The sequence below is a fragment of the Thermobia domestica genome, chromosome 16 (genome assembly GCF_964235325.1).
Source record: "Thermobia domestica chromosome 16, izTheDome1.hap1.1, whole genome shotgun sequence".
NCBI classification, from domain to species: Eukaryota; Metazoa; Arthropoda; class Insecta; order Zygentoma; family Lepismatidae; genus Thermobia; species Thermobia domestica.
The window spans coordinates 138931129-139075307 of record NC_137469.1 but is presented as its reverse complement, the minus strand read 5'-3'; the positions used below and the strand labels follow the sequence as shown (position 1 = coordinate 139075307).

General features: G+C 35.8%; 1 protein-coding gene across 1 annotated transcript; it reads left to right on the top strand.

The window, feature by feature from the left end:
* Window positions 1–40600: 40600 nt before the first annotated feature.
* Window positions 40601–120661, top strand: LOC145672811 (uncharacterized). The gene is made up of 4 exons (XM_081741967.1): window positions 40601–41093; window positions 111714–111887; window positions 114192–115214; window positions 119394–120661. The coding sequence occupies exons 2-4, from the start codon at window positions 111807–111809 to the stop codon at window positions 119400–119402; spliced, it is 1113 nt and encodes a 370-aa protein (XP_081598093.1). The 5' UTR covers window positions 40601–41093; window positions 111714–111806; the 3' UTR covers window positions 119403–120661.
* The last annotated feature ends 23518 nt before the right edge of the window (window positions 120662–144179 follow it).

Genomic DNA, 144179 nt, shown 5'->3' with positions numbered 1-144179 from the left:
GTCACGAATCAAACATCTTATTTGGGGGTCTACAAAAATCCCTAGCGCCACTAACCCGAGGAAATTTTTCCTTGAGATAAAAAATCCTGCATTACCTTTGTCCATTGCCTTAACAAAGTTTTCGAAGAGCCCCAACTTTATGTGAAGAGGAGGTAGAATTATCTTATCAGGGCTCACCAGTGAGGAATAAACAGCATTCTTCTGTCCAGGAGTTAATACATGCGTTGGCCATTCCTTCTTGATGTAATGTTCCGCTTTGTTCCTGCTGTCCCATTCGCAGAGGAAACAACACTATTTCGTATAACCGAGCTGCAAACCCATGAACAAAGAAATGACTTTTTAAATCACAGCAAACGGTCCACATGTATTTCTCATACTGAATTCTTTCTAACACTATTTCAATGTTTTCATAGGTTTCCTTCATATTAGTTGCATAAGCCAAAGGCACTGAAGGAAATTTGTTGCCATTGCGCAAAAGGACAGCCTTAAAACTAGTTTTGGAAGAGTCAATAAACAATCCCCACTCTGTACTTATATGTGCATGTCCAAGTGTATCCATCACAGCACAGACATTAATACAATACACTAAATCATTTTCTTGAGAATAATAGTTTTGAAACTCTGTATGAAGGTTTTGAAAAATACACACTTTAGTGTCACGATAGAGCAGATTCCAGCCTTTAAGTCTAGAAGCAACGAGTTCTCTGTCTGTATCTTCGAGAGTTTTAAATCCCGTACGAGGTCATTTAGTTCACCCTGAGTTATCAGATGGGTATCCAATGTAGATGTGCTTCCTACGTAAGTAGGATCAACTTCTTCATTTGGAAGTTCAGTAGTTGTCTCAAGTACACAATCCTCATTTACCGTAAGATGAGGAGGAGGTACTGGTACAGGTAATTCTGCACTGTGGAACTGGCCTAATTGCTGATGGCAAATTAGGGTACTGTACTGTGTGGTTAGATTTACTGGTTATTTCTTTTATCTGTGTTATACAAAAGTAGCAGTCTGAAGAATGATATTTTGTTTTCCTCCAGATCATCGGTACTGCGAAGTTCATGTTTCGCTCACCATTTGCTCACCCAGTCAGACGTTTCACGCAAGTACAACAAATGTAGTGAGGAGCGAAATTCTTATCTTGGTCTCCTACACAGCAACCAAAATATAACTGGTAACACTTCCCCACAAATGGAGTAAAACATCGACGTTGCGATTTAAATGTCAGCTCCCCAGATATATAACAGAAATTGTCCGGTTGATTTACACACTTCCTTGGCATCTTGTATCCTATAAGGTATCACACACACATACACGCAGGAATCTAAACTCCATCAAATTCCCACAAAATCCCTCTAGAAATTCCCTCATACAAAAATGGCGACATGGTGTACACATCATTGAAAATATGTTTTATTGGAAGTCCAATGATGTATATACCGTGATATATTGTAATTTTCGTGGAAATTATATGTGTTGAAGACAGACCCGAACCGACCCGTGACCCGAATTGACTGACTCGACCCTAGTGACCCGACCCGTGATCCTAACCGATTGGCCCGATCCGAATAACCCGACCCGAGCAGGCCCGATTGACCCGACCCAACAACTCGACCCGAGGTGACCCGAGTGACGCGACCCGAGGTGACCTAACCCGACAACCGACCCGAGTGACCTGACCTTACAATCTAACCAGTTTGAGAGAACTAGAACCTTACACAGCTGCCACCGGAAAAAAATGCTGGTCAATTCGTACGCATAAACCATTGTTTCGGCTTTTTTATTTGTAGTATAATTATCCTCCTCGTCCTCTTCAGTGTTCTGCCATTAATGACAGGCCAGTTTCCGTGAACTAGGTAAGAAGCTTCCATTTTTGCGATTCCCTGCTAATATCTTCCTCGCAACCCAACATAATGTACCACCCTCCTTATTAGTATTTATCAATTGCAACCTTCTTACACACTCTAGCTTTCCTGATATCACCCCCCCCCCTTTACTACATCTCTCAGAATGCAATCCCTTAGCAAGATCGAAACTTGTGATTCGTGCATTTTTTCGCTTCCTTATATCGTCCAATATTGCTCTCGTCTCTTGCATTTTTTCAGTATTTCCTAATTCGTTTTCCTCTAACCTGCTAACCTTCTCTATTTTCTTTCACATCCAAATCTCCAAGATTAAAATTTAGGCAATCAACTTCGAAAGTCAAAATAAAATTTGAAGTTCTGAAGACAACATGATTTTCTAGTAAGGAATGTATATAGAACTTCTTTTAATATTTTTGCTGTGTAATAAACAAAAATTTCATCACGTTAACATTCCGATTTTTCTATTTAAAAACAACGTTGCTCTCTGATAGAATCATAAGGAACTGATTGCACTGAAATATCATTTTGTAGGGAATTACCTTTTAATTTTTTCTTGATTAATTTATCTAGAAGATATTCGCAACGTTATATAAAATCAGCGAGTAATTTAGTGCCGAGAAAGTCTAATCACTACCGCAATAATAATAATAATAATAATAATAATAATAATAATAATAATAATAATAATAATAATAATAATAATAATAATAATCTGAAGGTGACCAAAAAAGTTCTTTCTCTTTTTGAGGAGGTCTGTGTTCAATTGGCCATCACACCGTGAGTTGAATGCGAATGAGATACGGCGAAGGTCAGTTGTTGGACGAGACGAGACGAGACGAATTTTCATGAAGGGGTACGAGATGAGACAGAGCTCTTTCAATAGAAAGATATGTACTTTTCGAGACGAGACTACCTCCACGACACATTTTCGAGACGAGAATGCCCGAAACCTGGTCTCGTGAGCAACACTAGTAAGTATATCCAACATACTACCTGTTTGTGGCTGTTCAGATACACCGTGAACGTGCGTAAGGACAGAGTGAACATGAGACCTTCACAGAGCGTCATAAGGGCTTGTTTGCTGTGCGAGTTCAAATTGCTGCTCCGCGGGGCGGAAGATATGGCCTTTGGTGACGGTGTCGTGACTACGCGGAGAGTGCAGCGGTAGGACGGTTTAAGGACGGTGACGAAACACTCGAAGATGCATCCCGTGCCGGAAGACAAACAGATGTTCAAAATAAAGATTTTCAGGCTGCAATTGAGGCGAAGACAGACATATGAGGAACTGGTACTACAATTCAGTGTGAGTGGAGAAAGCATTTGGCACCACCACCATCAACTTGGGAAGCACTGCAAGTTGGGTTGATGAGTCTTACATGATTTGACTTGGGGCCAGAAAACAAAGCGAGCAGACACCTGTGTTTCTTTGGTGTCTCGTCTGAAGAAGGAGCAATTTCTGGACAGGGTGTTGACATGTGATGGGAAGTGGGTCCTGTACGAAGCTCCACGGCGCCGTCATCGTTGGTTGGTATCCCATGAACCGGTTCAAAAACAGCCCAAGCCAGCAGTGCACCAGAATAAGGTTCTCCTGTACATTTCGTGGACTGCTCGCGGTATCGTCCATCGGGAACTGCTACCAGCTGGTCAGAGCATCAATGCAACTATGTCTGTCACTCTCTGGATCCAGCACTTCTGAATCGCAAAGGGGTCCTCCTGTTACAAGGCAACGCTAAGCCCCACGTGGCTAAGATGACCCAGGACACCATTTTACGCCTTGGAGGGGAAACACTATTGGATCCGCCATACTCCACGGTCCGATTATCACCTGTTCCATTCCTTGGACAATTACCTTAGAGAACGCCAGTTCAAATCGCTAGTAGAGGTTCAATATGCACTTGATACCTTCTTCGCTTCACGTCCCACCAAGTTCGACTGCGATGGAATCCATAGCCTTCCAGAACGTTCGCAGAAGGTCGTCGATGCCGATGGAGACTATTTTTGATATTTCAGATACGTCTCAGGTTACATATCAATGTTCGTTTGTGTTGATGAAAAGACGGCGGAACTTTCTTGGCCACTCTTAAAGTAATAATAATAATAATAATAATAATAATAATAATAATAATAATAATAATAATAATAATAATAATAATAATAATAATAATAATAATAATGTGTCCTGCCCAAAGGCAGATGTTTGACCAGAAGGTCCATGGGTATTGATCCCAGCTCGTACCAAGTAAGTTTTCTGGTGGACAAAGTCCGTATGCATGGGTTTTCTCTTTGTTCACCCATTTTCTTCATTCAATCACTTCAATTATTTCTCATCATCACTGTCCATCTTAGCGTTGGTGCATAACGTGGGACGTTAAGTAGATATTTCCTTTCAATTTCATTTAATGTGACATTTAACTTGACATAAAAACGCAGAAAGGAAAAAGTCAATCGTAATATTAATTACAATTACCATGCCAATTAGTTCATATAGGGTTAAATTAAAATTTTATTACTATTTCAGCTACAATTAGTCACAATTATCATTCATTCACCAACTTCGAATTGAATTCTAGAACAAAGCTCCTTATAGTATTTCAAAATAAGTGAAGAATGTGACGACCCGACCCGAGCTGACCCGTAACCCGACTCGTTTGAGAGCACTATCAGAGGGGTAATATTTACAGTACAATTTATTTTGTATGGTTTAGCATACTTTAAGACTACCATATTTTTTGAAAACAGAAAAAACGGAATATCTTACAAATTCGTAGTAAATATTGCATTTTGTATTAATTTTATCTTTCGAATTTTACTACAGCATCGCACTAATTGTACAACTTAAAATAATGTATTAATATAGTTCATACTTAGTCAACAGTGCTAAAAATTATTATAGAAGCTAGAAGCTGTTATACAATATAAACGCAATCAGTGAACATACAATATTTAGGCAAAAATTATATTTTCAATATTATTACACATACCACCTCACATGCTCTACATGTCTATAAAGAAAAAAAGTCCAGATTTATGAAGTTGTTTCCAAATTTCAATGAACTGATTTATTTTTGTTAACCTAACATGCGAACTAAAAGAAAGCAATTTGCATAATTGTTTTTCTGAAGCAGAAAAAAATGTGTTTTCGGGGCTGGTCTGCAACGTATACATTCTTACTTTTGGTGATAAGAGTGTCAATTAGGAGGATTTAAACATTGCATGTTATATCCGGGGAAGCAGCGATTGGAATAATAATTTATTTATTTATTTATTTATTGAAACAGAACACAACAGGTATTATACCCAATTACAGTGCTCATCTTTCATGAAATAATATATTTACAATTTCCCTTTTAAACCTTGTGAGGCAATCAACATAAATATCTATATTATTTGTCATTTTTAAGAGAGTAGGTTGCACTAATCCTCCATGTTGGTGACTTACTTAGGATATTCGTCCTTGCTTTTGCACAATGAAAGAAGTTATAGTTTTCTGCACGTGTTTTTCTACCTGGTACGTTTATTTGAAAGCTCGAAAGCAATTCGTTGCAGTCTAGCTTATTATTAAGTATCTTGTATAAAAATATCATGTCAGATAACGTTCTTCTTTGTTTGAGGGTTAGAGTTTCAAAATTCCTATTTAATAAATTAGAGTTTTCAGTTCTTGGGAAAATGTTTGTTTCCTTATATACAAGGTATCTAAGAAATTTGGACTGGATTTTTTCTATTTTAGTGAGTTAATTTTTGTATCTGTGTTCCATACAAGCGTCGCATATTCGAGTTTGGATCGAATGTAAGTTTGATACAATTTTTGAAGCGTGGCAGGTTTACGAAACTCCCAACTAATTCTTAAAACAAACCCAAGATTTCTGTTCGCTTCATTTATTATGTTATCAATATGAGGTTCAAATGTAAATTTCGTATCATTCATTACTCCTAAGTCATTAACAGTACTTACAACGGGTAGTTGAGTCTCATTAATTGAATATTTAAATTGCACTGGTTTTTTTACGTTTTGTAATACTCATGATTTTACATTTACTAATTTTTACATTCAATAAATTACTTTGACACAATTTCACTACTGAATTTATATCTTGTTGAAGTTGATTACAGTCATTTATGGAATTTATACATCTAAAAAGTTTGAGATTATCGGCATACAACAATTTGTGGGAATACGTTATACATCTAGGAAGATCATTTATAAATATTACAAATAGTAGAGGAACTAAATTTGACCCTTGCGGAACACCAGATAGTTGCAAGTATTCGGTTGATTTGTATCCCTTATATACAACGAACTGCCTTCGGTCTGTCAAATACGACTCAAATGGCCCAATTAACTCTGCGGAGAAGTTAAATTGACGAACTTTCTCTATTAGTACCTTGTGATTTACTCTATCAAATGCTTTCGCAAAATCGGTGTAGATAATATCTACTTGACCACCTTGAGCTAGGGTGCTTGCTATAAAATTGTTAAGAATACTGAGGTTTGTGACTGTCGATCTACCTTGGGCGAAACCATGCTGGTATTCTGAAATTGATAGTTTTATGTGATTTTGAATACGTTTATAAATAATAGATTCAAACACTTTAGCAAAAGTACTCAATATTGATACAGGCCTATAATTTTGAATATCTTTACCATTATTAGACTTAGGAATGGGACAGACTTTCGTTATTTTCCATTTACTGGGGAATTTACAAGTAGAAATAATTAGGTTGAATGAAATTGTTCCTATAGTATTGTCGGAATCGAAAGCAAAAGGAATAAGTCGATTTTATTATCTTTTCAGAACTTTTAATATGTAATTAATAAAAAAACAGGACAAGAAGGAGAATTTCTGCACACCGGGACAAATTTTAAGAAACCGGGACGTATGGTAGCCTTATACTTACTTGCATGCGGAGTGTCAGTACGGAGCCACTACGCAGCAGAGTTGAAACAAAACGTCGCAAATATGTTGCCAACTGACGAAAACAAAATTACCGGCACACCCTCCAAATTGTACATGTTGTACTGCTTCAATTCTTAATTTCAAAGTTTAAAATTATATGAGCATTTATTATGCTATTGGAAAAGAGCACATATTTTATGACAGTGCAATTAAGTTTCTTGTTTTAACAATTGAAAGAAAGGAAAACACCAATAAAAGTAATAATAATGCCTGACACGAATCCCGATTCGATAGTAAATCATATTTCATTATCTTATTTGAAACTTTGAGAAAATTGAATCTCTACACCGAATACAAATTGGATAATAAGCGATGTTTTATAATTGCTTGATACATTACAAATTGAGAACAAAGAGAGTAATAAATACTGTTTATAAGAAAGATTGGATAAAAACAAGAATTTTTGGAATCATCTAAAAAATGGATCGAAATATTATGATCTTGGCTAATATTAATTTTTGGATCAGGGACCACAAAATATTCGAACGGTCTCTAAATCGAATTTTTTTCAGATATGTAATTCTCCAGTTATAAGGAGTACAAGAAAAGTTTCGATTTAATGAAATATTTTGGATTTTTTATATAACGGGCCACAAAATTTTTGGACGGTTCCTAAATCGAGTTTTCATATTTTTTACGCAATAAGCCTATTACACTGAGTTAAGTGATATCTTGGGTTTGGTTACACTATATGTAGTTCTCCATATATATAAGGCATACAAGAAAATTATTGATTCAATAAAATATATTAGATTTTTTTGGATCAGAGGCTACAAACGTGTGGATGGACCCTAAATCAAGGTTTCGTATTTCTTTCGGAATAAAAACATCATGCTGAGTTAAGTGATAGTTTTGGTTTGGCTACACTATATATAGTTCTTCAGATATAAGTCGTACAAGATTTTTTTTTTAATTATTGAATGAAATATATTAGATTTTTTGGATCAAGGGCAACAGAATTTTTGAATGGCCCCTACATCGAGTTTTCGTATTTTTCAGGCACTAAGCAAATAATACTGAGTTAAGTCATAGTTTAGGTTTGGGTACACTATATGTTGTTCTCCAGATATAAATCCTACAAGAAATTTATTGCCTGAAATATATTGGATCTTTTGATCCAATAATAGTCCTTCATCCTCCATTTATACATTAAGCAAGTAACAGTATAAAGTGTACATTACGTGATACAGTTTGGATTTTATGGTGTGATGTTTAATAATAAATTATTAACAGAACACCCGTTCTTCGCACGTGGAGAATACGTTTCATTTTCAGCATTAAGGGCAATGGAAGCTAAGTATGGATTTAACCTGCATCGGAAGTGTTACTGTTCGTCTCAGTGACCCCAAATACTATGTCATCGACACTAATATCGGTATTCTTTTTTATCATTATATATATATATATATATATATATATATATATATATATATATATATATATATATATATATATATATATATTGTGTAACTTAACTAATGTAGTGAACGTCTGGAGGTGATTCCTGGACTCGGAAGAAGAATTTAAATGAAACGAAGTCTCTAGCGTATCACAATTATAACTTCTAGGCTAATGGTAACGGATGATCAATGAACGGCTTCCTGTTCAACTTAAGAGTGTCTAAAAATGGAAATAATAACTTTGATCCAGAGTAGGTTTATAACGACTTTGCATAAGACAGTCAGGGGTAAAAGATCATGTACGATGAACTAGAGTATAAGGGATTCTTCACATAACAACAGTGATTCACACAAATTATGTGAATATAATTTGAGCGAAAGTAAGCTGCATTAAAAGATTTCCTCCCCGTAATGCGTAAATCCGTGGAAGATAATAACTACGAGTACAGAAGATGAAATTCGACGATACTCAAGGTGTTGGGCGTGTTGCACAAGGAAAGAAAGAAATACAATTTCAAACTATCGATTTATTCTTTTTCCAGTACCGGCGGAAGGGCCGGGCGAGCCGGACGACCGCCTGGGGCGCCAAATTTTAGAGGAGTTTGGGGGCGCCAAAATCCTTGCTAAATTTATATTATTGTAAACGGTGAACTAAAAATTAACTTTTTCCTAAATTGTGTAGCAACATTGGTTACTACCTCATGCCATAGGCCTCACTCATTATAACAACCCCGGTTTCTTCTTGAATCTGCTATAAAGGAAATCCCTTCATCCCTTCACCTTATTTGTCTATAAAAAAAATCTCCGCTGGCAAAGCTAAAGGCTATTGTTGAGAGTTGGGAGTTTTGAGCAACAATAACACGATCTGACACTTACAACTGCCGCGGTGCCGACAATTGCACTCCCTTGCGACAAAGCTATGTCGGCCGCTCTAACAATACACACAAACAATACTGAGTTATCGGCAACCAAAAAGAAATTAGTCCTGTTTGTACTGTCAAATGTCTCGTGAAAGAAAATTATAAATCAGAAGTCATGTACATGTAGTGCAGGCTTCATGGTGTGCGTGTTCTTCTTTTGTCTCCTGAATTTCGACTCTTAGTAGAAGAATCGTTGCGTTAATGTGTTCTTTATCAACATGTCGGAAAAAAAGAAGCCTTCTGGAAATGTATACAGAAAAAGAAGAGCACAATTAGCGGCTGAAAATGAGAAACAGGCAGCAGCATTAAAGAAATTCTTTCGTACTCCTGGAACAGACAATAATGCAAATGAAAACGTAGAACCAGAGAATGAGGAAACCAGCAAGAAATCAACAAATATTCCAGAAGATAACATCACAGTACAGGTAAGTAGGCCTACATTACGTAACGTATTTTCGTTTTATTACGTTTAATAGAGAAGAGGTGTTTACACACGTAGCGTCTTAGCAGGCTGGGGTGGGTAGGGTGGCGACCTCTCAGATAGACGGCGAAATTCCGGCTCAAAGAAAGTTCTTTCCCCATTGATATAAGTAGCAATAATTACATACTATACCAACACTGATGCTTGATACATGTACCAAAGCGATAAGACTTACTCGTTAGATGTGTATTAACCAACTTTAGCTGTATTTCAAGCATTCATCTATTAATTAAGTAGAGGGCCTCCATAGTCTAGAGGTTAAAGCGTTGGACTCATGTCTACGTGTTCCTGAATTCAATCCCCGGACTTTCCGCTTTTCAACGGCAGGGGAGTCACATAAATAAAGATATGAAATATTTGGGTTTTTGTATGACATCCATCCAACAACGGACAAAGAGTATTTACTAAAGTGTTGCAAGGACTTACAACTATCTTTAACAGACAAAGATCACTGTGATATTGACGGATTTCAATTATATCAAGAGCTCTTACTTTTACCTTCATTTCTCGATTCTGAAAGTGGGAGCAAACCGTTGCAAGTACTTACATATATTTGCAAGAACTTCCTTATTGGGTTATTTCCAAATGCAACTATTGCTCTAAGAATCTTACTAACTATTCCTGTAAGTGTAGCTTCAGCAGAAAGAAGTTTCTCCAAGTTGATACTTATAAAGAACTACCTACGATCAACGATGACGCAAGAGCGTCTTGTAGGCCTTTCTATGATGTCTATTGAATGTGATGTTCTGTGTGAGCTTGACACTGATACTTTAATTAAAGACTTAGCAGAGAAAAAGGCACGAAAAGTTAACTTTACTTAGCATTGTAAACAGTCAAAGGACAATTTGCATTAAAAATGTATAAAGATATAAAATTATATTACTGGTTGTATTATTTGTATTACGAAATCTTTGTACAATGCTGTTACGAAATATATTTGTATGTTCTTTTGTTCATATATGTGTTCTCTTTCGCAGTTAACAAGGTTGTTTATGTATATATGTGTAAATAAATGCTGTATCGCATCATCAATCTTAATTTTATATAAATCGTTGTTTCTTGAATCGTTCTGTAAATTTCTAATCAGTGACGTAGAATATTTTGCATGCTCATGTGTAAATAATTGTTTCGTATATCGTTAACCAAAACTTACTCTGTGTATTTAACTGACAAAAGTTAAGATCTTACTCAGTTTGATAATTGATTCTTATAGTTATAGTTATAGAGTTCAAGGAATTATTCTTTAAAAGCAGCTATCTGTAAGGTAGCATAGCAAATTTAAACTCAGTAATACCAATGGGTTGTAGGGGGCGCCATATGGATTCTTTGCCCGGGTGATATTTTCCCCTTCCGCCGGCCCTGTCTGTTTCGTACAAGGTAGGATAACTGTGAAATACTCAGAGGTACCTTGTACAGTATTTGTGCAATGCAGTATGTGTACACGAGACAGCTCTGAAGAATAACAGTTCACAGTCTGATATTGTCGACCGTTGACCGCATTGCAAAGATGACATCGGCGAAGCAAATTTTTCCGCGTGTGGTCAAGCACATCTGAAATTTCGTAGATAATTGCCGCAGCTACATTAAATCGAGCTACAAGTTCTTCGACTGTCGTGGCCGGAGCTGCACACACAAGGCGTTTCATACGTGAGAAAAAAATCAAGCGGCGTGAGGTAGGATGAACGAGGTTGTCATAACACAGGTTTTTCTCTCCCAATCAAACGATCTGGGAATGTTTCATTTAGGTAAGTCTGCATATTCCTGTCAAAATGTGCAGATGCACTGTCATACTGAAATCACATCTGCTGTCTTATGTTCAAGGGCACATGTTCTATCAATTTTGGGAGAAAATTACGTAAAATTAAAAGATACGTACTCCCACGCAGTCAGGCCGGTAATGAATTAGATCCTACCACAAAATTATCCACCATACCACACCAAATTTCTGCTGCTGATCGTTTACTAGAGTTGCATGTTGATTTTTACGCCATACACATGATAGTTTCAAGACGGTCTCTGATCATTCACCGTACGCTGTCTTCAAGTTCAGCTGTCCATATGGTGCGATTTCCTCCGATTTCACGTAGGAGAAATTGAAGAGACCCCTCTCTCGAAGTCGAATATGGAGTCGTGGAAAAATACAAGGAAAGTTACTCTCTTTTAAAGGCGACGGTCACGATATAAACGACTCGCCTCTGGGCTATTGCCCCTTGCTTCTCCAAAAATGAGGTGCATATCTGCCAGCTCGTGGACAGGGTAATTTGCCATTGCGAAGGCGTGTACAAGTTAACACAATCAATTTTACTTAAACACCAACGTCTACACTTTTACACGACCGTGAATACCTGGACCCAACCCTCTACCCTTGAACGCAACACTTCCCATCCTGTTAAACAGCAATTCCACGTGCAACAGTAGAGCATCTGACTATGTATATCACTCACAAGTTGCGTAGATGTCTATTACAACTCAGTCACGCTAATTGATGCCATTCCACAATAAAACTGCAAGACAGCCTTCTGCAAGCCACTCGCAACTGGCACACAAGAGACGATAGTTCCGTAGGTATTCCTCCGTGTAGGTAATCCATACAGCTCCAAGGTACATTAGAACGTCGAAAAAAGACTATCCTTTTTTTTTTTAAATGTAATTTCAACGATCTTTCTTTTAGAAAATTTCTCCAGCAATGACAAAATCAAAATGTAAGTGGTCTACACTAGGATACTATTTTGGTATATTGACAATAGCAATGAAGTTTTTTATAGCTGAGGGAAAAGTTGAGGTTTGCCAACTCGAAGGAAGGGGAAAACACCATCAAAAGTATTCCTGGGAGAAGATTCACCTAACGGATAAATCAAGTATACTGTTCCAGCGCACTTCTTTGTATCGTTATGCAACGTGTACAACATCCCTTGTTTTGTCCACTTTTGTTGCTTCTGTGCACAGAAGTACCATATTCTACCGAATTACATATTACGAGGAGGAAACCGTTTAATGCAGCTTACTTTTGCCCCATATGTATTCACACAATATTTGAAATCCCTGGGTCATGTGGAGAATTCCTTGTACACTCGTTCATCACATATTTATTTATTTTATTTATTTAAACAAGAAAATTAATATATTGGATGTATCCAATATATTAAAGAATATACATAAAAAATACATAAACATATTAAATTATAAAATACAATATACAAAATATTAATGAAAATAAAATAAAAGAATAATAAAAATAACTGCTATAGAAATTAACAAGTAAATTTTCTACTTATAAGTGCTATACTTCTTTAAAGGAAATCGGACTTCCTAGATTCCCTTTATTAATAGAGCTTAACGTACCCGATATTCAGAGATGACAGGACTTCGGACTTCCAGAAGTCATGTCTATCTCCCAGTGTCGGGTAACTTAATTCAATGCACTTATTTCTATATTGCGAATTTTTTTGTATTTTTTTATGCAAAGAATAAAAAAGATACGAAATAACTCACATAAGCAAATGCTTGTGTGTGAGCCTGATTCTCGTGTTTTATTTATTTTCTTATCGTAACATATGAGGTTTATTCTTACTTTTAGCTAACAATAGTTTGTTTAAACACTTTTTAATTCTTTTAACCACTGTAAAATTAACCTTTTATATGTTTTGAAATTACTTTCATCTTTGATTCGGAGTGGGAGTTCATTATAGATCTTCAGAGCTCTGTAATATGTTTGGTATTGAGTTATAGATTTACTCGTTGCTCTAATTTCTAAATTTTTGTTTGTCACATTTCTGGTTATATACGTATATTTTATTACTTCCCATTTGTTTCTGTTCTTTTTAACATATATTAATACCTTCTGCAAATATAATTTTGAAAGTGGTAATACTGAAAATGATCTTTGAACATATGATCTTTGCATTTTTCGATGTTATATTTCTTTACATGCCGCCTGACTGTCCTATGCACAGTCGTTCTAAACTTAATCTGGATCAAAGTTATTTATTCCTTTTTCACACACTCTTGAACAGGAAGCCGTTCATTTATCATCCGTTACCATTAGCCTAGAAGATATAAGTGTGATACGTTGAAGACTTCGTTTCATTTAAATTCTTCTTCCGAGACTTTATTCTGTACTGTGACAAAATAGATGAATCACACATGTGTATCTCTCTTTCGAATTCTGAGTGTTCTTCTAACTTGAACAATGCACTATTATCTTTGAATGTTAAATCTTGTACTTGATTGTTGTTCATTTCCTCATTCAACGTTTGATAAAATACTCAAAGGAATACTCCAGTTTCTTTGGGAGTCATCCTTGCATCGCCACTGCACTATATCCGTTTGTACACTAATCGAATCTACGACTAAATTAATTGACATTCTTTTACCCGACTTCAACCTGACGTTTTCTTCATGAGTTATGGCGGTTTATACATTTTTCCGACAAATTTTCGGGTGTTACACCCAGGTTGTTGTATATTTTTCGTTTTATTTCGGTGTCAGGAATCACATAACAACGTTTGTTATATTAATTAAATTACACCCTGTATATATACGGACGCCATTTTATGTATTAAAACCACCAAATTTTTTTAGTAACGTAAATAGCTAAACTATGAACACGTCTGTACTAGAGAAACACTTTTTAGTTCTTGTAATAATTTTCTCTCAAACAAACTGAAGCTAAATATATACCAATAAATCAATGCAGCTATATTTTAGAAATACAATAGGCACTGATTATTCGAACACTGCTCTAATACATAGGAACAACCAAATTTGTAAATAAAGAGTTTTGTTTCTAAATAAAACAAATTGAATTGCTTAAACTGCGCTATATCGATTGCTTTTAGCATCTGATTTTTTTAAAAAATAAATGAGTAGCAGCACGAAAAATTCCTATATTATCTTACCAAATAGACCTACATGTTAATTGATTTACTGGCTTTATACATTTTTTTTTTTTTTTTTGAAAAAGTGATTGTAGGGGAAGGTGGGGCTACTTACAACACTTTTCAGATCTTTTTTTTTTTTTTTTTTTTACTCGAAAACTATTATAGATATAAAACCATATTGAGTAAACTAAAAGGTACATGTCTTAGCTACATACCAAAAAAATAGAAGTGCAAAACATCGAACGGCAGTTTTGATAGCATCCACTTTTTGAACTAAGTCCGACTGTTGACACTTGCCCCACCCATGGGGTAAATTGCAACATCATCTGGGGTAAGTTGCAACAATCGGACTTGGTTCAGAAACTTAATGCTATCAAATCTACAGCTTCAACATCGCTTCACTCACCTTCATTCTCGCAGTCAATTTCTATAATATATACAGATGTAGTACGGATTTCTCTCGGAACACGGCCAATGAGACCACTTCTCACAACATAAACACTGTACCCAGTCTTCTTCTGCATCCTGTTCTTCGTACGGTTTTCAGAAACCAAACAGATGCAATCTTCTGTGGAACGACTTGAGAATAAATTCTTCTTAGCTGATGATTTTACTTTTTCGGCTGTTTTTAGATGCTTCTTTTTCATTTCGATAGCACTTTTTTCTAGAGTGTCTGTGAGAATAGCACATTTCTTCCTTTTCCGAGCTGTCAGTTTTTAGTTCCAGATTTTGGATAGAACCATACATGTTCAGGAGAGAAGTCAGGTTTGTCTGAAAGACCACTTGGCCCTGGTATTTGATCATCTGAAGAATTCTACACTATCTTCTTAGATTCATTTGCAGGTGATCCATGAACCTCACTTTGACCTGCAGTCTGAAGTTCTAACTAAGGAGATGAAAGGAAACAACTACTACTAGGCACTGCAACCAATAAGCCACCACTTTTGTCCTATAATAATAATAATAATAATAATAATAATAATAATAATAATAATAATAATAATAATAATAATAATAATAATAATAATAATAATAATAATAATAATAATAATACCGAAAAAAATAACAATCATAATACTCTTAGTTTTATAACCAACAACAATTGTTCATATAACAATGCTTAACCGCAAAAATATCTATTTCAATGGCATGGAGCATGTTGCAACAGATATTGCAAGTTACCCTCTTTCCTCGCCATTAAATAGCAGGTAACATGGGAACAGAAATATAATGTAATTGTACTTCAACTGTTATACTATTTGTGTACTACATGTTACTTACTGTTGTTACATATGTGTAAGATGTAGTAAAGAAAGACAAAAGTTTTAAAAAATTACTTACTTCTACAAAAAACAAACTTTCGTCCGCTACGTGCACAGCACATTTCGACATCCATTGTCAACACACCATCCCATTCAAACACGCCAACCCTAAAAGAGAAAAAGGGCTGTTGCAACGTGCCCCCTGCTACAACGTGCCTCACCTTCCATTTTTCTTTACCTGTTCCCTGCCAGAAGCAACTGTATGAATGTATGATACAAAACTGGTATACAGAAGAATTAAAAATATATATTTATTCGCAGGTCGCCTTTTATAAGGGCCCAGTGTACGCTTCACAGGCTCTTTACCAATAGCCACTATATGAATTTACTATACAGAACAACAACTAAAATCACGTATCTATAATGTGATGTTTCGCAGGGCGCACTGTATATACCGTTCACGGATTCTTCATCAACAGTAACAGTATGTATTCATTGTATAGAACTGTCATACAGAATATTATTATTATTATTATTATTATTATTATTATTATTATTATTATTATTATTATTATTATTATTATAACACTGTGTTTAAACATGAAAGATACGCGATTTGTATTTGAATACTAAAAAACTAGTTGATTGCCAACCTTGGTAGTCGTGAAGTCTAGGAGTCAAGGACATTGTTCACGAGCTTCTGAATTTGGGTTGAGGGTCTAGGTTGAGTGTTCGGGCTCGAGCCAAACATTGTTAAAAGTTATAGGGCACTGGCCAAATATCTTCAAAACTGTTCGGCCCGGGTTTAGAATTGTCAACGACTTGAGCAGATCGGCTCACAGCTCATTCACTATCGACCCGAACCGAGAAGTGAGCCGAGCCAACAGCTCACCCAACCGAGTCAGCTAGAGCCTTCGGCCCAGATGAGCCGAACCGAGCAGAAGGCTCATCCCAAGCCAGCTCGAGTTGATGGTTCACCCCAAGCGAGCCGGCTCGAGCCATCGGCTCAGTTATTACTTCCCAACTGAGCTTGTTATTAAAAAACTAGCAGCGTTCACCCCGCTTCGCTGGGGTCACCCCGGAACGCAATAAACTTTGTTACTTAGATAATTTTTACTTTTTCGCTTTCAAGTGATATGATAAAAACCATAGAAGATTGCAGTAAATGTTAACATTATATCGCCTGTCATTTATGTTAACCCGCCGAGTGACACGGTCATGTGGGTTGCATATAAATACGGTTAGATTTAGCTATGATGAGCTAACAAAGGATTTCTACGTTATGGACACTTGAATGGTCAATTATCTCAAGACACTGGTAATTGAAAATTAAAGTGATATGATAAAAACCATCTAGGGTCCAAATCTTAATAACCCCCCAAAAATGAAAGAAATTGGTTCAGCCGTATTAGCGTGATGAGCTAACAAAGGATTTGTACGTTCTCTTTTATATATATAGATATCTTGTGGTCTCGATATCGAGACGAGAAGAGATGCGAGCAGTGTTCCCTCTCGTGAGCAACATTAAAAGTATTCCATATTAATGCTTAGCTTACATTTCTCATGGCTTTCGCTTTCCAGTGTAATCAGGCCATGATTTCAAAACGAGTTAAAACGAGCGAACCATTTATCAAACTCAACTCGACTCGAAACTCGACGCCAAAAGCAGTGAATCGGCTTGGAACTCGACTCGAGAATATTACCTTTGACTCGATTCAAAGCTCGACTTGAATCTGAGTCGAGTTTTAGCTCGACTCTTGCCCATAAATATGCGTTAGAAAAAAATGATTGCTTATTATTCTTCTGCTAATCTAATTATATAATAATAACAATGCTGTTATGTAAAATTAAAAATGCAGAATATGGAGAAACATTACACTACAACTAATAAAATGGGAACATATTAACTGAAGGTGAATCAAAACTTGCCAGTAATTCTAAAATAGATGCATGCTTTTTAAAGCTAGTTGTTCCAAACTCTATAATCAATAAAGTAGGCCTGCTTATCAGAACACAGTTTATTCATCCAATTTGTTTTAATTCTAAATTTTTGATTTTGTTATTTTATTATTATTATTATTTTTAGATCATTATAATTTTCTCCCAAAATTCGTATTTTTGAGTTAGAAATGTTAGGCTCGGCCATTTTGGATTACTCCTGAGGGCAAAATAAGTTTCCAATCGAAAAAAAAAGTCCAAACTTGTTGAAAGTAAGCAAATACTACAGGATCCTCAGATTCGACCGTAAATTGACCTGCAAAAGGCAGATTGGAAAGACGGGTAGCAACCTCCTTTTTTTTCTTTTTTTTAATTTTTGAATATTTTCTTAGAAAGACCTTTTAACACATTTTAGGTCATATTTTTCCCCCTACAATTCATATTTTTGAGTCAGGACCGATTATCACGACCAAGTCACGATGAAGGGGGTTATAAATTAAAGTTTTAAATCCAAATCTAATATTTTGTCTTAAATACTGTCTCTCTTTCAATTCAGTACGCGAATAACTTTCGACGAACATTTGTTGTGTTAAAAGAATTGTGAAGAAATAAGTTAATGTTAAATTATTTCACTTCAATAAAACGAGGGGACCGTGGTGGGTAAGTGGCAGAGGATTCACCTCTGGTGCAGGGGTGCTTGGTTCGATCCCAGCTTGCGCCAAGTGAACTTTGTGTTGGACAAGTAACGTTTGTGTGGGTTTTCTCGGGGTTCTCCCATTTTCTCCCACTTTCTTCATTCCATCATTTCATTCATTTCTCATCATCACCGTCTCTTTTAGCCTAGCCAACAGAACCATAGGACGTAATACAAAATTTAGAACCTTATTACTAGAAAACTTAATCCAGTAGTTATATGTTTTTTTTTTTTATGTATTTGAAACTACATCTTGATTGTGTGTTGTCATTTCATTCAAAGCTAATGTAAAATTAGTTCTTCAGTTCTAGTACTTCCTTTGCAAGTATAATACTAGTGGAATTCTTCTTACGACAAATAATAGGTATGACCAAATTTAGTGTGTGGTTCTAAAGATTTTCCGAAACCTGGAGTTTTTCCGAAATCCGAATATTTTTGGTCATCCTTCTTCTTCTTCTTCTTCTTCTTCTTCTTCTTATTATTATTATTATTATTATTATTATTATTATTATTATTATTATTATTATTATTATTATTATTATTATTATACTATTTCGTGTTTATTCTTTTGTTTTAAGCGTTCCGACTATTGACTCAAGTCTCTTTAAAGCACTGCTCTAGTCTCTGAATTCAGAGGACTATTCAAGAAATTACAGCCAGATAATTATAAAATATATAAAATACGGTATATTTATCAAATATCACATCATGAATTATCTCATGCTTTGCGTAGCAAAATAGTACATAAATATATAGCAAAAGACTATTGCTGAAATATTTGATAGTGTATATTTCAATTTTGGGTCACCACAAATTTATAGAAGGTCATTTGTCCAGTGCTACACGGACATCTCCCAATATTCTATTACATAGAAAAATAATAATTTATATTGATTTCGACACTTCGGTAGTATTGATAATTTTCAATTAATTTTACATGTCATCTTTCCCCATATATTGTATATACAGGTTTGGTTAATCATTCCAGATGTACTGGGCTAGAACATAACCACATACACAAACACACTTCACATAACACATAAAACCACACGCTCCCATATTATAGCAGCCACTTTCTGCTCTTTCCTGGCAACACTTGCTTCCTCCCCCAACACCCATCCGGTAGTTTGCCGCGTATATGTGAAGAGCGCCATTGCTTGTAATGTTCCGCTTGGCTATACACGGCGATATGCCGCGCCGGATTCTAGCAGGGAGATCCGGCTGTTTTTGCTCGCCGGATGAATGTCCGGTGACCGCCGCACATATGTGAAAAGCTTCATTGCTTGCAATGTCTTTCTACCTCGTCCGGCAATTCGCCGGACCCGGATCCGGCAAATCGCCGGATAATGTGAAAGGGACATTAAGGGTTACAACCATGGTGCAGTTAATTTACAATCCATTGACCTTCTAAAATTTACACACTTAAGTTACCAATCGGAATCTGCAATCGTATTTTCAAATAGTGAGCTACACTTTACGTATATAATGTTTCCCAGAAAAGCAATTAAGAAACCACACATAATTGAAGGAAATGGACATAAAGTAGTTGAAACAAATTATTGTTGAAAACAAATAAATAATTCGTTACCCAAAATATCAATCAGGGGCATTTTTACACATGGGCCAACATGGGTCATGGCCTGGGACGGCGAGTTTTCTGAGACCATTTTTTTAATACCAGCTTTGGAAATTTCAGGTATTTATTTATTATGCATAGTTATGGTGATATGACAGGATTACTGACTATATATAGGATGACTATATATATATACAGTGTTGGGTAAGTTACTTGTAAAAATGTAACGCGTTACAAGTTACTTTACTTTCTCTTAAAATGTAACGCGTTACTAGCCTCAAAAAAGTAACTGTTATTTTACTTCGAAAGTAACGCGTTACTTTTAGATCCGAAACTTTGAATATATGAAAAAATCTTAATTCATTTTTCCGTACGACTATTACTACCGCTATTATTATTATTATTATTATTATTATTATTATTATTATTATTATTATTATTATTATTATTATTATTATTATTATTATTATTATTATTATTATTATTATTGTAGCAACACTGTGTATAAACATGAATGATAGGCGGTTTATATCTGAATACTAAAAAAGTAGTTGATTGCCAACCTCGGTAGCCGTGAAGTCTAGGAGTCAAGTACATTGTTCACGAGCTTCTGAATTTGGGTTGAGAGTCTAGGTTGAGAATTCGGGTTCGAGCCAAACATTGTTAGGAGTTTATAGGGCACTGGCCAAATATCTTCAAAACTGCTCGGCCCGGGTTTAGAATTGTCAAGGACTCGAGCAGCTCGGCTGACAGCTCATTCACTATCGACCCAAACCGAGAAGTGAGCCGAGCTAACAACTCACCCAACCGAGTCAGCTAGAGCCCTTCGCTCAGTTGAGTCGAACCGAGCATATGGCTCATCCCAACCAAGCCAGCTCGAGCCGATGGTTCACCCCAAGCGAGCCGACTCGAGTCATCGGCTCAGTTAAGCCGAGCCGAGCTAAGCTTGTTTTAAAAAATCTCTTGTAGTCTCGCTATCGAGACGAGATGAGATGCGAGCAGTGTCCCCTCTCGTGAGCAACACTAAAAGTATTCCATATTACTGCTTAGCTTACATTTCTCATGGCTTTCGCTTTCCAGTGTAATCAGGCAATGATTTCAAAACGAGTTAAAACGAGCGAGCCATTTATAAAACTCTACTCGACTCGAAACTCAACGCCAAAAGCAGTGAATCGGCTCGGAAATCGACTCGAGAATATTACTTTTGACTCGACTCGAAACTCGGCTTGGATTCGAGTCGAGTTTTAGCTTGACTCGTGCCCGTCCCTATGCGTTAGAAAAAATTGCTTATTATTATTCTGCTAAACTAATTATATAATAATAACAATGTTGTTATGTAAAATTAAAAATACAGAATATAGAGAAACATTACACTACAACTGACAAAATGAGAACACATGAACTGGGAGTGAATCAAAACTTGCCAATAACTCTAAAATCGATACATGCTTTTTAAAGCTAGTTGTTCCAAACTCTATAATCAACGGGAATTTAGAATACGCAAACTGATCTAAAATAACTCTAATATTACATACCATTAACATTACATCAATAAAGTAGACCTGCTCATCAGAACACAGTTTATTCATATTAACCCCTTACTGTATGTCGTTAATTATGGTACCTAGTTGTTGATAAATATTTCCCGCCGGGGCACCACTTTACTTGCAAATTCTGTTCACCATCATCTTCAGCTTTTAAGAAAAAGTATTCTTTCAAATGTTCGAACGATAAAATATTTTCGTTCTCCATCTTTATAAAAACAACGTCAATCAAAGTAAAATAGACTACCATTGCACTCGTAGTTCACTCACTGAATGTATTGATTTGGAGCTGTCAAAATCTTCCAGGTGCATGCAGCGGCGGCCGCTGAAGGGGAGCCAATGTGCCGTGGCACTACCACAAATAATACAAAAAATAATATAAATAATACTTGCATCTTACTAAATAATAAACTTTTTAATTTTATGCACAATACTTTACTTGCAACGTCATCATTGCTCACGAGAAGCTGACTTGAGTCGCGCTCAGTGATTGAATGCGCTCAGAATTACTCGCACGCTAGCATTACATAGGCCTATCTCTACTCTTGTTTGTGCCAAGTTCTCCCGTGCTCTCCCGACTGTTCTAAAAATGGTTTGTGCGCATGCTCGTTAGTTGGAGAGCAGGAGGAAAGTACGGAGAAATAACTAGCATTTTGTGCCACGATCGAAGGTGGCTCGAAGCGGGAGATTTGTTTCGTCTTATGTTTTGATGCGGTAGGAAAGGGGCTTTGATTTGGAGTTAAGTCGCATGGAATTCTAACATGTGACTCCTGATTCACTTGTTCCTATTGCAGTGTTTCCAAACTAGTTACTTATTACATATCAGTATGTACCATCTAGATTTGACCCTCCCAAAAATCGATTTGGAGTTTATTTCGTTACTGTGTTGTCAACCCAAGTATGATCCCCCCTGATTGAAACCTAAACACATTGTGGGCCTGAGTGTTTGTGGTGTTGAATGTTTTGTGTGTATGAACTTGTCATTTATATATTTTTGCGAAGTTTTGATGCTGAGTATTTAAGTGTAGCAGGGGCGGATCCAGAACCGACTTCTGGGGGGGACGGTGGGTTGTCATACTGCTACTTAGAGCTACTTTTAACAGCTTCAAACTCTGGGATGGGTTTATTTATATATATAAAATAAGAAAGTTTATTCTTCTCGGGGGGCGATTGCCCCCCTTCCTGGATCCGCCACTGAAGTGTAGTGCTGTTTTCTTCTTTCTCTATATTTGTAACTACTTCCCGTGAAACCAGAACAACACATTACGATGAATGTGGCAAGTAATTTAGTGAAATATCCGTTTACATCCCTATCATATGACGACAAACTAACTGGAAGCAGGAAATTTAGGAAAGCAAATGCCTAATTTAAAATTATGTGTTAAGCAAGTGATCCGTAATAAGGAAAGATTGCATCAATTTAACATGAACATATACTTGAAAAACAGTTTGAATTTGTGGTTGTGATTAGCCAATCCTTTATTTTGTTTTCCGTGTGTTGTTTGGGGAAGGGAGGACGCAAGCTGGACAAAATCTGCTTTATGTTTATAATAAGTTTACTGTAGGCACAAACAACTTTATTCTAAATAACTCTGTCTGTCCGTCTGTCTCTCTCTCTCTCTCTCTCTCTCTCTCTCTCTATATATATATATATATATATATATATATATATATATATATATATATATATATATATGTGTGTGTGTGTGTGTGTGTGTGTGTGTGTGACTGTAATAAAATAATGTTATTTGTGCCTTTACATGCACTTTTTTTTTTTTTTTTTTTACGGATATGCATTTATTTACTGTTACGTTTTGGCACTACCATATCATATACTCACGAGCCGCCACTGAGTGCATGCAATCAGTACATGTGATTCTCCTGAGGCTGTCCTCATCTTCCAAAAACAGCAAGTGGCACTATATTTTGTTATATAAATAAACAAATCAAATTGTATCTATGAATGTATTTGCAAGCCTACAACATAAAGTTCGTAAGGCGAAACGGGAAAATGCACATCGAGATTTCCCGTTCCGCCTTACATTAAGATGAAAAGTGATAACAGGTTTTATATGCAAATTTCATTGCTAGAGGTCATAAGGCGAAAAGGGAAAAGGCGAACATTGTTCCATTCTGAGAAATTCACATCACAGGAAAAAAACATTTGTTTCCGAACAATATATATATATTGTAGTTACTCATCCGAAATGTAACGCTAAAAAAGTAACGCAAACTAGGTACGTTACTTAAAAAATTGTAACGCGTTACCGTTACAGTTACTTTGGAAAAAATGTAACGCGTTACTAGGAAACGTTACTTAAAAAGTAACGCGTTACTTGCGTTACGTTACTTCCCAAGACTGTATATATATAATAGAATAAAAACATTCTTGCGGAACTCCATGAATAACGAAAGGTTGAACGCACTGGCCATACTATCAATAGAGAAGAACATGGTAAATGCCATTCCGGACTTCAATAAGCATGTGATAGAGGAGTTTTCTACAGCCAAAAATAGAAGACTGGAACTGATATACAAAAAATAAAGGAAGCTTTGCTTTGTTTGGCTTTTAATGTTATCCTACTATGTAGCAGTAGACTATTTTAGATTATGGTGGGGAGACGGAAGGCAAGACTATCCACCGACATAATTAAAGTTTTTAATTATATTTTACTATAGTAGATTATTAATGCTATATATATGACGCCCTAGTATGTAGGTATTTTGGATGTGCCCCCCACTTTTAAATCCCACGAGCCGCCACTTCCTAGTTGTTGATAAATATTCCCGCCGGGGCACCACTTTACTTTTAAATTCTGTCCACCATCATCTTCAGCTTTTAAGAAGAAGTATCTTTCGAATGCTCGAACGGTAAAATATTTTCGTTCTCCATCTTTATAAAAAACAACACCAATCAAAGTAATATAGAATAGCGGTACAATTGTACTCGTAGTTCACGCACTGAATGGACTTGGAGCTGTCAAAATCTATGACAAAACCTTGCAGGTGCTTGCAATCAGTACACGTGATTTCTCTGAGGCTGGCCTCATCTTACAAAAACAGCAAGTAGTACTATGATCTTATCTGTTTCTTCGAGTGCCGATGAGTGACTGTCGGTCACTGACATCGTTCATGCTCCATTGCTCCATTCCGAGAAATTCACTTACACGAAAGAAACATTTGTTTCCGAAAAATACTTAAGGGCGTTGGCACTCTACTCAGAATTACTAAAGAACGCAATTTATCGAAATGATCTGAGTATGTAACATTATAGCAATATATTTAATAGTAGTAATTATTAATTTTATGTTGATATAATCAATATGCGCTTTGTAACGGTTAGAGAGCTAAATCTCTATTCCGTAGTTTAAAAAAAAAAAAAAGTCTCTCAAGAGTCCGGATAATTTGGTTTAGTTTCCTACCCTGTAGTGCTTTCAGCTACTGTCGAGAGGAAGCTTAGTATCGTTCTCCGTACGCTTGGTTGTCAGCGCCAACGGTGATTTTTGGAACTACTCGTTCTACGTTTCAATAGCTCCGGGTTGGGCTAGATATAATAGTTCGGAATTGCTAAGGTGCAACATCACCTAATAAGTGAAGTAAAAATCGGCGGAGAAAATGTCTTTACAATGTTTGAAAATTCCAAGTATAATTAATCGTGAAGTTATTACCAGAATTGTTATATAGAGCAAATCCTAATATGAAGTTAATATATATATATATTTTTATCGTGAAGTGTGTTTGAGTAAGAAAAAGGATTTGGAAGTAAGTTTCATTACTAGTGACCATTTTGATTGTGATCAACATGTGATAATCGGTCATTTAAGGTGGTGTATTTCGTTATTGAATTTTGGAAGATCTCCTATTATTCAATTTATACAGTAAATTGGTAAGTTCTTTAAATATATATATATTTAACGTTAATATTTTTGTATCTATTTTGAAGATTGTTGTAATTCTATTCCTATCAGTTGTATCAAAAAGTCACTTGCTTAGATTGTTGTATTCAACTCTATTTGATCATATATAAATCATACAGTAAGAATTACCTTCTTTTTTTATATAAATAATCACTATATAAACCTTAGTTAGCACATTTGTATTTGACATTTTGAACTTTAGATGAGTAATTATTTACTTTTTCGATGTGATATAAATTCACGTCATTTTTAAAATAATAATACTAAAAATAATTCTCCCCGATTTAGCTGAGCTAGATTCCTATTCTGAACAATTATCCCGAATTAAAGGACCTGAAGCTAATATTCTATTCTGTGCAACTGCATTTTTGTTTAAAATTTTTTTATTTACTAATGTGCGTTACACAGTTAAATTCCGAACTATTATCTTTCCTTACAAGCACCAAAGTTTTGGATAGACCTTGTATAAGTGCTATAAGAGTAGTTTTCTTAAATGTATTTAAGAGAATGATCGTAAGGATGAATTATATTAGCAATCAGTGTCCTTGTTAAGATAGAGCAGTCAGAAGGTCAGTTAGGATATCTTTCTTTTGTATATTTACATACAAGAGACATATTTTTAAATCACGTAAACTTCAAGTTAATAATTTAGTGTCTAAGCAAGTGAAAAGTACAAAACGTTGCATTCTACATCATAGTTTTGTTGTTGTTAAGTACGCATCGAATCCAAAAGCTGTGCCTTATTAATTGTAATCCTTCTGATAGCAGGAGTATATTTAAAAAAAAACTCAATAAAATGTACAGGAGTTCTTCCAGTAATAGTCGTCCTGAAGGCTTGTGGTTAAACGGGTTTTCCAATGGTGACCATGGCCTCTTTGTTAGGAGTCATAGACCACGAACAGAAAGTAACAGTTCGAGTGAATTGTCAACTCCCGATCCTTTCTTGCATACCTATAGCGATTCTTGGTTAGTTACGTCTGGTAGCTATTCTTCATCGCGTGGTGACAGACAAGCAGGAACTAACGTGATGCAAAAAGTAAACAATGACGATACGACTCGAGCAGCCGTACCGTGTGTAAGTGCACATAATCCTTTCGTCATGGAACAAAATTCATTGATAAGACAAGAACCAGTTTTTGTTCCGATAGAACCAGGTTTTCATAAGTTGGTAGAAAAAGAAGGAAATAAAAACACAAATCCTTTTATTTCTCTTACCGATAATCAGCCAACAGTATTGGAAAATAGTAGACTTATAAATATTGGAGTACCTTTTTCTACAAATATTGACAAGTTAACAGTAGATATAACTAGTAACAACTTCACAGATATATGTAGATCCATACCAGTATGTGACGGGAGTAACGACCTATTAATTTTTGAATTTCTGTTATCAGTTTATCGGATTGTCAAGCAAGGCATATATCCGATAGAGGCAATACTCATGGCATCTATTGGGAAAACTCGTGGTGGTTTTCATACTGAATTGTTAAGAGAAATAGGGTTATCACATGATTGGATATACATAGCAAATGTTATTTTTGCAAATGTAGTCACACCCATATACCAGAGACATATTTTTGATAAATATATTTACTGTTTACAACAGACTACAGAAAGTGTGTTGGAATACGTAAACAAAGTGATAGACAGTTTTACGATTTGTTATGGCGGTATGCAGGACGATTAATTGAGAGACATATTGTTGCGGGGTTTGAACCCAGTAGTCAGACATGAGGTTTTTCGATATAATACACCCTCATCTTTACCAGTATTTGTACAAGAATTAAAGAAATACAGCATTCACCAGCGTAATGTTGACATGTATAATTCGTTGGTAAGTGCCAGGCGTGAAAGGTCGAACTTTACAATTCGAGGGAAGAAAACAACACCGAGGTGTTTTGAATGTTTAGGTCCGCATCTGGTAGCTCAGTGTGATCTACGACGTAGATTCGTTAGTGTTAATAGAGCTACGATTAATAATAATAATGATAGACAGAAATATGCGAGTGGGCAAGGTTGTAGCTTCAAAACTGACAGGCCCTCAGTTCGATCCCAATCCTTGAGAATAGAGCCAGAAGTTAGTGCAGAGAACAATATAAGTCAAAAACATAATGCAAATTGTGTCCTGACATCACACTCAAGAAAACTAGTGGCGGCTTTTATAACAGGTTACATTTTAGGTACGCAGAATTGTGGCGCCATCGATAGTTGTGCTTCCGCTTCGCTAGTAAATACAGAGAGCTTTTTAAAATGGAATAGATCTTTGAAAAAACCGGTTAAGATTTTCACAGAAAAATTTATTGGTGTTGGTGTAGGAAATACGAAAATCAAGTTAGACAGTGTGGTATGGTTACCAGTGAGATTATATCAGAAAGTATATAGACTCAAATTTTATTTAGTACCTGAACTTAAACCTATATTTTTGATAGGCATAAATGAATTGAAAATGTTAAAGGCGCGAGTAGATATTGAAAACAATCAGTTATATCTTGGAATAGAAAAAGTGAATATACCTTTACGGTATGAGTGTAAGGAAAACTCGTCTTCGGACAATTTACATGACATTAATAGTGTTTCTCAAAGTGCGGAACAAGTAACATTCAGTGACAGTGTTAACATTTCAAATATATTTTTGGATTCTGAGTTAATGAATATTCAAGATAAATATGTGTGTTTAGGGAAGGAAGATGATGTAAGGGGCACCGTTAAGGTAGGTTCCTCTGAGTGCACCCCTACGAGGGAGATGGAGCCGAATGAACAGCAGATACATCTTGCATCCAGAGATCTTCAATCCTCAAATCCCTTTAATAAAGATATTCCTCATCCCTCTAATCTTTATTATGGTCGCGTTGATAGGTCTATGGAGCACAGGGTTGCCACATCAGATAGAGAATCACGAGTGTCTCATATAAAGAAGAAGATCTTGCGTACTCATGATGCGATCAGTGGTCCATCACATCTCCACACCAGTAGTGATCTAACTTCATCAGTGGCCCATCCAGCATCCAACCATCAACAGATGAGAGGACAGCATCCTTCATTAGATGAACCGAGAACATCTTCTAGTAGTTGGGTGTTACCTTCTCCAAGTGGACATAGTGTTCATCAATCAAGGGGATGCACAAGTTTATGGGAGAGAAGAGATGCTACATCTGGAGTTACAGTTCAGAGTGACAGCAGTGTTGCCAGTTCTATAGTGAATACAAATTTAGTTGAGAATGGTACAAATAATTTTCGGACTTCTTTTACTCATCGAACTTCTTCGAAGGTTGGGGACTTAGACCATACTTTAGGTTCGGTACACAGTGTTGCCAGACTTAATCCTTTTCTTAGTGACAATGAAAATCCACGTTTACATTTGGAACTTAAACAATCCAGAGATGTGAATGAACATGAGTTAACATCCGAACATGATATTCTCCCATCATGTTCAAAGAGTAACAGTGTTGCCATCTTCATGCAAGAAAACACCAGTGATAATGATTCAAGAGAAGAACATAAAACTTCTTTGTGTAATGAAAATCTGATGGATTTTAATCAACTTTCTGCTACTCGGAAGTGTAGTGTTGCCAACTCTAAATATTTGAAGAATTCTTTATTAGATAATGATGGTGATTTGGAACTTCAACCTCTTATCAAACATGCATCTTTTTCGAACTCAGTATCGTGTATTGACAATAATAATGATCCATTTACTTTAAATCTTCATCATCCGAGATTCCAATTTAGGTCCAATGAAAATAGATGTCTCGATCCTACTAATGATAAAAGAACTAGTGGTGGAAATGGAGGAGCGGCTTTCCATGATGGTGCCAGTCCAGTCCAAGGTTCCAGTCAGCTATTTGGAAGTCAGGAAATATGGATGGAGGCTAAGCCAAACAGTGTTCCCGGTAGTCCAGCCAAGCTGAACTTAGGTACTTCTGCCAGTACAAATGATTCTGAGTGTTCATCCCGAATATTCCAGATCCTGAAGGACGATGATCGACCACCAGCTATGACAGTGGATCCAATTCTCCTAGAACAAGATCCTAGTTTGGAAGAATATATAAAAAAGTTAAGTATAAAGTATCCTAGTGTATTTTGTAATAGAGTAGGAGAAGTTCCTAATTTTCAATATAATATTCAACTTAAAGATTATAAACCAATTAGACATAAGGCATATCCGATGTCCAGGGTTGCACAAAGAGAGTTAGACAAAATATTAGATTCACTATTGGAACAAAATATTATTCAACCTAGTTCAAGTGAGTATGCTTTCCCATGCTTTTTAGTGGGAAATAGGGATGGTTCTAAGAGGCTAGTTGTCAACTATACTGATCTGAATAAAGAACTAATAATCAATACTCAATATACACCACGTATTGAAGATGTCTTAGCAGAATTATCGAAAGGTGTTGTGCTATCTAGAATAGATATAAAGAAAGCTTATCACACTATAAGATTAGCTCCAGACTCATATAAATATACTGCATTCCTCACGCATAGAGGATTATTTGAGTTTAAGTATGTTCCATTTGGCATTGCCTCTGGATCTTTTCTACTTAGTAAATTGATAACAGATATTTTGTATCCTCTGAAACATCTAGGAGTAAGTTGGTATGCAGATGATGTAGTAATAGCCAGTTCTGATATTCCTTCACATATGAAAACATTAGATTTAGTCCTGAGTAAACTTGCTCAGAGTGGATTAACGTTGTCAGTAGATAAATGTTGTTTCTTTCAACGGCGAATTTCTTATTTAGGTCAAATAATAGAAAATGGTAAAATGTATTTAGATCCAGCTCGATTAGAAGTAATAAGGAAACTACCAAGACCTAAAAATAGGCGCGCTGTGATTGCCTTGTGTAGTTTTGCTCAATATTATAGTAGGTATATACCAGATTTTCAAGAAATTTTAGAGCCAATTAGTCGTCTACGTTCTCCTAAGGTTCCCTTTGAGTGGAAAGAAGAACAAGATGTAGCTCTTAAGAGATTGAAAGAATGTTTTGAAAGTCATGTAATATTGAAATTACCGGATCTAAATAAGCCTTTCGTTATCTCAAGTGATGCCTCAAGTCATTCAATTGGAGGCGCTATCTCACAATTAGATGCTGAAAATAGACTAGTTCCTGTAAGTTTTTATTCTAGGAAGCTTAAAAAGTATGATGTAAACAAGCCAATCTTTGTTCTTGAACTCATTGCAGCTTTAGAAACCATGGAACGTTTTCGTACATTTTTACATCAACCCTTTGAGTTGAGAATCGATAATTTGGGTCTAGCTTATGCTCTTAGAAACTTGAAAAGAGTTAAGAGATATGGTAGTTTATTATATAGGCATTTGAATTTAACTTTACAGTTAAGAGTGTACCTTCGTCCTTAAATGTACCTGCAGATTTCTTATCACGTTTACACAATATAGAAGATTTCGAAGATTTTAATGAAGACCCCTCATTAGATGAAGAGGTCATTAACTTATTTATGGTTAATATATGGAATATGCCTTATGCACAACTTTCTATTAAGGATCATCAAGAAAAGGATCCCGAATTGAGCCCTATAATTGCTAGGTTGAAAAACAGAGAGGAGGTTCAGGGATATAAACTTGTAAAGGATATCCTATGCAAGCGTACTAAAGCTTTGAAGAACCCTTACAAGATTTGTTTGCCCAGGAGTTTATCAAGAAACATCATTGAATTCTACCACTCTTATATTCTTCCAGGGGCGCACTTGGGTTTTTCCAAATGTGCTTCTAAGATCTGTGCGAGATATACGTGGCCAGAAATGATAGCAGAAATTCGAGATTATGTGACTTGTTGTATTGAGTGCCAGAAGTCCAAAAGTAAGAATACTAAACCTATGGGACAGTTGGTATCAACCTATGAGACGTTTCCAAACGGAAGATGGTCCTGTGACGTCATTGGACCACTCGTACAGTCCAGTTCGGGCTGATTTTGTTTAATTGTTGTAGATTCTTTTACGAAAAGAATTTTCTTAGAACCTTTTAGAACTTTATCTAGCCAAGTAATCATAAATAAGCTATATAAGTTGATGTGTCGTCATGGATTTATCCACGCCTTATGCCATGACAATCACTCTGTGTTCGTATCAGCAAGATTCCAGGATTTCTTGTATGCAAACGGTATCAGGGATATTAGAATAGCACCGTACCACAGTGGAAGTAACGCAAGTGAACGTTACATACGAGTGATCAAGGACTCTTTGAAAGCATACTTTGCAACGAAGCAACATCATTGGGACAAAGGCATTCATGAAATTGAATTTTCTCTGAATACATCTGTCCATTCAGAACATAAACACAGTCCGATGGAATTAGTATATACATATCCAGTGTTTAATCCACTAGATGTGAAATGGAATGTCGATTCACTTGATGTTCGACACAGGGATCCAGATATCTGGTTGAATGCCTTGCGGAATATGGAACGAGCATGGCTGCGTAGAAAGAAGCTATACGACAAAAACAGAGTAGTGTCATCATATCGAGTGGGAGATAAATTATTAAGTCCCAATTCCAATCTTCCCTTGCAGATAAGGTTACGAAAAGCTTATGTCATCGATGGCTAGGGCCATACACTGTTATTAAGCTGTTAACGAAAAATACAGTCCAGGTACAAAATGATTCGGACGAGCGTGATATTAGGAAATGTCACGTCTCTTTAACAAAGAAATTTAGGGTACCACGATCATAAAGAAATGTGTTTACAATTCTGTAAATTGTTATAGTGAGATAACTTAGTGTAAAATTGATGGTATCGGTAGATATTTCTATATGAATACATCATAATTTCATAGTTCATTTTATGTATATAGTTAAATCATTGATATCATTCTTGTATAAATGTTATTTATTTGTATTGTTCCGGAACTCAGTCATTAGGAATTGTAGTATGATTGTTATCATTTGTATGTTCCTAAGTTGTAAAAAATTTAAATTAATGTGTGCACATATACTAAAGTACTTTTATTTTCAGGAATAACAAAGATCTTAATGTATATTGGAAGATGTAAAGTCGCTGGTTCGACTATTCCATATTTATGTATTTGGCCTCATTATGTGGATGTTATGGAATGAATGAGCTCATCACTCTCATAATTTATCATCTAGTCATTGAGAAATTGGAAATGTCTGAAGAAATCTACCATCAAGATAACTATTAATACTCACACATATATAGATTTGAAATAAATGAAAGAATTAAATTTGTCAACTGTTAATAAGACAAATATATATGCTTATATTTGAAGTTATATATGATGATAAAATTCTATATATTTATATTACATATTATTCAGCTTATCCTTTATTGTAAAATAGAAGATCAATATATATATATATATATATATATATATATATATATATATATATATATATATATATATATGTATAGAGCAGATTTTGTATAATTTTGGATATGTAGTTTGGTTATGTATTTATAATTTATGAATGTATATTGTTGTCATACAGTAGATTTTTATTACTTTACGTAGTTATTTGGGAATTTTCTTTAGTTCTATTCTGTTTAAGTTATGCATTTAATTTTATTTAATTTCCTTTGGTTTTCTTATTTTGGGTTAGTTTATAGTAGTAAATAGTAATTAACAATTATTCGACAACAATATAACTTCATAATAGCATTTAGCTTTACAGGTTTCTATACATTAATGACATTAGACTTAAAAAACTAGATTATTATTATAAAAAAATATTGCATTTTTTTTTAAATGGACGAAGGGATGTGTGTAACGGTTAGAGATCTAAATCTCTATTCCGTAGTTTAAAAAAAAAGGTCTCTCGAGAGTCCGGATAATCTGGTTTAGTTTCCTACCCTGTAGTGCTTTCAGCTACTGTCGAGAGGAAGCTTAGTATCGTTCTCCGTACGCTTGGTTGTCAGCGCCAACGGTGATTTTTGGAACTACTCGTTCTACGTTTCAATAGCTCCGGGTTGGGCTAGATATAATAGTTCGGAATTGCTAAGGTGCAACATCACCTAATAAGTGAAGTAAAAATCGGCGGAGAAAATGTCTTTACAATGTTTGAAAATTCCAAGTATAATTAATCGTGAAGTTATTACCAGAATTGTTATATAGAGCAAATCCTAATATGAAGTTAATATATATATATATATATTTATCGTGAAGTGTGTTTGAGTAAGAAAAAGGATTTGGAAGTAAGTTTCATTACTAGTGACCATTTTGATTGTGATCAACATGTGATAATCGGTCATTTAAGGTGGTGTATTTCGTTATTGAATTTTGGAAGATCTCCTATTATTCAATTTATACAGTAAATTGGTAAGTTCTTTAAATATATATATATTTAACGTTAATATTTTTGTATCTATTTTGAAGATTGTTGTACTTCTATTCCTATCAGTTGTATCGAAAAGTCACTTGCTTAGATTTTTGTATTCAACTCTATTTGACCATATATAAATCATACAGTAAGAATTACCTTCTTTTCTTATATAATTAATCACTATATAAACCTTAGTTAGCACATTTGTATTTGACATTTTGAACTTTAGATGAGTAATTATTTACTTTTTCGATGTGATATAAATTCACGTCATTTTTAAAATAATAATACTAAAAATAATTCTCCCCGATTTAGCTGAGCTAGATTCCTATTCTGAACAATTATCCCGAATTAAAGGACCTGAAGCTAATATTCTATTCTGTGCAACTGCATTTTTGTTTAAATTTTTTTTTATTTACTAATGTGCGTTACAGCTTATATAATTAATTAATAATTAATTAAAATTCGTTCCAATGTAGTGAAATAATTAATAAAAATTTTCTTCCGAAACTTGAATATGTTATTCCCTGATTATTATTAATTAGAATGAAATGGTATTAAATTTTTCTTGAAGCTTGATTTGTTTTTAATTATCTTAAGAACTAGATATATTGGAATGAAAAAATGCAACTAAACTGCACGCCACAGCGCAAATCCGTTTTTTTTGATTACTTATATTTGTCGAAAGAGGCCAGCGATCTTCAACATTTATATATCGTTCTAAACACTGAAATGGCTTCTTTCTCTCGATATTATACTTCATCATGTATTACCAACGTACTTTATGTATTTCGAGAATAAATGCGGAAAGTGTTAACATTTTAAAAGGAACATTTGTACGCTAGCGCCACTCGCATTTTCGACGGGATGTTCTACAACTACATGGTCCTACTATCACCTATTTCGCAGTGTAGCTAACGAGTTGAAGGTGTTACCAATCAGGCGTGAGCTGATATACTGCAAATACATAATGGGTCGTAAAGATCTTTATCAAAAACCAGAAAACGAAATAAGCGCTCAAAATTTGCTCGAGCCGCCGCTAAACGTCGCAAAACTGAAATTGTTGTTTGTGTTGATGATTCTTCTCCATGTTATCAAGAACAAGGAACTGCTGAAGATTCAAGACAGCATGATGAAAGGTAAGATTATACATATATATATATATATATATATATATATAAGCTTCGTGTTACTGGAGTATGTTAGTACATAACTCTTTATATTCGTTTTACTTATTATTTAATGTATATTTAGATTATTTTTGTCTCTCTTGTTTTTTCTAATTATGTTTTGTTTTCGTTGTTTGCAACTATTCTCAGTACCTACCAGTTTCTATATACAATCTGTAATATATATTGACTCACTATTTAGACTGGGACGGAATATTGTACTCAGTGTTGGGTAAGTTACTTGTAAAAATGTAACGTGTTACAAGTTACTTTACTTTCTCTTAAAATGTAACGCGTTAGTAACGCGTTACTTGCCTCAAAAAAGTAACTGTTACTTTACTTCGAAAGTAACGCGTTACTTTTAGGTCCGAAACTTTGAATATGTGAAAAATATCTTATTACTTCAGTCTTCCGTACTACTAATACTACCGCTATTATTATTATTATTATTATTATTATTATTATTATTATTATTATTATTATTATTATTATTATTATTATTGTTGTTGTTGTTGTTGTTATTATTATTGTTGTTGTTATAGCAGGTTCTGAATCGATTTATGTAAATGCAAGGACAAATTTTTACTTGAAAACTATATGAACATTTTAATATAATGTAACATTGAGTAAAATGCAATACTGCGTTACTCGTAAGGATGGGCACAAGTGAATTCGAGCAAGTTTTCTTTGAAACTCGATTCGACTAGAAACAGACAACTTTGAGCTCGACCCGGGAACTCGGTTTGAAAAATTTCCTCCAACTCGACTCGAATTCGCGTCGAGTTTCGAGTCGAGTCGAGCCAAACCTGGCGAGATAGTTTCGAATACTCTCTTCAAGTATCTTACATAGACAATATAATTATTGTCAATGCTACTACTACTACTACTACTACTACTACTACTACTTATTATTATTATTATTATTATTATTATTATTATTATTATTATTATTATTATTATTATTATAACAACACTGTGTATAAACATGAAAGATAGGCGGTTTATATATGAATACTGAAAAAGTAGTTGATTTCCAACCTCGGTAGTTGTGAAGTCTAGGAGTCAAGGACATTCTTCACGAGCTTCTGAATTTGGGTTGAGGGTCTAGGTTGAGTATTCGAGCTCAAGCCAAACATTGTTAAATGTTATAGGGCACTGGCCAAATATCTTCAAAACTTCTCGGCCCAGGTTTAGAATTATCAACGATTGGAGCAGATCGGCTTATAGCTCATTCACTATCGACCCAAACCAAGAAGTAAGCTGAGCCAACAGCTCACCCAACCGAGTCGGCTAGAGCCCTTCGCTCAGTTGAGTCGAACGTACAGATGACTCGCCCCAACCAAGCCAGCTCGAGCCAATGGTTCACCCCAAACGACCCGGCTCGAGCCATCGGCTCAGTTAAGCCGAGCCGAGCTAAGCTTGTTATAAAAAATCTCTTGTAGTCTCGCTATCGAGACGAGACGAGATGCGAGCAGTGTCCCCTCTCGTGAGCTACACTAAAAGTATTCCATATTACTGCTTAGCTTACATTTCTTATAGCTTTCGCTTTCCAGTCTAACCAGGCCATGATTTCAAAACGAGTTAAAACGAGCGAGCCATTTATCAAACTCAACTCAAGGATATTACTTTTGACTCGACTTGAAACTCGACTTGGATTCGAGTCGAGTTTTAGCTCGACTCGTGCCCATCCCTATGCGTTAGAAAAAAATGGTCGCTTATTATTATTCTGCTAAACTAATTATATAATAATAACAATGTTGCTATGTAAAATTAAAAATACAGAATACAGAGAAACATTTCACTACAACTGACAAAATGAAAACACATGAACTGGGGGTGAATCAAAATTTGCCAATAACTCTAAAATCGATACATGCTTTTTAAAGCTGGTTGTTCCAAACTCATAATCAACGGGACTTTACAAACTGATCTAAAAGAACTCTAATATTACATACCATCAACATTACAAAATAAAGTAGGCCTGCTCATCAGAACACAGTTTATTCATATTAACCCCTTACTGAATGTCGTTAATTATGGCACCCTAGTTGTCGATTAATATTTCCCACCGGGGCACCACTTTACTTTTAAATTCTGATCACCATCATCTTCAGCTTTTAAGAAAAAGTATTCTTTCAAATGTTCGAACGATAAAATATTTTCGTTCTCCATCTTTATAAAAACACCACCAATGAAAGTAAAATAGACTACCAGTACCATTGCACTCGTAGTTCACTCACTGAATATATTGATTTGGAGCTGTCAAAATCTAAGACAAAATCTTCCAGGTGCTTGCAATCAGTACACGTGATTTCCATGAGGCTGTCCTCATCTTCCAAAAACAGCAAGTGTCACTATATTTGGTTATGTAAATAAACAAATCAAATTGTATCTATGAATGTATTTGCAAGCCTACCAGCATAAAGTTCGTAAGGCGAAACGGGAAAATGCACATCAAGATTTCCCGTTCCGCCTTACATTAAGATGAAAAGTGATAACAGGTTTTACATGCAAATTTCATTGCTAGAGGTCATAAGGCGAAACGGGAAAAGGCGAACAGTGCAGAAATTGTCGGTCACTGACATCGTTCATGCTCCATTGTTCCATTCTGAGAAATTCACTTACAGGAAACAAACATTTGTTTCAGAAAAAAATATACATATATTGTAGTTACTCATCCGAAATGTAACGCAAAAAAAGTAACGCAAACTAGGTACGTTACTTAAAAATTTGTAACGCGTTACCGTTACAGTTACTTTGGAAAAAATGTAACGCGTTACTAGGAAACGTTACTTAAAAAGTAACGCGTTACAAGTAACGCGTTACCTGCGTTACGTTACTTCCCAAGACTGATTGTACTACATTTAATACTCTCTCACTGCGAACCAAATAAGGGTACCAGTGTACTGTAAGTTATTTCAATAAATTAGAGTGCTAAGAACAGTGGCTTGCAAGGATACCCGTGAACCGTAAGTCATACCAGGGGGGGTCTATCTTCGAAATCTTGGTTTACGTAGGTACAATATTTGTCAATTAGGATCGGACAGTAAGGAAGGTATAAATAATGTTGACAATTAAATAATATAATAATATTCACATGCGAGAATCATTTTCGCTCTGAAATATTCCATGGTACGTATAAAATTTGTGCGTGTTATTTTGTTCGATCTTTAGCACAATATAATAATAATTTAATGTTAATGGACTAGAGATTATGTGGAATTAATTATGATGATGATACATATCTTGACAAAGAGCGATGTATACGAATATGATGTTGATTAAAGAGAAGAAGAACGATTATAATTACATGCCACTTGGTCCTCAAACATATTTGTCAAATAAAATATTTACTTTTGCAAAACTGAGATAGGCAGCTTCAGAACTGCGTAAACTGACGAGCAACTAGTTATATAATGCAGTATACCTATATGGATATTGTTCATGGGTGGAGAACTTCACACTATATCTCCTCTCCCTAATTTATTTCTAGTATAAAAGAACTCGTTCGAAAATAATAATTTTAGCAACTAACCTAAACTAACGATTTGAGGTGAAAAATCTCAAAATCGGACGGGTAAGTGTGAAGTTGTCCCGCCCGTAATAATAATAATAATAATAATAATAATAATAATAATAATAATAAGTCTCATCTATCAGTTATGAGTACATCCTATCTCGCAAAACGGTACTGTGGGGCAAGCAGATGAACCAAGAATTTCTCTGCTTTGCACATCACGTGACTGACTAGCTTTGGGTTAGAATTCCAAGAATTGAGAAGAAGCAAGCAAACGAGAGCTGATAAGACCTTTTTTTTTCCTTTGTGCTGCACAGAGGGTTTTCACATTGGAATTGGCATGTCATTTCTACTCCCCCTCCTGCGGGATTGGTTTTCCTCATTCTTGTTCCGCCAAAATGTTTCTAAGTATTGACTCAGCCGCGGGCATTTCAGGTGCCATAGTAGGGTATCTGTTTCGCTTTCTTTCTTTCAAGGCATGGTAAAAACGCCAGAGTCACTACGAAAACTAGTGCATTTCATATATTGTAGCTACAAATGAGTGTATTCTTCACGTTAGCATGCGTCTTTATCCTCTCATCTGGTATATAGTTTTAGTCGTCTTGATCCACCATTTTTTTTCAACGTCTACCAAGTGTTCACATCGGGAATCATATTCGCAAGCCCCCGCATCGCAGGCTATGACTTGAATGATTTTTTTTTCCTAAAATTTATTTACATGTACTATAGCAAGCAATTTATGCAGCTATTTAATTCACTTGGGTACTTTCTAGCGGAAAAAAAGTTGTGTAGAAACCAAGGATGTAGCTAGGGGGAGCACGGGGTCCAAATCTTGACTTGCCTTCCAAATATTTAAACTAGTATATAAATACTAGTTTGCTATTTATACTACTAGTTTAGTATATATGCCCCCCACCCAAACAGAACTCTGGCTACGCTCCTGGTAGAAGCTTAAAAAAATGTAATTGCTGAGCATTTTGAACGTCCAAAAACGTGATTCGCAAAAAAAAAAAAAAAAAAACTTTTGACGCGCAATTACCAGCTCTGATGATAATTGCATCACAAAAGTGGTATGATAGAAGGAAAAAATCATTTCTCAGTGAGATCCGATTTTTCCAACTTCTAAAATGTGGAATTTGCTATTTATTTTTCTATAGGAGTATTTTTTTCATTTGCTTAGAATTTTCTGGGAGGGGTGTGTATGAACCCATAGACCCCCGTTCATCTGCACGTCTCTATATATATCACGTAGCTATCATTGTATCACAATGATGCCTCTATGCTATGCATAAGAAATTGAAGTCCTTTAGAACGGCTGTGTCCGTCCGTCTGTCTGTCAACAGGTATCACAGCAAAAACGGTAAGAGCTATCGACAAGCGGTCGATCCAGCGAATAGATTCCATCTCCTTCAGAAACCTCCTACTTACCAGAAGTGGTAAAAATCGGCAATTTGCGGTTTTAACTCATAACTCATAAAACGGTAACAGCTATCGACAAACGGTTTTCGGAAATTGATTCAGGGTCTCAAGGAAGCAAACCACTTCCACTTCTGCCTTTCTACTAGAACCGAAAGTGGTACATATTCATTATTACTTTCGGTTTCAGTTTATTTTCATACAATTAAAGCGGTAAAATCTATCGACAAGTGGTTTTCGGGAATCGATTCAGCATCCCATGAACAGATTCCATCTCCTTCAATAACCTCCTACTTCAATTTTTACCACTTCCTGTTTCAACAGTAATAGTCATAACCCAGAAACGATAATAGCTAGCGTCAAACGGTTCTCAGAAATCGATTCAAGGTGTCAAAGAAACAAAACACTTCGACTTCTGTATTTGCACTAAAACCGGAAGTGGTAGAAATTCACTACTACTTCTGGTTTCAATATTAATTTTCATTGACATAAAACTGTAAGAGTTATCGAGAAGCAGTTTTCAGAAATCGATTCAGCATCCTAAGAATATGTCCTATCTCCTTCACCAATCTTCAACTTAAACCGGAAGCTATACAAATCGGCCACTTCCGGTTTCAACAGTATTTGTCATAACTCAAAAACGGTAAGAGGTATCGACAAGAGATTTCTGAGAATCGATTCATCGTTCCAAGAATCGGTACAATCTCCTTCGACAATCTTCTATTTAAACCGGAAGTGATAGAAATCAACTATTTCCGGTCTCTACCATTTCCAGTTTTACTATGTAATTTGTATAGTTTGGAAGTCTACCGTAGTTTCACACTGTGGAACGATACTCACTTGTTTCTTCTTTGCAGCTTTGATTCTGAAACTTTCATACTTGAGACTGAGCGTGGAAATGTGACACGAAATGGCGTCCCAAGCGGCTATCAAATTGTTAACTTGGAACATTTTCTTCAATGGGCATTAACACTTCAAGATAACCATAGAAGAATATGCACTGGCGGTAAATTGGACTTTATAAAAGAACGGCGACTAGGACTTGTTAGTTATTTGTACTTCAAATGTCGAGCATGCAACCGGGAAGTTAGCCATTCTACTGAGAAATTGGACTCAAAAAGGAAAGTGTCAACTGTTAATACGTCAGCAGTTTGGGCCCCGGTATCTATAGGAAGTGGTTACTCCAACTTAGAAGAATTCCTCAGCATTTTAGATATTCCATGCATGAGCAAGACTATGTTCACTAACATTGAAGGGAAACTTGAATCCGTAAGTATAATCTATTTTTTTTCTATATTTATCCAGACACATGCACACAAACCAATCAGACAGCATCATATTGTGCGTGTGCGTTTAAAATTAGATGTATTCTATATGTTAACCTATAGCGAGTGACAAAATCTACTATCTGATTTTGATAAAGTGTCTGTAAACAAAATGAGTTCATGTGGTTAAAATAAAGAATGTACTACAAATGTCACTAGTGTGAGAAAATTTGTAGTATTTTGACGAAAACAGGTAAAAGATCTTCAATGTTCATGAAGGGATTAATGATTTGGGGAAAACCAAATTGTAGCCTAACGTTCATTCGCTACTATGACTCAACCTTACTGAAAGTGATGAATAAATCTCATTATTTGGTATTGCGCGTTCCTTTTGTCTTCTTTTATCGTAAATATTTTGATTTACTATTTTTTTTCGAAATGAGACGTGATTATTTTATTTTTCGCTTTATAAAGTGAAATTGATGTGTCTTACATGTGTCACTTGTTTTTTCTTTCGTGATTTTCATTTCGGAGAATCTCATCATGAGGTCTCATTTCCCTTTACCAACATCCTTCGTACGTCCACAAAAACACCAAGAATTACAGGGTGTCCGAGAAGTCCTTCCCTGATTACAGAAATTGATAACTCAGGCTAGAAATAAGATAGAAATATGAAACTGGTGTTGAATTGTTTACAAACTATAAAAGTTTTGGTCACATCAGTACACTTCCACATGAGCACCCTTGGTAGCACGTAGCACATCTAGGCGATATTCAATTTCCAGATCGACCAGACCTCGGAAGGTCAGCAACCGACCCTGTGTTCTTGAACTTCTCATACCAGGCTTTAATGCTCTTGACATCAGGTGGAGTCCTCCCAAATGTTGTCTGGAACTGTCTCTGCACCGTGGTTGGTGATCGTGTCTCATGGTACACTCCGCATCAAAAAAATTGCGACACCTAATGCCTTGCAGTTAGGTCATCCAATATACTCCTTCTTATCCCATAATTGTGTCTGGTAAAACATCCCCTCTCACTCCTCCTTTCCTCTCTCCCATACTAAAATCAGCAAAAAAGATTAGTGCAATTCTTATTACAAAATATACATATATTAGTATACACAAAATGAAACAATCAAACCGAGACGAAACAAGATTCATAAGATAATGTAGGGAGAGACTTAAACACAAACAGAATGAACAGTTGAAAGCGATGTATGCCTGTTAGACAGACATACAGAACTGAGATAGAGAGAGGAAAGAGGACAGAAGAAGGAAAAGAAAAACTGAACATAGATAAAAATAAGGAATTTAAAAGTATTTTAAAAAAGAACCTAACATTATAAAGTTCCATTTCCAGAAATCCAACAGGAATATAGAAGTAAGTTTAGATTATATATTTCTTCAGGACTATTCGAATACATAGAAAATACAGGAAACAACCATTAAGTCACTTTCAAAATGAATACCAAACTTGGAGGTCAAATTAAATACTCAATTTCCTGTGAAATTGTAGAGCTCTGAAAAATATAGAATAATGTCAGTAGTTTAACACACGTGATTTGTTTCACGTGTTTCGGTAGCAAATTCGGTGGTGTTCATTGAACGTACTGATACGAAATACATTATAATAAACCCAGTAATACCTCCATTCCGGACTACTAATACAAACTCAACAAAAATTAAAAAAAGGAAACAAAGAAAAGGGTAAATAAATGAGTGCTATTTTACTGCTAATATCTATTAGAAAGAGTCAATATTAGAAATCCAAACTGTATCATAATGAAAAGTTACAAATTTTCAAAACAAAAATTGGATGTTCTTTATAAACGTAACAGACCTTGCATGTTTCACATTGAAAACGTGAATAAAATACATTGAATTATAGGATGGAAACGAACTTTTTGTCAAACTAATATAAATAAAATCTTCTCTTGAACCAGCAGAAAAGGGACCATTTTCTAGTCATCTCTGAAGATTTATCTGTTCTGAACATCCAGTCTCAATTTCACCTATTGTGAATATAACTTTCTAATTCGAACAGATAGAATGAACGTGCCAGAGCTTAAGTGGACCATTGACCAGTTGGGTGATGTGGATTGGTTATGGACCGACACTGCGTCGAAGATTCGAACCCGTACTGACCCAGTGATTCGATTGAGACACGATAACCTGGAGGACAAACAACAGATTTACGAGAGAGAGAAGCAATAAGAGAGAGAGAAGTAATAAATAGGAGACGAAGATAAAGATGACAGGACACAGGGAGAAAGACGAATTTATAAATGAACACTAATTATTATTATACTGTATAACAAGGAACGCATACACTCTTTACTCATATTTTCACAAGTGATGCTTTGTAAGTTCTCCAACGGGAGATGAACCTCTGTTTGTAGCCATTACTTTATGAGAAAAAGAATTTACTTGATGGGGAATCGAACCGAGGTCTTCCAGTTGCAAATCCAGCACGCTACCGCTACTCCACAGATTACTGTACCCAAAACATCTTTTAACAAATGGTTTAGTGTTTCTTTCTAAGACCAATAATATGAAAAGTGGATACTTGTGATCATTGAACAGTTTCGATCAATCCTAGTAATTCCTGTAAATGTTGTTTGCTCATCCCCAACCAACATTCGTAAATTGTCTCCATCGTGATACAGGTGTGTGCTTCCACCTTCTTAACGATTCCTCATTTAGTATGAAAAGTCAATCTTCGATTCCTCACGATCGCTTTGTGAAAAAACAAAGGTTGGCCTGAAGAAGGTTTGAACCTATGTTGCCTAGATGCACTAGTCATGAGTCAAACACGTTACCCCTACGCTATCTTCGCAGCTCAAAACCTAAGCCAAATATTACTAAGTTCAGCCGTGATGTTTGGAACGAACTAGTTTTTTCTGTAATGCTATTTACACCACAGTACACGCCGAAATTTATTTATTCGATGACCTGGAGACAAGATAGTGCCCACTAATAAATTAAATAACATACAATCCAGGAAAAAATTCAGAAATAATAACAAGTTACGCATTAATTTCCCAGTGCACGTTCAAAAGTACGCTCATAATAATAATAATAATAATAATAATAATAATAATAATAATAATACATTCTAACCTTCATTGCATAAGATGTCACCTTAACGAACAATAATATTAATATCCTACTATATTTTCGTCGCCACGCACAAGCAAGTCACACAGCGTCCATCTCGCGGACGATCCTTTTGGGATTAGGCTCCTGTCTCATTTCCTTTTCCGTTTCTATAAAAGCCACACACATGGTGTTTATCCACCATAAAGTTATATGGCACGAGGAGGGATCTATCTTACGTATACATAAAGGTCGGGAACAGCACTACAAGTATTATTGTCGAATAAGCTTGCGCACAGTGTTACACAAAATATTTACTTACGTCTTGCTGCACGTGGACACGGGTTTGAGTCCGTTGAGGACTATTGACTACAATAGTTCTTAACCCACTTTAGCCCAAATTGCAAGCCCCGTCGTTAGGAGCCTAGATGTTCGTTTTAGTCTTTCGTAGCAATTCTTTAGTACTGGTAATAGTGTTTGTTTGGGTGTATTGTTTTCACTTTTTTCTTCGTTTTAAAAATATATCCAAATAAATGTCAACATAATTCCTCTTATTTGGAATGTAAAGATGAAAATTTGAACGTTCCGACATAGCTGCAAAAAATAAAGAAGTGGCAGCGTTGGGCTTCGAACCCATACTCATGGACACCAAAAGTACAACAAACAGGTGCCTGAAACCCCGTGACCATGATGGTTAGTCTTAGGAAGACTTAATTTATTCAAGTTCTGTACCGCTCCATTATAGCAAGCTTGTGCGGATTATTTTCGTTTCTTATTGTAGAGAAGTGGTAAATGTGGAGATAAGTTTGGTGCTAGGGGACTTCAGTCAGTAAGCTTGTTCTTCAGAAAATATAGGAGAAGTTACACTTTCGCGGAAAAGAGACATATTAGGTCAAACCCAATCCTAAAGTACTTTCTTTGAGTAGGAATCAATTCAATGCGCCTGCGTTGTTTTCACAACGTCACAAGCGACTGCATATTATCGTTAGTTGATAATGTGCATTGTGGTGTGCTGGGACTCTGGGAGCATGGCGCGTCATTACGACAGTGCAATTAAACAGGGTGTTATAGCTCTCATTCAACATGCAAACATGAGTGTTACTGATGCAGGTCTGGAATATGGCGTCGATCGTGCTACTGCGTACAGATGGTGGAAACGTCATCAAGAAAGTGGAAATGTAGCCCGAAAACCTGGATCTGGCCGGCCTCGAGTTTCTTCTGCAGTTTAAGATCACTCTCTAACTGAAGAATGCCGTCGGCATCCTTTCATGTCTGCCCGACAACTAAAAGAGGCATCGGGGTTTCCAGGTGATGTAAACACCGTTCGGCGCCGCCTCAGAAATGCAAATCTGAGGTCGTTCCGGGCTGCAAGGAAAGAACAACTGTCAGATAGCCACATGGTCGATCGACGGGCGTTTGCAGAAGAAAATATCGGTCGTATGTGGGACAGCGTTGTCTTTACAGACGAGAAAGTTTTTTCTACTGCAAACGATGGTCCTCGGCGTGTCTATCGTCCACCTGGAACACGATATGAACCACGATACATGACGCGTTCATGTCGAATGGGACATGTTACCATTCATTGTTGGGGTTGGATATGTAAAGATGCCGGTGGTGGTGGTATCTACCGCATTAATGGTCGACTTAATGGTCAGAAATATTTGGAACTATTGGAGGATGCGCTTCCTGAGATACGAGCTCGATTAGCTGACGACGCAATCGTACACTTACAATAGGATCATAGCTCTGTACACGATTCCAATCTTGTTCAGGCATATCTACAACGGGAACCACATATCGAGCTAGTCGATTGGGTACCTCGGGCAGCGGATTTGAATCCAATAGAAAACGTTTGGAGTACCGTTGTAAGAGAACTTCAAGAAAATTGGCCGCGGAATCCACCACGCACTGGAGATGAATTATGGGAGCTGGTTCAACATACATAGACGGACTGTACACGGCGAAACTATATTGCTCGCCTGGTTGATTCCATCCCAAACCGACTGCAAGCAGTTATAGAAGTTAATGGCGATTACACTCGCTATTAAATAAACATACCTCCCAACAATTCACCTATAACAGCTACCTAATTCATCTAGCGCATTTGAATATTGTATTTTGGCAAAACATGGTCTATGGCCTGTAATGTATCTAACTCCATGTATATTGCTACTAAAGACTTATTTCAATGTTCTCTTTAGTCAAGTGAAAAAACAAAAATAACAAATAAAAATAATATAAAAATGGAAAGCAAAAAAAAATAATTACAATAAAAACAAAAAATAAAAATAAAAATAAAAATAAAAAACAAAAATAATAAAAATAATAAATAAAACATTGCATTATACAGGTTCTGGGGACTTTCTTTATGGTTGTATGTTTAAAGTTCCTGCAAATGATGATTTGTCATGATTACAATACAAATTTCCAAACGTTACAATTTGTGTTGCGTTCAATTTATCATAATGCACAAAATATATTAAAAATTGTATTTGTGGTTTAATTTTTCTATTTGTTATTGAGTTCGCTTCGTTCAGGCTGGTTTACTTTAATATAAAAGACAATGAATGATCTCACCTCAATGTGAAAATACTAACGCTAAATTGGATTTGTTAATACAAGAGCCAAAATATATTCATTGCATAATTCGACATGGAAAAAAAGTACCAAATTTCTCAAAAGTCAATCCCCACGTTGAGCGGGTTTGCATATGCAGGCTCCTAACTATGAAAACATTTACGATCACTCAAACTCCAATCATTTCACAGATTCAACCTGTTGTATAGAAGTTATTAGGACGTAAAATTAAACATAATTTATACGAAAAAGAATTTTATGCATTGCAAGACCTGTAACTGCCAAATATTCACCACAAACTTATAGTCGTATCGACATAAACAAAAAGAAGTGTGAAGCAGGAAACTACTTTACCCAAAAGTCAAAAAAGATGCCCTGAAGACATACGAACTGTTCTATACTCTCCACCTTAGGTCTCGGGGAGCAGTTCATTCGCTGGATTCGTATCTTGTACGACAATGCTCAAAGTAAACTTAAAATCAATGGATTTCTCACTGAGCCTGTGCGTGTCAAACGAAGTGTGCGTCAAGGGTGCCCCTTGAGTATGAGCTTGTTTGCCATTTCTCTTTGCCCTCTTCTTTATAGTATTCATGCTCGTCTCTCCGGCCTTTCCCTTCATGGCCATACCTTACGAGTCTGCAGTTATGGTGATGATGTGACAGTTTTCATCCACGATTGCAGTGATATTCGCACCCTTGATACCTGTTTGATGGAATACACTGCATTATCTGGCGCTCAGATCAATCAGTCGAAAACTAAGCTTTTGGTTCTTGGCACACAAGCTTCTTCTGAGTATCCACTTATCACTAATGTAGTGCCTCAGTTAAAAATCTTGGGCATCACATTTTCCTCTACCATTTCTGAAACAGTCCATGTGAACTATAAGATACTCGTAAACAGCATCCGGCATATTCTCCAGTCTCATCGTTCACGCCAGCTGTGCTTATTGTCTCGGATATACTTTCTGAATACTTATGCTCTATCCAAATTGTGGTATGTGTGTCAGCTGCTTCCTATGCCCAGTGATATTGCTCAACGCATTACGAGTGTTGTTAATTGGTTTCTTTGGCATGGTCACGTCTTTAGAGTTAAGTATCCCTTCACATGCCTCTCACCAAAAGATGGTGGTCTCAACCTTATCCACGTCGGTCTAAAAGCTCGGGCTTTGTTTCTGTTCCGAGGCTTCCAGAGCCTTACAACCAGCCTTACGGGAATCAGCCATGCCCTTCTTTCTTACTGTCATGACACTGTCTCATATACATTTCCCCTTAATGTCTGCCATATTCCTGATGTTTATTGGTATTATAGTGATGTTATTTGTTCCTATGCTTATATGACTGCCAGTCTGACGGCTGCGTTGCCTAGTTCAGTGAAAGACTTGTACCAGTATTTACTTAGCCAACTTTCTCTCCCTCCTCATCGCCTCTACGAAAAGCACCCCGCACGACAATGGACGAGAGTATGGAGTAATATCTTTGCCTCTCACCTTTCTGGACCGACAATCTCGAGTTGGTACGCTGTGGTGAACGACCTTGTGGACACTCGTGCTAAACGACATCGCTTACATTTCAGTGACAGTGCCCTTTGTATCAAATGTGGTCGTGTCGATGACTTGGACCATCGATTAACAATTTGTTGTAATGCAGCTCATATTTGGGCGAAGTTTCAACGAATGATCAGTACTATTTGCCGTACAGTGCCCGCTTCTGTTACCAGTGATCTCGTCTTATTTCCTGATTTCCGTCTCTTTCCCAGCGCTAAACACAACTCAGTGCTGTGGTTATTATCGAGTACTGTTCATTATATCTTTACTCCTGAGTTACGCCGTATCACCGACTACCAGGATTACTTGTATACCAGATATAGACATTTTCCACCAACCAGACGAAAAACCCTATTTGCACATTTCCTCGATGTAGCTCTTGTTCAAGCTTATAACTAACGCCCTGACCTTGGACGTTCTACCACTATGTAATCGTGTATTCTGATCTCTGTCACTCTACTAATAGAAAACAAGGAACTGTTCTCTGATACTCATGTAATCTGACTGTACTTTATGATTTATATGTAACTCTACTGTAATAAAGAAAATGAAAAAAAAAACTGTTCGAGCGGTTTGGGTCACTAGTCTATCAATTAGAAGTTTATGTGTTCAAACCCTGAAGGGAGTATTCCTTTTTTTCTGTTTTTTTAAGTGTGTTCCTATTTTCATCAGAGGAAATGAGAACATTTCTTTAAATAAATCTTTGGCAACTACTTTTCTCTCAAATTCCATTAGAAGGGAACATTATATGAATTGCAAATCTAAAATCCACAGCTGAGAACAAAATATTATGTTCAATATTTCATTATTATCCTTTGATTTGTAATGAAAAACTAATTATAAGCATTGACGATTTCAGAAGATTTTCCCCTGGTAATGGTCAATATATGAATGAGAGAAAACTGATAAAACATTATTAGTTCACTTTGAGCATGATCGAAGATAACTTATGGCCACGAAGGGGGAAATTTATGTCGACAGAGTCTCAAATTCTCCCACAGGTCATGCCCTGAAATCATCAGTTTGAAAGGTTTCCTTAACAAATAGAATATTACATTTATTTCTCGTTCTAGGTTTTGAAATGGAAAAATAATAATTTTAAAGTGAATTATAATACGATAAGCATAAAGATCTATAGAACAAATGAAGTAAATATTCTTGTGTAAGTTATCGATTTCTAATCAGATTACAACTCTAATATTCGTTTGCATCGCACTTTAAAGTAAATCCTCTCTCTATATAGTTCTTACTGGAAAGTATGTTTAACTCCAATTACTTAATCAATATTTTTAATAATATATTTTTATTGTAATACTTTTACTATTCAATGTTGTATACACTACATTTCCCAAAGCAAAACCTTGCAAATGTATAGGGGACTAGTGAATATTATAAAATAAATTTTCATTTTGTTTACGTAAATACTGCATCGTCTCATTTGAAACTTCGTACTTTAAATAATAATAATAATAATAATAATAATAATAATAATAATAATAATAATAATAATAATAATAATAATAATAATAATAAAATCAGAGCCATACCTTTATCAGAATTTCAGGCTTAGTCAATAAATGAATTCAACGTGGTCTCTTTCGAAGCTCTATTTAATCGAATCCGATAGAAATACAAAGAGAAACTTCGAGAACATGTAAAAGGAAAATGTTACCTTGGTGAGACTGGAACTAACCTTTAAGAGTTCCTTTCAATTTACAGACAAATGCCTTAGGCACTTTGTTTCCTTTCTTTAAGTTTACTGATTCACCGAACGTATCCGAGTAACTTGTATCTATTTTGTACTCTGTTATATACGTTTTATAATCATTTCCGTTAATCTTGAACGACAGGAACACGAATACAAAAATATCTAAGAGAATTAAAATTCCGAACTCCCCCACCGGAAATAGAACCCGGGACCCCACATACCTTAGGCACACGTGCTAGCCACTTTTTTTTTTAATCACTTTTTATTTTTACTAATTGACGTTACAGATTGTATCAAAATACAAAAATAAAGTTACATATTGGTACACACTGTGTACATTGGTACAAAGTCAATGTATAGTAGGGAAAATTAAACAAAAAAAATTACATGCCAATTATAGCGGGCGTCCATACAATAAGTAGTTGAGGTAATGTGCAAAGAGTTTTTTCTTTCTTGGTGGTGGGAATTTACCATATCGTGAACACAGGAAATCCTTGTATGTGTGATGTGCTTGAGGTAACCTAGGCGACAGAATAAATTCTATAGTATTAGCCGATAGCCAAACAACAGAATTTTGCTTCTCTGTAGGAAAAAATCTAAAATCAGGAAACAAGATCATTTGAACAGTAATGCAATCCAAGCTTATTTTACACAAGTACTGAACCATTTCACGATAAGTTTTCCAAACGGAGAGCGATTCGTTGCAGGTAGTGAGACGATGTTCCAGAGTATCAACTTTCCCACAAATATGACATTGGTTGTCATCTGTAATTTGAAGATGATGCCGTTTAGCCTTAGTATCTATTATGTTATTAACAGATCTGTACCATAACGAACGAGCTGAGGTGGACACAAAATTACACGAAATGTTCCTCCAAATACGTTGCCAATTCGCAGATGGGAATTTGGAAATTATATGATGACGTTCGCTGGGTTGTTCGTGTAGAAACAATTTATAGAGAAGTTTTACTGTTTGAGGTAAGTTTTGCAGGCCACTCACAGACAAATAAAAATAATTACATATGACATCTTTAAAATACCAGAAATCGGTAGGAATCATAGATAAGTTCACTGGTAGTAATCCATCATTAGTAGCTACGAGAGACGAAAGGAGCGTAGTACTGAGGTGATCTCCAATACCTTGAATGTTTTGGAATCCCCGGTGAGAAAATAAGGCTTTCGTTTTGCTGGCAACATGTAGAAGGTTTAGTCCCCCGGCACTATATGGTAGACATGGAATTGGATAGCGTACTCGAAAAATCATACCTGTCCACACAAACCAGTTAGCAATGCTGGTGAACTTCTGAATGTAAGGTGTAGGCATAGGCAGAATTTGACAGATGTACCACAACTTGGAAAAGGCATATGTATTTACAAAGTAGACCCTAGATATCAACGAGAGGTTACGAGATCTATGCTGATGTAAAACAGATCTTATCTTCAGAAAAACATCGTCAAAATTTTTGGCTATACTCTCATGCAAGTTACAGGAAAAATAAATGCCAAGTACTTTCATATTCTTCACTACTTGAGGAAAATTTTTAAATGCAGTTGTAGAACCATTTCCTAACGGCAGGAGGTTCGTTTTCAGTCTATTAAGAACTGCTCCTGACTGTTCAGAGTACTCTTGAACGCAGTCTTCAACTATTGCTAAATCCTGTGGATCACGAAGGAAAACATGCACATCATCAGCAAAACTATACACCTTGACAGGAACATTACAAATATTAAGGCCTTGGATACGCTCGGCAATTCTGTAGAGTAGGGGACAGATAGAAATGACAAAAAGAGTCATGCTTAATGGACATCCTTGCCTGACGCTGCGTTTGAGTTGAAAAGGTGTAGTAAGGAACCCATTGATTTTTAATTTTGATTGCGCATCATCATACAGGACGCGAATCCAACGAACAAATAAGTCTCCAACGTTCATATGCTTCATTAGCGACCACAAATAATTGTGATCTACACGATCAAAGGCTTGGTTAAAATCTAAGGCAAGCAAGGCATGACTAGTAGTGTGAGTCTGAAAATTTGCGATAACATCTCGAATAGTTTGAAGTACGTGGTATATTTTCTTAACACCTACTCTTGCATATTGAAATGGTCCAGCAAGAATATCAATATAGAGTCTGAGTCTGTTGTTCAAACAACGGGCAAGTAACTTGTAATCACAATTGAGGAGAGTGATAGGGCGATAATGATTAACACTTGTGGGATGTGCTTGCTTAGGTATAAATACTGTAACACCTGGGCTACGATACAGTCGCTGTGGGTTAGTACTGAAATACTCGTTAACGATACAGGTCAGTATTTCACCAATGAGAGGGAAAAACTTGACATACCATTCTGCAGAGATTCCATCGAGCCCTGGAGATTTACCTTTGGGAGCTGCAAGGACAGCGTGCTGTACCTCTTCAATACTAAAAGGGCGAACAAGAGATTGCTGTGCAGCATCATCAAGAAGAGCAGAGGGTGGTGTAGAAAATTCCTCAGACGTTGGAGTAATGTTAGCCATACCATAAAGTTTGGAGTAGTGCAACCAAAACACATGTTTAATGGAAGCAGCATCCTGATGAAGATGTCCTTCGTCATCAGTGATTCGATGGATCCATTTTCCTTGGCCTCGTTTGATTTCTTTGAGAATATGATGTAATGATGGCTCTTCATCAGCATCTATTATTGGAACCTTGCTTCTGACCTTGATACCTGCTATACGGCGGCGATGCAAATTGAGAAGCAAGGCTTGATAACGCTTAACCTGAGAGAACATAGTGAAGTCAGAAACAGCTGAACAGCGAGCTTCGCGCAAACACCTGGTATAAAAGTAAAGCAGATTACGAAGATCTCTGGACTTTTCAGCTGAGTACCACCGACAGAAACTTGCAAACCGTGGTTTGAAATAAGCATGCCACCAATCACTAACAGTGGGAAAGTATTGACGTTGTCTAAGCCAGTAATGCCATTTGGATTGAAACTCAGCACAAAATTGATCGTCTTCCAATAACGATGCGTTGAATTGCCAATAACCGCGACCTCGTTCAACACTTAGATCAGGAATGGTGAAGGATACAATATAAGCTGAGTGATCAGAAAAGGAGGTGGGGGCAATTTCAACTTGCTTAATGCATGGCACCAATACGGGAGATACATATATGCGGTCAAGGCGTGACGCACTCTGGTGTGATAGATAAGTGTAATCCCGGGCTTGCGGCTTCAGACAGATCCATGTGTCTCGTAAATGAAGTCCAGTCACTAATTCCTGGAGAGCATGGCAGTAGTTAAATCCCGGCGTTTGATCTTCAGGCCTTAAAACGCAATTGTAATCTCCCGCCAAAATTAACCTTTCAACATTGGATCCAAGCGACAGAGCAACGTCCTGGGAAAAGAAGGTATTTCGCCTGGTTCGAGCTTGTGAACCACTCGGAGAATAAAGATTGACAAGATTGATATCGCCTAGGTTACCACGTATGATTCGAGCGGATGGATGGAACACAGGAGAAGAGAAACTTGTTGAATCGCGAAAAACAATCGCTGTACCAGTGCCACTATTGTCAAAATTATTTTCAACAGTATAAGTTGGACCGAGATTCAGTTCAAAAAGACCAACTTCTTGTAAAAGGGCAACATCAATACCCTCTACATGCAAAAAGTCACGTAGTGCAGATTGTTTGGCAGAACTTTGCAAATTATTAATGTTAATGGTAGCAATTTTAAGCATCATCACACTAGAAAGCACATAACACCACCAATACAAAAGAAAGAGCGAAGAGAATAAAGATAAAAGCATAATTAAAAACAAGTAAAACTGTGCAGGGAAGCGTAGAACATCGGAACGACATACAAGTCAATCTAACGCAGTATAGGAGATACTAACTTATCATAACACGATTGATCTCGAGCCATTAAAACATAACACATACACCAACCATGATATTATGACATAGTATCAATATTTGTAGACAGAATAGATGTGGTCGGGTCATTTTCACATTTCTTAAACAGTTTTTGACTCAGTTCATTACGTTTGGAACGCTTGCGGCGATTTCGATTTTCGTCACTAAGTGCATTGAAGTCCGTGATAGGAGAAGCTCCCTGCATCTCACTAGGCTGGGATGATGTGGGTGGTGCACGAAGCATATCCTCAGACGAACCACAATTGTCCTGGGAACCAGAAGTACAGCACTCTTTATGATGAACGAGCGTAGAAGCCGACGTAATCGAGAAGTCCTGTTCACCAGAAACTGGTTCAACATCCGTAGCACAATTAGACAAGTGGGCATCAGATGTAATTGGTAACTGCTGTGGGGCTTCTGTTTTTTCAGTGGAAGGATTAGGACACGCACGTACAGACAATTCTGAAGAGACACGAGTAGCATTGTTCAACTCACACGAAACATTCGTAGTTGGTAGTTCTGGAAATTGAGTTGCATCTATTGTAGGCACACTTGGGTCAGATGAGCATGATACAGTGATGGTGGGTTTGTTCCAAGGGCGGGAAGGAATGGGCAAACTGTCAAATTTAGGCATGAGACGATCTGCAGAATTATTAGTGCGAAGTGTAGGGGCTACCTTAGCTGCATAACTGTTGGGATCACTGGGAACTCGAAGGGGGCAATTAGAATACATATGTGCCCCATTGCACCTGAGGCATGTACGGGTCTGATTGGGGTACGTAACACAAAACTTTTGTCCTTGAATTACAACAAACGATGGAATAGGTCGTTTCACTTCCATTCGTATCAACTTACGCCCGGTTCGTATAGGGTAAACATGATCAGCAGAATAAAGTTCATCTGAAATTTTAGAAATAACACCATAGTCCCCAAGAACTCTTCTAATTTCAGCATCATCAAGTTCCATTGGCGTACAAAGCAACTTAACGGTTACAATTTGCACATCGGCCCACAAAACTGGTACTGGATGTTTCCCATCTGTATCACTATAGTACACAGTTCCGTCAGAAGCACGCAAAACTGATTCACAAAGCTCTTCGGTACGAAGTTTCACATACAACAATTTGCGATAAACATCCATTTCGATACTTAATACATCATCAACAGTAAACTTGAAGTTATCACTGAGCCACTGATGCAAACTCAAGGTGCTTGGTCGCTGCGAAACACCACAAAATCATATTTAAGAGTATTTACCCTTTTTAACGACATGGTTCATTCAACTAATTCACTCACAAAAAGAACACAGAAAAAAGAAAGAAAAAAAACAACAACAGCAAACCTGATTGCTAAGGAAGGCAGCGTTGAAAGTAAACACGTCAGAGCTTGTTGCACAGAGCTAAGACACGTCTACTCACTTCAACAAGCAAACACAGTATGCCACTAGGCCAGCGGGGAAAGCAAGTGAAATGCGTTTTGTAGTATCTTAAGTTTACACCTATTTCATCCTGCTGTAATAATGTTTACCGTATTCGTTACTTTGAGGAATGATATATGTTATTCATATAGGTTCTATTACATATTCGTTCATAAATATTATATAAATTATCAGAATTATTCATGATCTTCCATGGAAATTCACTGGCGCATGCACAGTAGACAGACAGTGTAATTGAAAGGTGAGTTTAACAGATATTATATATTTCGCCGACATTATTTAATAGCTATGTAGAAGAGATAGCAAAAATGAGTTTTCATAATGAAGATGGAATTTCGGTAGGAGATAGAATGATGACATGAAATGAAATTTTGAGTTTTACGTCCCACGGTTATGCCGGTTAGGCTAAAGGAGACGGTGATAATGAGTAATGAATGAAATGGTGGAATGAAGAAAGTGGGAGGAAACGGGAGAACCCCGAGAAAACCCACGCACACGGTGTTTGTCCACCACAAAGTTCACTTGGCGGGAGCAGGGTTTGAACCCGAGACCCCTAGCACCAGAGGTGAGATAGAATGATGAGGTGTATACGGTTTGGGGTTGATATGATTGTTGTTGCAGAATCTAAAAAAAAAAATAATAATCAAATGGAGAAAACTTCAGAAAGGCTTCTGAAGAATGTGGGATGAAAATAAATGTTAGAAAGACAAAATCCATGGTGATTGAAACGAAGCGATCGGTGTCAAATATAGAAGTAGGAGCGAAAAAAAACAGGTGACTAGTTTTTGATGTCTGAGTAGTATTATTAGTGATATGACATGCGAACGTGAAATGAAAGCAAGGATAGAAATGGCGAAAGAAGCCTTTAGGATGAAGAAAATACTATTTTTTGGGGCCTTAGACTTGAAAAAAAAGACTCATAAAATGCTTCGTGTACTGTATTTTACTGTATTTATAGGACAGATACATGGACATTACACAGAAATGATGAGAAACAATTAGAGGCTTTCGAAATATGTGCGTGGAGAAGAATGGAGAGAAGTAACTGGGTCGAGAGGAAAACGAATGAGAGGGTTGGAAATGGAAGGAGAAAAATATTATTAAGAAAAGGAAGAGAACTGGTTGGAATATTGGTTAAGAAGGAACTGTATCATGAGGGATGTGCTAGAGGTTATGGTGGCAGGAAAGAGAGGGAGGGGACGAATTAGACTATATAGAAACATAATTAGGCTATTGGCGATATCAAAACAGAAAAATCGTATGTGAAGTTGGAGAAGTTAACAGAAGATTGTGGAACATGGCAGCTTCTCAGCTGCAGTAAGTGACCCGCTGGTAATGGCGGAATACTTCTGATATAATGATGCTGATGATGCACAGTAGAAACAGAAAGATCCACTTTACTGTCATTGCTAATACGAATCACGATGCAAATTTCTACAAGTTGTCAAAATGCCTAGCTCTAAAGGCTGTAGAGAACTATCTGTTAGTCTGCGAGGAGAAATTATATTCGAGTAAAAGTGGAACAAACTCTCATTCAGATCGCTTGGGTTTTGGGCTGTGACGAAAAAGCAGTGAAGAAATTGATTTAGCAGTATGACAAACAATAATAATAATAATAATATTATTAATAATAATAATAATAATAATAATAATAATAATAATAATAATAATAATAATAATAATATTAATATTAATAATAATAATAATAATAATAATAATAATAATAATAATTTATTTCACAATTCATTTCTGCCAGTAGCTTTCGCTCCCTTACTCCCACTTCATGCTTACTCGGGAGGAAGCTGCGCGTCCCCAGCTTGGGAACCACTACTTTCCACTAAAAAATTCTGATAACCTGTTAGAAATTTGCATTCTGACTAATATCAGTAAACTGCATTCTTCTGTTTCTACTGCGCATGCACCAGTGAATTTCCATGGAAGATCATGATTAATTCTGATAATTTATATAATATTTACGAATCAATATGTAGTAGAACCTATATGAATAACATATAACATTCCTCAAAGTAACGAATACGGTAAACATTATTACAGCGGGATGAAATAGGTGTAAACTTCAGATACTACAGAATGCATTTCACTTGCTTTCCCAGCTGGTCTAGTGGCTAGCACGTGTGCCAAAGGTATGTGGGGTCCCGGGTTCGATTCCCGGTGAGGGAGTTTGGAATTTTAATTCTCTTAGATGTTTTTGTATTCGTGTTTCTGTCGTACAAGATTAACGGAAATGATTATAAAAGGTATATAACCGAGTAGAAAATAGAGACAAGTTACTCAGATACGTTCGGTGAATCAGTAAACTTAAAGAAAAGAAAAAAAAACTGTCTAAGGCATTTGTTTGTAAATTGTAAAGAACTCCTAAAAGTTACTTCCAATCCCACCAAAGTAACATTTTTCTCTTACTTGTTCTCGAAGTTCCTCTTTGTATTTCTATCGGATTCGGTTAAATAGAGCTTCGAATAGAGACCACGTTGAATTCATTTATTGACTAAGCCTGAAATTCTGATAAAGGTATGGCTATGATTTTATTATTATTATTATTATTATTATTATTATTATTATTATTATTATTTAAAGTACGAAGTTTCAAATGAGACGATGCAGTATTTACGTAAACAAAATGAAAATTTATTTTATAATATTCACTAGTCCCCTATACATTTGCAAGGTTTTGCTTTGGGAAATGTAGTGTATAAAACATTGAATAGTAAAAGTGTTACAATAAAATATTATTAAAAGTATTGATTAAGTAATTGGAGTTAAACATACTTTCCAGTAAGAACTATATAGAGAGAGGATTTACTTTAAAGTGCGATGCAAACGAATATTAGAGTTGTAATCTGATTAGAAATCGATAACTTACACAAGAATATTTACTTCATTTGTTCTATAAATCTTTATGCTTATCGTATTATAATTCACTTTAAAATTATGATTTTTCCATTTCAAAACCTAGAACGAGAAATAAATGTAATAGTCTATTTGTTAAGGAAACCTTTCAAACTGATGATTTCAGGGCATGACCTGTGGGAGAATTTGAGACTCTGTCGACATAAATTTCCCCCTTCGTGGCCATAAGTTATCTTCGATCATGCTCAAAGTGGACTAATAATGTTTTATCAGTTTTCTCTCATTCATATATTGACCATTACCGGGGGAAAATCTTCTGAAATCGTCAATGCTTATAATTAGTTTTTCATTACAAATCAAAGGATAATAATGAAATATTGAACATAGTATTTTGTTCTCAGCTGTGGATTTTAGATTTGCAATTCATATAATGTTCCCTTCTAATGGAATTTGAGAGAAAAGTAGTTGCCAAAGATTTATTTAAAGAAATGTTCTCATTTCCTCTGATGAAAATAGGAACACACTTAAAAAAACAGAAAAAAAGTAATACTCCCTTCAGGGTTTGAACACATAAACTTCTAATTGAAAGACTAGTGACCCAAACCGCTCGAACAGTTCGTATGTCTTCAGGGCATCTTTTTTGACTTTTCTGTAAAGTAGTTTCCTGCTTCACACTTCTTTTTGTTTATGTCGATACGACTATAAGTTTGTGGTGAATATTTGGCAGTTACAGGTCTTGCAATGCATAAAATTCTTTTTCGTATAAATTATGTTTAATTTTACGTCCTAATAACTTCTATACAACAGGTTGAATCTGTGAAATGATTGGAATTTGAGTGATCGTAAATGTTTTCATAGTTAGGAGCCTGCATATGCAAACCCGCTCAACGTGGGGATTGACTTTTGAGAAATTTGGTACTTTTTTTCCATGTCGAATTATGCAATGAATATATTTTGGCTCTTGTATTAACAAATCCAATTTAGCGTTAGTATTTTCACATTGAGGTGAGATCATTCATTGTCTTTTATATTAAAGTAAACCAGCCTGAACGAAGCGAACTCAATAACAAATAGAAAAATTAAACCACAAATACAATTTTTAATATATTTTGTGCATTATGATAAATTGAACGCAACACAAATTGTAACGTTTGGAAATTTGTATTGTAATCATGACAAATCATCATTTGCAGGAACTTTAAACATACAACCATAAAGAAAGTCCCCAGAACCTGTATAATGCAATGTTTTATTTATTATTTTTATTATTTTTGTTTTTTTATTTTTATTTTTATTTTTATTTTTATTTTTATTTTTTGTTTTATATTTTTATTATTTTTATTTTTGCTTTCCATTTTTATATTATTTTTATTTGTTATTTTTGTTTTTTCACTTGACTAAAGGGAACATTGAAATAAGTCTTTAGTAGCAATATACATGGAGTTAGATACATTACAGGCCATAGACCATGTTTTGCCAAAACACAATATTCAAATGCGCTAGATGAATTAGGTAGCTGTTATAGGTGAATTGTTGGGAGGTATGTTTATTTAATAGCGAGTGTAATCGCCATTAACTTCCATAACTGCTTGCAGTCGGTTTGGGATGGAATCAACCAGGCGAGCAATATAGTTTCGCCGTGTACAGTCCGTCTATGTATGTTGAACCAGCTCCCATAATTCATCTCCAGTGCGTGGTGGATTCCGCGGCCAATTTTCTTGAAGTTCTCTTACAACGGTACTCCAAACGTTTTCTATTGGATTCAAATCCGCTGCCCGAGGTACCCAATCGACTAGCTCGATATGTGGTTCCCGTTGTAGATATGCCTGAACAAGATTGGAATCGTGTACAGAGCTATGATCCTGTTGTAAGTGTACGATTGCGTCGTCAGCTAATCGAGCTCGTATCTCAGGAAGCGCATCCTCCAATAGTTCCAAATATTTCTGACCATTAAGTCGACCATTAATGCGGTAGATACCACCACCACCGGCATCTTTACATATCCAACCCCAACAATGAATGGTAACATGTCCCATTCGACATGAACGCGTCATGTATCGTGGTTCATATCGTGTTCCAGGTGGACGATAGACACGCCGAGGACCATCGTTTGCAGTAGAAAAAACTTTCTCGTCTGTAAAGACAACGCTGTCCCACATACGACCGATATTTTCTTCTGCAAACGCCCGTCGATCGACCATGTGGCTATCTGACAGTTGTTCTTTCCTTGCAGCCCGGAACGACCTCAGATTTGCATTTCTGAGGCGGCGCCGAACGGTGTTTACATCACCTGGAAACCCCGATGCCTCTTTTAGTTGTCGGGCAGACATGAAAGGATGCCGACGGCATTCTTCAGTTAGAGAGTGATCTTAAACTGCAGAAGAAACTCGAGGCCGGCCAGATCCAGGTTTTCGGGCTACATTTCCACTTTCTTGATGACGTTTCCACCATCTGTACGCAGTAGCACGATCGACGCCATATTCCAGACCTGCATCAGTAACACTCATGTTTGCATGTTGAATGAGAGCTATAACACCCTGTTTAATTGCACTGTCGTAATGACGCGCCATGCTCCCAGAGTCCCAGCACACCACAATGCACATTATCAACTAACGATAATATGCAGTCGCTTGTGACGTTGTGAAAACAACGCAGGCGCATTGAATTGATTCCTACTCAAAGAAAGTACTTTAGGATTGGGTTTGACCTAATATGTCTCTTTTCCGCGAAAGTGTAACTTCTCCTATATTTTCTGAAGAACAAGCTTACTGACTGAAGTCCCCTAGCACCAAACTTATCTCCACATTTACCACTTCTCTACAATAAGAAACGAAAATAATCCGCACAAGCTTGCTATAATGGAGCGGTACAGAACTTGAATAAATTAAGTCTTCCTAAGACTAACCATCATGGTCACGGGGTTTCAGGCACCTGTTTGTTGTACTTTTGGTGTCCATGAGTATGGGTTCGAAGCCCAACGCTGCCACTTCTTTATTTTTTGCAGCTATGTCGGAACGTTCAAATTTTCATCTTTACATTCCAAATAAGAGGAATTATGTTGACATTTATTTGGATATATTTTTAAAACGAAGAAAAAAGTGAAAACAATACACCCAAACAAACACTATTACCAGTACTAAAGAATTGCTACGAAAGACTAAAACGAACATCTAGGCTCCTAACGACGGGGCTTGCAATTTGGGCTAAAGTGGGTTAAGAACTATTGTAGTCAATAGTCCTCAACGGACTCAAACCCGTGTCCACGTGCAGCAAGACGTAAGTAAATATTTTGTGTAACACTGTGCGCAAGCTTATTCGACAATAATACTTGTAGTGCTGTTCCCGACCTTTATGTATACGTAAGATAGATCCCTCCTCGTGCCATATAACTTTATGGTGGATAAACACCATGTGTGTGGCTTTTATAGAAACGGAAAAGGAAATGAGACAGGAGCCTAATCCCAAAAGGATCGTCCGCGAGATGGACGCTGTGTGACTTGCTTGTGCGTGGCGACGAAAATATAGTAGGATATTAATATTATTGTTCGTTAAGGTGACATCTTATGCAATGAAGGTTAGAATGTATTATTATTATTATTATTATTATTATTATTATTATTATTATGAGCGTACTTTTGAACGTGCACTGGGAAATTAATGCGTAACTTGTTATTATTTCTGAATTTTTTCCTGGATTGTATGTTATTTAATTTATTAGTGGGCACTATCTTGTCTCCAGGTCATCGAATAAATAAATTTCGGCGTGTACTGTGGTGTAAATAGCATTACAGAAAAAACTAGTTCGTTCCAAACATCACGGCTGAACTTAGTAATATTTGGCTTAGGTTTTGAGCTGCGAAGATAGCGTAGGGGTAACGTGTTTGACTCATGACTAGTGCATCTAGGCAACATAGGTTCAAACCTTCTTCAGGCCAACCTTTGTTTTTTCACAAAGCGATCGTGAGGAATCGAAGATTGACTTTTCATACTAAATGAGGAATCGTTAAGAAGGTGGAAGCACACACCTGTATCACGATGGAGACAATTTACGAATGTTGGTTGGGGATAAGCAAACAACATTTACAGGAATTACTAGGATTGATCAAAACTGTTCAATGATCACAAGTATCCACTTTTCATATTATTGGTCTTAGAAAGAAACACTAAACCATTTGTTAAAAGATGTTTTGGGTACAGTAATCTGTGGAGTAGCGGTAGCGTGCTGGATTTGCAACTGGAAGACCTCGGTTCGATTCTCCATCAAGTAAATTCTTTTTCTCATAAAATAATGGCTACAAACAGAGATTCATCTCCCGTTGGAGAACTTACAAAGCATCACTTGTGAAAATATGAGTAAAGAGTGTATGCGTTCCTTGTTATACAGTATAATAATAATTAGTGTTCATTTATAAATTCGTCTTTCTCTCTGTGTCCTGTCATCTTTATCTTCGTCTCCTATTTATTACTTCTCTCTCTCTTATTGCTTCTCTCTCTCGTAAATCTGTTGTTTGTCCTCCAGGTTATCGTGTCTCAATCGAATCACTGGGTCAGTACGGGTTCGAATCTTCGACGCAGTGTCGGTCCATAACCAATCCACATCACCCAACTGGTCAATGGTCCACTTAAGCTCTGGCACGTTCATTCTATCTGTTCGAATTAGAAAGTTATATTCACAATAGGTGAAATTGAGACTGGATGTTCAGAACAGATAAATCTTCAGAGATGACTAGAAAATGGTCCCTTTTCTGCTGGTTCAAGAGAAGATTTTATTTATATTAGTTTGACAAAAAGTTCGTTTCCATCCTATAATTCAATGTATTTTATTCACGTTTTCAATGTGAAACATGCAAGGTCTGTTACGTTTATAAAGAACATCCAATTTTTGTTTTGAAAATTTGTAACTTTTCATTATGATACAGTTTGGATTTCTAATATTGACTCTTTCTAATAGATATTAGCAGTAAAATAGTAGACCTGGAGCTATAAGTGGTAGACAATAGCTTTTATTGCCCTCTTAATTGCTTTATTACCTAACCACTTTCTTGTGAATATGGCCGTGTCGGCCTTGGGGAGGCCGCCCCGTCTTTGGGGGAGGTTTCTGGGGGAAGTGGTTTTATTAGTTGTGCAATAGAGGTTGTTTGGAAAAGTGGAATGACCTTCTTTCTTGTTGAAACACGCTCCTATACGATTCTTGAATCGAAATTATAATTAAATTAGAATTAAAACCATGATTTAGATAATTAGAGCATTGGTATACGTCATTGAACGCAATCCCTAGCTTCAAACGCGATCCAACACGATTTTTGATTGAGGATACGGCTTTGAACGCTGTTCCTAGCTTCAAACATGATTTAATACGTTTATTGAATCGAAATTATAATCAAATTAGAATTAAAACTACGATTTAGATAATTAACACTTCAGTATACGGCTTTGAAAGTGATCCAACACGATTTTTGATTGAGGATACGGCTTTGAACGCTGTTCCTAGCTTTAAACATGAACCTATACGTTTCTTGAATCGAAATTATAATTAAATTAGAATTAAAACTATGATTTAGATAATTAGAACTTCAGTATATGGCTTAAAACGCGGTCCCTAGCTCCCACAAGGTTTTTCCCCATTAATTTAATTATGATCCAACTTGTAAAGTTCGTAACTAATTGAACACTCTTATTTGAACTAGAAAATTATGAATAATGAATATGATTACATCCTTTAAGCTCCAATATTTAGCAATGATTTTTAATGGTGCTTTGTTTTACGGAGTAAAGTATTAAGATGGAGGAAAAAAGGAAGGAAAGGAAGAAATATTTATTTATTTTCATTTATTTTTTTTCGTTGCGAACTGCACTTCTTTCGTTTAGCTTGCGTGGTTCTTAAATGATAGACTTAACATTGCCATTTTTCAGCGTTGCTCAGTACAAAATTTGCAGATACGCAAGGTCCTGTGTTCTCTCCAACATCCATTGCATGACTGAGCCTTGGGAGATTGGCGTTCAGTTTCACACACCCTATGCAAACAACCTTGCGATATGATTGGCCAGGAAAGACCAGTTTGTCCCGCCTTCAATGTTTAATCATTCCCTCTAGTTTGAGTGTGCGGGAGAACCCACCCTTCCCCCGCCTCTCTTTGTCCCCATCTTGTTTGAACAGGTTTCTACCCTCTCCCCACCTCACGACAACTGACATACATTTCTTGTCCCCACCCTTCCCCCGCCTCTCTTTGGCTTCAGCTTGTGTGAACAGGTTTCTACCTTCTCCCCACCTCGCGACAACTGACATACATTTCTTGTCACAAACCACTTCTGGTGGCTGGTTCTGCGAACAACCTTTCCCCGCCCATTCAGACAAACAAATAAGTTGATGCTTGCCAGATTGGTTTTGGACTCAATGCCAATAACCTGATGAATAAACGGTTGTCCTTCATATTGAGTACTGCAAAACAACACACAAAAACCTGTAGAACGGTTTCTGTGTATTGCCACATAAAATAATTGTGCTGTTCTTTTCGGCAAAATACAAGTTATTGAGACAGATGTTGAAAATGATAGCTATATAGTTTACTGAATAAAGCCGGAATTTTAAAATCTAAGAACATTGTCGCCTGAACCCAGCTAACGAATTTTATTGCTTGGTAAACAACTATTGCCGTGAAAAATACGACAATTTGGCGTCTTTGAGGTACGAATTCAGACATACTGGCGATGTTTTTCAAACTTTAGGCATTGTGTGAAAATTCCCTGGTATTACTTTACGATATGTATTATCCATTTACCTCTATAGAAAAAGAAAGAAAGAAATATTTCCTTCGATTCGGCAAGAGGCCGACAAAGGAAATACCCCAATTCTTTTCTGCTTCTTTGCAGAGTGAGGCAGTGCTGTATTACAAGGCAAATTCATTTACTTTATTTTTTCTCCCCTATTCCATTCCCCTTATGTTAATGAATAAATAAAAAATATATTATATAAGTGCAGTACACATTTCCTGTATTGACAATCTTGCTTGCGAAGGCTTTTGCGTTTGCTTCTTTAGTGTTTTTTCTGGATTTTTTTTCTGTGTCTTGTTTAAAGAAGAAGATATCATATTCAAGTAAGTTTTATATTATTATAATTGATTAGATATATTTGCATAAGTATCGAATGGTGGGACTCCCCCTAGAAAATTAACACATATTGTTTTTCTTATGAAAATAATTAACACAGTGTAGAAACGAACTAAGAGTTTGTCAATATGTTTCAACTTGTGGGGACCATATCGAGCCCAAACAGGGAACCGCGTCCGTGTTTGCCAAAATTGGGGGATCCATACATGGGGGATAACGCCCACTGGGTTTACCAGCACCGGGAAAAGCTAGCTTCCTGAACGACCACCACGAAGGAACGAAATATTTGCTTTTTAAAAAGAGATTAGCGCCTTATGAATTGTTTTCCGAATAATTAAACTGTTGTTTGAATACTATGTTTGAGTTTTGATTTCGTTTCGGTTGCGTTTTTGGACAAGTTGACCACAGGAAAGAGTGAAGAATGGAACTAGCATTATTATTATAGTTAAGAATATGTGGGGACACGAAAAATATCTTGGCAATGTTATTCTTTTTAGAGAAAAATGCGTGGTGACATCCCTTAAGAACCGTCAATGACGGATGGACTTATAGTTTACTGCAGAATTTTTTTTGGCGTTTTAGAAATGCGTGGTGACGTCCCTTAAGAATTGCCAATGACAGATGGACTTATAGTTTACTGCAGAATTTTTGGCGTTTTAGAAATGCGTGGTGACGTCCCTTAAGAGCCGTCAATGAGATACTTTATAGTTTTAGAAATGCGTGGTGACGTCCCTTAAGAGCCATCAATGAGATACTTTATAGTTTAATACATAATAGTTGGTATTTTAGAAATGTTTGGTAATGTGCCTTAAGACCATCCACTGATGGACTTTACGGCAAAAATCAAGTGTGCAATTTCTTTGAATCTTTATAATTGAAATTGTGATTAAACAGAATTGGGTACTGTCCAATATTTTTTGATGGTAGATTTTATATAAATACATTGTGTCTGAATGATTTGTCATGAATCTGTATTCATATTGGGAAGTCTTTTCGGAAAATAAGCAATTTACACATAAAGAACACTTTTAGAACACATACATATTCAATATTTACTACAGATAATGTTCAAAATATATTGTTTAGTGTAAAATAATTAAGTTCAACAGAAAAGATAGACATTTGTTTTGCTTGTATCCCTAATATTTAGAAAATCAGTCAGTATTAAGTGTTTTATATAAAGAGTTCTTAGTTGTAGTGGATGCAATTTTCCAAGATACATGCGAATATTGCAATTTTTACGTAAATGTGTAGACTTTTCTTTTCCACAGTTAGATTCGCAAGAAAAGAACTACGTTCATTGATTCATTTTGGATCATAGCAGCGGACTTCTCCCTTTAAATACGCGTTAGAATAGCTTGTTCATCACGAAACGTAGTGAATACTCAAACGGTTCATTTTCCAAGACATGACAAATGAAAGAATGTAATTAAGTGAGAGAAATTTAAGGTAGATGTTCTTTATTTCTGAATAAGTGTTGGGAATATGAACTTGCGTATTTTTAACATGTGTTGCAGTATTCAGAATCTTAATCATATGGTAGTCACATGGTTTTTTGTATCCTCGTCGCCAAAAGTGCCTTTACATCGCCGTGACGGGTATGTGACACCGCAGTACTCTAAGGAAGGGATAGTTGCATAAGAAATTTTGATTAATTTTGAAGAGTTTTTATTTTGACTAGGGAAATAATGTAGGTATAGGGAGTAAGGGCATAGATTTAAAGCATCAGTGCACTGTCATCTCTGAAAAGATTTGTATTCTCAGTTTTTCAAATTATTGTCTTATATGTTAAGTTAAAAACTGCTAACAACTGCTACTAGCGCTTTTCACTCTTCAGGAATTTACTACGACATGTTCGGGCTTGAATTATTTCATTCGCCTCACTGTAATTATTTGTGAATGGAAACTGATTACGCTGAACATGAGTATGTTTCGTTGTCGTAAAGCAAGGGCCGTAATAAATGTAGATCAGGTTCTTATTATCATATAAAACACATAAGTATTTATTCCGTGTATAGAATAATATAATACAATAACTAAGCAACATCATAATCACTAACGCCCGCAGGATTTTTTCTAACGGGGGGGGACCGATATAGAGTTTTTCGTTTTATTCCCTATATATATTACGTTAACAGTCATAACACTGATAAGGTATATCGTCTTTCGCCGCTGTAGGCTATTAGTCAGAACACTGATCTCCAGATATGTCGAAAGAAAAAATAAATTGATATGAACAGTGATGTGATTAATTTTACTGCGCCCTGGATCGATCTACCTTCGATTTACTCATACTCCCCCAGGCCCCCTGCCCCAGGTATTTCAGCTGCTGCGTTATATATACGGTTCCATGTCAAAAGGGCCTGACAAAAGGGAAAAGACCGAAAGGCCAGAGTCAATATGGCCCGCAACAAAAGGACCCGAGTCAAAACGGCCCTGCTTCAAACGGACCCGGGTTGAAAGAGGCCCCGCTACAAAGGGGCCCGAGTCAAAATGGCCCATGTGAAAAGGACCCAGGTCGAAACGTCTCCGCAACAAAAGGGCCCAAGTCAAAAGGGCCCGAGTGAAAATGGACCATGTTACAAAAGAGCCAGACCACAATGACCCCGCAACAAAAGGGCAGGAGTCAAAATTGCCCGAATCAAAACGACCCTCATCAAAAGGGTCCATGACAAAAAAGCCCGAGTAAAAAGGGACTTGCCTCAAACGAGCCCGGCTGAAAAAGAGCCTTGCTACAAAAGAACCTGAGTCAAACGGCCCGGGCTAAAACGCCTCCGCAACAAAAGGGCCCGAGTCAAAAGGGGCCAAATCAAAACGGCCCTCATAAAAAGAGCCCAGGTCAAAAGTGACCCACGACAAAATAACCCGAGTCAAAAGGCCCCGGGTCAAAAAGGGGCATCGCTGCAAAATGGCCCGAGTCAAACGGCTCGGCGTCAAAAGGGCCCGGTTCAAAAGGTCTCCGCAAAAATGGGCTCGAGTCAAAACGCCTTTCATTAAAAGTACCCGAGTCAAAAGGGTCCCACAACAAAAGGGCTTGAGTCCCAAGCGACCAGCGTCAAACGGGCCCGGTTCAAAAGGTCTCCGCAACAAAAGGGTCCGAGTCAAAAAGGGCCGAAACGAAACGCCCCTCATGAAAATGGCCAGGATCAAAAGAGTCCCGCTACAAAAGAGCCCGAGTCAAAACTTTGTCACGTCAAATGGGCCCAGGTCAAAAGGTCTCCACAAGAAAAGAGCAGAAGTCAAAAGTGGCCCTCTACAAAGGGCACGAGTCAAAACGGACCCGCGAAAAAAGGGCTTGGGTCAAACTTCTCCGCAAGAAAAGGGTAGGAGTCAAAAGGGCAAGAATCAAAAGAGCCGCGTCAAAAGGGTCCCACGACAAAAGAGCCCGAGTCAAAAGGGACTTGCCTCAAACGAGCCCGGCTGAAAAAGAGCCTTGCTACAAAAGAACCTGAGTCAAACGGCCCGGGCTAAAAGGCCTCCGCAACAAAAGGGCCCGAGTCAAAAGGGGCCGAATCAAAACGGCCCTCATAAAAAGAGCCCGGGTCAAAAGTGACCCACGACAAAATAACTCGAGTCAAAAGGCCCCGGGTCAAAAAGGGGCATCGCTGCAAAATGGCCCGAGTCAAACGGCTCGGCGTCAAAAGGGCCCGGTTCAAAAGGTCTCCGCAAAAATGGGCTCGAGTCAAAACGCCTTTCATTAAAAGTATCCGAGTCAAAAGGGTCCCACAACAAAAGGGCTTGAGTCCCAAGCGACCTGCGTCAAACGGGCCCGGTTCAAAAGGTCTCCGCAACAAAAGGGTCCGAGTCAAAAAGGGCCGAAACGAAACGCCCCTCATGAAAATGGCCAGGATCAAAAGAGTCCCGCTACAAAAGAGCCCGAGTCAAAACTTTCCCACGTCAAATGGGCCCGGGTCAAAAGATCTGTACAAGAAAAGAGCAGAAGTCAAAAGTGGCCCCTCTACAAATGGCACGAGTCAAAAGGGACCCGCGAAAAAAGGGCTTGGGTCAAACTTCTCCGCAAGAAAAGGTAGGAGTCAAAAGGGCAAGAATCAAAAGGGCCGCGTCAAAAGGGTCCCACGACAAAAGAGCCCGAGTCAAAAGAGACCTGCCTGAAATGAACCCGTGTCAAAAGGTGCCGCGCTACAAGAGGGCCCGAGTCAAAATGTCCCTAGTCAAAATTGCCCGGGTCAAAACCTCTCCGCAATAAAAGGGTTTGAGTCAAAAAGACCCGAATCAAAACGCCCTTCATTTAAAGAGCCCGTGTCAAAAGGGTCCCACGACAAATTGACCCGAGTCAGAATGCCCCGCGTCAAACGGACCCGAATCAAAACACCCCTCATCAATAGGTCCCGAGTCAAAGGTTCCCAGTACAAAGGGGCTCGAGTCGCAAGGGCTCTGCGTCGAACGGGCCCGAGTGAAAAGAAGCCCCGCTACAAAAGGACCCGAGTCAAATGGCCCCCCATCAAAAGGGCCTGGGTCAAAAGGTCTACGCAACAAAAGGACCCGAGTCAAAACGCTCCTCATGAAAAGGGCCTGGGTCAAAAGAGTACCACGACAAAAGGATCCGAGTCAAAAGAGCCCTGCGTCAAACGAATCCGAGTCATAAGGGGGCCCGCTACAAAATGCCCGAGTCAAAACAGCCCCGCGTCGAAAGGGCCTAGGTAAAAGGGTCTCCGCGACAAAATGGCTCTGCGTTAAAAGGGCCCGGGTCAAAAAGGATCTGCAACAAAAGGAGCCGAGTTATAAGGACGCTGCGTCAAAAGGGTCCGGGTCCAAAGGGTTCTGCGACAAAAGGGCCAGAGTCAACAAGAAACTTTGTCAAACGGGCCCTGATCAAAAGGAGCACCATTACAATAGGGCACGAGTCAAAACGGCCAGGCGTCAACTGGGTGCGAGTCAAAAGGGCCCTGAGTCAAAAAGGCACAAGTCAGAAAGACCCCGCGTCCAAAGGGCCCGGTAAATACGGTTCCACGTGTAAAAAGCTTGAGATCAAAGCAAGAGTGGAGGTCAATCATGCAAAAGAGGATTGTGTCCCCTTAGTAAGTTGAAGTGTTTATGCAAATGAAGGAAATATATCTGTGGTTATTAATAACAAATAGGAAATTTGAATGATAATATTAGTTTTGTTTGCTTGTTGATTGTTTTGGAACAATCGCTATCCCTTAAGTCGTTCTCCATGAAAGTTTGCTTGCACTCCCGTCATAGGCGGACTGGGTGTATTAGGGCCTAGGCCGCGGTTAATATGGAGGGAGCTCAGACTATAACACCAATTTCTAAAATAACGTACAATCAGTGGCGCAACGAGCTATGAACTCGGGGGCCCATGCCCTCTCCGAAGCAAACCTGATCTATCTTATACAGCAGCGTTGCAGACAAATTTTGGTGAAATTTCAAAATAGATCAAAGCATAAGTGAATATTGAATTAAGTCAAAGCACTGTACGAAAGGAGAAATACCCAGTGAAAACCCTTACATTAATTTCTTAGAGTAATAAATGTTAGTAAAGAGTGCGTTATTTTATGCAAAAATAAAGATGTTCAAAATATTTATTATAGCGCAAATTTTAAAACTTGTAACCGTTAATAATAGGGAATTTGTGAATTAGAATTTTCATTTTAAGGTTTTTTAGCATGTTAATAATAAGGATAACTAAATTGCTTGTAATGAGGAGAATTCAAAATTTCAATTTTGTCCACATCAAATGGTGCAGCACGTCGTTTGCAGACTACTGTACTGGATATTCTTGGCCCCTCCCGAAATAAAATCCTGGTTGCGCCACTGCGTACAATGAACATCTGCGATGAGCCATCGCGTTGTGCAGTTGTAAATTCGTTGTTACTTGATAGTTTTTGCAAGCTATGATTTATCATTGGTCGTTGAAAATTTGATGTCACAGCAAGCACAGAATTTCCAGAAACAAACTTTCAAGAGAATATTTTATAATTATTATTGCATTGCCACACGGGGTGTCTAAAAAGTCCCCTGACGTGGATAACTCTGTTGTTATCAGAGTTACAACAAAATATAAGAGGGGAAACCGCCTACAAATATAATGTTTTTAATAGACAGTAACTTCATTCATTTATGTTGTGGGTCCGGGTAAATGGTAACGTTGCATTTTCATGTAACGTTGGGCGCATATAGAGTGTACAGCCCAAACGGCTTGTCCGATTTTAAAAATTCTTTCACTTTAGATTGAAAACATCATATTTGGAGACCGTTTCCCCGCCTATATTTTGTAGTAACTCTGATAATAAGAGAGTTACCGTATGTCACGGGACTTTTGAGACACTCTGTATAGTAGCTGAAACACTAAAAAAATAATAGCGAATAACTTTTACTATGGAATGAACAGGGCAGCTTACTAAAAATTGTAACACTAAACAACTAATAATAACTTTTGACTGTGGAATGAACACGACAGTTTTACTGAAAATGATAAACACTGCTGAACCACGAAACAACTAATAATTTTAAAAAGTTAAGATTCTTTGCAGTTCAGCTTATGAATCGCGGAGTTTCTGAATAACTTCGTTCACAGAGACTAAATTTAACATGTCCCTTTCCATATTCATTAGCAAAAATGTGTCCAAATGTCTTCACACAAACTAGCTCTGAGATTTGTTTACTCTAACTTTAACTTTGAGAAGCACCTTCCACATGTCACTTGTGTGCATGGTAGAGACAACGCATGTTTGTATACAATGTATAAATTATTAAAGCAACTAGACTGACGGAAATTGGTGCAAAATTTTCCCTGCACATGACAAACAATTTTTATACAAGGTGTTTGCAGCATCATTACCACTCTTACCGTGAATCCCGTCCAAAGATGTTCCATCTTCCATAGCATGCTCAGATGCATAATCATCATCATCTTCTGCGGATTCAGGGGCATCATTCTCTTCAGGATCATCAAAAACGAGAACGTTTTGTGACAGTGAAATACACGACAGAGAACTGCTGGAGCTCTTTGTATATTTTCTCCTGTTTTATATTTTTTTTTTCGGAAGAACTCTGAAAGCTCTTGCAGATACACCATTCTTCTTGATTTCTGAAAAGTCCTTAGGTTCCAGTATTTGGAGTTCTTTCGGCTGCTGAAATATATCACTGACACATGTAACAGCTGTATTCAGAATTTTCGTTGAAGTTTTTTTATTCTGAATAAATCATTTTCACTTATATTTAAGTTCTTTTCCAGTTCATCTGCTCTCCTGGCATTTTCTTTTTCTATAAGATTCTTCTGTGCAAAAAGTTTTTTTCCATTGCTATCTCTACACCAGATTGCGCAAGCTGTTGATTTATTTTCACACAAAATATTTTTGTGTTTTCGTAAAGCATTAAACAGACATCTTTTGCCTCTATTTTCTTCTGAAGCTGCTGCTGCAAATTGTCTAGAAATCTCCAGGTAGTAAGATAGTCCAATCCGTGAGACTGCAGGTATTTTGAAACAGGCTCCGTTTCCGTAAATAAGTCCTGAAACACAGAAGTCCTCATTACAGTATTAAATTCTGTCCATTTATTCAGCAAAGTTTAGCTTAAAATTTTCATTTCGCATTAAAACCCCTGTTCTGTACATCATCACTGAGGAACAATAAGAATGAAAGAAATCTTGATGATAGACAGTCATCCTCGTCTTGGTTTCATGTTTCGTAGCGAAACTCATTAGTGTCCACTACTGCATTCAGTGCCTTGTTTCTGCTCCATCATCGTGTTGTACCAACTTGTTGAACTTTTCGTAGTCTGTCATGTCCCTCGTGGCTTGCATCAATCATTTTCTTACAAACATCCTTTCTTTTGTAGTATTCAGACAGAACATGGCACTGGTTTCAAATAAATTTGCAGCTTCAGGTATCTACTCAGTCGAATTTGTCATAACGAAATTAAGAGCATAAGCCATGCATTGGGTGTAAATGATTTCAGGATTATCCTTCTCCAGTAATGCTTTAACTCCTTAATAGCATCCACTGAAGTTAGCAGCTCCATCAAAAAAGCAACTTACAATATCATCACAAGCATCAAAACATTTTTGTCACAAAGTACTCTTCTGATTTCATTATAAGTTACTTGTCTTGTAGTGTCATTGTTTACCACTGGCGTCTCTGGCATATACAATTTGGGGAGGACATCAAAGAAAGTTATTTAAATGGTACCAGCTAGCCCAACCTGTTTATTATCTTTAATTCCATTTGTTACATTTCTGCTTACCTTCACGGACCCCGTGAGGCATATCAAGAACTCTGTTACACAGCCTGAATATTATATGACAAATAAATATAATTATTATCATTTATATGTTATTCTGCCGTTAGTAAATAAATTAAATTAGAACAAAATATTGAATATTTTGTACTTCAAAATATTGGAGGGACGCGTCCCCATCGTCCCCCCGCCAGAGACGCCCAAGCTGTTTAGGACAACTACTAACAGCCGCTCAAATACTTGACCGTTTATAACGCAGAGAATTACTATAGCCAGCTGATTAAGCCCTGAAACATCTTGGATAGAATCAACCATTATGTTGAAATGCCCGCTTTCTTGGCGTCTTCCACTGTTTTCTCCTGTTATTTTGTAAACTTTTTGATAGAAAATAAATTTTTAAAAATGCGTTGTTTTCCCATTTTTGAATTATCAAATATAGACCTACAAGGTGTATCAACATCCATAAAGAACCAATCAGCCTGTGCTTAAATATGAACCCAGCTACAAACCAGGCACCAGTCTTCAACCTTGAAAGGGATGCAACTACCCTACATTATGAAAAAAGGTCCCAGGTCCCAACAGCTCAACATGATGAAAAACATGCCTAGGACCGCAACTGCTCAATGAAATGAAAGAAGGGCCCCAACTGTCCAATATAATGAATAAAGGGCGCAGGGCCCCAACTTCTCAATGTAATGAAAGAAGGACCCAACTGTCCAATATATTGAAAGAAGGGCCCAAGGCAACAGGTACAAACTAAATCACAGTTTCTGATAATAAAAGACCATAGTGAAAGATGGACCTAGCCACAAATCTAGTAACGAAAGGACCCTATTAAAAAAGATAACTTACTGATTGATGGAAGGGTGGAAGAGGAGTGTGTTGGTAGCATAATAACACTGAGCTACCGAATTATTTAGCTCTCTTTTGTTTTAGCTTTTCTTTCTCTTTCTTTCTTTATTCTTTCATCATTGTTTTCTTAGAGGGCCTAGGCCGCGATTGCGACCTAAGGGCCCTGGCCAGTCCGCCCCTAACTACCGTCTTTCTGAGTTTGTATTCTCGTGACATAGCTCAATCAAACTTTATCTATTGCTGACTTTTCCCTTACTTCTAGAATTCCGTTTCTACTCCTGGATCAAAGTATAAAAATACATATTAGTATGAAAAATATTCTGTGGAAAACATTAGTTTAATTTTGCTGTGAGAAGACATGTGGATCTGTATACAGGGTTACTGAAAAGTATTGGGACAGAACAATAATAACGACATGTCAATTGCATTGATTTGGAGTGTGGTCACCATGGAAGGCATCTTGAATTCCGCCATATTGCATATCACACAATATTGTTTTAAATGTAAAAGGTTATGATTTTACACTTCAACTTAGACTTGAATATTCCCACAAATGAGAATGTGAACTCATTTTTGACACTTCATCTGTTTGAGACAGGGTGTGCTATGTTTTACATATGTATCAAATAGGGAAAGTATTATGACAGGGCTGTAACAAAGAGACACATAGACGGAGTAAAAGCAAATGTTACAATTTGGCATTGGTGTATAAACTGCGTTAAATGATTTAGTGCACATCATGGCAGCCATCTTGAATTCCGAATATTGTATATCACACAATATTTTTAAATAGAAAGAGGTATGTGTTGAGTTTTGATTTAGAGTTTAACGTCCCGTTCAACAGCGATGTTATATGAAAAGAGGTATGTGTGTCACATACATTGATGCTAGAATCTTCGTACGAACTACATTCATCGTCCGTTTCAAAAGCATCGGAGTCTACATTATTTATTATTTCCATAATTTCTCCGGACGAAAATACGCCACTATCATAAGAACCACGACTTGTCGCGGTGGTATTAATTAGGGATGGCCTTTTTAAAAAATCTGTTTTTCGATTTTCGGAAATTTCATTTCTCGTTTTTTTCGTTCGTTTTTCGAAAAAAAAATTTTTCGTTTTTCGGAAATTTTTTTGTCTTTCATTTTTCGAAAAAATTTGTTTTCCGTTTTTTGGAAAAGATCTTTTTTCGAAAAATTCGTTTTCCCTTTTTTGATGATTTTTCGTTTCTCGAAAAGTTTTCGGAATTCGTGGAATGACAATGTGGGAGGAAATGGGAGTACCCCGGTAAAATACACGGACACGATGTTGTCTGCCACGAAATTACTTGGTCTGGGATCAAATGCACAAGAGGTAAGCGTTCTAACACTGAGCTACCGTGCTCCTTGGATTTGGATCTAATGAAAGGTTGAATTGATTTTGAGTTTAACGTCCCGTTCAGCAGCGAGGGTATATGAGACGTGGACCTACTGATTAACGTGGACGTTCACCTCTGGTGCTTGGGGTCCCGGGTTCGATCCCAGCCCCCGCCAAGTGAATTTTGTGGTGGACAAACACCGTGCTCGTGGGTTTTCTCGGGGTTCTCCCGTTTCCTCCCACTTTCTTCATTCCACCATTTTCATACATCTCTCATCATCACCGTCTCCTTTAGCCTAACCGGCATAAACGTGGGACGTAAAACTCAAAGATTTCATTTCATTTCATTGATTAACGTGGAATCCAAACCACATGAGCTCCCGCCGGGAATCGAACGCGGGTCTAACACGCCAAAGGCGCGTACGCTAACCGCTAAGCCACGGAGGAGCTCGATCTAATGAAAGGATAGTGTGTAGTGCTACTATTGACGAAACTCATCCAATCACGACCAAAATTAGTATGGTTATGGACTGCAATGTATTTAGTACTCATGTTAAATATTATGGTGTTTGGGACTTTGGTTCCAGAGTTATTGCTAATCAAATTTGTGTTTTAAGTTAGTGATATCAAGAAATTTCACTAAGTCGCATTTGATTAAACTCAAATGATCTTGACGAAAGTTGGTAGGATCGTAAATATTGACAAGCTTGGTATGCATGGAAGCTCATATAAAATATTATGATGTGCAGACTTTTTGTTCCTGAGTTATTAGCTATCAATGTTAGGTTTGGAATCAGTGAAATCAAGAAATTTCATTAAAGCGCGAAAGATGGAACTCATCCAATTTTTACCAAACTTGGTAAGGTGGTAGATTTTGACGAGCTTAGTAACTATAAAGGTAACCAAGAAAGATCTGTCGCTTTTTCACCCAACACCTTCAAACATCGATATTTAACCTAAGACATACCTGGAAGATCAAAAATAGTCTCCTTCTGCCAACGTTTTGGAAGGCCATGTATTCCATCGCGATAGAACTTGGTGGGCCGTGAATCGAAAAAGGTATCAAGTGCATTTTGCACCTCTACTAGGGATTTCAACTGGTGTCCTCTAAGCTGATTGTCCAAGGAATGGAACAGGTGGTAATCGGACGGTGCAATGTGCGGGGAGTATGGCGGATGCAATAGTGTTTCCCATCCAAAGTGTAGAATGGTGTCCCGGGTTATCCTAGCCACGTGGGGCTTAGCTTTGTCCTGTAAGAGGAGGACCCCTTTGCGATTCAGAAGTGCTGGCTCCAGAGTCTTGAGTTTTTTTTTTTTTTTTTTTTTTTTTTTTTTTTTTTTTGAACACGGCTCAACTGCTGACAGTACAGAGTTGCATTGATGCTCTGACTAGCCTGTAGCAGTATTTTTTTCTCAAAATACTGTTCAGAAAATTTGGACTTGAACTTAGTTAAATGAATAAATTTCATTAAAACGCGTTAATCTCATCCGATATTGGCCAAAGTTGATATGGTCATAGACTTTAACAAGTCTAGTACGTGTGCGAGCTCAGCATGAAATATTGTGATCTACAGACCCTTGGTTCTCGGTTCTTGAGGGATATAAATTAGAAATAATAATTCACAAAGGTAAACAGTGTAAAATTTATATTTTACAGAATATTAAAAAATAATTATTTACTAGTGATTATTAATGTGTTATCGACAATATGGCATTACTGCTGAATAGCCGGATCAATTTGAAAATCGAAAAAATGGAACAAAATATACTGCATTCGGTTATATTTGGTTGGATTACATTAAATTACGTTAGATTATTTTATTAGGTGCGCAGTTTTACTATACGGATCCATAGTATAAGTAGGAGTAGCAGTAGTAGTAGTAGTAGTAGGAGGAGTAGGAGTAGGGGTAGTGATAGTAGTAGGAACGGATTAGAAGCCCCACAGGGGTTTGTTGGTTTCTGTTCTCGACATGAAATGGGCAAATTAAAGATTTGCTCAAATTTATCTATACATTTTACAATCTATGGATCCGTATAGTAAAACAAGTGTACCTCTCCGCGAAATAGTCCATCCGTCTCCACATACAGTGCCGCTTACAACATCAAAAACAACCATCAAATACAATCACTATCTGAGCTTTTACTATTCCCCTTACCTGACTTTCAATCACTCTTCCTCATAAACTTAAATAAATTCTCCAATTGACCCGGTAAATTTCCTAAAATTAGTCCGGCGATACAGCAATTAGCCCGACATTATATTTTATAATGTAAAAAAAGACTAACAAATTACCAAATAGAAGGATGCTGTATAAACTGATCGTGATTGTATCAGGCAACTCTGTAATAAATTGACTTTTAACAATTGATTTTAACAAAATATGAAACATGAAGTGATTATATATACTGATACTAAAAACTTCTCACTAAGATCCCCCATTCATTTCTCTTATTTTCTATAACTAATTAAGTCAGTATCAAAAACAATTTGATTGCTTTCAAAAATAGGCAATTGAATGCTAACAAAATACTGTTGAATGGTTTATTTGTTCTAAAGATGTTTTATATACGGTAAGACAAAGAACTAAGTATCTGACTATAATAATCTCATCAAACGAGAATTCAAATTTTAAATAGGTGGGTCTTCGTTTTCGTATTAGTTTTTACTGCTACTAACTTCAGTAGAAGAATACTACTAAGATGAAATATTTTTTATTTGGTTGTTTGTAGAAGTTCAGCGTCCCTTTTCAGAATCGAGCAAGACTATACAAGACGTGGACCTACATTATAAAGTGGAATCCGAACCACCATAACACGTTCAATGTTTTCCCACTCGGGACCCTGTGCATCAAAGGAATACGCGCTAGCCACTAGACCAGTTGCAGGGCTTGAAATCTTTTCTTGGAATTATAAAATTAAATATTGAAAAGAAAGGTTTGTCGCTTCCTAGTACTTCTCTCGTTCTATGAGAAAGAAAGATTGTAACCAGAGATATAGTAAGTATTTATCACTTTCGGTTGCATTAAACTTAGAGATGGAAACTACCATTGTGGCACAGAATCCATATCAAAAACTGCTTCCGGCTATCGCCTTTTCTTTACTATGAAATCGGAAATGGTAGTTTCTCACTATTTCCGGTTTACGTAGCGGGATAGCGATCGATATGACAATCTTCGAATCCTGGATTCATATATATAAACATATCTCATTATCTCTTATTAGTTTTGCTCTATGGTGATCACTATTGAAATTAGAAGTGGAGTAAATTTCTGCCACAGGATAAAACTTGGACATAGTCTATTGCGAAGGTACTGAATTCATGCTTCTCGCTTGCTCTATGGTGATCAATACTGAAACCGGGAGTTGTGATCAGGGGCGGATCCAGGACGGACTTCTGGGGGGGGGTGTAATACTGCTACTTAGAGCTATTTTTACGAGCTCCAACTCTGGGATGGGTTTTATTTATATATAAAATAGGAGTGTTCTCTTCTGGGGGGCGATCGACCCCTGGATCCCCCCTGATTGTGATACATTTTTCCTGTTTTTGTAGAGAAACAAATGAGTTTCGTTTCACAGTGTAAAACTGAGGCAGACTTGCAATCCATGCGAATTGAATATTCAAAACTTCAGTACAACAAGTAGCACAACTAAAACTCTTGGTTGGAATAGATTAATAAAATCAAAGACAGAATCTGTTCCTCGGATGCTGAATCCATATCAAAAAGCCATTATTAGCTATCACTTATCGTTTTTGTTCTATGGCGATAAAGATTGAAAGCAGGAATGGCTAATTTGAACAAGCAGGAATGGCTAATTTGAACCACTTCCGGCTTGAATAGAGGGTTAAGGGAGGAGACGGAATCTATTTTTAGGACGCTAAATCGATTTCAGAAAACTTCTCGATATCTTTTATAGTTATTGTTCTATGCATATAAGTATTGGAACCGAAAGTAGTAGTAAATATCAAGTATTTCCGTTTCAGAAGAGTGGTGCAGGTTAGAAGATATGTTCTCTTAAATCCCTGAATTGATTCCAGAAAATTGCTTGTCGCTATCTATTACAATTTTGTTTTATCGCGACAAGTGTTAACACCGGAAATGGTTAATTTGAACACTTTCGGTTCAAATAAAGTGTTAACGAAGAAGGTGGAATCTATTCTTGGGATGCTGGATTAATTTTTTATAAAAAATGCATCTCGATATCTCTGACCGATTTTGCTCTATGGAAATTAGTATTACCTATAAAATCAAAAATAGTAATAACCTTCAACCATTTCTGCCTTTGTGGAGTGTTGTGGATTGTAATTGTATTTCCTCTTGAGAACCTGAATCGATTGTAGATGAACCACTTGTCGCTATCTATTACCAATTTTGTTCTGTGGCGATTAATGTTGAAACTTGTAATCGTTAATTTGAACCACTTCTGGTGTGAATAGAGATCAAGGGAGAAGGTAGAGCCTATTCTTAGAACGCTTAGTCGATCGCGAAAAACCGCATCACTATTTTTTCAAGCTTTTGCTTTATAAAAATCCGTATTGAATCCCTATTGAATATACTAGTAAATTCAGCCACTTTCAATTTCGATAGTATTGTGCGTTGAGATGATATATAGCTTATATACTCTTGAGACGCTGTATAGATTTTTTTTTAACACTTGTGGCTATCTATTACTATTTTTGTTCTATATCGATCAATGTTAAACCGAAAATGATTATTTTAAACAACTTCCGATCTGAATAGAGGATTAATGGAAAAGATACAGCTATTTCTAGGTAGTTGAATCGATTGCCAAAATCTACATCTCGATATCTCGTAATTCAGTATTAAAACCGGAAATAATAGTAAATATAAACAATTTCTGGTTTTGATTAAATGTTGTGGATAGTTGTATGTTGTCTAAGACGCTAAATTGTTTGCAACAAATCGCTTCTCGCTATCTATTACGATTTTCGTTCTATAGCGATACAAATTGAAACCAAAAATGGTATTAGAACCATTTACGGTTTTAAATGGAGGGTTAATTTAGGAGATCGAACCTATTTTAGGGGCTCTAAATCGACCGCAAGAAACGACTTCTCAATATTTGTTACTGTTTTGCTCTGACACCTCTCGACAGACAGACGGACAAAGCCATTCTCAAGACTTTCGACACTTATGCATAGCTTAAGCTGCAAGTGTAATAAGGGCGAACATTGAATATATTCTTGGGACACTGAATTGGTTCTGGAAAATCGCGTCTTTCTATATGTTACCGTTTGTGTTCTGTGTTGATCAACAATGTAGCAGAAAGCGATAGATCTCTACCACTTCTGGATTATTAAATAAAAGTCAAATGCATTAGATGAATCTATTCGTGTTGCAAACCTACATGTATGCTTCTCGCTATTTCTTGCCGCTCTTGCTCTGATACCAGCTGACAGACGAACGGATGGATAGGCTGACAGATGAACATAGCCCTTCTATAAGATTTACTATACGTATGCATATTATACTATAGTTTGGAAGTACTAACAAATGAAATAAACTCAGTTTGTTTTACAAAAATTATCCGTTTTCCGTTTCTCTGTAGTTTTCGTTTTCCGGTTTTCGGAAAAATTTCGTTTTCGTTTTTTCGAAAAAAATCGTTTTTCGTTTCTCGAAAAAAATTTCGTATTTTCGAAAAAATTTTCGTTTTTGAAAAATTCATTTTTCGAAAAAGTACTTTTCGAAAGAATGTGGCCATCCCTAGTATTCATAGCCGAAGCTCAACTAAAAAGCCGAATGCTAAGCAAGCTACAAGAAGGATGTTGAAACAACGCTTCCACTGGCTAATAGAAAAAGGAAAACAAAAGTAACTACAGGTTTTTGCCTTTTGAGTACTCATATCTTTTTGGGAATATATACTTGACACAGCATGCCTTTTAAATGTACGCCAGACGTGACCTGTACACATGAAGGTGAAAAATATTCGTGAAAAGTAAACAGATGAGACTAGTTATATGCTTCTGTTTTCTAACAGTCAACTTCGTGTTCAACTGCAGGAACTGACCTTGATACCTACTCAACACCTTGTAACAAGAGGGCAACTATAGTTACCCATAGGTTTCTTGCAGCTACACAGCGAGCTATGTGTTCTGTGTGTCTCTCTTTCTCTGCCCCGGGCTGTGTTTGCTTTTCATGCTTTGGGGGAAGGGGTAAGACACCCTTGCACACCTTCGAACATAAAATGATCGAAAGACGACCTATGTTAATGTAGAGTTCATAGTTTCAAACAGTGGCGTATACTGGTTTGAAGGCATGGGCTACCACTGACCTTGCATATTATTATTAATAAAAATGGTAATAATAATAAAAGTAATATAATAATAATAATAATAATAATAATAATCACAATATGCATAACAATGAACAAAAAGTGATTGATGTGTTTTGTTTAGTGATGAGCAAATGCAAGGTTTTGGTCTGAGCTCCTCCGTGGCTAAGCGGTTAGCGTACGCGCCTTTGGCGTGGGAGACCCGGGTTCGATTCCCGGCGGGAGCTCATGTGGTTCGGATTCCACGTTAATCAGTAGGTCCACGTCTCATATAGCCTCGCTGCTGAAAGGGACGCTAAACTAAAATCAACTCAACTCAACGCAAGGTCTTGGTCTTGGTCTTGCACATCGAGCCTTGCTCTTGGTCTTGCACATCGAGTCTTGGTCTTGGTCTTGCACTGGAACCCTTGGTCTTGTTCTTGATCTTGCAAGTCTTGCATTTAAGAAATCTCAAGCTTTTCATAGGTAAATTTTACTATGGATATAAGGGATAATAAACTCTACAAAGCACCAGTAGTAACGGAAATACAATGTATGTTTCTAAATGTAATATAATTTAACGTCGTGTAAGTATGATAGCGTACAACATAGGTTATGACCTTTATTTTTTTTAATGGGTGCCCATGCTTCACTACTTATAAGATATGCCTAAATCACAGGGTTTCGTAATCTGTTTATATATATTTTTTTAAACAGATCCAACATTCCACTGGTTCCCAAACTGAGGAGGCTACCCCTGTTTCGCATGAAAGAAAATCAGACGGCACAGATTATTGAAATACCATGAATTGCAAAATTATTTTTACACTCTAAACGCGTCAGATTTTTCTTTCCAACCACGATTAGCTAATTCTTGTATTAAACAAACTTCCAATTAAATATTGAATTTTTGTTTTACTGATTCCAATATGTACTCTATGGGGCAGAGACATTCACATTACGCAAAAGCGATGAAAAAATTGCAGACTTTCGAAACATGGACATGGAGAAAAAAGGAGAGAATTAACCGTGTTGAACGAAAACGAATGAGGTGTTAGAAATATTAGCAGTAGGAGAAAAAAAGAAGAATTTTAGATATTGTTAAGAGGGGGAAAGGTAACTGTTTAGGATATTGGCTGACGAGGAACTGTATTACAAGGGACGTGCTAGAGAGTATTGTGGAAGGAAAAAGAGGGAGGGAGCGAAGCAGACTAGTTGAAGGAAGGTATTGAAACAGAAAATTGCCACGTCAAGACGAAGAGACCAGCTGAGGACCACCGAACGTCAAACCTTGTCTGTTGAAGCAAATAACCTGCCAATAATAGCAGAATAGCTATTATGATGATATGTTTAGCAATATTGACAAAAAAAAAAAAGGAAAGAAAATTAAAATAATAATTATTATAATCAAACCTCTTAATATTTTAGAATAATTTGAGGGAAAACTGAAAACGACTCAACTGTCTATGTCTTTTGTGTAGACTCAATTTATATAAATACTGTTGACCTGTATTAGAAATACAAAATAAGGGCATCAAACTCCAAGTTATTTGAAGTCTCACTTGTGAATATGGATTACTAGCATCAAGTATCTACTTTGTTGGGTTAAACTATAATAATAATAATAATAATAATAATAATAATTATATATATATATATATATATATATATATATATATATATATATATATATATATCGTTAGTCAATCACTTTTTTACTATTAGTAAAGCGCTCTCTAATATCGGTCATCTTCGATTATTTTTATGTTTCCCTCTCTTCCTCCTCCCCAAGTTGCCGGGCTGAATTTGGATTTAAACGGCATCACAAGTGTCACTGTTCGTGTCAGAGACCACGAAACTATGGATTCGGCACTAATATTTGGTCATTTTTAATCATTATTATGCATCTCCCTCTTCCCCAAATTACGAGGCTGAATTTGGTCGTAAATGGTATAGGAAGTCTCAGTATTCAACTCAGCGACCTCGAAAACTATGGATTCGACACTAATATTCGCCATTTTCGATCATTTTTATATATCTCCCGTCCCCTCCGCCAAGCTACGGGCCTGAATTTTGATTTAAACAGCATCGAAAGTATCATTGTTTACCTTAGCGGTCCCCAAAACTATAGATTCCATTTCAATGTCGGTCATTTTCCATCATTTTTAAATATCTTTCCTCTCCCTCTCCCCAAAACTTCAAGATCAAAGTGATATGACAGAAACCATCTCAGGCCCGATCCTCATCAATCTTAAAATAAGATCGAGTTCGGTCAGGTGATTCAAGAGTTATATATATATATATATATATATATATATATATATATATATATATATATATATATATATAATATACCCTTTCACTCTTCTCCCCCTAGGTTCTACCATCAAAGTGAACTGACATATAACATTCCAGGCTTGAACCTCATCTATGTTAAAAATTTGATCGAGATTACTCGTTTGGTTGAAGTTGTTAAGTTTTATTTATTATTATATAACTCCCCCTTCTCCTAAGCTTACCGTCAAAGTGAAATGATGAAAACACTCCCAGGCTCAAACTCCATCTGTGTTGAAAATTTGATGGAGATCGGTTGGGTGGTTCAAGAGATTAGGAGTCACAAAAATAGTCACTTTCAATTTTATAACAGATTTATTGTTGTAGGATAATGTTATATCGCTCAACCCTCGATGTGTCGTATACCTAAGGATGCTAAAAGTTATATTGAAAAACAATTATTCAACGTATAAGCATCCGCCCATGAAATCAAACTTGCGGATACATGTATTAAATTTTTTCAATGTCATGAAAATGTTATTTCGATATTAATTTTATGAGCACACATTAAAAATTCCCAACGGATGCTTGAGTCTGGGAGCCAAGGCCATACCCATGTAGTCGACACCTATGGTGTACGATATCACCAATGTTCAATACTACATTTCACTTTAGTTTTGGAAGAAAAACACCACTAATATGTTTTAAAACGAAACGAAATATCTAGTTTAACGTCCCACGTTTATGCATCGGGGCTAAGGGAGACGGTATTCATGAGAAATGAATGAAATAGTGGATTGAAGAAAGTAGGAGGGAACATCAAAACACCGAGAAATAGAGACCTGCACGGGCCGAAGTTTTCGGCCCGAGCCCAATCCAGCCCGAATGTACGTAGGCGCGGCCCAGCCCGGACCCGAAACGTTTTGGAGATTTTCGGCCCGAGCCATGCCCAGCCCTATAAGTTTTTTAAAATTCTTGGCCCAAGCCCGGCCCGGGCCCGATAAATTTTCAAAGTTAACAAACTGATACCAAGTATGAGAAAAGAGAAAATTAGAACTGAACAGCTTAAAACAACGGAGGGAAATGTTAGGGATTGACTATTTGGATAAATCAGCCGACATGATCTCGTGGAAGCTTTGTCTGAGGAAGATCATAACAAATATTTATATATATATGAGTGAACACGAAAGGTCAAGTGAGGAGTCTGCGAGCGAATCTGAAGACCTTAAACCCAGAAATGATCAGCGATTCCCCGAATGTAGTCAGAGCAAGAGGGGACGAAATAAGCGACGACGAAGTGTAGAACAGTGTAAATTTGAAGATAACCTAAAATAATTCAATGTAGTGCTGTATAGGTGAAGTTTCAAAATAACAGGACCTTAAAATAATTCAATGTAAATTTGATTTGATTTCAATTTAGCGCCCTTTTCAGCATCAAGGCTATGTAAGACGTGGACCTACTGCTTAACGAAGGATCCGAACCACATGAGGTTCCACCGGGAATCGAGCCGGCAGTCCCACGCCAAAGGCGTGTATGCTAACCGCTTAGCTACGACTGAGCTCTAATTCAATGTAAAATGCGCTGTGAAGCTTTGTTTTACTGTTATGTTTATATAGTATATTTTTAACTAATTTAATATTGCATTTCTAATTTTAGACGAACCAAAGTTGACAAAAACAAAAGATCATCATCAGGTTTAGAATTTTCAATAAAACCAGTGCGTAGCTATCTATCTAAAGAAATATGTAACGACAAAAACATTTTATTCCAAATGAGAAATAAAAAAATAACATGTCTAGTTGTAGGTTTCTCTAATAGTTATTACTGTAAAACTTATTATAATAATAAAAATGTTATTCCCTCTTAATCAGAAAATATACAAAATTACGTTTCTAATACAATAAAACTGTTTAAAACGATTTTTGCAACACATTATGTTCGTTCAGTCCATTTGACCGCGCGTGACTACTCGCGTTACTTTTTCAGCGCGACTTCTCAAGGGTTAAAGAATTGCAATTAATCGGCCCCAGCCCGGCCCGACCTGAAAAGAAATCAGTGTCGGACCGCCAAGCCCGGCCCGACCCAAAGAAATAATAGAATCGGCCCGCCCAAGCCCGGCCCGCGGGCAGGGCCGGGCTTCGGGTCTCGGCAAGGCCCGGCCCATGCAGGTCTCTACCGAGAAAACCCACGCACACGGTGTTTGCCCACTAAAAAGTTTCCATGGCGCATGCTAGAATCCAACCAGGGACCCGTATAACCACATGTGACTGCTCTACCACCGAAACGGTACTTGTGCAAGACTCTTGCGCAAGAGTCTTGGTCTTGGTCTTGGTCTTGCAGGTGTGGTCTTGATCTTGGTCTTGCACCCCTAGGTCTTGGTCTTGCATCGGGATTCCTGGTCTTGGTCTTGCATGCAAGACTCTTGCAAAAACTGCAAGACCAAGACTCTTGCGCTCATCACTAGTTTTGTTTGATCTTTTGTTTTGAGACCGTTAATGTTTTCCACCGTAAATGAAATTCCATCATACATTTGTGCAGTTAACTTCTTGTGGATTGCGTTCGTAAAATGTTAATTTTTACCAATGTCACTTCCTTCAAGAGTCGCCTCTGTTACTGACGTTGGTTGTCATTCCGTACCAGTATACACAAAAATTCTGCAGACATCATTATAATTTTTATGTTTATTATCGCTATCTAAATCTCAAATTTTTGGGTTGTGTTAACAAACGATTCTCAGGCCCTTTTGTTGCGGAGACATTCCGACCCGGGCCCTTTTGATGAGGGGCGTTTTGATTCGGGCCTTCTGTCTCGGCCCGTTTGTTGAGGAAATATTTCGACCCGGGCCCTTTCGACGCGGGCCCGTTTGACTCCGGCTTTATTTGACCCAGGTCCATTTGACGCAGGGCCTTTTGACTCGTGTCCCTTTGTCGTGGAACACTTTTGACTTGGGTTCTTTTTATGAGGGGCGTTTTGAGTCGGCCCCTTTTGACTCCAGCCCTTTAAACCAGCACCCTTTTGACGCACGGCCTTTTGACTCGGGCACTTTAGTAGGGGGACCCCTTTGGACTCGGCTTCTTTTTATGAGGGGCATTATGATTCGTGCCCTTTTGTTGTGGAGACCTTTTGAACAGGTCCCTTTTGATGTGGGGCCGATTTCACTCGGGTCCTTTTGTAGCGGGGCCCATTTCGACGCAGGTGCGTTTAATGCAGGTCCTCTTGACTCGGGTCTTTTGTCGTGAGACTCTTTTGACTATGGCCCTTTTGATGAGGGACGTTTTGATTCGGGCCTTCTGGCTCGGGCCCTTTTGTTGAGGAAACCTTTCGACCCGGGCCCTTTAGACGCGGGGCCGTTTGACTCCGGCTTTATTTGACCCGGGTCCGTTTGACGCAGGGTCTTTTGACTCAGGTAACTTTGTCGTGGAACCCTTTTGACCCGGGCTCTTTTTATGAGGTGCATTTTGATTTGGCCCCTTTTGACTAGGGCCTTTTTAATCCGCGACCTTTTGACTTACGGCCGTTTGACTCGGGCCCTTTCGTAGCGGGGCCTCTTTTGACTCTGCTCCTTTTTATGACGGGCGTTTTGATTCGGGCCCTTTTGACTCGGGACTTATGTTGTGGAGAGCTGTTGACCCTGGCCCTTTTGATGTGGGGTCGTTTTCACACGGACCCTTTTGTGGCAGAGCCCCTTTGACCCGGGCTCATTTGACGCAGGGCCTTTGACTCGGATCCTTTTCTCGTGGGCTCCCTTTGACTATGGCTCTTTTTATGAGGGGCGTTTTGATTCGGACACTTTTGACTCGGTCCCTTTTGACGCAGGGGCGTTTGACTCTGGCTCTTTTGTAGCGGAGTCCCTTTTGACTCGGGCTTTTTTATGAGGGTCGTTTTGATTCGGGGCCTTTTGACTCGGGCCCTTTTGTTGCGGAGATCTTTCGACCCGGATCCTTTTTATGAGGGGCGTTTTGATTCGGGCCCTTTTGACCTGAGCCCGTTTGACGCAGGGTCTTTTTACTCGTGCCCTTTTGTTGCGGAGATCTTTTCACTCGGGCCCTTTTGTAGCGAGGGGGCCATCTCGACCCGGGCCCATTTGACGCAGGGCCCTTTTGACTCGGGTCTTTCTGTCTTTGCCCTTATGTTTGGCCCTTCTGACATGGAACCATATATATAACGCAGCAGCTGAAATACCTGTGGCAGAGGGCCTGGGGGAGTATGAGTAAATCGATGATCGATCGATCCATGGCGCAGTAAAATTAGTTACACCACTGTTCATGTCTATTTCTTTCTATTCTCTCGACATCTTGTCTGGAGATGAATGTTCTGACTAATAGGCTACAGTGGCGAAAGACGATATACGCTATCAATGACAAATGTTATGACTGTTAATATATATAGGGAATAAAACGAAACATTTTATATCGGACTTCCCCTCCACCCGTTGAAAAAAATCCTGCGGGCGTTAGTGATTATGATGTTGCTTAGTTACTGTATTATATTGTTCTATACACGGAATAAATACTTATGTTTTATATAATAATGAGAACCTTATTTACATTTATTACGGCCCTTGCTTTACAAGAAACATTTTCACGTTCAGCGTAATCAGTTTCCATTCTAAAATAATTACAGTGAGGGGAATAAAATAATTCACGCACAGATTTAGGACTTAGAATAATGTTTTGCGAACATGTAGTAAATCCCTGAAGATTAAAAAGCGCTAGTAGCAGTAATTAGCTTAGTCGTTTCCTATAGTAACTTAGTGAATTACATAAATCTTACAGATGTTGTATCTCTTTCTTTCTCCTCTCTATACATCATGTCTGGAGATTAATGTATGAACAAATAGGCTACAGAGGCAATTTTAAAAAAGTAAGATGATCTACGCTATCAGTGACAGATGTTGTGGTGTTTAACTTAACATATAAGGCAATAATACGAATCTTTTCAGAGATGACAGTTCACTGATGCTTCAAATCTGTGTCTTTACTCCATATACCTACTTTATTTTCCTAGTCAAAATAAAAACTCTTCAAAATTAATCACAAATTCTTATGCAACCATCCCTTCTTTAGAGTACTGCGCTGTCACATACCCGTCACGGCGATGTAAAGGCACTTTTGGCGACGAGGATACATACTAACTCTATATTAAGCAAGGTAATGAGTGAGAAAAAATAAATATTGGCTTTGTAAAAAATGATATGAAATACGAAATATCTTGTTAGGGGTGCAGAAAGAGAATCCAAATGCAGTGTGAACGCAGTCTTTTGCGTAGGGAAGAGGGACTATACCCGGACTGAATTCCCCCTCACAACTTTTCCAAATAGTGAACGCGCTCTTTGCGTAGAGAAGAGGGACTATGCCCGGACTGAATTCCCCCTCATAACTTTTCAATTACTGAACGTTACTTGTTTTATACATGGATTTCACAGTGAGAGAGATGTTGGTTTTACCCCGTCTTTTTGGCACTAGGATTTCAATGTAAACGTAATGCAGCAATACTAGTAGAGGGGTCCCTCACTGAAAGACTGGGCTTCATCCCCCTGAAATGAGGAGGTAGTGATCCATCAGTGAAAGACTGGACTTCATACCCCAGAAATGATGCGGTACCGAACCACTTAAGTAAATATTTGCTCTGTCAGTGAAAGACTTGGGTTTATATTCCTTATTTAACCCAATAGTTTTACTTATACGTGTTTGATTTTCAATACTTTTATAGAATATTAAGACCAACAGAATATACAAGCATATGTATTTGAATGAAGTGAATATGTGCTATGGTTTATTACACATTGAAAACATATATATATATATATATATATATATACTATACTCACCTGAGAAATATATGGAAATCAGTCGCACACGCGTCAGCACTGCGGGACTTTCAACGCACAACTAATCTTTAATTATGACTTTTGCCGATAGGTGTCACTACTAGTTCTATTAAAATAGTATTAAATCACTATTGCTAATGTACTGGTTTTGAATTTTTTCTTGGAAACATATTGGTAGTATTAGTATATAAAAAAAGTATAAGGAATCCGCAGACATAGTGTTTGTTCAGTTGGCATAACCTAGGATTGAACTACAGACCCCCTAAACATATGAAGTGAACATCTTACCACTTTTTTAAATAAATAAATAAATAATTTTGTATGAATCCCGTTTTATAGCATCAAAATTTTGCTTGTTATGTTGTTGGAGTGGAGTCATATAAGTTTTTTTATCGGGATTGAGATATAGGATTTTACAAGTGCAAGAGTTTTTGCGGTTGAATTAGATTTATTTTTTTTTATCCTGTGAGACAAGACAACTCCCAGCAAACATACTATTCGGGAAAAGAGGGAAATTAGGTATCACGCAAGACATTTGTTTGGTGTAAATGAGAAAAACATTATTATTATTTTTGACTGAATGCCCCGCCGGTAACTGGACCAGAACCGTTTGCTTTGAATGCGTTTTCAGGTACGTCCGCGTCGCGACACCTTTATACCGGGAATCGGGCCCGGGACCGCTTACATTGAACGCAAAAGCGACAGCGAGTATGCTACACGGAACCACCCGCATTAAAGCCAAAACGCGTTAGCGACTATATTGTGAGGGGAACACTAGTTCCCCTACCGGGAATTGAACCAGATGGTTCTCGCACTGAATGCAAGAGCGTTAGCAATTATATTGTGAGGGAACACTAGATTTGATCTTAAGTTATTGGTACGTTTAGCTTGGGTCTTACACAGCACAGATAGTTTGCTTGTACAGATTTATTGAGAATTCGAAAATGTATAAAGCACTCTGCCAGAATTCTGCATAGCTCTTGCAAACTAAAGATAGTTTTTATAGGATTTGTACGCTAAAAGAAACTGATTTTCGTACATGGATAGAATAACAGAATTTTTTATTTCTATTAAGTATAATTTGCACTATTTTGATGAAATTATGTTGTACTAATAATTTTTATTTTTTATTATTTTCCAGAAGAAATGGAGTCCCAACACCGACCATCAACATCATCATCCGCTTCTTCCTCCTCCTCCCTTAACCATATCGACTGGTTTGAAAAAATACATAATTTATTAGATGTAGCAGAGGGAAAGAAAAGGAGAAGAGATGAGGGGACATCACAAAGGACGAAAAAGACGCGCTACTCACCAGTGATAGAAGTAGTTCAAAAAAGAAAAGAAGCTACACCAGTGGAAGAAGTAACAGTGTCACTAACTCAAGAAAGAAAAGAACTTCGACCAGTGGAAGAAGTAGCAGTGGAAATAGTGGGGGAGCGGGGTAATAGCGGGGCAGCGAATGAAGCTGATATATATTTGAACGATGGGGAAGATTGGGCTATAGTGAAGGCAGGGGAAAAGTGGGATAGATTAGAGAAGGGGAGAAAATTAAAAGAAAAATTTTTGAAATAAAATAAGTTGTATATATTTTGTAAATAAATCGTGTGTTCTTGCTGGATGAGTACTGGGAAATTTGTGTTTTCTTTCATCTGAATTTTAAAACCTTTGTAACTTTTTTAACAGTAATGAGGTATTTTGATAATAGTCTCAATAACTAATGTGTAATGAAAATTCATTTTGTGCAAACATATAAGGTTTCTTCTGTTATATATACTTGAAATTAATGCAGGTTCTATTTTTTGATGAATGGTTGAATTTTGAGTTTATTTTTTTCAGCAAGAAGTCTTTTTTTTCTAAATTTTTAGAACATTCCTTGTAAGAATTAATCTGTTGTCACATCTTCGGGAATCGAATCCTTGACGAGTGATATTAGAAAATGTTTTCGTACAAATAAAAAATATTAAATGTCCAACACTGATGTACTATTCAGTTAGCCAAGACGATCATACTAACCACTTGGTCATGAAACAATTTTAGTTGGTACAGTAGAAAACAAACTGTACACGAAACTATACTGTACACACCTTGAAGATTTCAAAACAAATGAAAAGAGAGAAAGAGAATTGAAGTAGTATTTTCTTATTGGTAATTGCTTATTTGATTTTTCACCAGTAATATTTCTCTTTGTCTTGTGGTAAACTAATCAAAGTTTAAACTTGGATAGGCTAAAGGAGACAGTATTTATGAGAAATGAATGATTTAATGTTGTTTCGTCTTGAAAAACTCCAAGAGAGTTCACTATAAGTCTAACTGCTGGTACTACCACTGACCCACTGCTGTCTTATATTGAAATTTGAAATCAGATTCTTTACTAGTTAAATAAATAATTAGTGGTCTCTCTTCGCTATGTATTGAAATGATTTCCCCTTCACTGTGTATTAAAACGAAATGTGACACCTCACAATTATTTTGTTTAGGGTAAAGCAATTGGTAAAATGAAGAAACTCTGAGGGGAACGCTTGGAAATGCTCAAGAAAAAAAAAGTTACATACACAATATGTTCAGCCACAATTTTAGTTGGTCAACCCGGGATCTCAACCATCTAAGGTGAAGTTTGGTTCAACAATTAGTTTGAAAATATGTATTCGTGAGGATAGAACAGTAAGCAAGTTGTATGTCAAGTCTCATTCTAACATTTAATTGGTGTAAACCTCCCTTGGTTTTGAATTTGTGAGCGTAATGTGAAAACAATCTTATTTTATTTGACATCATATTTGCGTTGCAGGATTAAGGAAAACTTTACGTAAGATAGTCATGATATGTATGAATTTGTTTGGAGTTCGCCATCATCAAAGCTATTTTCTTTGTAGTCCTTAGACAGTAAACTGATAGACTTTGAAGTTCTTTTAAACATTCTACTTGGGAATCGAATCCTCTTATTACTTATTTCTTCTTCTTTTGAGTATTTCTTTTATTGGATTATCTGCTTTGCGGTATGTATTTTGACTTACCAATTACATTTTTAACGAATCGCTTGTTCAAGCTATGAACAAATTTATTTCTGAGCCAATAAAAAAATCCTTCGAAACACTAAACTCTATGAACATATTAAGAGCTACTTGTGAAATAAATGGAAAATGATATTAGAAAAAATATAAGTACGAATAAAGTTTAGATGTCAAAGACATGTACGCTATCCGCTTAACCATACAAACTTTTGTTTCATCTCGTCTCATCTCATAGGCAAGCTAGAACAAAGAGAAAAACTATTCTTATTACTTTTAGTAGTGAGGTTATATGAGACGTGAAATCGATACATCGATCATTTAGTGTAATCTCCTTCTTTATGCTCTGTAAGCTAAGAGAAATGAATAATGCTGACAATCAAAACAAAAGAAAATGTACATTTAGAGGAAGAGAGAGATGTACAGAGAGAGATGGAGAGAAAGGTACAGATAGGGAGATAGGGAGAGAGAGAGAAGTTCAGAGAGAGGTCCAGAGAGGTAGAGAGAGGAAGAGAAGGATAGAGAGAGGTACAGAGATGGAGAGAAAGGTACAGATAGGGAGATAGGGAGAGAGAGGTCCAGACAGAGATGAATAGAGAAAGGTACAGATAGGGAGATAGGGAGAGAGAGAAGTTCAGAGAGGGAGAGAGAGAAGTTCAGAGAGAGGTCCAAAGAGGGAGAGAGAGAGAGGTCCAGAGATGTAGGGAGAGAGGTCCAGAAAGGGAGATAGGGAGAGAGAGGTCCAGAGATGTAGGGAGAGAGGTCCAGAGAGGGAGATAGGGAGAGAGAGGTCCAGAGATGTAGGGAGAGAGGGAGAGATAGGGAGAGAGGTACAGAGAGGGAGAGAGAGGGAGAGAGGTACAGAGAGGGAGAGAGAGAGAGGTACAGAGAGGGAGAGAGAGAGAGGTAGAGAAAGAGGATGTACACTACAAGAAGTTTGTATTCAATAATCTTCATGGTTTTGCGAAATATGTTCCTATCTTTCTTTACAACATTACGATCTTCATATTGAATTGAATTCCTCATAGGCAATACGAAGCTAGAACTAACCTAATGATGGATTTGTCAACAATTTCATAGTTCTCACTGTAATTTTTCGTATTATTTTAGAGTGCATATGCGTAGCAGTCTCCTTGTTAAAATTGTTTGAACACTAAATAATGATAAGTAAGCACTTCAAAATTAGACCTGATATATAGCTGAAGCTATTAAATACTAACAACGTGAATAGGGTCAAGTCAGAAAGTATACTTGAACTGAAATCTTTATTTCTACTGGGTATGAAGAACACCTCTTAAGACACGCGGGTGAATAAATGAAGGAAAACATGACTGTTGGGAATCGAATCACAAACTAGCACATCAGAGATGTGTACCCTATTACATATAAAGCTATTTGATTGTACAACAGATAAAAAGGTGATATACCACACTTTATCCGTAAAAAAAATAAAAATAAAAATAAATTCCAATTTCATGAAACGAAAGAAGGAAAGGGGGCAGAGGCTGATGTTGGAAACTTTTATAATTTGCTCAGTTTACTATAAATATTATTAGGAATTAGATTTTTTTTCTTTCTTTGTTTGAGCTTATCAGTCTTTAAGGACATGTTAGCTATGAAGGTCTCAGTATCTATTTATCTATAAAAAAAAGTGTACTGCGCTGTGAACAATATCAGCATTCGGAGATTTATCAACTGAATATGAGAATTTGTATAAGCTTGTAGCAGAATAGCTGATTTGAACAGCGAGTGCAATTGCGACATATATTCGCAACCTACACTAACCAATGCTGACAAACATTCTCGTTCTCCTTAAACAATGAAATAAATGAAATCTTTGAGTATTACGTACCACATTTATGTCGGTTAGGCTAAAGGAAATGGCGAAATGAATAAAACTATGAGGGAAAACGGGGAAAATTCCCAAGAAAAGATACGAACACAATATTGTCCGGCACAAAGTTCACTTCTCAGATCCTTAAACAATTTATTACTCCCATTTGATCTTTCCTATGACCAATATTATTTTAGATAATGTTTGTTGTACTTATCTGTGCACATACTTTTCTGCATTAGTAGAGCAACTACCACATCCCGGTGTCAACTCTGTTGAATTTTACGCGGGAACCAAATCAAAAGCAAATAGAAAAGGGAGTAAACCGCTAAGGCTTCAATGGGTAATAGGATAGGACGAGTGTGGACAAAGTAGGAAACTCAGCATGAGAGAGAGACTTAAGATTGGTCAAAAGTAAGAAATGATAATTAGATACAGCTTAAGATAATCATTATTGGAAAATAACAAGAGCAAAGGACTACTTAAGAATCGGAAAATCTAGTAAACATTGTTAAAATCTTCCCTTTAACTTTTAAAGGGATTATTTATCGATCAAATCAAACTGTCACATTGCGTTGGAATCCAATAGTCTAATTAAAACCAACACATGCAAAGGATCTATTGATGTTCAGGTATCGTGATTTCTAATTATTAATCTAAATGTCAGTATATAGAAATTCAAGCAAGCGCGGGTAAACGGGATGGGTGACTTTATCTGTTGTAAAAAACTCTTGTAAAAATGAAAATATTTTATTGCAAAGATGTGATATTCAAGCAAGCGCGGGTAAATGGCACGTGTGACTTTGTCTCTTTTAAAAACTGATGCAAAGATGAAATATTCAAGTTAATTTGAGTATAAGAATCACTTCATAATCATAAAAGAATAGCAGTTAAAACTAATGGTGGGGTGGAAACTATGAGTTTCAGGTCTACCTTAAACTTGTTCAAACCTGTTTTCACTGGTTAATCCAAATAATACAATACATCCTACGGTGAAACGTAAAAATACCAGAGTTAACAAAGGTACATATAAATAATCTTGTGCTGTTGTAGTCGATGAAAAAGATTTCTTCTTCGTATGGTGGGCAGTGAAAATATTTATGCCTAGTGTTTTAGAAAAATACATAAAAACAATATTTTCAAACTGTTGAAGATTTGAACTGAAAAATGTCTAATGTTGAAAACGTATGGCTTTGTTTCTGCGATAACATTCGCATAACCACGCAGTGCTTAATAAATGCGTTTCAACTGTGGGAATCTAAAAGAAGTATGCTTCTTTGCAGTGGATGTGCACGCGGATTAAAAGACGCAATAAACCATGACTGTATTCTGTTAGATAAAAATATATTGAAAACAAAAGTACTAAGTATTGTTATGGATATTGATATACAAGATGAAATTTGGTATGAGTTTCAAAAGATGCACGGCAATACTTTTAATAAATTAGAACAGTTTTTTCATATATATGATGATGCCATTCATAATGATACATTTCTTAATCAACTGATAGAAATATTCTTGCAGAAAGATTTTAAGAAATTCTTAATTTGGAATAAAAACCATAGTGATAGTGATAGTGTTTGTGATTGAAAAATATGAAGAAATAATAGACGTATGGATGAAAATGTTACTCCCCTGTAGGCGTATTACACATACAAAGTGTAAAAAGGATTTGGTATGACTTGATTTCTTCTGTGAGCGTAAAAACAGATAACAAATGAATCTAACTGCTGTAATTCTCTAAGAAAGTTGACAATAGTTACTGCATAGTTCGGTATAGTGCGATAATTTTAAACATATGTTTTGATAATGATGAAAAGAATGTGGTAAATGCTACAAAGAACTGATTAACACCAATACAAAATGAAAACTATGTACAACCCAATTTAAAATATTGAAAGATACGCTTCTGCTAGAATTATTTGGGAAATAAGTGATAGTAAGATATTCACTATAATACATTTAAGATCCTACAAACAATAACCACAAAAACATTGGGTTCCAAACGTTTATGTATGTTAGTTATCAATTGGTTCTCATACAAGCTGTAAATTTTGTTGTCATCTTTAATTCACGGATATATTATACTCTTAACTCATTTGTTCTTCTCATAAATGATCATCTGGTATTCAGAGGTTAGTTTGTTTTCGAACTTCTTCGCATCTGCAATAGTACAACCATGTTAATGGTCAATACTAACATTGGGATCAATGTACAAATCCTTAGTCTGTTTTAATACTAGCTCAGGATAATTCTTTAGTTTGTACATGGAGTTACGACGTTGATCAGTCTTACCCATTCCGAGGATGACAATATACATTGTTTCTTCATTGGGGTGGAACACTTTTCCAAAGCGCTGCATAATCTTCATATTTCACCGAACCATGGGTTCAACCCTTTCCCTTGCATGGATCTCCCTTCTTTCCAAATGTTCATTTGTATTTAAAACATTTTCAACTATATGAAACAATACATCGGGTTTCCATTCCTTTTTTTAGGATGTCATGTCATGTACATCGTTTGTTTAATTTTGACGCGAACTTTCAATAGTAATACCGATAAACATGTCATCATTGACGTCATTTAGCGTATATTCTTGTACAAATTCGAATAATGAGCCAACATATGTTTGCGAGTCTTCGATAGCACTAGTGTGCATACATTCAATGGTAACTTCCTTTCCACGCAGACCAAAATAAGGATAGTGCCTAGTTCTACTATTAACAATGCGAAAGTAATCCTGAGTGTCTGTACCATACAATGTAGAACATATATTATGTTCTGGTGCAAATCTCGTGCTAACCCCCGAAAAAAAATACCCAATAACTCGTCGAAATCATCACCAGTTAAGACCGTAGTCTTCCCTATAGACACAAATTCACTAATTTTTCACACGTAGCTTTCAACATATTATCTTGACGAAAGAAGCCTACACAGTACAGATTAACAATATCTTTGCGGACTTGCAACTTTTCAACACAATGGTCGGTACACAGCCAAAATGCAGGAATACTGCTTGCAGTAAGTTTACATATGTTTACCCTTACACCCGTAGCATAGCGTTGCGTTAACACCAAGTAAAACAAAATCTTTTTGTTTTGCAGTAAGTGTGATCGTTATGTCCATTTTCATGCAGGGGTTCGTTCTAATGTTATCTTCCATTAATTCTATTCCTTCATATACATGATACTCTTTCATGTATTTTTCTTTGTTTCCTTTGGTTTGACATGAGGTAGAAATCTTAAAGCTTCCTGATATATTTAAATGACTGAGCTCAGAATCGAACAGTTCAAATTCCCATACTTCAATTATTTGCAGAATTTTATATTCAGTCTTTAACGCTTTATGAATTTCTGGGGTACAATATGTGTCTGTTAAGACATGTTGGACGTCACAATGTATGCATTCAATAATACCTTCTTCCTTACATGTGCAACATAAGCCAAACATAAGTCAACCGTTACACGTATATGTCTACTGTTACATGCATATTTCTTTACTCTGTGTATATGTGCTGTATCATGAAACATTACAAGTGGATATAGTACTGTAACATCCAAATACTGAATTGTCATCCATTAAATCTGTATGAATAAAATCATGCTTTCTCACACTATATTTTCATAAGATCATGTATATAATTAATGTTATTCTTAAGTTAATATTATATTCAATCAAAATAAAAGTGGAGTTAGTCTGACGTATCAAATTAAATATTTTTTGATATTTAAAATACACGGAATCTAATTCAATACGTAAACAAATATTGTAATGGGGAAAAAACTTTTAAAATATTCATACTTATTTTCTGCGCATTTGTTTCGCGCATCCCCTACCTTTGCACTATAAATCCTGCGCATGCGTGTACTTGTACTAACACAAATAAAGTGTGTGATACGTTGTTAAGATGTACAGTCAAAAGGTAGATGTTTCAGCAGTTGCAAAGCGAGAAATAAATAAAGACCCGCATAATGTTAAACAATTAAGAACATATTCTTCTTTTCATAATAAGAAAAGGAAAGGTGAAATTGAAACCAATCTTTCCTTATCGCAAAGTAAACATGTAAAGTACATTTCACCACGTGGAAAACGTTTTGAACTTGAAAAACAAAAGAAAATTATTGTTGTACAACCAAATGATCCTGACATTCCTGAAGAAGACGCTGAAAAATATAGGATTATTTATCCAACACAAGAAATTAGCATAGACGAGACTGTGTATAGACGAAATTTCAGATACCCGAATGAAATACCCTTTGAAGAGGAAGTAGTAGTGCTAGATCAAAATACAATTTCTAATGACATTCTGATATTCAATGATGTGAAGTGTGGATGTACTCCTAATGAAGTAAATGAAGTTTGTGTAAAACAGTTACTAAAAAAATATAAACTTTCTGAACCATTACTTTGTGAAAGTTGTGCAATTCGTAGTGAGAAAGAAACTGAGCATAAATGTGTAAGTGAAAGTGATGAAGAATTAAATACTACTGTGTGGAATTTCCTAATTAAGAAATCAACACGCGAAGAAATATTAAAACAATATCTAAAAATTCATGTGAAATACATAGACGTAAACATTATTCCCCATCTTATAAACAAATTTAACTATACATATCAGGAGATTACATTTAATGATTATCATATTTCTGATTTAAGAGAAACATATCTTGAACACGATAAAAATGTGTATCAACAATCCATACTGTGAATACGAATGTCGTTTCCTAAATACATACAATTATTGCGAATATCGGTGTTCTTTTTCTATAGATGAACAATGTGTGTTATTATGTATTGACCGTTGGAAACCACAGCGAGAACTTTTGTGTTACGGGTGTTTTCAAAATCGCGCAAATTTAAATGAACATAAGTGTATTACTTTAGACTATGATATGTTATGCTATAATGCATGGCGTAGAATGGTAAGCACACAAACTTTTGATGACTTATATGAAGATTTTGCAACAGTGCATTGTGATACTGAAATTGATGATTGGACATTTACATATACATTATATAACATTTTGTTAAACAAAGATAACATTCAGTTAATTACAGAGTTATTCTTACAAAAAGATTTACATTATAATATGCACAAAAAATAGTAATAATGGAAAATAAAAACTCTTCTGCTAATCAATTACAAAATAATAATAAAAACAATGTGTATAAATTAACAAAAAGAAGTGATAAAAGACTTTCAGCAAAAAACTGGCCAATATGTAATTGTACATATACTAATATAAATATCGATTGTATTAAACAATATATCAAGGAATGTTAAAATCACAAATGTATCTGTATGTAAACTATATATATATATATATATATATATCTTATTGTAATTTGTAAATAAAATTTTATCACTGTATCTTACTTGTTTTCATTTATATTATTTCCTTAGATGTATGATTTTGAAAACTTTCTTTTGTGTAAATGCGTTTTACATTATCGTACTTAAAATATTCTGTGAAAATTATTTCATGCAACTAAAAACTTTATCATGTGCATATGAAACTTTAACATATGCATATAACAAAAATCCGTATGTTATGATCCACGTGCCTAAAATTTGTTTGTACACTTTTATATTGCATGCATGTGAAAAAACCTCACATTTTTTTAGTTTACGGTTCTGCATTTTGTTTTTAAATTTGTATTTTCATTTTGACAACTTGGATTTTTAATTTTGAAAATTACATTTTCATTTTTTGACAAGTTGCATTTTCATTTTGACAACTTGCATTTTCATTTTTTTCACAAGTTGCATTTTCATTTTGACATCTTGCATTTTCATTTTCACAAGTTGCATTTTCATTTTTCACTAGTTGCATTTTTAGTTTTGACAACTTGCATTTCTAATTTTGAAAGTTACATTTTCATTTTTGACAAGTTACATTTTAGTTTTGACAACTTGCGTTTTCATTTTGACAAGTTGCATTTTTAATTTTGAAAGTTACAATTTCATTTTGACAACTTGCATTTTTTAATTTTGAAAGTTACAATTTCATTTTCGTAAGTTGTATTTTTAGTTTACGTTTCTGTATTTTGTTTTGAAAACACTTTTCGACATTTATAGCACATGTATGTGAAAAAACTTAATGCATGTTATGATGCTTGTATGTAAAACATTTTCTACATGTTATGATTCGCGTTTGTAAAAACAATTTCTGCATGTTGTGATTCTCGTTGTAAAAACATTTTCTGCATGTTATGATTCGCGTTTGTAAAAACATTTTCTGTATGTTATGTTTGTATGTAAAACATTTTCTGTATGTTATGATGCTTGTATGTAAAACACTTTCTGCATGTTGTGATTCACGTTTGTAAAACACTTTCTGCATGTTATGATGGTTGTATGTAAAACAGTTTCTACATGTTATGATTCGCGTTTGTAAAAACACTTTCTGCATGTTGTGATTCACGTTGTAAAACATTTTCTGCATGTTATGATTCGCCTTTGTAAAAACATTTTCTGTATGATATGATGTTTGTTTGTAAAACAGTTTCTGCATGTTATGATGCTTGTATGTAAAACACTTTCTGCATGTTGTGATTCACGTTTGTAAAACACTTTCTGCATGTTATGATGGTTGTATGTAAAACAGTTTCTACATGTTATGATGCTTGTATGTAAAATCAGTTTCTGCATGCTATATTACATGTATGTTAAAACTTTCTGCATGTTATTATTCGCGTTTGTAAAACAGTTTCTGCATGTTATGATTCGCGTTTGTAAAACAGTTTCTGCATCTTATGATTCGCGTTTGTAAAACACTTTCTGCATATTGTGATTCACGTTTGTAAAACAGTTTCTGCATGTTATGATTCGTGTTTGTAAAACACTTTCTACATGTTATGATGCTTGTATGTGAAACATTTTCTGCATGTTATTATTCGCGTTTGTAAAAACACTTTCTGCATGTTATGATTCGTGTTTGTAAAATCAGTTTCTGCATTTTATATCACATGTATGTGAAACTTATTGTATTTGTAAGGTAAGTATATAAATCATACTATAATATTACTATTTTTTTATTCTCTTGTATTATTTAATATCTCGTAATTATTTACTCGAACACTGTGTGAACGTATTAAGAATGCAATGAACAATCTTCTTATTTCGTTTTACTTACCGTAATACTCTTACATCAACATAGTTATGTAATGTTAAATAATTACTATGTAAAATACTAAGAACACTTAAGTGTGAACTTAGAAAATCCTTTCTCATTGCAAAGTCAGTGTTAATTTTTTTATTGTAAATATATTAAAAAGTTTCTGTGGAACTCTGAACAATCTATGATTCTGAATATAATAAAAATTCTTGCAGAAAGTCTGCTTACTTTTCTTAACACAATACTCAGAGTGTAATTCATCAAATATTTGTTGCACAAATTCGTTCTTATTTATTTATGTGGATCTTTCGTTACATAAACTCTTCTTATTCAATGTATGTTTTGTTTGTTACACAAACTTTGAGGATCTATGTTTCAAAATCGCAAACTTGTAAAATACTCATCAAACTTTTAAATACTTCAAAGTATTAGTAAAATCAAGAAAAATATAAAACACTCATCAAATACCAATTATAACGATAGAAACCGTAAATGAGTTTCACCTTGTAAAATGTCAATGATACCTTTTATTTAGGAAAGTTTCTTTTATTAAATAAAAATCAAGAAATGAAATTCGTATATATTTATTTGGAGATAAAGATATATACAAGCAAACAAGTATAGAAAATAATATATATATGTACACACACACACACGCACACACACACACACAGAAAATAATATATACAGATTATATATATATATGTACAAAAAAATCACTTTGCAGCGTTTCTATCTTTTTCTAATAAAATGTTCACTAGTCCTTCAATATAATTTGGATTCTTTAATAAGTTGTCATAGTTTTCATGAAATAAATGTTCACTTCTTTTGTTAGCAGAATGCGATTTCACATAATTTGAATACACATTGTCTCTCACATTTTTGCTGGCCATAATTTTCCATGCTTCTGCTTCGAGAGTTAATATATTCACAAGAAGGCACCTGTGCCCGAACTGATTGAAAAAATTTAGGGTACAACCAGGGCATAGTAAAACTGTATTCGGTTCCCACTTTAAAATACTATCTTTAACACATGTTTCACTTACAAAGTCACTACTACACTCGCACTGGTACTGCACACGCAAATCCAATGGGACCTTTTCGGGTGAAGATGGATAGTCCAACGGTGAAACATTTGGTGATGGCGTGCTGGGTTTGCACTCTTCTATCTCACTGAATAGCTTACAAATTTCTTCCTCCTCTTCCTCATTAAATAAATCAGGAGATGCTGATCTTTCTTCTTGTTCTTCTTCTGCAAGTGTCCACTTTATTGCTGGAACTTGAAACTTTTGCTCCGGTGTTCCTGTTACTGGTACTGGTGAAGTTGTTCTTGATCCAACGGGCGAAGTTGGAATTAATATTGGCTCTTCTCTTAAATCAATGATTTCTTCCTCTATAATAACATCTGGAGAAGCCGGTGAGCAAGTTTCTTCCTCTATAATAACATCTGGAGAAGCCGGTGAAAAATAGCAAGTTTCTTCATCAATAAACAAGTCCGGAGATTCTCTATTCAATTTAAACTTTTTGTTGGGAGATTCAACATAGTCAAATGAAGAATCCCAATCTACTTCGTTGCAAAGTTGAATTTCTCGTTGTACTGTACTGGCAGACGAATCCATGATGATACTATACCCGTCTTCTCATCATACCCCATATATAAGGAAAACTTATGTCGACGTCACATCACGTGGTACTTTAAAACACTACCCTTACATCATTTAAAATATTTTCAGATGTACTTTCCCAATTCTCTATACAACTTTCAATAGGTATAAGGAACGGAGAAAACATATACTTACATTTCATTTATGTTCGCATGTATCATTTATTGATCAAACATTCTTTTGAAACAACATCGTCAATATTATTCACATTGTGCCACGTTCATTCACATCTTACAACGGTATTCCCTCAATAATGTTATTCATATCCTGTACTGATCAATTAGATGATATCTACGTACAAAGAAAAGTGTCAACACAGTTCATACTGCAAAACTTCTTTTGTGTTTTCATTCGGTATCATGTCAATGTGACAATCTTCTATTGTATTCAATGCCGCTTCATGTTTCAACAGGATCAACAGTTCTTTTGTATTTCCGTTCACTGTCGCGTCATGTACCACCATTCGTGGTGCCAAACTTCTTTTGTATTCTTCGTCAACAATGTTTTATTTTCATTTCCTATACCATTAAAGTTTTTTTATTACTCTGTTGGTATTCTGTAATGTTTATCTACCGCAACCTTAATCTTCTTTGTATTCACCCATTGACAATATGTTGTGTTCACCTAACGCCGCGCCAAACTTCTTTTCTATTACTAATTACCATACAGGTATAATTCAACATGTTTACCTGTCACGACGTCAATCCTCTTTGTATTCTTCGCCGACAATGTTTTTTATTGTCACTTCACATACCAATAAACTTGTTTTTTATTACTCTGTCGGTATTCTGTAATGTTTATCTACCGCAACCTTAATCTCCTTTGTATTCACCATCGACATTGTTTTGTGTTCACCTAACGCGGTACCAAACTTCTTTTCTATTACCAATTAGCATACAGGTATAATTCAACATGTTTACCTGCCACGACCTCAATCTTCTTTGTATTCGCCGTCAACAATATCTTGTGTTCAACTACCCTGACGCCAAACTTGTTTTTATTACCAATTAGCATAGGGGCATGATTCAACATGTTTACCTGCCACAACCTCAATCCTCTTTGTATTCTTCGCCGACAATGTCTTGTGTTCACCTACCCTGGCGTCAAACTTGTTTTTATTACTCTGTCGGCACTCTGTGATGTGTACTAAACGTGTCGTCGGTTTTCCTTTGTATTTGTCTTCATGTTTTAACACGCACCTGTTACCCAACAACGCCATCTTTCCCTCTTGTCCAACCAGTTTCCAAAAAGCGCGCGAAAAGTTCAGTTCATGTCTTGAGTTCACCAGCGAAAGACGTACAAGAACCACGCTCTGCATATGTACCAGCAATGCATATCGTACCGCAGTATACATGTTTTATACACGACGTCTTTCAGACGGAAAATCCACAATGTGTCCCGCATGAATAAAGTTTATTCCCTCCAATTTATAACAACGAGTATTATTATAAATAATACGAAAGAACAAAGAATTAATATGATCACAATCAAATTTAACAACGAGTATGCTTTAGCATACGATCCATCAAAATACAAGTTGCTATGCAAATGGTCAAATTAATTAATATAATCACAATCAAATTTAACAACGTGTATGCTTTAGCATACGATCCAATAAATAAGGAACTTCCTTAGCAAGCAATCCAATAGAAATTGTTCCGATTAATTTATTAAGAGAACGCAAATAAGAATGAGCTTCTAATGAAGCGATCCAATAAATAAGGAGCTTGCTTAGCAAGCAATCCATAAAATAAAATGTTCCGATTAATTTATTAAGAGAATGCAAATAAGAATGAGCTTCTAATGAAGCGAATTAATTAATATAATCACAATCAGAGATTGTTCTATGGAGTATGCTTTAGCAAACGATCCAATAAATAAGGAGCTTGTTTAGCAAGCGAACCAATACAATTGTTCCGAGTAATTTATTAGGAGAATACAAATAAAAGAATAAAAGAATAATTAATTTGATCATAACATAGCTGTTAGAAACAACCCTATCAAAATCACGTGATACATGTCCTTCATCCTCTTTTCTAGAAACTACTCCATCCCTCCTAACACGCAACCTTTTCCAGGAACCCGTCTAACCACTTAACAAACAGGGTAATAAAACCACCTCCCCCTAAAACCTCCCCAAGGCCGACACGGCCATATTGACAAGAAAGTGGTTAGGTAATAAAGCAATTAAGAGGGCAATAAAAGCTATTGTCTACCACTTATAGCTCCAGGTCTACTTAAAATAGCACTCATTTATTTATCCTTTTCTTTGTTTCCTTTTTTTATTTTTGTTGAGTTTGTATTAGTAGTCCGGAATGGAGGTATTACTGGGTTTATTATAATGTATTTCGTATCAGTACGTTCAATGAACACCACCGAATTTGCTACCGAAACACGTGAAACAAATCACGTGTGTTAAACTACTGACATTATTCTATATTTTTCAGAGCTCTACAATTTCACAGGAAATTGAGTATTTAATTTGACCTCCAAGTTTGGTATTCATTTTGAAAGTGACTTAATGATTGTTTCCTGTATTTTCTATGTATTCGAATAGTCCTGAAGAAATATATAATCTAAACTTACTTCTATATTCCTGTTGGATTTCTGGAAATGGAACTTTATAATGTTAGGTTCTTTTTTAAAATATTTTTAAATTCCTTATTTTTATCTGTGTTCAGTTTTTCTTTTCCTTCTTCTGTCCTCTTTCCTCTCTCTATCTCAGTTCTGTATGTCTGTCTAACAGGCATACATCGCTTTCAACTGTTCATTCTGTTTGTGTTTAAGTCTCTCCCTACATTATCTTATGAATCTTGTTTCGTCTCGGTTTGATTGTTTCATTTTGTGTATACTAATATATGTATATTTTGAAATAAGAATTGCACTCATCTTTTTTGCTGATTTTAGTATGGGAGAGAGGAAAGGAGGAGTGAGAGGGGATGTTTTACCAAACACAATTATGGGATAAGAAGGAATATATTGGGTGGCCTAACTGCAAGGCATTAGGTGTCGCAATTTTTTTGATGCGGAGTGTACCACAGGACACACTGTGCCTTCTCCTGGTTGGTTGGCATGGCTTCTTGGGCTTCTTACTTACGTACTACAAACCTAAAACAAAAGAAAATTGAGACTTGGTAAAACAGCACAAACCTAACACAAACAAAAACTTTTATAGTTTGTAAACAATTCAACACCAGTTTCATATTTCTATCTTATTTCTAGCCTGAGTTATCAATTTCTGTAATCAAAGAAGGACTTCTCGGACACCCTGTACTTTTCACATTCATCTGCGAACCTTATACATTTTATCGTTGTTCTGTAACTGACTCCTTTTTCAAACATTTTTTTTTAACGGTGTATTCTAACGTATAGGAGAGAGAGAGCACCCCTGCTTTACACTTCCCTTGCATACAAAAATTTTTAGAGGATTAGCTGGAGACGATTGTTGCGGTTGCTTGTTTGCTGATACTCATGAACGCGAGCCGAAACATATTTACGTGTGGGTCAACGGGTCTAGGAAAATTCGGTGTAAGAAAATTCGGTGTAAGAAAACTCGGTGTAGAAAAATTCGGTGTACAGAAAATTCGGTGTACGAAAAACTCGGTGTGGGGAAATTTAGGTGTAAGGTAGACTCGGTGTAATACATATTGAATATTATCACTTATAGTGGTTTTCAAAGCTAAACCAAGTTTTCTTATCAGCAGTAAAACTGTCATATGGTTGTTTGCCAACCAGTTGCATGTTGCCGTTATTACAAAAGCCTTGCCGCTCTCCCTGCCGACAGAGTAAACAATGAAGTCTCGAAATATTTTTTCTGAGTGTTGCAAACCAATAAGCAGATACATAAAACCAGAATAACCATTTAAAATAGGGATAAAATACGTACACGTCATTCAACAAGTAATTTTCTCTGCTATTAATATAATAATAATAATTATAATAATAATAATAATAATAATAATAATAATAATAATAATAATAATAATAATAATAATAATAATAGTTTTTACGTCCGAGCCGTTTCGGGCAACTGTGCATTTTCGGTAATGCTCGGAAAATAGAATAGATCCTGGACCGCACGCTGGACCGATATTGTATTTTTACCCGTATGAATCGGATTTGCCCGATTGAACCGTATGAATAGGGATGACCTGATAATCCCGTCTGTCATTATTGTAAATGATGTGTTGTTTCACTTTATTATCATAACACAAATTGTTCTAATTATCATGTACGAACTCATAACGAGTCTATCGGGCCAAACGGTCCAAACAGGCCAAACGAGTTTATCAGGTCTAAGGATCGAGTAAACCAAACGCAATGGGTATCGGGCGGGTACAGCTTACCCGAAAAGTTCAAGCACTAATTATAGGTTAAAGTCAATACTTAAGAACTCTAATTGTTTGCATTCACATTTTTTTTTAGTTAACTGACCAATGAACTTGCGGATACATAAATATAAATGCTCAAATCTAAATTATTGCATTATATTATTGCAGTGAGCATCAACGTGATTTACTATTAGGAGTTAGCGTGATGCACTAATGTTAGTCTTTTATAAATAGCATTATTATTATTATTATTATTATTATTATTATTATTATTATTATTATTATTATTATTATTATTATTATTATTATTATTATTATTATTGCCTTCATGCAACTTAGAATCAATCTCATAAAGCACTACATCAGACCTGATTGAACATTATTTTGAAAATTCTCACATAAATAGATAAAATAAACAATTGGAACTGAACACTTCAAGAGTTCAAAATATGTCCTCGTTTTCGTTTTCCTCAGTTTCTGAGGACGATTGATCTATCTTGATGACAACATGATCTTTGTCTCCATCAAAAATATTTTGCAAGACACGATAACTTTGTTCAATGTCCTAAGAAAACATGAAAATGAAATGAAATGAAATTTTGAGTTTTACGTCCCACGGTTATGCCGTTTAGACTAAAGGAGACGGTGATAATGAGTAATGACTGAAATGGTGGAATGAAGAAAGTGGGAGGAAACGGAAGAACCCCGAGAAAACCCACGCACACGGTGTTTGTCCACCACAAAGTTCACTTGGCGGGAGCACCTAAGAAAACATTATTATTATTATTATTATTATTATTATTATTATTATTATTATTATTATTGTTATTATTATTATTATTATTATTCGACAGACCATCTGTCTATAATGGCAATTTAAAACTTTTTTTCTTTTAAAAAAGAAATGATTAAAAACCATTCTATTAAGTACCTAAATCCTCACATGTATTAATGTATACAGGTTAATATCTGAGTAATAAAGCTATCATTATTAATTTCCTGTGTATAGTATTCTAATTTGTAGTTTGTCCAGTTTTTATACACGTGAAGAATCATATTAGAAAGAAACTGATCAATTATATATTGACCTGTATAACTATGTCTTAAAGTTAGAAATAATATACTTACAAGCAGAGCAGATAAACAGACAGAATCTTTATTAAGCCTATTACTAATATTACATATTATTATTAGCAATAATAATAATGATAACTAAATTCCTGGCGCAACAGCCTTTAGAAGGCCTGGACTTATGGCACTCATTTCTGTGGGGTAATGTGTTTAGAAATCTGTACGGACTCGGGCTACTATGATAACCGTAATGGGGTTAGCCATACTGAGAGCTTTATACAGTTCTACCTGAGTTGGTGCGGCAACGCCGAAATCTAGTTACAATGAAGGATTTATGGTAGGGACAAGTAAACCCTTAGATCTTGACTTCCGAGGAAAAAATTGGCTATGTTTTGTCGCGATGTATACGATAATTTAAACACTTCATATTGTGAAAACGAAAACTATAAAATGTAACGAATAAAATGTTATTACCTATTTCTAAAAAAGCATATTATTATTATTATTATTATTATTATTATTATTATTATTATTATTATTATTATTATTATTATTATTATTATTATTATTGCCTTGAGTCCAATACCTCTTGCATGTCTTTTGCGGGGTATTACTAGACCTATAAACTACTTTTCATCACACAATGAAGCTGACACTTTTTGTCAGAAATAAAACAATTACAACTATAAGTTCAGAGAATAGTTATATTAACAACTAAAAACACCTTTCCTATATAGTACATCATAGAACATATACAAGGTGATTCTTTTAAAACTCACGGATTTCATTTCGGTCTAGAATTTCTAACTAAAGTCCGACTTTCATGCGGTTTGTGGCAAATGATCAAGGAACGTTAGGAGATTTATGGAACTATGTTTACTGGTTTAAATTCATTTGGGGTAATACCGGCCGCGCCTCTAGAAAAGCAGCAAATATTCGCCACTGTATCGAATTGGAATTAGATGAGGTGGGGTGTGGAGATTTGAGTTTCTTCGTTAGATGGCAACCTCGCGGCGGTCAATAAGAAACAGGAAACTGGGCCGTTGTATTGAGAATTATGCTATGCTACTGTACCAATATCATCAGGACACAGTTACAATAATGTACTCTTTGGAGCAGCGTGATTTTATCGTTAAAAATATTTTGGAGACCGGGATCTGTTGTTGCTACGCAAAGGGCAACTTTGCCTCACGTTCTGCTCCAGACAGGAACATAATATGGTCGTTAGTGAATAAATTGCAGGAAACAGGATCCTTCTGAGTAAGACAGGGAATCATCGGATCCCGCTGGCGGATGTTGTGGAAGATATCAGTTACCGACTCTTTAAGTCATCCAAGAAATCTCTCTGTCGTTTGTAGCGAGAAACCGGCTATTCAACATGTGATTTATGTGTGTTACCACTAACACTTAATTTGTATTCTCACTAACACTTAATTTGTATTCTTCAATTTCGCTTCAAATATCCAATATCTCATTCGAACTGTAACGCACAATGGCGAATATTTGCTGTTTTTCTTGCGGCCTGCTCGATATTACCCCGGATGAATTTAAACCAGTAAACATAGTTCCATAAATTTCCCCTCCTCCCTTGATGATTTGCAACAAACCGCATGAAAACCGGACTTCAGTTAGAAATTCTAGAGCCAAATGAAATCCGTGAGTTTTCAAAGAATCGCTCTGCATATACATACCTAAGATGCAAATATGTATTGATCAAAAAATTCTTAGTGGAAAGGGAAATATAAAGCAGGATGGTTTTATCAGATAATATTTGTACAAATAGTTGACTTCTCCACCAATCAGACACTTTAGTTTGTTTGCCTTAAGTTAAGGTAAACAAGCACTGCAACCCTATTGACTCCTTGTTGACTTCTCCTCCAATCAGGCGTAGGTACTTTAGTTGAGGCATTTATTTTTACACCTTTGAGTAACATAAATAAACTATGTCGTTTTTGAAGAATTTAGATTTAAATATTTATTTGTAAAATAGACATAAATTCGTCAGAATATTTTTGAAAAATCTACAATTTTCAACTTTACCCGTTCTGTAACCTACTTTTTATTTTTATTTTTGAAGTAGAAAATTCTAGGAGACATCCTCCAAAACAACATAAAAACTTAAGTTTTAAATTAAATGTCGATTGGTAGCGATGGTCGCTTCGCTAAATCACACGAACGGACATCAAAAAACAAATTTCTCGTCATGTAAGCTCCATGAAATGTTAAAATCCGTCGAAATCTAGAATTCAAATTATTTCACGATCACAATTTTTTAAAATTTGGTATAGTAGACAGTAAAAGTACGTTCTACACAAAGTTTGAACTTAACGCTCATTTATCCTCAGTTGAGTTTTTAATAAATCCTACGCTCTACTACAACGGATCTTTCTTTACACCTAACATTCCCCACACCGAGTTTTCCGTACACCGAATTTTCTGTACACCGAATTTTCTTACACCGAGTGTTCTTACACCGAATTTTCCTACACCAAATTTTCCTGCTCCCGTGGGTCAACATCAAATGTGTGCTTTGTGATCACACTTGATAATCGCAGATGCACACTACATTGCTATGTATTTTATTTAGGTTTGGAATGAAACTCTCTGGTCACAAATGAAAGTAGCAGGCGAAGAAGAGTAAAGAATAGCGATTGAAAAGGGTAATGTTGATGCTGATGGGATGCCTTGGATTACGGTATACTTGGACGGAGGCTCGAGTCAAAGGAGTTACGGTCACAGTTACAACGCAGCTTCAGGAGTCGTAAGTTCTGCATGTCAGAATGTTTATATTTATTGCCATATGTACTCATATTACTACTAACCTAAGATTATTATTTTTAAAAAAATCTGTATGAATATTACCAGCGGGAATCAAACTTCTGATAGCTCGCATATATATGTGAGCAATTACTTCTACGCTATAGCGGGGACATTTGTCAATAAAGTATGAAATGTATTGGTCGCAATAAAAACTTTATATATGTTTAATAAGTGAATGAAAATAGTACTTACTGGCAGAGGTAACAGAAAAATAAGGAACATTGACATAATGCCGGATCCAGTAGCGTAGCAAACTTCTGCGGGGGACTCCCGCAAAGGGCCCCAGCTGGAAAGTCGATGGTAATAATAATAATGATAATAATAATAATAATAATAATAATAATAATAATAATAATAATAATAATAATAATAATAATAATAATAATAATATATATATATATTATTATTATTATTATTATTATTATTATTATTATTATTATTATTATTATTATTATTATTATTATTATTATGCGTGCACTTTCTGCTTACTGTTAAGCAAGGTGACAACTTTTATCATGGCTATAACTACCAACGCACACTGTGGATTTGCTTGATATCTCCGCAGTGCATAAGAAACAAAAAGTAGGAAATACTTTTTTTTCTTTTGGTATATCGGCCAATGAGAGTGTTGAAGAGGGTAAAGGCCCACCTAAAGTGCAAATTTCGGGCAATGAGACAATTTTTATCACGGCCATAACTATCAACGCACACCGAGGATTTCTGCAGTGGGTAAAGAAACAAAAAGTAACTAATACGTGTTTTTTTTTATATATTGGACAACGCGGGGGTTGAAAGGGGTAAAAATCCTCCTAACCTCTACCATGGCTGTAACTATCAACGCCCATTGTGGATTTGCTTGAAACTTCTCAATTGGATAAAGGAACAATAAATAAGAAATACGTGTTTTCTTATGTAGGCCAACGTGGGGGTTGAAAGGGGTAAAAACCCTCCTAAATGTCGAACATAGGTCAAAGAGACAATCTTTACCATGGCTGTAATTACCAAGGAACATTGCGGAGTTGCTTGAAACCTCTGCATTGGCTAAAGGACAAAAAAAAAAAAAAAAAAAATTAAGACACACTTACGTGCAATATATAATCTTTCCATTGTATCCGTTTCAAAACACCGCGGACATTGATTGCATCTGTCATTTAGTATTCGTTTTCGTGAAGTATTCGTTTAGTAAATTATGAGTATTCGTTTTCGATATAGAGTGTGTTCCCATGTCAAAATCTCAAATTTTAATTGAAATACTTGCGTTGGATGATACAGTGTTCAATAATAACATTGCTTTTAGGCTCGTTTTTTTATTATAAAATTTTCTAAGGATAAATAGTTTAGAAAGAAATAAAAAAAATAGAATGAATATTCTTTATTCTAGCTTCGAACGCTGAAGAGCATCATGAAAAAGGTATCATTCCGTTGAGCAGAAAGTAACAAGAATAAGCATAATTTTGGCGCAGGTGCGTTTACTATGCACAGTGCTGTTTTGTTGTGCAAAGTTTGAAATTTTCAAGTTACCCCCCACAAGAGGTATCGTCTGAACGCCATTTGATGGGCTTTGTCGTACTTCTCTATGTTATTCTTTTTTTTTTCGTTCATGTATCGCCAGTCGTTCTCACACTACTCCCAATTACCCCCCCCCCTAGGCCGCCCAGAGAACAGGGAAGCCAAGTCATATTCTGGGGGCCCAGACTACTAAAAGGGCCCGATCTGACTCATTTTATAAAGTTTATATTTTCTTGATTTCGGATGCTCTCATACACTTACGTACTTCTTAGATATCACCTTCATACGACTACTGAAATAGTACACATTGATTGAAATAGATCTACCAAGTACCAATACATTTGTTTTGTCCGTCTCCCTTAGCCTCGGAGCATAATTGTGGGACGTTAAACTAAATACTTAATTTCATTTCATTTCTCTTGTCTTGAAATAAAAAATCTTCAAATTATAAAATAGGTCTTACTACTAGTTAATGCCCGTATTGGTATATCCTCGGGGCTGCCTGGGATTTCTCTCCACGGCCTGTCCTCTCCGTCCCTCCCCAAAATGAAACACAAATGTCTAACTAGTAGCAAGAAGCAGTTTTATCTTGCCTTTTCTTTTAATAATTTAGTGCCTATTTGCCATGTATTTTAAATACCATTTTATCTGCCTATTTACGCAAAAGTAAGGCCTAAACTTTCGGGAATTAGCAATGCCTATTGTAACTGATTTTCCATTATTTATTTTCTTTCAGGCCTGTATCATCGGTCAAGAAACAAATAAATTTCTCTTTCTTGGAGTTAGAAATAAATATTGCTCTGTGTGTGCCTCAGCTGCTGCAAAGAATATACAGTCACAAGATCATATATGTTACCGTAATTGGACAGCATCTTCAAGTGCAATGGAAGCAGACATTGTTGTTGAGGGTTTTAGTAAGAGTGAGGAAATGCACGGTCTTCGCTATAAAAGATTTGTAGCAGATGGGGATTCAAGTGTGCACAGCAGAATTGTTGAACGAGTGTCATATGGACGTGAAGTAGTGAAGGTGGAATATGCTAACCATTGTGTGAAAAAATACACGAAAGTATTGCACAAACTTCGTGTGGATAACACGTTTTCGCCGAAAAGCAGAGGAATCCTGCGCAACAGAATTCCACGCCTTACAGCAGCTGCTCGCGGTGCCATTTCCAGGAATGCGGCAGCAAAGAAGAGCGTCCAAGACCTGCAAGATGATCTTCGAAACGGGCCTTCACATGTATTTGGAAATCACGAAAAATGTAAGACATACTATTGCTCAAAAAAGAATGATGAAAATTTAGTACCGGTTCTTCAAGAAAGTGGATTATATTATCATATAATGTCAGCAGTCCAACAGCTGATAAGGAAGGCAGACAAATTGCTACCTAATGAGACGACTAATAGAGCAGAAGTCTTCATGAGCATTTTGTCAAAATTCAACGCTGGGAAAAGGATTAACTTTACAAAACGAGGGTCGTTTCAACGGAGGTGCTATTTAACTGGCCTTGCATACAACAAAAAGGTGAAATGGCATCTTAGTCCCTGGAAATCTATGACAAAACTGAGTCCTGGAATGCATTTCAAACGCTTTATCGAGAGAAGATCTGAACAACACCGATCAAAGAGTGTTAGTAGGAAAGTAAGAAGGAAACTACAGCTTCCATCAACTAATCGTGATTATGGACCGAACGCTGACAAACCACCACTCTCTCCGGAATCACTTCGGGCTGCTTGCGAAGTACAGCTGCAATCTTATGATGTAAGTCATTATTTTTATAATAGTCAAAATTTATATGAATATTGTTTACACACATTAACATATTGCACTGACAAGAACATTTACATGTATTAATACTTTGACGAAGTTGCTCCTACTAATTTTCCTTTTCTATTAGGAGCCGATAAAAATGCGCAATCAATACGGTAAGTACGGATAGTTCTCATCACTACAATCAAACAAGAGAGCTCAGTAAGCGTAGCCTTAGAACGCATATTAGTAAAAGTATAGGCCCCGGATAGCCGTGAAAATGAAATTCAGAGACAATCATGAATCACAGAATTGATATGTCATGATCCACTAATTGAAATCAAGCGAAATTCTTTTCAAATTCTTATAATTTATGTGTAGATGGATACTCATTGAGTACGTAGAGAAAATTACGAGAATTTCTGGGAGCCTATCAGTTTTGTGGATTCATGTAATTATAAAATATGTTTCAACTCTATGATTCCAGGTTGTCTCGAAACTTCGTTTTTACATATTTCGCAAACATATACCTCCACAAAGATAATTTTGAAGGATATGTTTAGAACATTCTTTTAATGTCTGTAGGAAAAGTAGCTATTTGTGCTTACAATATTGCTTACAAATTTCAGTTCACCCTGTCCTGTTTTAAGAATGCTTTACATTATTTTTAATATTAGGTCAGTTCAGATGAAAGAACTTTGATTAAAGTATCCTCCCGCGGACAGCATGGGAATTCGATTTATGAAGAACATCGCCGCAACCGTCTAACGTCATCCATGTTCGATAAAGTTGTGAAACGTAAAGATCACACTTTGTGCCATGTGTTGGTGAAAGACATTTTGTACAAGAGAAATCTATCGACACCATCAATAGAATACGGAAGAAATCATGGAGATGTTGCTCTACGAAAGTTTGCGGAGGAGAAGAATGTGACAGTAGAGAAACTAGTGTTGCCACGAGACGAGACATTTCTCGTGTCTCGTCTCGTCTCGTCTCGTAAACGAGATGAGACACGAGACGGGACAGAACCCTTTTAGACGAGACACGAGACGAGACGGGACGTCTCGTGAAATGTCTCGTCTCGTCTCCTGTCTCGAAAATAAAAACGCTGGCGGGAATGGCCAAGATTGAAATTGCCAGTGGTCATATAGATTGCAAAAGGAAAATTCCCTTTGTGAGAAAACATGTTGAAAAGCCTTCATAGAAAAGTGTCCTCTGTCTATTGAATGAAACAATCGTGATACATGAGCTTCCAGGAATATCATCCTTAATGTCTTGTCCCCAATTCCCGTTGCTGTAAACTGAGGAATTCTCACTTTTTAAATTTCTGGCTGGAATGATGACAAACAAAATAAAAGACAAGGAAGATTTTTACAAGGTCAAGAAACCGAACTACCACCACCATCTATTCAATTTGAAAACTGGGTAAGGTCTACACTCATTACAGGCTGTAGTTGAAAGTTCTGGCTGAAATGGCGGAAGAGAACAGGACAGACTACACTTGTCTTTATTCTCTGGTGGCGGTATTCTTTTTGCTATATGAACCGAAAATGGCAATTGAAGTATGTCATCTTGCAACTAAAATTACACCTTCTCTCTCTCTCTCTCTCTCTCTCTCTCTCTCTCACACACACACACACACACACACATACACATAAAAATATACTTTTACCATTTTACCAATCGCTCGCTTATTATACAGCAGTCATGTTGTAAAATTCACCTCTTCGTTTGGAAGGCGAACGAAGGACAAAGAAAGCAAATATATTATCGACGAACCCTTCAAATTGTTTGCTTTCAGCAAATTTATGATACTAACAATAACACTTTAGGTGAAGAGGCTTTACAGGGGGACCTTCGTTTTGTTACGCGGAAATGTTTGATCTGACCAGAGTGCGAAATTGCCCTCTGCTTGCATGTTGAGAGGAGGGGAATACTTCCCTTTCCTAGTGAATAATATTCATTAGGACCTGAATTATCTTCAGAAATTGTTTCTTACAGGCATATAAAACCTCTCGAACTTGATAAGTTTAAAGAACATTTGATATAATATTCATGGAACTCCGTTGAAAACAGAAAATATCATGAGAATGATCAAAATTCGAAAATTGGAGAACATAATTAACAGAAAAGAAATAGGATACCCAAACCATATTTCTAAACCTCCTATATTTTTACTAATTCCTTACTCTCATGAAAGTATCGTGGGGAGGATATTCTCTCCAATTTTTTCAGACTGAAATCCTTTTATCCCGTACGATTTCCTCCCTGACACAATACGAAAAAACAAATGTTGTTAAAATCCATACACATGACCCTTCCAGGACTCAACCCGGGGCCTTCAAGCCTATAGTCTATCGCCGCAGACCGCTCGGCTTGGTATGAAGATGTACGTTGTATGATTGCGAATAGATCACGACAATATAAGAAACTTTAATCCAAAATGGCCACCCAAAAATCAACTTTTTTTTAGCCATTAGCTAATCTGGGTGTACTGTCATGAGTTTGTTACACAAACGGGGCAACCACCACATAGTATCACACACCCCGCGGTTATGGAAACAGATTTGAACCATGGAGGTGAAGACTGGCCCCAAGCATTCTTTCGTCCCATGTGTCGTTCAGCTCCCATTACTATGGCACTTTAAGTGGAGCTTACTGTGCAGTAACATAAAATTCCAATCAAATACTTTCCATTACTCAATAAAATTATTTGGTTCTGAGATTTAAAAAAAAATAATAATTGCAGCAAATTTAAACATGCTAAAATGGAAAGTAGTTTTTGGATTGTTATGGGTTAACACTGTGAAAGCTAAAGGCTGGAATATATGAAATCAAAGTGTACACACATATCTATCTCTCTATTTATCTATATATATTTCCATCTCTCTCTCTCTCTCTCTCTCTCTCTATATATATATATATATATATATATATATATATATATATATATATATATATATATATATATACATAGACACTATAAAGCAAGTGGGCTGATAGTATACGATAGTGTCGGGGATGGTGACACCTTTACATGGAACTTTGCTTGTCGTGTAAACATTATTTGACATTAGTGTCTTCATCTTCGACGTACCTATAAGCAATTTGCTGTATATTCGTGTATTGAAACTGGCAAAACAGGTTTCAATGTTTCAAAATGTGTAAAAAAAAAATAAAAAAAACTTTGTCCTTGCCTTGTGAGCTTATTTGAATTTATTTTTAAGACCTTTAGGCAACTTTGGCCGAATGGATGATGATGGGAAAATTAGTGGAATGAAGAAAGTGGTAGAATACTAGACAACTTCAAGAAAACACACATTCGAAAAATGAAATGAAATCTTTGAGTTTTACGTCCCATGGTTATGCCGTTTAGGCTAAAGGAGACAGTGATGATGAGTAATGAATTAAATGGTGGAATGAAGAAAGTGGGAGGAAACGGGAGAACCCCGAGAAAACCCACGCACACGGTGTTTGTCCACCACGAAGTTCACTTGGTGGGGCTGGGATCGAACCCGAGACCCCAAGTACCACACACATTCAATGTTTGTCCATCACAAAGCTTACATGGCACTAACCGAGATCGAACTGACTACCACATACACTAGAGCTGAAGGCTTCACGGTGTAGCTACCGTGACATTTCTTGTCTTGTGTGTTCTGGGTAATACTTGTAACTTACTTGTATCTTGATTAGCATGGTGCAGCCTGCTACATTTTACTTTCGTTCCCATGGTATGCTGCTATATTTTTTACGAGACAAAACGAGACGAGACGGGACAGCAGCTCTCGAGACGAGACACTAGACGGGACGAGCCCATTTTTTCGAGACGAGACATGCTTTGCACAAGACGAGACAAGACAGCCTGAAATCTCGTCTCGTCTCGTCTCGTGGCAACACTAAGAGAAACGAGGATTATATATTGATTCTAAGTATAGTTTCTTAGCTACTAGTCCAGATGGTAAGAAATATTTTTCAACTTCTTTGTTGATATAATATAATAAGTGTTTAACTCTAATAAGTGCTGTTTGTTCAGTGTGCTATAATTAGAGGTATTAACTGAATCTGAACGAAACCAAATCACTTCCTTTTTGTTTATGGAAAAGGGACAGACAGATTATTATATTACTTTTTTTTAAAATCTATTTTCATTCTAGTCTATCAATTAATTCTCTTCTAATCATATTTCAGGATATGTAGTAGAAGATGATACGTTAGTGGAAGTAAAGTGTGTTCCTTCACTCAGAAATAAGGATGTCACTGAAGAGATAAAGAAAAAGAAAGGGGCATTTTTTCTTAGAGCCCTTCCAGACAGAACTATAGGACTAAATACTAACAGCGACTACTACTACCAAATTCAGGGCCAGTTGAATATTACCAAATTAGACAAATGCTTTTTAGTTGTATACATTGATGATAAATCACCTTTACATATTGTGGAAGTAAGAAGAGATGAAGAATTATGGGTAAATGTTATGCTACCGAAACTTATACGGTTTTTTAAAGAATGTATGCTTCCTGAGATAGTAGATTCTATGGTACAACGTGGGATGCCCTGCAGAGACCCGGAATATATCCTAAGTGCTCAAAGCAAGATCGCCAAGAAAAAAGACGATCGAGTAAAGATGAAATAGGTGTGATAATGTACATACTTACTGCAACGAATTTGTGTTCTAAATAATCGTGTTCAGCATGTGTGTATAATTATTGTTACTATTATTGTATATTTGCAGTTCGTTAATTACTCTTGTAGTGTTTTATAATGCTGCTTCTATCGTGTTATTCGAAATGCTGGAAAATGCCATGATTTACTGGATCATGGTTATGAAATATATAAATAATGTAAATATTTTCTTAATAATGTAAACTTGTATTGTGTTATTGTAAAATATTTCCTTGAGTTCCATTCTTGTGTTCTATGTATTACTTTGTTACATTTTTTTCTATGTCAATTAATATTATATAACAAATTATAAGTGGAGAAACAACTTTCGGATATAAAACTCATTAAAAGTGAAATTAGAACTACAATATTATTTTCAACAAACAAATCACAATCTATCTATATAACTACTAGACCAGTATTGTGTTTATTTGTTGCTCTTTGTATTATAGTTGCGCTGTGTATGTATTTGAATTTGTTCATGTTGATGTACTTGTTAATATTGAATAAAGTAACTTAGGGTATTATTATATGATATAAAGACTCAAAATAGAGAACTAAGAATGATCTAAATAGTGTAAATAATTTATAAAATGAAAATTATCATTGAAACACTTTATTTTTACTCAAATATTCTGTTATATATTTTTTATTCACATAGACTCTTATGTACTTATGTTATACTCAAATAATTACTTAACATTACTTAAATTTCCAAGTTCCAAGTTTTTAAATGTAGTTTATAATGTAGTAACTGTATTCTTGCGCTGAATAACCAATCATATCATTATTTGTATTTTAGCATAAATAAAGAAATCGCTAGTCTGACTAGCCCCAGGTAACTGGGAAAGCAGCCAAGAAGACATTGTACCAGTGTTTCTCAAACTGTTTGGTAACAACTCCCAAAATCGGTAAACTATAAAGGAGTTTGTAAGTTTAAAAAATATTAATTCGTAAATGACTTTGTGACATTAGTATTATACAAAGAGGAGACGTCGTAACTTTTTTTACTGACTTCTAAAGCGGGTCTAGAGGTAAATTGTTTGAGAATCACTGTACACATTCTTGACGGTCACAAGCCCGGTGAATGCTGAGTGACAGTTGCCGATTGCTTTTCCTGTCATTTGTATTTTGTGTAGATCTTTATATAGAGAGGATAGAAGTGTGACGGGGAGATCGACCAGTAGGGTCGAGTGAGCGCGAGGTACGTCAAGGAAGAATGAATATCTCCGCTCTATAGGACGAGTTTTTCTGGAGTGAATGACAGCTTCTACACGGGAGAGATAGACCTACTGACCGCGCGTTGAACAGAAGGATGGGTACATCACCATTGAAAGAACTCCCCCGCCACGGTTAGGGCAATAGATATAGACTGCTGCTACCAAACATGTTCTTCTAATTACTTGGTTCTCAAGACAAGCTTTTGGACCATTCTTTTTCCTTGAAATCCCATCCTTTCAATTCGTATTTGATGTTTTTTTTATTTCAAGAAGACAAAAGAGGTTTCTATGGCTTTTTTTATATTGTCGTTTTAAAATTTTATTAAATTTGATAAATAATAACAAATGATATATGTATGGCCCTGCACCGGCCCCAACCAGGGGTTTTCCCAGAATTTTGTCTGGGGTTCTGTATTTTTGCTGGGGGAGTTTGGATATTGATGCACGGAGGAACAACATAACGTACACGAAATTACATGTGTGATAAAATAAGGCAGAAAAAACATTCTCTAACAAGTACACCTTCTCCAAAAAATACTTTTCATGGCTTGATCGAGAGCTATTTCAGAATTGACTATCTCTACAGGGTACCCCTGGAATTTTCAATTAAAGTTTCTAACATTTCTTCATACATTTACCCAGGGACGTACGCAGAGGGTGGGTCCTGGGGGTCCGGACCCCCCAGAAATTCCGACTCTTTTCTAAATTTAGTCTAACTTTAGGGTAGAGATGCAAGGGCTCGGAAAAAAACCGGCTTTTTTGAAAAAAAACTCGGTTTTTTCTGCTTTGCTTTTTTGCTTGGGAAATTTTGGGCTTTTTTCAAAATTCTGCTTTAAATCGATAAAGCAGACTTTGTTTCGCTTCTCTATAACACAGAAAGTCATTTAATTAGTGGTTGATGCCGATAATAATATAAAACCTCGAAAGTAAACCATGAATTTCGAAAAGATATTTTAAACAATTTTACTTCAACATTTTTACATTATGAATTCCAAAGGATTAACCAATGTATATAATAAACACATTTTAACCTCCTATATACAAAAGTAAGCAGAGTTGGCAAGAACCATGGTTGTTTCTGAAAATGCCAAAAACCCGTTTTGGGGGGGGTCAGTTTAAACCAGGCTTTTTTGGGGTTTAAACCAGGTTTTTTGATTTAGATATTTTGCTTTATGTATTTGTATTACATATTCACAGAAATAAGTTTGTTTCGCCTTGGTGTTATTATTCAACAACGGGGTTATGCTGGAAGAGGTCCCATAAGCTTAAAGAAGTCCGGTCAGTAAATTTCTTAAATTGAGAAACTCCCGCCCTAGCCATCGGGAAAATCCCGTCATTCTTTTAAATGTAAAACAATAACGGGAAAATCCTGTAAAATTTAATTTGCATGTAAAATTTAAAGGTCAACGTATTATAATCAGTACGCTAAAACTGAGTGACACACAATCATAGTCAACGTCTTGCGAATAAAATCAGAAAAATAAACACACTTCTGAACAAGACTGCACTTATTTAATATAAAAACACATTTACACCTGACGTTTCGATCTTCTATCCAAGATGAGGATCTTGGATAGAAGATCGAAACGTCATGCGTAAATGTGTTTTTATATTAAATAAGTGCAGTCTTGTTCAGCAGTGTGTTTATTTTTCTAAAAGTGAGGTATTAAATTACAAATTTAGTATGTAGGTATCATTGAAAGTCAAATCCAAGCTAATGTTGGAAGCTAAGTAGGCAATCGATAAATTTTACCAATTTTAATCAATATATTTAAGCAACCTTCGCTTCTTTATAAAACAACAGGCATGGAGAAATATATAATTTGGTTTCGTTTTGTATGTTTAGGCTTAACATCCTTACGTAATACCGAGGTTATCAAGGAGAAGACTTTCGCTTAAAGTGACATCCGAAAGAGTACTTGGTTTACACATGAAAGAAGGGTTGTGGTTCGACCGAGAATTGAACATGGGACACCTTGATTAAAAGGTGAAAAGGAAATAAGACTAATGCAGATGGTTTGACATGTGAAACGTCACTATGAAGTTCACACGATTCGCATTTTTGTTCTTTTAATTTTTTAAGTTTAAACCAGTTATTTAAAAAAAAACAGCTGGTGTAAACGAGCCAACCCTAAGAGTAAAAACTTCTTTCAAAAAATACACAAATAACTAGCAAAATTGTATGTAGTATTTTTACTTCAAAATATTCCATACCCTCTTTTTGAAACAAAATAAAATTAAAATAAAACATAAGAGAAATACTAAGGCTAGTTTTAGACGGAAGCATTTATCGTAGCATTTCTCGTACCAGATGTGCTGCCAAAAATCTTGTATAATATTCTATGGCATCAAAAGTATATTGTGCTTTTACACGGTAGCATTTTGATAAGCATTTTGTCGTGACGTAGCAAACAAATCACTGGAGAAGAGCGCAATTATGGCTCCAAAACTAAAAACAGATATTTAAGTCACTATTTCTTCTGAAGCCCTTTTTCGCATATGCTTATTATGATACAAAGGACTTTTAACGGTGCAGTTATACTATACAGATCCATAGATTTTAAAATTTACAGAAGAAATTTATAATATTTTAATATAGTAGTGTATAAGTAATGGAAATATGGTGTGCACTTACATCTGAGATGCGTATTTACGTGGAAATATAGAAATTAAAATCGAACCTGAAATGCACGTAACCTTCAATAAGCTGCCATAAAATTTTGGCAAGTCTGTAATTTCCCCCCGTTCCCACTACTGATACTACTACTACTACTACTACTACTACCACTACTACTCCTACTCCTATTCCAACTACTATTACTATTACTAAGTACTGCTACTGTTACTATTACTAAGTACTCCTACTCTTACTACTACTTACTCCTCCTACTCCTATTCCTACTACTACTATTTACTTCTACTATTATTACTCTTACTACTACTACTACTTACTTCTACTATTATTACTCTTACTACTACTACTACTACTTCTACTACTACTAATACACCTACTACTACTTACTTCTCCTCCTCCTCCTCCTCCTCCTACTACTACTACTACTTATACTATGGATCCGTATAGTAAAACTACACGTTGCCACCTGTTAAAGTGAACCTGCACCGGAGAATGAAAGAGCACACCTCAGAAATTATTGCTGAAGGTACAACAAATGAAACGAAAAGTTTTTTTTAAATGAATTTCTGTGGATCCGTATAATGAAACTGCACGCTTTTAACTTTGTACAAACAAGGATGTTCCTCATATTTTTTAATCAACATAATAATAGTATCCCTTCTCCGACTCATTTTTCTTTACTACAATTCAATTTCCCATACAAAAAAAAAAAAAAACATGGATATTTGAAACAAAATCTTTCGCTTCCTTTTAACACACCACGGCGCTGCAATCGGAGCAGAAATGCTGGGGAAAATGCTACGAAATAGAGCAGGTTCTATCGACAAGAAATGCCATAGGATATGCCATGGCATGGGAAATGCTATAGCATTTGCTACTTTACACGGTAGGATATCGATGACACTTTTTTTGCTACGAGAAATGCTACGATAAATGCTTCCGTCTAAAACTAGCCTTAGATTTGTATGATACAATTAAAGGCTGCACATGGTTCTGTATATTCTTGAAATTCTACAGTCAAGTTTTTTATAACCACCATCAAGGGCGCCCATCAGGGGGGTTAAGGGGGCGATTGCCCCCCCCCTAGAGGAAAATGTACTTCAGAATATTGAAAATCCAATAGGATTTTTACATTAGTTACAGCAAAATTTGAAACTATTTTTGAAACGTTGCTTATACTTGCCCTCCTTGGAAACCACAACATGGGCGCCCTTGACCACCATCACGGTTTACCCAGTCCTCAAGTTTTCTGAATTTTTAACAAGAGGGATTCAACATATCATTACGGAACAAAAAAAAAAAAAAAAAAAAAGACTACGGAATATATTTAAGTTAAGCTAAATACAACTGCACAACAAACGTGACTGAGTGGTTGGCTTTTGCGCTTCTATCGGGAAGTCCGGGATTCAACCCAGCATTCGACCATTCTGACAAAGCCTTCCTTCATTCCATCTGAGAATGTAGAAATAGTGCGTGTACTGGCCGACTAGGAGTGTAGGAGTTGGCCGACTTCCTTTCTTATTGTTTTTAAATCGTTATTATTACTAATTACCAGCAGTGACGGTTTTGCGAAGGTTAGAGGATCGGTCTTTCGGACTGAAGCCTGTTCTCCAAAGTTGTCGAATGTCTAAAACGAACGAAATATCTATTAGTTATGCCTTCACTCATAAACTTTAAGCTCCCGTCAAATAAAAATTACGAATATTTAGAAAAACTAAACATTAGTAGTAAGAAAACCCCTCCCAAAACACTTTTTTAAATTCGCCACTGATTCTCAGTATAAAATGATCTTCAAGGTTGTATCCGGAAGATTATTGCTAAACATATAAACGAAACGAAATATTAGTTATGCCTGTACTCATAAACTTCAAGCACCTCCCAAATAAAATTAGGACTTTTTAGAAAACGAAACAATCAGAGAAACCCCTCCCAAAGTACTTTTCTAAATCCGCTATTGATTATTTGTATAAATTGGTATTCAAGGTTGTATCTGGAAAATTATTGCTAAATCATTGCACAACTACAGTATAACAGAAATGTGGAAATACGGTTTGACGGACATATTGAAAAACGTATGCTTTGACGGATATATAGAAAAACGTAGTTTAACTTTCGTGCTAGAAGCTGGAGTACTAAGCTCTTAGAAATGAAACACGGATGACAAACTAAAATGATCTAGAGAAGGAAAAAAATGTCGATAACTCAAAAGTTAAAATAAAGTTAAATAACCTGTAAAATTGCCCTCAAATACTACATTCTTCATGTTAGCTTTAATTCGTAAAATATGTGCTCCATCCATCTTGATGGTGAATTACAGAGCTAAATATGGCATTCAGGTCGTGGAAATCTTATCTAACTATAGAATATACTATAAGAAAGCTATTTGGATAGAAAAATCATGAAAATGAAAAAAGCCAAAATTTCCAAAATTCTCGGTTTTTTTCCAAAAAAGCCGGCTTTTTATGTGAAAGAAACCATCGATTCAAAAAAGCCGGCTTTTTTGCATCTCTACTTTAGGGGCAATTTTACACATTTTAATATAATTTAACCTTAAATTGTATTCGGACCTCCCGAAATGGTTTGGACCCCTCCCAAAATAAATTCCTGCGTACATCTCTGAGGGAAATATAGATACTTTATCTTTAGAGGGGGGTCCTGGGGGTCCGGACCCCCCCCCCCGAAATTCCGATTTTTTTCTAAATTTAGTCTAACTTTAGGGGCAATTTTACACATTTTAATATAATTTAACCTTAAATTGTATTCGGACCTCCCGAAATGGTTTGGACCCCTCCCCAAATAAATTCCTGCGTACATCTCTGAAGGAAATATAGATACTTTATCTTTAGGAGTGATATGAAAGGCTATGTATTTTTCTCTATATCCATCGATGAATTATGGCAATAACCATTCAAACTATTGAAACAGATCAACGTGAAGCTTCCACCACAGCAAGCATATATAGCAGGCACGTATCCAGGGGGACCTGGGGGCTCATGTCCCCTCCAAAACTGAAGCACGTTTTTAATAAACATACTTTTACGCTTTTGAGAGTCTTTTGTTTCAAATTACTTCGAGTCTGTCAAAATTTTGGGCAATATGTTGTCGTCTTCTTGTAAGTCTATGAACATACCGTGATGCCATTGCCCCTTGGTGGAATAAAAAAAGAACACTTTTAAATAGGATTAAAATTTCGTTTCTGTTTTGTTTACAACTTTAAATGTAATAGAACTATACACTCAGTGTTTTCTTGTTATTCTTGTTATATGCTATCGCAGACATTTTCCTTAGTTACTTATCTCTCGGAAATATTTGTTAGACTTTCTTTGTGACACAATACAGTTCATTCAAACTAAACTGGTTCTTATAATGAAAAGTAAGGAAAAGTTTAAGCAAGAATAGAACTGTTGCATTATATTATTATTATTATTATTATTATTATTATTTTGAAAACAAATTGATAGTTTAAAACATTAGAATTACGTGCTTACGAGACTAGCCCTTGTCACCCCCCTTGCGAAAAGAAAACCTGGATAAGTGCTTAATATATACGGTAGTGATTAAATTCCCATCAAATCAAATAAGTTCTCATGTATCCGACCTTGATACATGGATACATGTATTCAAACTACAGACCAGGAGAGCATAACGTGTTCTACAAGATAAAATTTTGAGATGACCAATTTCACATCACATCACAAACTCAGGATTGTGAAGACGAGGGACGTACGCAGGGAGTGGGTCCGGACCCCCAATATCCCGACATTTTTGTAAATTTAGTCTAATTTTAGGGGCAAATTTACAAAGTTTAATATAATTTAGCCTCAAATTGTGTTTGAACCCACCCAAAAGATTTCGACCCCTCCCGAAATAAATTCCTGCGTACGTCCCTGGTGAAGACTATATCTGAATTCGGTTTCTCGTAATAAATAATATAAACAAAATTTTATATAGGCATATTTAACATTACTGTGCTCTTTTGAATAACAGTTTCATGATTTGTTATGATTATTTTCTGATTTATAAGATATTATATTAGATTCAGCTAAAAACATTCCACCATATTTTAAACGTTATAACATATGTGGTAACAGTAGCGTAACTTCAAGCCTCAGAGTTCCCATAGCCCTTGGTTATATGCCCTCTGGGTCGCAAGGCTTGTGGGGGCGCAATTTACGCCTGTGTGTGGCATATACTTTTGAGAAATAAACTATTCAATAAAATGATTCTGACAAGTATTCAGTGACATAAATAGAAAATATTTTGTCCAGCAGGATAAGTGGCGTAACAAGATGAAGGACCAAGAGGGGTGCTCCTCCCTCAATTCTGATAGAGTTTGAGGGGCGTCAAAGGTACATAAGATTCATTTTGCAGCCTTCAAAAACAAAAAGTAGGCAATATTACAAGAAAGAAAGTAAGTATATTAGTTATTTCTTTTGTCGGCGCTGATTGACTACGGTCAGTAGACCTGTCGCTATAAGTCGTAGACAATAGATTTTATTGCCCTCTTAATTGCTTTATTACCTAACGACTTTTGATGTCAATATGGCCGTGTTGACCTTGGGGAGGTTTTAGTGGGAGGTGGTTTTATTACCCTGTTTGTTAGGTGGTTAGACGGGTTCCTGGAAAAGGTTGAGTGTTAGGAGGGATGGAGTAGTTTCTAGAAAAGAGGTTGAAGGACATGTATCACATGATTTTGATAGGGTTGTTTCTAACAGCTATGCTATGATCAAATTAATTATTCTTTTATTTTATAGGAAGCTCATTTTTATTTGTATTCTCCTAATAAATTAGTCGGAGCAATTGTATTGGTTCGCTTGCTGAGCAAGCTCCTTATTTATTGGATCGTATCGTTTTTCATTCTTTCGCTTCATTAGAAGCTCATTCTTATTTGCATTCTCCTAATAAATTAATCGGAACAATTTGTTATGGATCGCTTCATTAGAAGCTCATTCTTATTTGCATTCTCCTAATAAATTAGTCGGAACATCTTATTTTACGGATTGCTTGCTAAGCAAGCTCAGAACAGCTACGCTGCGATCCTATGAAGAATGTGATCATATTATTTTTTTCCCAAATCGTATGCTAAAGCATACACGTTGTTAAATTTGATTGTGATTATATTAATTAATTTGACCATTTGCATAGCAACTTGTATTTTGATGAATCGTATGCTAAAGCATACTCGTTGTTATAAATTGGAGGGAATAAACTTTATTCATGCGGGACACATTGTGGATTCTCCGTCTGAAAGACATCGTGTACATAATATGTAATGCTGGTACAAATACAGAGCGTGATTCTTGTACGTCTTTCGCTGAAGAACTTAAGACATGAACTGAACTTTTCGCGCGCTTTTTGGAAACTCGTTGTGCAACAGGGAAAGATGGCGTTGTTGAGTAACAGGTGCGTGTTAAAACATGAAGACAAATACAAAGGAAAACCGACGCCGTGTTTAGTACACATCACAGAGTGCCGACAGAGTAATAAAAACAAGTTTGGCGCCAGGGTAGGTGAACACAAAACATTGTCGGCGAAGAATACAAAGAGGATTGAGGTTGTGGCATGTAACATGTTGAATCATGCCCCTATGCTAATTGGTAATAAAAACAAGTTTGGCGTCAGGGTAGTTGAACACAAGATATTGTTGACGGTGAATACAAAGAAGATTGAGGTCGTGGGACGTAAACATGTTGAATTATACCTGTATGCTAATTGGTAATAGAAAAGAAGTTTGGTACCGCGTTAGGTGAATACAAAACAATGTCGATGGTGAATACAAAGAAGATTAAGGTTGCGGTAGATAAACATCACAGAATACCGAGAGAGTAATAAAAAACAACTTTAATGGTATAGGAAATGAAAATAAAACATTGTTGACGAAGAATACAAAAGAAGTTTGGCACCACGAATGGTGGTACATGACGCGACACTGAACGGAAATACAAAAGAACTGTTGATCCTGTTGAAACATGATACGGCACTGAATACAATAGAAGATTGTCACATTGATATGATACCGAATGAAAATACAAAACAAATTTTGCAGTATGAATTGTGTTGACACTTTTCTTTGTACGTAGATAACATTTTTAAGTGATTAGTACAGGATATGAATAACATTATTGAGGGAATACCGTTGTAAGATGTGAATGAACGTGGCACAATGTGAATAATATTGACGATGTTGTTTCAAAAGAATGTTTGATCAATAAATGATACATGCGAACATAAATGAAATGTAAGTATATGTTTTCTCCGTCCCTTATACCTATTGAAAGTTGTATAGAGAATTGGGAAAGTACATCTGAAAATATTTTAAATGATGTAAGGGTAGTGTTTTAAAGTACCACGTGATGTGACGTCGACATAAGTTTTCCTTATATATGGGGTATGATGAGAAGACGGGTATAGTATCATCATGGATTCGTCTGAAAAGTGCATGACAACGAGAAATTCAACTTTGCAACGAAGTAGATTGGGATTCTTCATTTGACTATGTTGAATCTCCCAACAAAAAGTTTAAATTGAATAGAGAATCTCCGGACTTGTTTATTGATGAAGAAACTTGCTATTTTTCACCGGCTTCTCCAGATGTTATTATAGAGGAAGAAACTTGCTCACCGGCTTCTCCAGATGTTATTATAGAGAAAGAAACTTGCTCACCGGCTTCTCCAGATGTTATTATAGAGGAAGAAATCATTGATTTAAGAGAAGAGCCAATACTAATTCCAACTTCGCCCGTTGGATCAAGAACAACTTCACCAGTCCCAGTAGCAGGAATACCGGAGCAAAAGTTTCAAGTTCCAGCGACAAAGTGGACACTTGCAGAAGAACAAGAAGAAAGATCAACATCTCCTGATTTATTTAATGAGGAAGAGGAGGAAGAAATTTGTAAGCTATTCAGTGAGATAGAAGAGTGCAAACCCAGCACGCCATCACCAAGTGTTTCACCGTTGGACTTTCCATCTTCACCCCAAAAGGTCCCATTGGATTTGCGTGTGCAAACGAAACAGTACCAGTGCGAGTGTAGTAGTGACTTTGTAAGTGAGACATGTGTTAAAGATAGTATTTTAAAGTGGGAACCGAATACAGTTTTACTTTGCGCTGGTTGTAACCTAAATATTTTCAATCAGTTCGGGCACAGGTGCCTTCTTGTGAACATATTAACTCTCGAAGCAGAAGCATGGAAAATTATGGCCAGCAAAAATGTGAGAGACAATGTGTATGAAAATTGTGTGAAATCGCATTTTGCTAACAAAAGAAGTGAACATTTATTTCATGAAAACTATGACACCTTATTAAAGAACCCAAATTATATTGAAGGACTAGTGAACATTTTATTAGAAAAAGATAGAAACGCTGCAAAGTGATTTCTTTTTTTTGTACATATATATAATCTGTATATATTATTTTCTATGTCTGTGAGTGTGTGTGTGTGTGTTTGTACATATATATATTATTTTCTATACTTGTTTGCTTGTATATATCTTTATCTCCAAATAAATATATACGAATTTCATTTCTTGATTTTTATTTAATAAAAGAAACTTTCCTAAATAAAAGGTATCATTGACATTTTACAAGGTGAAACTCATTTATGGTTTCTATCGTTTAAAATTGGTATTTGATGAGTGTTTTATATTTTTTACTAATACTTCGAAGTATTTAAAAGTTTGATGAGTATTTTACAAGTTTGCGATTTTGAAACATAGATCCTCAAAGTTTGTGTAACAAACAAAACATACATTGAATAAGAAGAGTTTATGTAACGAAAGATCCACATAAATAAATAAGAACGAATTTGTGCAACAAATATTTGATGAATTACACTCTGAGTATTGTGTTAAGAAATTAAGCAGACTTTCTGCAAGAATTTTTATTATATTCAGAATCATAGATTGTTCAGAGTTCCACAGAAACTTTTTAATATATTTACAATAAAAAAAATTAACACCGACTTTGCAATGAGAAAGGATTTTCTAAGTTCACACTTAAGTGTCCTTAGTATTTTACATAGTAATTATTTAACACTACATAACTATGTTGATGTAAGAGTATTACGGTAAGTAAAACGAAATAATAATAAAATAAGGAGATTGTTCATCGCATTCTTAATACGTTCACACAAAGTGTTCGAGTAAATGTTCACACAAAGTGTTCGAGTAAATAATTACGAGATATTAAATAATACAAGAGAATAAAAAATTCAGTAATATTATAGTATGATTTATATACTTACCTTACAAATACAATAAGTTTCACATACATGTTATATAAAATGTAGAAACTGATTTACAAACGCGAATCATAACATGAAGAAGAAAGTTTTTGCATACATGTAATATAAAATGCAGAAACTAATTTTACAAACGCGAATTATAACTTGCAGAAAGTGTTTTACATACAAACATCATAACATGCAGAAAGTGTTTTTACAAACGCGAATCATAACATGCAGAAAGTGTTTTACATACAAACATCATAACATGCAGAAAGTGTTTTTACAAACGCGAATCATAACATGCAGAAAATGTTTTAGATACAAGCATCATAACGTGTAGAAAGTGTTATTACAAACGCAAATCATAACATGCAGAAAATGTTTTACATACAAGCATCATAACATGCAGAAAGTGTTTTACATACAAGCATCATAACATGCACAAGGTGTTTTACATACAAACATCATAACATGCAGAAACTGTTTTACATACAAGCATCATAACATGTAGAAAGTGTTTTTACAAACGCAAATCATAACATGCTGAAAATGTTTTACGTACAAGCATCATAACATGCAGAAAATGTTTTTACAAACGCAAATCATAACATGCAGAAAATATTTTACATACAAACATCATAACATGCAGAAAATGTTTTTACAAACGCGAATCATAACATGCAGAAAGTGTTTTACATACAACCATCATAACATGCAGAAAGTGTTTTTACAAATGCGAATCATGACATGTAGAAAGTTCTCACATACATGTAATATAACATGTAGAAAGTGTTTTTACATACAAGCATCATAACATGCAGAAACTGTTTTTTCACATGCATGTAATATAAATGTCGAAAAGTGTTTTTCAAAAACAAATAATTAACACCAATTTTAAAACGTTCACAATCTATTTTAACAATGAGTTTGCACAGCAAACGATCCAATACATAAGCAGAGTATGTATAACAGACGATCCGTAAAAATATGAAGTAATTGAACAAAATTAAAACTAAAAATACAACTTACGAAAATGAAATTGTAATTTTCAAAATTAAAAATGCAACTTGTCAAAACTAAAATGCAAGTTGTCAAAACTAAAATGCAACTTGTGAAAAAATGAAAATGTAATTTTCATAATTAAAAAATGCAACTTGTCAAAAAAATGTAATTTCAAAATTAGAAATGCAAGTTGTCAAAATGAAAATACAAATTAAAAAAAACAAAATGCAGAACAGTGAAGTTTATCACATGCATGCAATATAAAAGTGTACAAACAAATTTTAGGCACGCGGATCATAACATACGGATTTTTTTGTTATATGCACATGTTAAAGTTTTTAGTTGAATGAAATTATTTTCACAGAATATTTTAAGTACGATAATGTAAAACGCATTTACACAAAAGAAAGTTTTAAAATCATACATCTAAGGAAATAATAAAAAAATGAAAACAAGTAATATACAGTGATAAAATTTTATTTACAAATTACAATAAGATATATATATATACTTTACATAGAGATACATTTGTGATTTTAACATTCCTTGATATATTGTTTAATACAATCTATATTTATATTAGTATATGTACAATTACATATTGGCCAGTTTATTGCTGAAAGTTTTTTATCACTTGTTTTTGTTAATTTATACATATTGTCTTTATTATTATTTTGTAATTGATTAGCAGAAGAGTTTTTATTTTCCATTATTACTATTTTTGTGCATATTATAATGTAAATCTTTTTGTAAGAATAACTCTGTAATTAACTGAAAGTTATCTTTGTTTAATAAAATGTTATATAATGTATATGTAAATGTCCAATCATCAATTTCAGTATCACAATGCACTGTTGCAAAATCTTCATATAAGTCATCAAAAGTTTGTGTGCTCACCATTCTACGCCATGCATTATAGCATAACATATCATAGTCTAAAATAATACACTCATGTTCATTTAAATTTGCGCGATTTTGAAAACACCCGTAACACAAAAGCTCTTGCTGTGGTTTCCAAAGGTCAATACATAATAACACACATTGTTCATCTATAGAAAAAGAAGAACACCGATATTCCCAATAATCGTATGTATTTAGGAAACGACATTGGTACTCACAGTATGGATTGTTGATGCATAATTTTATCGTTTTCAAGATATGCTTCTCTTAAATCAGAAATATGATAATCATTAAATGTAATCTCCTGATATGTATAGTTAAATTTGTTTATAAGATGGGGAATAATGTTTACGTCTATATATTTCACATGAATTTTTAGATATTGTTTTAATATTTCTTCGCTTGTTGATTTCTTAATTAGGAAATTCCACACAGTAGTATTTAATTCTTCATCACTTTCACTTACACATTTATGCTCAGTTTCTTTCTCACTACGAATTGCACAACTTTCACAAAGTAATAGTTCAGAAAGTTTATATTTTTCTAGTAACTGTTTTACACAAACTTCATTTACTTCATTAGGAGTACATCCACACTTCACATCATTGAATATCAGAATGTCATTAGAAATTGTATTTTGATTTACCACTACTACTTCCTCTTCAAAGGGTATTTCATTCGGGTATCTGAAATTTCGTCTATACACAGTATCGTCTATGGTAATTTCCTGTGTTGGATAAATAATCCTATATCTTTCAGCGTCTTCTTCAGGAATGTCAGGATCATTTGGTTGTACAAGAATAATTTTCTTTTGTTTTTCAAGTTCAAAACGTTTTTCACGTGGTGAAATGTACTTTACATGTTTACTTTGCGATAAGGAAAGATTGGTTTCAATTTCACCTTTCCTTTTCTTATTATGAAAAGAAGAATATGTTCTTAATTGTTTAACATTATGCAGGTCTTTATTTATTTCTCGCTTTGCAACTGCTGAAACATCTACCTTTTGACTGTACATCTTAACAACGTATCACACACTTTATTTGTGTTAGTACAAGTACACGCATGCGCAGGATTTATAGTGAAAATATAGGGGATGCGCGAAACAAATGCGCAGAAATAAGTATGAATATTTTAAAAGTTTTTTTCCAATTACAATATTTGTTTACGTATTGCATTAGATTCTGTGTATTTTAAATATCAAAAATATTTAATTTGATACGTCAGACTAACTCCACTTTTATTTTGATTGAATATAATAATAACTTAAGAATAACATTAATTATATACATGATCTTATGAAAATATAGTGTGAGAAAGCATGATTTTATTCATACAGATTTAATTGGATGACAGTTCAAGATTTGGATGTTACAGTACTATATCCATTTGTAATGTTTTATGATACAGCACATATACACAAAGTAAAGAAATATGCATGTAACAGTAGACATATACGTGTAACGGTTGACTTATGTTTGGCTTATGTTTCACATGTAAGGAAGAAGGTATTGAATGCACACATTGTGACGCCCAGCATGTCTTAGCAGACACATATTGTACCCCAGAAATTCATAAAGCGTTAAAGACTGGATAAAAAATTCTGCAAATTATTGAAGTATGGGAATTTGAACTGTTCGATTCTGAGCTTAGTCATTTAAATATTTTTCTTTAAATATAGCAGCAATCTTTAAGATTTCTACCTCATGTCTAACCAAAGGAGACAAAGAAAAATACATGAAAGAGTATCATGTATATGAAGGAATAGAATTAATGGAAGATAACATTAGGACGAACCCATGCATGAAACATAATGGAAAAACAAACTACACGTCAATGTACGAAAAATGGACATAACGATCACACTTACTGCAAAACAAAAGATTTTGTTTTACTTGCTGTTAACGCAACGCCATGCTACGGGTGTGAGGGTAAACATATGTAAACTTACTGCAGGCAGTATTCCTGCATTTTGGCTGTGTACCGACTATTGTGTTGAAAAGTTGCAAGTCCGCAGATATTGTTAATCTGTACTGTGTGGGCTTCTTTCGTCAAGACAATATGCTGAAAGCTACGTGTGAAAAAAATTAGTGAATTTGTGTTTGCAGAGAAGACTACGGGATTAACTGCTCTTGATTTCGACGAGTTAATGGGTGTTTTTTCGGGGTTAGTACGAGTTTTGCACCAGAACATAGTATATGTTCTACATTGTATGGTACAGGCACTCGGGATTACTTTCGCATTGTTAATAGTAGAACTAGGCACTATCCTTATTTTGGTCTGCGTGGAAAGGAAGTTACCATTGAATGTATGCACACTAGTGGTATCGAAGACCCGCAAACATATGTTCGCTCATTATTCGAATTTGTACAAGAATATACGCTAAATGACGTCAATGATGATATGTTTATCGGTATTACTATTGAAAGTTTGCGTCAAAATTAAACAAACGATGTACATGACATGACATCCTAAAAAAGGAATTGAACCCCGATATATCGTTCCATATAGTTGAAAATATTTTAAATACTAATGAACATTTGGAAAGAAGGGAGATCCATGCAAGGGAAAGGGTCGAACCCGTGGATCAGCCAAATATGAAGATTATGCAGCGCTTTGGAAAAGTGTTCCACCCCAATGGAGAAACATTGTATATTGTCATCCTCGGAATGGGTAAGATTGATCAATGTCGTAACTACATGTACAAATTAAAGAATCATCCTGAGCTAATATTAAAACAGGCTAAGGACTTGTACATTGATCCCAATGTTAGTATTGACCATTAACATGGTTGTACTATTGCAGATGCGAAGAAGTTCGAAAACAAACTAACCTCTGAACACCAGATGATCATTTATGAGAAGAACAAATGAGATAAGAGTATAATATATCCGTGAATTAAAGATGGCAACAAAATTTACACCTTGTATAAGAACCAATTGATAACTAACATACATAAACGTTTGGAACCCAATGTTTTTGTAGTTATTGTTTGTAGGATCTTAAATGTATTATAGTGAATATCTTACTATCACTTATTTCCCAAATAATTCTAGCAGAAACGTATCTTTCAATATTTTAAATTGGGTTGTACATAGTTTTCATTTTGTATTGGTGTTAATCAGTTCTTTGTAGCATTTACCACATTCTTTTCATAATTATCACAACATATGTTTAAAATTATCGCACTATACCGAACTATGCAGTAACTATTGTCAACTTTCTTAGAGAATTACAGCAATTAGATTCATTTGTTATCAGTTTTTACGCTCACAGAAGAAATCAAGTCATACCAAATCCTTTTTACACTTTGTATGTGTCATACGCCTACAGAGGAGTAACATTTTCATCCATACGTCTATTATTTCTTCATATTTCTCAATCACAAACACTATCACTATCACTATGGTTTTTATTCCAAATTAAGAATTTCTTAAAATCTTTCTGCAAGAATATTTCTATCAGTTGATTAAGAAATGTATCATTATGAATGGCATCATCATATATATGAAAAAACTGTTCTAATTTATTAAAAGAATTGCCGTGCATCTTTTGAAACTCATACCAAATTTCATCCTGTATATCAATGTCCATAACAACACTAAGTACTTTTGTTTTCAATATATTTTTATCTAACAGAATACAGTCATGGTTTATTGCGTCTTTTAATCCACGTGCACATCCACTGCAAAGAAGCATACTTCTTCTTTTAGATTCCCACAGTTGAAACGCATTTATTAAGCACTGAGTGGTTATGCGAATGTTATCGCAGAAACAAAGCCATATGTTTTCAGCATTAGACATTTTTCAGCTTGGATTTTTAACAGTTTTGAAAATATTGTTTTTTTAAATGTATTTTTCTAAAACACTAGGCACAAATATTTTCACTGCCCACCATACGAAGAAGAAATCTTTTTCATCGACTACAACAGCGCAAGATTATTTATATGTACCTTTGTTAACTCTCGTATTTATACGTTTCACCGTGGGATGTATTGTATTATTTGGATTAACCAATGAAAACAGGTTTGAACAAGTTTAAGGTAGACCTGAAACTCATAGTTTCCACCCCCATTAGTTTTAGCTGCTATTCTTTTATGATTATGAAGTGATTCTTATATTCAAATTAACTTGAATATTTCATCTTTGCAACAGTTTTTTTTTCTACATCAGACAGTCACCCATGACATTTACCCGCGCTTGCTCGAATATCACATCTTTGCAATAAAATATTTTCATTTTTACAAAAGTTTTTACAACAGACAAAGTCACCATCCCGTTTACCCGCGCTTGCTTGAATTTCTATATACTGACATTTAGATTAATAATTAGAAATCACGATACCTGAACACCAATAGATCCTTTGCATGTGTTTGTTTTAATTAGACTATTGGATTCCAACGCAATGTGACAGTTTGACTTGATCGATAAATAATCCCTTTAAAAGTTAAAGGGAAGATTTTAACAATGTTTACTAGATTTTCCGATTCTTAAGTAGTCCTTTGCTCTTGTTATTTTCCAATAATGATTATCTTAAGCTGTACCTAATTATCATTTTCTTACTTTTGACCATTCTTAAGTCTCTCTCTCATGCTGAGTTTCCTACTTTGTCCACACTCGTCCTATCCTATTACCCATTGAAGCCTTAGCGGTTTACTCCCCTTTCTATTTGCTTTTGGTATTGCTTTTAAATTTGTTTCCCGCGTAAAATTCAACAGAGTTGACACCGGGATGGGGTTAGTTGTTCTACAACAAAACATTACCTAAACTAATACTGGTCATAGGCAAGATCAAATGGGACTAATAAATTGTTTAAGAATCTGAGAAGTGAACTTTGTGCCGGACAATATTGTGTTCGTAACTTTTCTTGGGAATTTTCCCCGTTTTCGCTCATAGTTTTATTCATTTCGCCATTTCCTTTAGCCTAACCGACATAAATGTCGTACGTAATACTCAAAGATTTCATTTATTTTATTGTTTAAGGAGAACGAGAATGTTTGTCAGCATTGGTTAGTGGAGGTTGCGAATATATGTTGCAGTTGTACTCGCTGTCCAAATCAGCTATTCTGCTACAAACTTATACAAATTCTCATATTCAGTTGATAAATCTCCGAATGCTGATATTGATCACAGTGCAGTACACTTTTTTATAGATAAATAGATACTGAGACCTTCATTGCTAACATGTCCCTCAAACAAAGAAAGAAAAAAATCTAATTCCTAATAATATTTATAGTAAACTGAGCAAATTATAAAAGTTTCCAACATCAGCCTCTGCCCCCTTTCCTTCTTACGTTTCATGAAATTGGAATTTATTTTTTACGGATAAAGGGTGGTATATCGCCTATTTATCTGTTGTACAATCAAATAGCTTTATATGTAATAGGGTACACATCTCCGATATGGTAGTTTCTGATTCGATTCCCTACACCCATGTTTTCCTTCATTTATTCACCCGCGTGTCTTAAGAGGAGTTCTTCATACCCAATAGAAACAAAGATTTCAGTTCAAGTACACTTTCTGACTTGAGCCCATTTAGCTTGTTATTTAATAGCTTCAGCTATATATCAGGTCTAACTTTGAAGTGCTTACTTATCATTATTTAGTGTTCAAACAATTTTAACAAGGAGTCTGCTACGCATATGCACTCTAAAATAATAATACGAAAAATTACAGTGAGAACTATGAAATTGTTGACAAATCCATCATTAGGTTAGTTTTAGTTCCGTATTGCTTATGAGGAATTCAATTGAATATGAAGATCGTAATGTTGGGAAGAAATAAAATGATGTGAACTATCAAATCGTTGTAAAGAAAGATAGGAACATATTTCGCAAAACCATGAAGATTATTGAATACAAACATTTTGTAGTGTACATCCTCTTTCTCTTCCTCTCTCTCTCTCTCTCCCTCTTTGGACCTCTCTCTGGACTTCTCTCTCCCTCTCTGTACCTCTCTCTCTCCCTCTCTGTACCTCTCTCTATCCTTCTCTTCCTCTCTCCCTATCTCCCTATCTGTACCTTTCTCTCCATCTCTGGACCTCTCTTTGAACTTCTCTCTCTATCCCTATCTCTCTGGACCTCTCTCTGAACTTCTCTCTCTCCCTATCTCCCTATCTGTACCTTTCTTTCCATCTCTGGACCTCTCTCTCCCTCTCTCCCTCTCTGGACCTCTCTCTCCCTCTCTCCCTCTCTGGACCCCTCTCTCCCTCTCTCCCTCTCTGGACCTCTCTCTGAACTTCTCTCTCTCTCCCTATCTCCCTATCTGTACCTTTCTCTCCATCTCTGGACCTCTCTCTCCCTCTCTCCCTCTCTGTACCTCTATCTCCTTCCATCTCTGAACCTCTCTCTCTCCCTCTTTCCATCTCTGGACCTCTCTCTGAACTTCTCTCTCTCTCTCTATCTCTCTCTGGACCTCTCTTTGAACTTCTCTCTCTATCCCTATCTCTCTGGACCTCTCTCTGAACTTCTCTCTCTATCCCTATCTCCCTATCTGTACCTTTCTCTCCATCTCTGGACCTCTCTCTCCCTCCATCTCTGGACCTTTCTCTATCCATCTCTCTCTGTACATCTCTCTCTTCCTCTAAATGTACATTTTGTTTTGTTTTGATTGTCAGCATTATTCATTTCTCTTAGCTTACAGAGCATAAGGAAAGGAGATTACACTAAATGATCGATGTATCGATTTCACGTCTCATATAACCTCACTACTAAAAGTAATAAGAATAGTTTTTCTCTTTGTTCTAGCTTGCCTATGAGATGAGACGAGATGAAACAAAAGATTGTATGGTTAAGCAGATAGCGTACATGTCTTTGACATCTAAACTTTATTCGTACTTATATTTTTCTAATATCATTTTCCATTTATTTCACAAGTAGCTCTTAATATGGTCATAGACTTTAGTGTTTCGAAACATTTAACAACGAGTGTTATTATAAATAAAACGAAACAATTCAAAAGCTGAGTTTTAATAAAAAACGAAATAACACAAAAGCAGAGCTTGAACTCTTAAAAATTGAAATTGGTAAGTCAAAATACATGGTGCAAAAGCATATAATCCAATAAAAGAAATACTCAAAAGAAGAAGAAATAAGTAATAAGAGGATTCGATTCCCAAGTGGAATGTTTAAAAGAACTTCAAAGTCTAACAGTTTACTGTCTAAGGACTACAAAGAAAATAGCTTTGATGATGGCGAACTCCAAACAAATTCATACATATCATGACTATCTTACGTAAAGTTTTCCTTAATCCTGCAACGCAAATGTGATGTCAAATAAAATAAGATTGTTTTCACATTACGCTCACAAATTCAAAACCAAGGGAGGTTTACACCAATTAAATGTTAGAATGAGACTTGACATACAACTTGCTTACTGTTCTATCCTCACGAATACATATTTTCAAACTAATTGTTGAATCAAACTTCACCTTAGATGGTTGAGATCCCGGGTTGACCAACTAAAATTATGGCTGAACATATTGTGTCTGTAACTTTTTTTCTTGAGCATTTCCAAGCGTTCCCTTCAGAGTTTCTTCATTTTACCAATTGCTTTACCCTAAACAAAATAATTGTGAGGTGTCACATTTCATTTTAATACACAGTCAAGGGGAAATCATTTCAATACATAGCGAAGAGAGACCACTAATTATTTATTTAACTAGTAAAGAATCTGATTTCAAATTTCAATATAAGACAGCCGTGGGTCAGTGGTAGTACCACCAGTTAGACTTGTAGTGAACTTTTTTGGAGTTTTTTCAAGACGAAACAACATTAAATCATTCATTTCTCATAAATACTGTCTCCTTTAGCCTAACCAAGTTTAAACTTTGATTAGTTTACCACAAGACAAAGAGAAATATTACTGGTGAAAAATCAAATAAGCAATTACCAATAAGAAAATACTACTTCAATTCTCTTTCTTTCTTATCAATTGTTTTGAAATCTTCAAGGTTTGTACAGTATAGTTTCGTGTACAGTTTGTTTTCTACTGGAAAATCATGTAAGTACCAACTAAAATTGTTTCATGGCTAAGTGGTTAGTATGATCGTTATGGCTAACTGAATAGTACATCAGTGTTGGACATTTAATATTTTTATTTGTAGGAAAACATTTTCTAATATCACTCGTCGAGGATTCGATTCCCGAAGATAGGTCATGTGACAACAGATTAATTCTTACAAGGAATGTTCTAAGAATTTAGAAAAAATAGAGACTTCTTGCTGAAAAAAAAATAAACTCAAAATTCAACCGTTCATCAAAATAGAACCTGCATTAATTTCAAGTATATATATATATATATATATATATATATAATAAGAAGAAACCTTATAAGTTTTGCACAAAATGAATTTTCATTACACATTAGTTATTGAGACTATTATCAAAATACCTCAGTACTGTTAAAAAGTTAGAAAGGCTTTAAAAATTCAGAGGAAAGAAAACACAAATTTCCCAGCACCCATCCAGCAACAACACACGATTTATTTACAAAATATATACACTTTTATTTTTCATCTCATTTCTTCATCCGTTCTTCAAGAGCTATATATTTTAATACAGCACCAAATTTAATTGTCCGATTTTTTATCACAATCTTTTGCAAATATAATAAATATCTCCTCTATGTCTTTTTTTGATAATTTGTATGTTTTGATCCTTTGTTTCGTAACCTTGCCTACAGACCCTTTCTTCTCATCCTGAATTTTCGTTGATGATCTTGGTTGGTGTTGTGGTTCCATTTCTTCTGGAAAATAATAAAAAATAAAAAATGTTATTAGTACAACATAATTTCATCAAAGTAGTGCAAATTATAATTAATGTTTTTAATGTGCACAATATATACTTAATACTTAATAGAAATAAAAATTCTGTTATTCTATCCACGTACGAAAATCAGTTTCCTTTAGCGTACAAACCTATAAAAGCCATCTTTAGTTTGCAAGAGCTATGTAGGATTCTGGCAGAGTACTTTATACATTTTCGAATTCTCAATAAATCTGTACAAGCAAACTATCTGTGTTGTGTAAGACCCAAAGCTAAACGTACCGTTAACTTAAGATCAAATATAGTGTTCCCTCACAATATAATCGTTAACGCTCTTGCATTCAGTGCGAGCACCCCCGGGTTCAATTCCCGGTAGGGGAACTAGTGTTTCCCTCACACCGTAGTCGCTAACGCGTTTTGGCTTTAATGCGGGTGGTTCCGTGTAGCATACTTGCTTTCGCTTTTGCGTTCAGTGTGAGCGGTCCCGGGCCCGATTCCCGGTATAAAGGTATCGCGACGCGGACGTACCCGAAAGGGCCTGCGAATTCCGGTCCGAAGGGGCGAATATATTCACAACGGTTCTGGTCCAATTACCGGCGGGGCATTCAGTCAAAAATAATAATAATGTTTTTTCTCATTTACACCTAACAAATGTCTTGCGTGATACCTAATTTCCCACTTTTCCCGAATAGTGTTCTCGCTGAGAGTTGTCTGGTCTCACAGGTTAAAATGTTTAGAGATCGGAAATATAAAATCAAATCAATCTTTCACCAACGTATAAAAGATAAATCTAATTCACCCGCAAAAACTCTTGCACTTGTAAAATCCTATATCTCAATCCTGATAAAAAAAACTTATATGAGTCCACTCCAACAACATAACAAGCAAAATTTTGATGCTATAAACGGAATTCAAACAAAATTATTTATTTATTTATTTAAAAAGTGGTAAGGTGATCACTTCATATGTTTAGGGGGGTCTGTAGTTCAATCCTAGCTCATGCCAACTGAACAAACACTGTCTGCGGATTCCTTATACTTTTTTATACTAATACTACCAATATGTTTCCAAGAAAAAAAATCAGAACCAGTACATTAGCAATAGTGATTTAATACTATTTTAATAGAACTACTAGTGACACCTATCGGTAGAAGTCATAATTAAAGATTAGTTGTGCGTTGAAAGTTCAGCAGTGCTGACGCGTGTGTAATGGAGTTCCGTATATTTCTCAGGTGAGTATAGTATATATGTTTTCAATGTGCAATAAACCATAGCACATATTCACTTCATTCAAATACACATGCTTGTATATTCTGTTGGTCTTAACATTCTATAAAAGTATTGAAAATCAAACGCGTATAAGTAAAACTATTGGGTTAAATAAGGAATATAAACCCAAGTCTTTCAGTGACAGAACGAGTATTTACTTAAGTGGTGCGGTACCACATCACTTCTGGGGTATGAAGCCCAGTCTTTCAGTGAGGAATCACTACTTCCGCATTTCAGGGAGATGACCCCTCTACTAGTATTGCTGCATACGTTTACATTGAAATCCTAGTGCCAAAAAACGGGTA

Coding starts and splice junctions, on each gene's coding strand:
- LOC145672811 (XM_081741967.1), top strand. CDS start 111,807: ATGCCTTGGATTACGGTATACTTGGACGGAGGCTCGAGTCAAAGGAGT. Junction 111,888..114,191: donor ACAACGCAGCTTCAGGAGTC/GTAAGTTCTGCA, acceptor ATTTTCTTTCAG/GCCTGTATCATCGGTCAAGA.